Here is a 144,179-nt window from a genome sequence, read left to right as displayed (position 1 = left end):
TAGGGTCGCAAAGAGTTAGACACGACTGAGGCAACTTAGCACACACGCATGCACACATAAAGCTACAGTAATTAAAGCAATATGGTACTAACACAAAGACAGAATAGAATAGAATGCAGAACCCAAAAATAAACCCTTGTGTCTATGATCCAGTGATCTCTAACAAGGGTGCCAAGACCACTCAACAGGGAAAGAGCAGCCTCTTCAACAAATGATATTGGGAAAACTAGACATCCACATCTAAAAGGATGAAATTGGACCCTTATCTAAAACCATATACAGATGTTAACTCAAAACAGTAGAGACCTAAATATAAGACCTAAAATTATAACTCCTATAAGAAAATATAGAGGGAAAGCTTCATGGCATTGGACTTGGTAATGATTTCTTGGATATGATAATGAAAGTAAAGACAACAAAAGCAAAAACAGGCAAATGGGACTACATCAAACTTAAAAACTTTGTGCATCAAAGAACACAATTAACAGAGTCAAAAAGTAGCCTATGCAATGGAGAAAATATTTGCAAATCATATTAATATATTTAAGTGGCCTAAATCCAGAATACATAAAGAACTCCTACAACTCAACCACAAACATCAAATAACCCAGTTCAGAATGGCAATATGATTCCACTTATATGAAATATTCAAAGAAGTTAATATCTCAGGGATAAAAAGTAGAATGGTGGTTGCCTAGGGCTGAGGGAAGGGGAGAATAGGAAGTTATTTAATGGTTATAAAGTTTCAGTTTTGCAAGATGAAAAATATTCTGAAGGTGGAAGGTGGTCATGGTTATACAACAATATCAATGTACTTAATACCACTTAAGTATGCACTTTAAAATGGTTAGGAGGATAATTTTTATGCTATGTGTATTTTACCACCCTAAAAAAAATTATCAAAGGATTTAAATAGTCATTTCTCCAAAGACCAGTGACCAATAAACACATGAAAAAACTAAAAAGATGTTCACATTGTCAGGTAGCATAAACATTTTTTGTTGTTCGGTCCCTCAAGTTGTGTCCGACTCTTTGCCACCCCATGAACTGTAGCACACCAGGCTTCCCTATCCTTCACTGTCTCCCAGAGCTTGCTCAAATTCATGTCCACTGAGTCAACGATGCCATCCAACCATCTCATCCTCTGTTGTCCCTTTCTCCTCCTGCCCTCAATCTTTCTCAGCCTTAGAGTCTTTCCAATGAGTCAGCTCTTCAATCAAGTAGCCAAAGTATTGGATCTTCAGCTTCAGTATCAGTCCTTCCAGAATTTCCTTTAGGATTGACTGGTTTGATATCCTTGCTGTCCAAAGGACACTCAAGAGTCTTCTCCAGCATCACAATTTGAAAGTATCAGTCCTTTGGTGCTCAACCTTCTTTATGGTTCAAGTCTCACATCTGTACACTTTTTAGAGGACTTTTAATTAGGATCCCACTGATTTTATTGATTAATTTGAGGAAAATCAACAACTTTATGATACTGAATTATTCCATTCACAAACATGGTATATAGCTTTTTTTCCAGATCTTCTTTCACATTCCTCAATGAAGTTTTTTAGTTTTTTTCTATATAAGTTTTCTTGAACACTTATTGTTAGACTCATTCCTAGGCAATATAGAGTCACTGCTATTAATGAATGATATTTTTTTTTCTATTATAATTTCTAATTCATTATGGCTGGTACATCAGTTCAGTTCAATCACTCAGTTGTGTCCAACTCTTTGTGACCCCATGGACTGCAGCATGCCAGCCTTCCCTGTCCATTACCAACTCCCAGAGCCTGCTCAAACCCATGTCCATTGAGTCAGTGATGCCATCCAACCATCTCATCCTCCGTTGTCCTCTTCTCATCCTGGCTTCAATCTTCCCCAGCATCAGGTTCTTTTCCAATGAGTCAGTTCCTCGCATCAGCTGGCCAAAGTGTTGGAGCTTCAGTTTCAGCAACAGTCCTTCCAATGAATATTCAGGACTGATTTTCTTTAGGACTGTCTGGTTTGATCTCTTGCTGTCCAAGGGACTCTCAAGAGTCTTCACCAACACCAAAGTTCAAAAGCATCAATTTTTTGGCACTCAGCTTTCTTTAAATCCAACTCTCACATTTGAGCATGACTACTGGAAGAACCATAGCTCTGACTAGACAGACCTTTGTTGGCAAACTACTGTCTCTGCTTTTTAAAATGCTGTCTAGGTTGATCACGCTTTTCTTCCAAGGAGCAAGCATCTTTTAATTTCATGGCTGCAGTCACCATCTGCAGTGATTTTGGAGCCCAAGAAAATAAAGTCTCTCACTGATTCCACTGTTTCCCCATCTATTTGTCATGAAGTGATGGGACCAAATGTCATGAACTTAGCTTTTTGAACGTTGAGTTTTAACCCAGCTTTTTCACTCTCCTCTTTCACTTTCAAGAAGCTCTTTAGTTCCTCTTCACTTTCAAACATAAGGGTGGTGTCATCTGCATATCTGAGTTTATTGATATTTCTCCTGGCAATCTTCATTCCAGCTTGTGCTTCACCCAGCCTAGCATTTTGCATGATGTACTCTGCATATAAGTTAAATAAGCAGGGTAACAATATACAGTCTTGATGTACACCTTTCCCTATTTGGAACCAGTCTGTTGTTCCATGTCCAGTTCTGTTTCTTCTTGACCTGCATACAGATTTCTCAGGTGGCAGATAAGGTAGTCTGGTATTCCCACCTCTTGAAGAATTTTCCACAGGTTGTTGTGATCCACACAGTCAAAAGCTTTCGCGTAATCAATAAAGCAGTAGATGTTTTTCTGGAACTCTCCTGCTTTTCCAACGATCCAGTGAATGTTGGCAATTTGATCTCTGGTTCCTCTGCCTTTCTAAAACTAGCTTGAACATCTGGAAGTTCACAGTTCATGTACTGTTGAAGCCTGACTTGGAGAATTTTGAGCATTACTTTGCTAGTGTGTGAGATGAGTGCAATTGTGTGGTAGTTTGAGCATTCATTGACATTGCCTCTTTGGGATTGGAATGAAAACTGACCTTTTCCAGTCCTGTGGTCACTGCTGAGTTTTCCAAATTTGCTGGCATACTGAGTGAAGCACTTTCACAGCATCATCTTTAGATTTGAAATAGCTCAACTGGAATTCCATCACCTCCACAAGCTTTGTCCATAGTGATGCTTCCTAAAGTCGACTTGACTTCACATTCCAGCATGTCTGTCTCTAGGTGAGTAATCACACTATTGTGGTCATCTGGGTCATGAAGATCTTTTTTGTATAGTTCTTCTGTGTATTCTTGCCACCTCTTTATAATATCTTCTGCTTCTGTTCAGTTCAGTTCAGTTCAGTCACTCAGTCATGTCCTACTCTTTGCGAGCCCATGAATCGCAGCATGCCAGGCCTCCCTGTCCATCACCAACTCCCAGAGTTTACTCAAACTCATGTCCATTGAGTCGGCGATGTCATCCAGCCATCTCATCCTCTGTTGTCCCCTTCTCCTCCTGCCCCAAATTCCTCCCAGCATCAGGGTATTTTCCAATGAGTCAGTTCTTTACATCAGGTGGTCAAAGTATTGGAGTTTCAGCTTCAATATCAGTCCTTCCAATGAACACCCAGGATTGATCTCCTTCAGGATGAACTGGTTGGATCTCCTTGCAGTCCAAGGGACTCTCAAGAGTCTTCTCCAACACCACAGTTCAAAAGCACTTCTTCTGTTAGGTCCATATAATTTCTGTCCTTTATTGTGCCCATCTTTGCATGAAATGTTCCCTTGGTATCTCTAATTTTCTTGAAGAGATCTCTAATCTTTCTCATGCTATTGTTTTCCTCTATTTCTTTGCATTGATCACTGAAGAAGGCTTTCTTATGTCTCCCTGCTATTCTTTGGAACTCTGCATTCAGATGGGTATATCTTTCCTTTCCTCCTTTGCCTTTCACTTCTCTTCTCTTCTAAGCTATTTGTAAGGCCTCCTCAGACAACTATTTTGCCTTTTTGCATGTCTTTTCCTTGAGGATGGTCTTGATCACTGCCTTCTGTACAATGTCATCAACCTCCATCCATAGCTCTTCAGGCCCTCTGTCCAATTTGCCTTGATTCATGGACCTAACATTCCAGGCTCCTATGCAATACTGCTCTTTACAGCATTGGTCTTTACTTCCATCACCAGTCCCATGCACAACTGGATGCTGTTTTCACTTTGGCTCCACCTCTTCATTCTTTCTGGGGTTATTTCTCCACCCTTCTGCAGTACCATATTGGGCATCTACCAATCTGGGAAGTTCATCTGTCAGTGTCCTATCTTTTTGCCTCTTCATACTGTTCGTGGGGTTCTCAAGGCAAAAATACTGAAGTGGTTTGCCATTCCCTTCTCCAGTGGACCACATTTTGTCAGAACTCTCCACCATGACCTGTCCATCTTGGGTGGTCCTACATGGCATGGCTCGTAGTTTCATTGAGTTAGACAAAGCTGTGGTCCATGTGATCAGTTTGATTAGTTTTCTCTGATTGTGGTTCTCATTCTGTCTGCTCTCTTATGGATAAGGATAAAAGGCTTATGCAAGCTTCCTGATAGGAGAGACTGACTGGGGGAAAGTGGATCTTGTTCTGATGGGCGAGGCTATGCTCAGTAAATCTTTAATCCAATTTTCTGTTGATGGACAGGGCTGGTTCATATTGTTTTTTATGTATTTAGCTTGTTTTCTGAATAATTCACTATTAGTTCTAATAATTTGTTTCCCAGATGGAAGTTAACACCAAAGGTCTCACATGACAGCAGTCAAGGGGTCAGCAGGCTTCATTCTCATTGGGAGGCTTAACTGAAAAAGTATCTGCTTCCAACCTCACTCAAGTTCAGTTCAGTCGCTCAGTCATGTCTGATTCTTTGTGGCCCCATGGACTGCAGCATGCCAGGATTCCCTGTCCATCACCAACACCCAGAGCTTGCTCAAACTCATGCCCATCCAGTTGGTGATGCCATCCAACTGTCTCATCTTCTGTCGTCCCCTTCTCCTCCCACCTTCACTCTTTCCCAGCATCAGGGTCTTTTCCAGTGAGTCAGTTCTTCGCATCAGGTGGACAAAGTATTGGAGCTTCAGCTTCAGTCCTTCCAATGAATATTCAGGACTGATGTCCTTTAGGATTGATTGGTTTGATCTCCTTGCAGTTCAAGGGACTCTCAAGAGTCTTCTCCAACACTGTTCAAAAGCATCAATTTTTCAGCACTCAGCTGTCTTTATAGTCCAACTCTCACATCCATGCGTGACTACTGGAAAAACTATAGCTTTGACTAGTGGACCTTTGTTGGCAAAGTAATGTCTGTGCTTTTTAATATGCTGTCTAGGTTGGTCATAACTTTTCTTCCAAGGAGCAAGCCTCTTTTAATTTCATGACTGTGGTCACCATTTGCAGTGATTTGAGCCAAATAAATAAATAAATAAATGAAGTCTGTCCCTGTTTCCATTGTTTCCCCATTTATTTGCCATGAAGTGATGGGACCAGATGTTATGATCTTAGTTTTCTGAATGTTGAGTTTTAAGCCAGCTTTTTCAATCTCTTCTTTCACTTTCATCAAGAGGCTCTTTTAGTTCTCTCTTTCTGACATAAGGGTGGTGTCACTCAGGTTAGTAGAATTCATTTCCTTGTGGTTGTAGAACTGAGGGTTCAGCTTCCTGTTGACTGTCAGGTAAAAGACCCTGAACTTTGAGAGGCTGCCTGCAGTCTCTTTAGGCTGTCCACAGGATTTTTCTAACATGATCATTCACTTCATCAAGCTGGCAGTTAGAATGACTAGAAAAGATCTGCTAGTAAGACAGAGTCATATATAGTGTAATATAGTTATGAGAGTGACATCTATTCACTTTTTACCATATTCTGTTAGTTAGAAACAAATCACAGATCCCGCCTACACCCAAGGGAAGAGAATGACATGAAGGCATGAACACCAAACACCAAGAATATTATAAAAAGGACCACCTTAGACTCTCTCTACCTTAGCCTGTATCTGGTATCAAATTATTATAATATGTAAATATTTCCTATTGAGCCTAGTATTTAGGTAACATTTTGTAAATATATTAAGCGTATTTGAGCAGTATGGTAGTGAAGTTTGAAACTTTACATTCAATTACCAGATCAAGTTTATTCAAATCTTTTCTATACTTACTCACCTTTTTTGCTTGATCTATGAGTTTTTGAGAGGTTCTATAAAGGTGTTTAATTATTATTGTCAATTTACAAAGTTATCATGGTAGTCTTTTTTTTTTCTTGGTAAGTACTTTTGAGGTCATGTGGTAACATATAGTTTAGAGTAGCTGTCTCTTCAGGGTGAGATTATTCCTTTTGTCTGAACTCTCTCCCTCTGTCTTTTTTAATACTCCTAGTCCATGCATTTGCTTATGCCTGGAGTTATTACTACTACACTAGATTTTTTATTCCTTTTTGTTACAAGAAAATATGGGTATATTAATTCATTAGCAATTTTATCTCAGTTGCTTTTTTAATCAAAGATATATATATTATTCAATGAGTCAAATAGTTCCACCACACTTATTATGAAACTTTACAGTTCCTTCAATATCCCCACTATCCACATACACTATTTTATGGGTTCAAGAGGCAAACCTTTTCCATTATTTATTGTTCAGTGGCATCCTCATAATACTACTTCTTGATATTTTTTAATCATAAAAATGAAAATATTTCCCTTCACAAACAAAACCACACCCCCCCATCCCCACCAGCAGGATACACCTTACTTCCACTTCTCCTAATACAGCTAGACCCTAATATTCCTTGAATTGGTAATTAATGCCTACATTATTCTGACAATGTAAATGCTGCTTATAACTGAGATATACATTATGCTATAAGGAGCTTTCGTTATTTGGAACTGCTTTTAATTTTTCCTCTCTTTTTTCTTTTTTTTTTTAAGGAGAGTCTGTTTATAAGCACACCACTTACATACAAATGTAAGTGATTATGACAACTGTTTTTATTGCTGTACCCTCGTTGATGTCCTCATGGCCTAATATATAGCTCAACCGTAGCATTGATAATATTGTAACATTATTACATAATAAAACATGAACTCCTTGAGACATGGGCTGTGTCGTGTTCATGGAGATATGTCTCCCCTGCATCCTACTTCCCTCAACACCTAATCAACTGGCACTTATTTAATTCCATTTTTGTTGAAAAGGAGGCAAAAATTTTTGCTTTCATCAGTGGAGACAAGCGTAGGGAGAGGAGAGTTGAGGGAAACGGTTAGGAAAGAAGTAACACATGAAGTGGAGGACAGAGGAGCCTTGGGTGCTTCAGTCCATGGGGTTGCAAGAGTCAGACTCGACTCAGTGACTGAACGACAACACATGAAACTTTCTGAGAAGAGTACCCTGAATAGCTGACCTTAATCAAGAGTCATCTATGAGCTGGGCATCATTTTAGGTGAGGAGTAGATATTATATCATCCCCATGAGGTAGGTATTATTATCGCCATTTCACAGATGAGAAAAAGATGTCCAGAGTTAAATATTGTGCCCTCCATCTCATGGGGCTGAGGTTCAAATCTGATCAATGCTTGTGTTGTTAAGCCATATCACTACACTGAGGGGGTAGCAACCACCCTCAGTATCTATAGGCATGCAGATTTTTAAAAATTTGAGTGAAACAAGTCCATTTAAATGAAGAGGGAAGAGTGAGGACTGTAGCAATTTGAAACTAGAACTTCAGATTTTTTTTTTTTTCGCTGCTGCTGCTGCTAATTCTCTGCAGTCATGTCCGACTCTGTGCAACCCCATAGACAGCAGCCCACCAGGCTCCCCTGTCCCTGGGATTCTCCAGGCAACAACACTGGAGTGGGTTGCCATTTCCTTCTCCAAAGCATGAAAGTGAAAAGTGAAAGTGAAGTCGCTCAGTAGTATCTAACTCTTCGCGACCCCATGGACTGCAGCCCACCAGGCTCCTCCGTCCATGGGATTTTCCAGGCAAGAGGACTGGAGTGGGGTGCCATTGCCTTCGTTTTTTCCGTGAGAAGCTGTAATTTTGCCTCCTGAATTGCAAATGTTGGTTACTAGTTTTAATTTAAAATGTAAAGACTCGAGATAAAACATCTGTAATCAGGCTATCAGTTGGCAAATTTTAATGAACTGCCTGCCCCAAAATAAGTGTTGAGCAGCCAGAGGGCAGCAGGAGGGTGTCATGCGTCATGGAGTTTGAAATGCATAGACTGGAAGGCGAGTCTAGTGCACTCGGCAGTCTTGCAGAGTGCAGACGCAGGAAGCTGGGAGGTCCAGCTATCACGTTGCAGAGCAAAGGCCCACAGAGCCTGGAGGAGGATGAGGTAAGGCCCCACTGTTGGTGCACATTCCGTCTTCTCCAGGCATCCCTCGGGAGGGCACATTCCTCATGGTCAAGTGGCTGAGCTGTTGACTTAAAAGATTCTTAGCATATTCTGTTCAGTACCCCAGTGGGTTTTTCTTGCCTTGGACACAATATCTTAATAACTAGGCAATGCCTCAGACTGTGGGACCTCCCTAAAAGTGAATAGGAAGACTTTCATAACTCTGGGTCCCTATGCAGAATTCCTGGGGCCTGGCAAGTCCGTTTAGGTCCCGTATCTGTTGATGTCTTTTTCCCATCCCAGAGAAGAGGGCTGGTCACACCACCAAGTCACAGGCTAACTCTCCATTCTTTCTCATAAATTTTAGCTTCTGCAGAAAATTGGAAAATTGATTCTTGTTCATATAGAATCTTCAGTTTCTTTTTCAATGAAGTTTTTTTTAAGTTACTTCTGGTCACCTCTCAGAAATCTAAATAGTCAATTAAGACATCCCTCCATGAATGGAGCAGGCTCCCTGAGATTCTTTAAAGGTTTTGGATTACAACCAGAGGAGAGATGATAAGCAGTGCAAAGAGACGCTTTCCACATATACAAGTATAAGAAATAGTCAACAGATTGAGATTTGATTGTGAGTTGTGAAAAGAAAGGGTCTAGAGGTGATCAGCTACTTCTCTCATCAGGGGGCTGGTCGCAAAGCCCACCTGGACAGGCAGTTGGCATGTGTATTTCAAAACTTTCTCTCCTTTTTCTAATATCCTCTCTCCCTACCACCCCCACTCAAAAAAAGCCCAACTAAGAATCTCCACGGTAAAAGAAAAGAGAGAGGAAAAAAGCCTAGGGCAGCAAGGCTGTGGATTGGCCAAGCTAGACACAAAGCAAAGATTGAAATTGCTCCTAGAAAAGATGTTAAAAGGTCCTTTACTGTTGATTACAGTATCATTGTGCTGTGGTTGTGTTCTAAGAGTCCCCTGGGGCAACGATAACTAGATACAGTGCTTCAAGGAGCAATGCTTCTGTTGTTCTCCTACTGCACAAGTCTTCTCAGAGATGGTGCCCTGGAGCTATAACCCTCATTTCTTTGTAACATTCACAATCAACACAACAGCGCTTGCAGATAAAGACCCCAGAGATATTGTGCTACTTTCTCAATGAAAATAAGTTGAGACTATTCTAAGTTCCATTGCAGAACAGAGCACAGAACAAATACATTCTTTGATGCATTTATTCCTTCCACCATGGGCATGTAGCATACGAATAGTCCCCAACATATACATGCTCTGCTCTTCCTTTCGTTCTCCTCTCAGACCCTCTCCCATCCCGTCTTCCTGTTCCAGTGCATGCCAGACAATAACCAGGCAGTGCTCTCTCGCTCCTGTCCCTGTGCATACTACTATTCTGCTGGCTTACAGCAGCTGCAGCAGCAGTACTTTAATTTTTTTTAATTGGAGGATAAATTGATTTTCAATGTTGTGTTGGTTTCTGTCATGTATCAGCATGAATCAGTCATAGGTATAACATATATCCCCTCCCTCAGTACTCTTATTGATGCCTCTCTTCTATGGATCTCCCTACTCTCAGGTTCAACTACATTCTCTCTTTTAATCCTCACATCAATCCTGTCGTTCTTACTTTTAACCACTAGGTGGTATTTTTTGGGGGGGGCTATTTATTTTTTATCGAAATGTAGTTGACATAATATATAGGTTTCAGGTGTATAATAGTGATTCAATATTTTTTTACTCCATCAAATTCACTTTATTTTTTATATTTCTATTTTGTTTTTATTTTTATTTTATATTGGCTCAGACAGTAAAGAATCTGCCCTCAATGCAGAAGACCCAGGTTTGATCCCTGGATTGAGAAGATCCCCTGGAGAAGGGAATGACAACCCACTCTAGTATTCTTGCCTGGAGAATTCCATGGACAGAGGAGCCTGGTGAGTTGCAGTCCATGGGGTCACAAAGAGTTGGACATTACTGAGAGACTAACACACACATAGCCAATTAACAATGTTGTGATAGTTTCAGGTAGACAGTAGAGGTGCTCAGCCATATATATACACATATTCATTCTCCCTCAAACTCCTTTCCCACCCTGGCTGCCCATAACTTTGAGCAGAGTTCCCTGTGCTATGCAGGAGGTCCTTGTTGATTATCCATTTTAAATATAGCAGAGTATACATGTTGATCCCAAATTCCCTAACCATCTCATTCATCCATTCTTCCTTCCTGGCAACAAGTTCATTCTCTAAGTCTGTGGATCACCAAATGATATTTATCCTTCACTTTGTTGGTACAATTTATCAGAATGACTGATTTACAGATATTGAACCATCTTTGCATCCCTGAAATAAATCCTACTTGATAATGGTATATGATGCTTTTGATGTATTGTTGAAATCAGTTTGTTAATATTTTGTTAAGGATTTTTTTATCTATGTTCATCAGGGATGAATTTCTTTTTTTGTTTGTTTGTGGTGCCTTTGTCTGGTTTTGGTATTAGGGTCATACTGGCTTTATAGAATGAGTTTGGAAATGCTCCTTCTTCACGTCTATATGGCAAAGATTTCATCATTTTACAGATGAAAAAAATTAAGTCATAGAAGTAAAGGGAACAATTTGTCCAGAATTACAATTAGTCCAGACTGTAAATACAAGACAATTTAGATTCCAAATCATTGCTCTTTCCATCAGCTTGCACTAGATTATCCACACACTCAGCTCTTCCTTTCTTTTACATATCTCCAGCTCACTTATCAAGCATGTTCTCTTTTTTTTTCAATTCATTTTATTGAAGTATCATTGATTTACAATGCTGTGTTAATTTCTGCTGTACTACAAAGCTATTCAGTTATATATACATACATTTTTTTTCATATTCTTTTCTGCTATAGTTTGTCACAGGATATTGAATATAGTTCCTGGTGCTATACAGTAGGATCTTGTTTATCTATCTGATATATAATAGCTTGCATCAAGCATGCTGTCTTTTTAAGCCACACTTTCTATGACCCCTTTATCTTTGCTTCCTCTTGCCCATTTTCGTGTTAAAAAATCTTTTAAACGTGTTAAAAAAATTTTTCCCAACCATTTTTTTCTTGACTTGTTTGATAAGTGAAAAAATAGTAATAGGCAGGTACCTGTCAAATGAAACAAAAGTTGTGCCTTTACAGTAAAAAGTAGACATAATAACACCACTATTCAAAGATTTAGAGATATCCAAAACTCCTCCAGAATTTCTACAGGAATGTGTATCCATTTTCTCTTTCTCAAATGAAACATTTTTTTTTCCCTTAACCATCAGCAGTAAGCAGTGCTATTTTCAGTTTGATCTAGTTTTCACTCTAAAATTGGAATGTTTGGAGTTGAAGAGGCTTTTCTGGGCTGACCTAGGAACCCAAACACAAAACATGCTATGGAGAGTCAGGAAAAGGAAGCTGTGATTAAGTCAGGACAACAGCCTCCCCTCGCCCATAACCTTATTCATCAAAGGGTTGTGGCTTATTCTTTTCACAAGGGTAATTATCTAAATGTGTTTATCCTCTTATACCATTCAGTTGCCTACCTACTTGATCAATGAATGCATTATTCATATTCCTTCCCTTAGTTTCTTGCTCTTCCTCATTATTTCAGTCCCGCTGTCCCTTGTTCACACAGCAGGAAGTGGGTACATGACATTATTGGTAATTGAGAGATGAGATGAGAGCCAGGATTTTATTTGTTATATCTTTTTATACCTTTATATATTTGTTATATCTTGTTATACCATTATACCTTAGTTTAATGTCAAGAAGACATGCTTTGGTGTCCTTAGAAACTACATTTTACCCTAGATATATTTTTATAAAAGTCTCATTTATTTATAAATTCAATGTCTACCTTTTGGGCCCTTTCTGTGGTGCCCCAAATGGTACCTGCTCAAAAATAGAATCCTGACCTAGAATTAATGAAAATTGGATCTGATTTTGTTTTAAGACCATTTGTGTGACCTTGGGCAATAAAGTAATTCTGTAATCCTCCCTACAAGTAAGACACAGTTACTTTCCTCAAAGAGAACTTGGCACCATGAACTTTCATTTGTTTCAGCCTCTGCGACTTTCACTTTTCACCTTGATGAATTAGAGGAAGAAATGGCAACCCACTCCAGTGTTGTTGCCTGGAGAATCCCAGGGACAGGGGAGCCTGGTGGGCTGCCATCTATGGGGTTGCACAGAGTTGGACACGACTGCAGCGACTTAGCAGCAGCAGCAGCAGCTGCCCTCGTAGTAAAGCAGCTTATACTTTATGTGGGGAGATTAAATGCACACACAAAAAAACAGAGGACAAGTCAAAGCAAACTATAATCAAATAAATATTGTCATATATCTAAGTTCAGTTCAGTCTCTCAGTTGTGTCTGAGTCTTTGCAACCCCATGGATCGCAGCACACCAGGCCTACCAGTCCATCACCAACTCCTGGAGTTTACCCAAACTCATGTCCATTGAGTCAGTGATGCCATCCGACCATCTCATCCTCTTGTCCCCTTCTCCTCGTGCCTTCAATCTTTCTCAGCATCAGGGTCTTTTCAAATGAGTCAGTTCTTCGCATTGGGTGGCCAAAGTATTGGAGTTTCAACTTCAGCATCAGTCCTTCCAATGAACACCCAGGACTGATCTCCTTCAGGATGGACTGGTTGGATCTCCTTGCAGTCCAAGGGACTCTCAAGAGTCTTCCCCAACACCACAGTTCAAAAACATCAATTCTTTGGCACTCAGCTTTCTTTATAGTCCAAGTCTCACATCCATACCTGACTACTGGAAAAACCATAGCCTTGACTAGATGGACATTTGTTGGCAATGTAATGTCTCTGCTTTTTAATATGCTGGCTAGGTTGGTCATAACTTTCCTTCCAAAGAGTAAGCGTCTTTTAATTTCATAGCTGCAGTCACCATCTGCAGTGATTTTGGAGCCCAAAAGCATGAAGTCATCCACTGTTTCCACTCATTTCCCCATCTATTTGCCATGAAGTGATGGGACCAGATGCCATGATCTTAGTTTTCTGAACGTTGAGTTTTAAGCCAGCTTTTTCACTCTCCTCTTTCACTTTCATCAAGAGGCTCTTTAGTTCTTATCCGCTTTCTGCCATAAGGGTGGTGTCATCTGCATATCTGAGGTTATTGATATTTCTCCCAGCAATCTTGATTTCAGCGTGTGCTTCATCCAGCCCAGCATTTCTCATGTATCTAAAAATGCTATCAAAAGTCAGAAAATGGATATTTATGTAGTCAAACATTGTTGGCAATGATTTAATGGAGCAGAAGTGATTAAGATGAGTCTAAGAACGTGGATAGGTGTATTAGTCTGCTCCAGCCATCATTAACAAAGCATCATATATACTGGGTAGCTTAAACAACAGGAATTTATTTCTCACAAATCCAGAAGCTAGATCAAGATGCTGGCTGATTTAGTTCCAGATAAAGGCAAACTACCTGGCTTGTAGCTTCCTCGATGTTTGCTCACATGACCTTTGCTGGGTACTTTAGCAAGAATGGAAAGAGAGAGCAAGTTCTCTGTTTTCACTTCTTATAAGGACTAATCCAATGGGATTATGACCTTTATGAGCTTGTTTAACCTTAATCATTTCCTCAGAGGCACCTTCTCCAAATATTGTCACACTTCGTGCTAGGGCTTCAACATATGAATCTGGCAGGGGGTCACAAACATTCATTCCATAGCAGTAGGATGTGACCAAAGAATGTGGGGGAAAGTGATTTGAACCAAGGAAAACAAGGAGTTAGGGAAAGTATATATATATGTGTATATATATATGACAATTTTTAGAGTTTGATTATAGTTTGCATTGACTTGTTCTCTGTTTTTTTGGTATGTGCATTTAATCTCCCCACATAAAGTATGGCATTAATTATTTCTAAACAAATACTTATTGAGCATCTGCTCGGGACCAGGCACTGTTCCTGGCATATGGGCCACCCTCATGGAGTTATTTCCAGCAAGTGGCAACACACATAAACACAATAAGGCAATTATTTAGAAATGTTATCAGATGTGAGTACTATGAAGCCAAGAAGAAAGTTAAGCCAGAGATGGGGGTCAAGGGTAGACATGGTGAAGGGGAGAGTTGAGAAGTTGAATTAGGGTAGGCAACCTAGGCTTCGTGAAAAGAAGAACTGAGCGAAGATGAGGCTGATAGTGAAGCGCGTAAGTCGCAGGAAAGTGTTCCAGACAGAGGGAAGATAAAATGAAAGCCTAAGAAGCAGCCAATTCTTGACATTCATGAAAGAATGAAGACGCCAGTGTGGCCGGAGGGTGGTGAGTGAGGGCAGGGTGTGGGAAGGTCAGAGCGGGTCTCAGCCACTGAAAGGAATTTGCGAGCCAGTGCAGGGTTTGAACCCACAAGATCCAGATCTTTCAAGGTTCACTGTAGCTGATGCACCTAGAGTTAGGAGCTGCGAGGCCATTAATTGTTTATTGTAATAAACCAGAGTGGACATGACAGTGGTTCAGGCCAAGGTGGTAGCAAGGCCGTGGGAGCAGTGATCTGATTCTGGGCGTATGTTGACAATAGAGCCTGTGATTTTGAGTGTGATGTTTGCATTATGACACTAGATTCATCTCCCTGTAGTGAGAGCCCTTCCACCTCCCCACTCCCACCCCACTGCTGTTACTTTGCAGGTGGGAAATGCAGGCCTCAGAGAACCTCACTGAGTTATCAGAGGTCTTTGTTAAAGGATTAGGAACCAAAATTGTCTCTGTCTGCAATGTTAATACACAGTGTAAGTTCATCTTACTTTGGTTTAGTGTTCTCTATACTGTTAAATATGAAAGATCCTTGATCATTTCTTGAAGAAGTGCAGCTCAACTCTCCCTATTTCCCTTTTTTCATTTATTTTTCTCCCAAGCAGTTGCCAACATCTCACATGTACCTGTATATTTATCATCTATCTCCCACACTAGAAGATAAGCAGCAGTTTTTCTCACTTGTTCATTGCTGTATCTCTCCAGCCTAGAAAAGTGCCTGGTAGATGTAAATTGGTATTCAATGAATGTGGCTGTGCTTGACTGTGTGGAATAAGGAAGGACCCAGGGGTGGAGAAGAAAATGAAAGAAGAGAGGAGGGGAAGGAGAGGAGAGGGAGAAAGAAAAAGAAATTAAATGACAAAGCTGCTTTAGAAGCACACAATCCTCAGTGCCCTTTACTAAAAGACTCAGGAAATTCGTGTCTCAGTGGTAAAAAATTCGCCTATGAATGCAGGAGACTCATGACATGGTGTTCAATCCCTGGGTCAGGAAGATCTGCTAGAGAAAGAAACGGCAGCCCATTCCAGTTTTCTTTCCTGGGAAATCCCATGGACAAAGGCACTAGGTGGGCTACGGTTCGAGAACACGACTGAGCACACACACATGGGAAATTGAGACTCTCCAGCTTTTTAGGTCCCGCGTATCCACACACATATACACAAGCAAAATAATAGAGTTAAAATTTAAATGTAATAAAAAATAAATGAGAGAATCATTAGCTTTTAAAAACAAAATTCAGGGGCTTCCCTGGTGGTCCATTAGCTAAGACTCTGCTCTTCCAATGCAGGGGGTCCAGGTTTGATCCCTGGTCAGGGAACTAGACCCCACATGCCGCAACTAAAAATTCTTGCATACTGCAACAAAGATCGAAGATCTCACGTGCTACAACTAAGACCCAACACAACCAAATAAATAGCTTTTTTTTTTTTAAGTTAGGGTGATAAGCCTTCAAGAAAAAAAAATCTTTAAAAAAAATCAACTTCTTATATATTCATTTCCCACAAATGATATTGAGCCTGCACACATTTTCTTTACTCAAGATTTGAAAGCCTGCCAACTTCCACTGGGAAGGAGAGGAAAGCTATGGTAAGAGTAGCAAAGCTATGACATAGATTGTTTTTAATGAGTATTGAGCAAATAAGTGACAACATTCTTCCCAATAATGCTACACTTGTGGTTTATAATTCTAAAGCCCTCACAGAAGAAAATGTGCTACATGCTTATGTACAAACTGAAAAAGAGCTGAAATTTCAGGTCACAAGGTCACAACTCTGAAAGCTGGCCTTTCCAACCCACAGCGTCTAATTAATCAAAATGCAGTATGGCCAGCAGGCATGGGAGTGATTTTCTGCTACTGAATCAGCATCACTGTCTCCTGCAACTCTTCCCAGATCTGGACACGGGTTGAATTGTTTGATAACCTACTCTTGGAAACAATGAGCAAATATTTTCAATTAAACTATATTTCAGTTCACCACTTACAAATCATTTTTTTATGTATTTCACCCATTCAGTGGGCTAAGTGGGGCTCCCTTTGCAAGGGGGGAAGGCAAATTACTTAAACTCAAGCCTTTCCATGGTCCCTGTGCCCAGTTTCTTCCATTCACCACTTTAGACCCATTCATTCTCCACCCTCTTCTCCTACTTTGCCCGCTGTGCCTGAAAAGCCCTTGGCCTGCAGTGACCAAGCCCTGGGATTCTGGCTTCTCACTGGGCTCAGCCAGTGTGAACCTGGGAGGAAGGGGCAGGCAACAGAGAGTGGGCCCTTCGTCTTTATTTCTCCTGCTCCCTTCCTACCAGATCTCAGCGAATGAGCTCTGTCCCTCTAGCCAGGATACTTCCTTTCCAGTGTGTGTTAGTGTTGGTCACTCCGTAGTGTCTGATTCTGTGTGACCCCACGGATTATAGCCCACCAGACTCCTCTGTCCATGGGATTCTCCAGGCAAGAATACTACAGTGGGTTGCCATTCTCTTCTCCAGTGGATCTTTCCAACCCAGGGATAGAACCCAGGTCTCCTGCATTGCAGGCGTATTGTTTACCCTCTGAGTCATTATCTGTATTCCAGACATGGCCCCTTCCCTCCCTCCTTCTGTCCTAGAGATGGTAACATGTCAATAGTCCCAAATATCGCAGTTGTTTTCCTTGAGCTTGGCTCTCGCTTTGTAAATAGTCCTCTTATTGAACTCTCCTCAAATCACCTGATTTGAATGTGTCCTCTATTTCCTGCTAAGGGCTTCCCTGGTGGCTCAGTGGTAAAGATTCTGCCGGCAATGCCGGAGACCTGGGTTCTATCCCTGGGTCAGGAAGATCCCCTGGAGAATGGAATGGCAACCCACTCCAATATTCTTGCCTGGAGAATTCCAAGGACAGACCATGGGGTCGCAAAGACTTGGACATGACTGAGTGACTAACACTTTCACTTTTCTGTTTCCTGCTAAAAACCCAGTAATACACACACTCAATAAATAAGAGTAGGACCTGCACCCAGATCTGTTAACTCCCCAACCAGACCTCTTAACCTGGCTCCTAGTCAAGGCTATTCAGGTGATGAACCTGATTGCCCTCTTCATCTTTTAACAATACCTCATCTACAAACACAGATCCTGTTTCAGCCCTAGGGGTTGGATGCAAGATGAGGCTAGTGGAAACTCTGAAGGAACTGGTTATTCTGGAGGAACCACCATTCCCGTTCTGTTTCAGGTCAGGGGTGTAAATCAGCCCCACCTGAGATGCCCAGGAGGGAAGGATTTCAGAGCCTCGGGTGTTTGCTCTTTCACCACACCAGCCAAGCCCATAAAACTTTGCTCTTCTCGGTAAGAGGCAAAAACAAGTAAGACAATTTAATCTGCCTCTGAGCAATCAGAAAGATGTTAGGATTCTACAGTAGCAGCTGTCTTCAGCACAGTGATCTTCTGGTAAACCAGGAATGCAAGCACAGTCCTGTGCTGTGACAGAGTCAAGCTCAGCGCTGAAGGAGGCAACTGAACATGTTCATGCCTGACAGGAGTTCCATTCTCGATAAGCGTCCCTGTTGTGTCAGGTTGGACTGAGAAAGATCATTACTCCAGACACCTACGTCTTCTCAAGCATCTATTCAGATGACAGTTTAGATATACCAAGGACGGTTGACTGTGGCCTTTAATTCTGGTTAACAGGCTTGATTTTACTTGAACTGTGTAAAATCTGTTTGTCAAAACATGCTTTTCTTTTTTCCTCGTTAGACAAAGGCCCCCAGTTAAACGTGCTTGATTTAGACCACTGAAGTGTTCAATGTTTGTCACTGTGAGAAAGAGGCTACACACTTGGGTCCTTCTATTTCCTGAGATGTGCCCTTGAGCTCTCCTCACCGCCTGCAGGAATTTAAAGATAAAATTCCACATGGACATTTTCCTCTCTTCCAGGGAGTGAAAGGGAAAGCAGCTTTGGCCAGGGAGGAGCCCTATGAGGGTCAGAGTTGAGAACAACCTCAGTTCGTTACTGCTGTTGCTATAGATTTAAAATATATAGCCATGCAGGGTTTTGGCTGATTTCCCAGGGGCATATACACTCCAAATTCCTAGCTCGTCTATCAAGAGCTGTACATTGTTTAATGTTGTTTAAGACAAGCAGGGTGCTGCCAATACGTCCTTCCCTTCAGGGAGTGCTTTTCTCCTTGAATGTTTTCATCTTGGCTTGTTGGAGGCAAAGGCCTTAAGAACAAATTAAAAAAAAAAAAGAATGAATCAAGTGCTTTGCTCTGGGTGTCACCACGCCCTGACTGCTTCTCCTTATTCTATACCTCATAACATATAGAAATGAGTCTTTTTATTCATTCCTTCTCTCACTAAGCCTTTAAGGATTATATTTGTTCCAAATACTCAGCTTAGAGGACCTCGGCAATTGGGAGAGGTCAACAAGTCAACACAAGACTATAATCCAAGCTGATTATTGCTGAGAGATTTAGAACATGTTTTGGGGTTATTTTTCAACAATCTTGTCTACAACTAAATTACTAACTCATCTTTGTGATCTTGCCTTCTTATACTCTTCACAGTGTCCCCAATATAAAGATGTCTCCTTTATCTCAGTCCTCTCCAGAAAAGAGCATTATCCTCTATTCTTTCTAATGAACGGGCCTAGGAAGTCTAAGTGTATCTTACACAAAGCTGTTTGCTCTATCATAGTTCCATTAAGGGCTTCCCTGATAGCTCAACTAATAAAGAATCCGCCTGCAATTCAGGAGACCCCAGTTTAATTCCTGGGTTGGGAAGTTCCCCTGGAGAAGGGATAGGCTACCCACTCCAGTATTCTTGCCTGGAGAATCCCCAAGGACAGAGGAGTCTGGTGGACTACAGTCCATGAGGTCACAAAGAGTCAGACATGACTGAGCAACATAGCACAGCACAGTTCCATTATAGTTGCTGTTTCATAAAGATCATTGGGAGATTTTGACTCTCTTCTCCAAGGTACCATGCCATTCCAAATAATAGCTAAGAAGCACAAAGGCTTTTGTGCCATGGAATTCATTCAAGAGGAGGGGAGGACTTTTCTCTTGCAGGATTTTATGTAGAATATTGAAGAGGTTAACTTAATCACTGGCCCCTAAGCAAGGGGTTCTTTCAAAACAGGAAGGACTGTCAGCTAAATGTTCTCTTAGCTAAATCCTCTGAAAGTATAAACACAGGAATTCCACTTCCTTATCAATTCACTTATCTCCAACGCCTCTGACAGATAAAAGAGGTGATCTCACATTGTTGATTGAGATGGTTAACTCAAGCTCTCTTGCAACAAGGCTTTATTTGGAATATGTTAGAAGAAAAAGTAAAGTCAAAACAATTATGGAGAAACCACCATTGAAGCTGGCATTTCTTTATTAAACAGTTGGCTTCAAATGGGCCAGAGATTAATTGACTGGAAGTAGGAATGGCCTCATCAGCTTTCCCTCTGATGTCATAAAGCTACTGTTGCTTGCTTCTCCCTCTGTCAAACAAAGGGACTCCAAGCTCTTGGCAGGTCCACTTTCTTATTCTCACCACCAAAAGCCCTCATGCATTTAAATGTCAAGACCTCTGAAAGGGGACCTCAGCGCTGCTAAACCAGGAAGGACCAGGAAGAGGGAGAGCAAACAGATGCTTATCTGCAGGACCAGAGGAACAAATTGCTCCCTGGTCTGAACCTGAGTGTGCAGTTGAGCCAGGCACCGCGAGGACTCTGTCTGGCAGGAGGCCACAGTGCAGCCTTCTGTGGAGCCCTGCGCCCTGAAAGAGTTCATTCACTCCACATGGGTGAGCAGTTTCCTCCCAAGTGGCTACTCACCAATGGCAGACTCAATTACGGGCAAGACTGATGGGTCTGCCCGGCCTGCAGAATCTACCTTAGTTCTCTTTTGTTCTTTGAACAAAAATCTTCACACACAGGAGTTAAAACTCTGGGACAAATCTCATGTCGAATAATGGGATAATTCCTCTAAATGGAAGAAAAAGGGAAACAAAGAGGCAAACCACAAGAAAGATTGCAGAAAGTGACTCAGGAAGCACTGACTTCCACATCTCCCTCCTACACACACACACACACACACACACACACACACACACCCCAGAAGGACAGTAACTCCTAGAGCCAAGAGTTGAAGCCCCTTTCTTACCAGTGTGGGAAAAGCCATCCATTCTGCCCACGGGAATGCCCTGAGCTCTATGTTCTTTCTTTGTCTTCCTGGCAGGATTCCTGCTGCCTGGATCTGAAGCTAAGGGGGTTTTTGCTTTTGTCTGATTTTATCTAAATAACTTCTTGGTGAAGCTGTATTGGACCCTAAGCCTCCTGAATTTCACCTACTAGCTTTTTTCTTCCAGAGACGGCTAACATAATTTATGTGTCCCGATGCAAAGTGGGTTCCTTGTCCACAAAAGCAGAGAAAAAAGGTGTTTCTTCTGTGGTCTCTCTTTCATTCTGTTAAGGTGGTTTTGGTTTTTTTTTTTTTTTTTTTTTTGGCATATGCAACTCTGCAGTTTCAGGTGAATAGAGAACCGCATAGGTGTCTAGAGCCTCGTCCCACATTATGGGTTGCGTATGCTGACCCCTAAACCTCTCTCCGCCACATCCATGCGCCCACCAGAGGTAGAAGACAGAAGCAATAACTGGGCCATCTTAGAGAGTGGGAGGCCCCAAACCCATCCAACAGAGGTGGCAGGAGATAGGAGCACAAGTAAATCAAGGCTCCAAGCCCCCTGTGCAGGCTGCATGGTCCCACTGGACCTCACTTACAAAACACAAATTATAACAGAAAATTAAGAGTTTCAAGATGGCGATCACATGCAAAAAAAGGGGAACCCTCTTACACTGTTGGTGGTAATGCAACCTAGTACAGCCACTATGGAGAACAGTGTGGAGATTCCTTAAAAAACTGGAAATAGAACTGCCATATGACCCAGAAATTCCATTGCTGGGCATACACACCAAGGAAACCAGAATTGAAAGAGACACGTGTACCCCAATGTTCATTGCAGCACTATTTACAATAGCCAGGACATGGAAGCAACCTAGATGTCCATTGGTAGATGAATGGATAAGAAAGCTGTGGTACATGTACACAATGGAATATTACTCAGCCATTAAAAAGAATGCATTTGAATCAGTTCTAATGAGGTGGATGAAACTGGAGCCTATTATACAGAGAGAAGTAAGCCAGAAAGAAAAACACCAATACAGTATATTAATGCATATATGTGGAATTTAGAAAGATGGTAACAATGACCCTATATGTGAGACAGCAAAAGAGACACAGACATAAAGAACAGTCTTTTGGACTCTGTGGGAGAAGGCGAGGGTGGAATGATTTGAGAGAATAGCATTGAAACATGTATATTATCATATGTGAAATAGATCGCCAGTCTAGGTTCAATGCATGAGACAGGGTGCTCAGGGCTGGTGCACTGGGATGACCCAGAGGGATGGGATGGGGAGGCAGGTGGGAGGGGGGATCAGGATGGGGAACACATGTAAATTCATGACTGATTCATGTCAATGTATGGCAAAAACCACTACAACATTATAAAATAATTAGCCTCCAATTAAAATAAATAAATTAATTTAAATAAAATAAAATAAAACTGCCTAACCAAAACCCTTTGGGGAGCTTGAGGTTGTTTAGAGCATGAGGCACCCATCTCCTTGCTTGGCCCTGCTCCAAACTCCAACGTTTCGATTTGTTTGGCCTTATGTGCCTCAAACACACACACTTGGGCTACCATCATGACCTCATCTAATCCTAACTACGTCCCCAAAGCCTCTCCTCCTAACACCATCATTTTGTGGAGTAGAGTTTCAATATACTAAATTTTAGCAGGACAGAAACATTCCGTCTGTAGCAACTTGGAATCTAAAATAGTCAAATAGCTTCAAGGAATCTAAAATAGTCGAACTCATAGCAACAGAGAATAAAATGCAGGTTTCAAGGGTCTCAGGGGGAGGAGGAAATTGGGAGACTCTGGTCAAGGGTAAAAAATTTCAGTTATTTTATACAATTTTTGTTGTAATAAAAATTAAAGTCCAGAAAAAAAAAAACACGTGGCGACCACAGAGCAGCAAACTCCGAGCCGGAGCCCACATGTGAACGCAGGACCTTGGGTAACTGCACTAGGCATCAACTCAGGAAGCCAGCCCTGTTTCCTTCTAATATGGGAAATATAGATATGAAGCTAAAAAGTGCAAGTTTCTCTAAACATATGGATTTAGATAAACAGAGGGTACGTGCACTCATGTGTGTAGAACTGGCTCTTCCCTGTATTGTTCTCCTAAACTAGTTGCTCACATGTAGGATTACTGAGACAAAGGTAGAAACATTATTGGGGCTCTGGCTGCATACTGACAGACTACTTTGATGAAGGGTGTGATGACTTCCAGCAAATCCCGTCAAGATAGTTTGACTGTACCTTTGGCATGGGGGAAGGGGTGGGGATTACTTCACAATTTTTAAAAAACAACATTTTTTAAATTAAAGCATGCTATTTAGTGATGTCATGCAGCTGACACTATTTTAAAATGTCCCCTTTCATGTTAATCTTAACGAGCAAGGCTGCATCTAGCAGAAAAGGAAAGGAGAGAAGAAAAGAAGAGAAAAAGCAAAAAAAGAAAAGAAAAATTAAACCTCATCAGGAAAGTATCTTACCTTGAGTCATCATTGCCAAATGTTGTAGTTGGATCTATCGCTTGTTATTGTAATCAGGCAAATGCATCTGGTCTCATACATTCATTATCAGTATTCATCCTAAGTCTTGTCTCACTTGCTGCTTTTACTGTGGTTACTTTTATGTATTTTTATCCCCCCATCTTTTCACCCTCAAAAAAATTATAAGCCCCTGGATTTTCTGTAGTTCTGCATGATCCCACAATGCTTGGCACAATGACAGGTACATAGTTGTCACCAGACTTTCTGAAAGCATAAGGAAAATTCAAACAGCTTATATAAGTTGAAGTCCCCCACCCTATCCTCTCATCCTCATGTGTAGCTATTCCTAAATTTATGAGTTTTAGGTAGAATTATATCGTAGTCATGAATGAAAAGATAAAGAGACAAATTCAGAAATATATATATACACAGAAACACACAAGAGAATGACATTTTATGAAACTGAAATAATTGCAGTATTCAAAGCACACAATAGTGGCATTTTTACTGAAATTACTTCCTAATTAATATCTAAATCTAGGAAATTTAATAAGTAATGAAGAATAGCATTTAACTGACAAACTATGAATACATTAAAAGTTTATAAATACAGTATACATTTAAAAGTTATAAATATTATGTTGAAGCTAACACAAAACTAAGTTAAACATATGTATGTTAAAATATTTTAAATTGAAATGCTTTCCTTTTTCTTTTTCTTAAACCAGAGCTGAAACCAGCAATAATAAATGTAGACAACTGAATACAAGACACTATACAAATGTAGAAAAATGTTTTTAAGGAGATTCACCAAACAGTGCACTTACTACATACAAGTGTCCTGGCCAATTTGAAACTCTGAATATAAATATTGATGTAAATGCAACATAGGTAGATATAAAGATATATTATGGATAATTGAGAGGATTATCATCACTGTGTTCTCTGAAAACAAGAGGTAATGTAAAAATACTAACACAAAGTTTATTGAGCACTTTTCGTGTGAAAGATTTGCTAGATTATTTAATTCTCCCAACAATCCTAAGGAAATAGAGACTGTTATCTGCTGTTTTGCAGAGGAGGAAATTGAGACTCAAGAAAGTGAACTAAAGGACTTCCCCGAAAGTCCGTTGGTTGAGACTACCTTCCAGTGCAGCAGGCATGGGTTCAATCACTGTGGAGAGCTAATATCCCACATGCCTTGTGGCCAAAAAGCAAAAAAAAAGAAAAGCTCATAAAATAGAAGCAATATTGTAACAAAAATTCAATGCAGACTTTAAGAAAATAGTCCACATTAAAAAAGAACCAAAAACTTTGTTTTAAGTGAGCTAAGCCAGTAAGCAGTGGAACCAGAACATGAACCCAAGCAACCAAGTCTTGCTTTAGCTTCTACATTTGTCTTCCTTGCATGGATTCACTATCCTTAAATCTTGGACCTTGCCTCCAACTGCTTCTTACCTTGGAAGCTGGCTTGTGGGGCTTGCTAGACTTAGCACATTAAAAATAGAGCATATTCAGTTGAAATCGAACTTCAGATTAGCAATGAATTTTTTTTTTTATAAGTATGTTCCAATATTGTGCAGGACATACTTATAGCCAGGACATGGAAGCAACCTCGATGCCCATCAGCAGACAAATGGATAAGAAAGCTGTGGTACATATACACAATGGAATATTACTCAGCAATTAAAAAGAATACATTTGAATCAGTTCTAATGAGGTGGATGAAACTGGAGCCTATTATACAGAGTGAAGTAAACCAGAAAGAAAAACACCAATACAGGATACTAACGCATATATATAGAATTTAGAAAGATGGTAACGATTAACCATGTATGTGAGACAGCAAAAGAGACATAGATATATAGGACAGTCTTTTTGGACTCTGTGGGAGAGGGCGAGGACAGGATGATATGGGAGAATGGTATTTAAACATGTAAATTATCATATTGTGAAACAAATCGCCAGTCCAGGTTCGATGCATGATACAGAGTGCTCAGGGCTGGGGCACTGGGATGACTTAGAGGGATAGGATGAGGAGGGAGATGGGAGGGGGTTTCAGGATGGGGAACACATGTACACCCATGGCAGATTCATGTCAATGTATGGCAAAACCAATACAATATTGTAAAGTAAAAAACTAAATAAATAAAACTGGGAAAAAAAAGAAAATGATACATTGTTTATTTGAAATTCAAATGTAACATGCTGTCCTATATTTTATCCGGCAATCCTACCAGCTTGCCATCTCCCAGGACCTCTGAGTAACCATCACAGTTTCTGAAATGACAGCAATGTGGCTTTTTGAGAAAGATAGGAGAGTAATTATAGGTTAAAGTTGGCATCAGGGACAAGTACAGACCCTGTTTCCATAGACAAAATCCCCACTTAATAGCAGCCAGAATGAACATCCCTCTTAAGCGTGCAGATTGGGCCAAACAGCCTCATTGAACCCCTCCTCTCCTCGACCCTGTAAACCTTAATCAATGTTTACAGAATGAAGGCCTTCTGACTTTCAGACTTCTTACCTTGTACATAATGATAATTTTTCACTGTGTTGTTTTGAAGGTCAAGTGAGGTTATGTGTGTAAACATTTACTGTAAATGATGTTTTGAGACTCATGTTTTCGGACATATGAAAGTAAAAGTTTATGCCTTTTTTTTCCAAGAACCAATAATAAATACTGTTAATCCAAACCACTTTCATTGAACATGTAAACCAGGAAGTCTAGTATTTAAACAGATTAAGATAAAAACTAACATACTTCAAAGTGTATTTTTTAAAAAGACATTTAAATTCTGAAATCAACCATACAAATGACTTGGGATCTGCTCAAGCAGTTATGTACAAGCAAAAATAGCCCTTTTAATTCTTTATTTCCATTATAACAGTGTCAACTATTTTTAAATAACATGCTATCAAAAGCAAGTAATATTAATAAATGTCATCCTTTTGTTTCTTTTTACCTGAAGAGTTACCAAAACACAATTACATACAACAAAGATTCATTAAAGGTGCTAGCCAAGAGTAACATGGGAAGTTCAGTTCAGTTCAGTCACTCAGTGATGTCTGACTCTGCGACCCCATGGATGTAGCATGCCAGGCTTCCCTATCCATCACCAACTCCCAAAGCTTGCTCAAACTCATATCCTTCGAGTCGATAACTGGTGTCAACATGGCAAGAGGAAAAGTAAATATGTTACACATATGCAAGGTGATAATGAAACAAGGAATTTAGAGTGAATATTTTAATTTACCAACTTTTTTCAGATTTTTGCTCAAGTTCTAATTTTTTAGAAAAGTCTTAGTTTTTAAGAATGCTCCTCCATCTTATAAATGGGGATTTCAACTCTGTTCTGCCCAGAAGAAAACATTTTTATTAAAAAAAAAAAAAAAAAAACTATGAAGAAAAGTTAGTTGAACAGAAATCTCAAATATTCAAGTTGGGTTGATCAGCAGAAACAATTTGTTCCTTCAAATTCCTTTGTAGACCACCATACCTCAGTCTGACCACCGTTAGTCCACTTGAAATTTAACTCCTTGTACTAGAGACTTCTGAGTTTTTAAGGAACTCTAGGGAGTTTGAGGAGAAATGATGGAGCTGTAAGAGGAAAATGGTTGAAGCCTGTGGACCAGAATGTAGTCCTGTGGCTTCAAGAAGTACGCAACTGAGGAGATTGGGTTGTAAGGAAAAGAACAGAGACCTTGCAAGGCAGGAAAATCTAAATTCTTGCCCTACCTCCACTGCTAACTTGCTGTGTGGTGCTGGGTGTGTCACTCATTCCTTCTGAGCCTCCATTTTCGTATCTTCAAAATGGAGATGGTAACACCTCACAGGGGTGTTCTGAGGAGGAAATGAGATAAAAAACACAGTTTTTAAAGTTGACAAATGGTTGTAATAAACAGCATTCTTGCAATACTCATAAGGGAGCAGAACCTAAAGCTTAGATGCTCAGGGAAGAGGGGGTTCAGTGAAAGGAAATATCAGAAGCAGAATTCAAAACTTTCTACAGTTGAGTACATGTGGGTACAAAGAGAAGAAACTGAGAATGGAAAGGTGATAAAGAGGGCAGAAAAAGAATGATAGTTACCGAAGTTTCTGATGTTAACTGGGATGTACCTGCGTGCATGCATGCTCAGTCACTTCAGTCATGTCCAACTCTTTGTGACCCTATGGACTGTAGCCCACCAACCTCCTCTGTCCATGAGATTCTCCAGACAAGAATACTGGAGACGGTTGCCATGCCCTCCTCTGAGGGATCTTCCAGACCCAGGGATCAAACCCGAGTGTCTTTTGTCTCCTGCATTGGCAGGCAGGTTCTTTACCACTAGCGCCACCTGGGGGCCTGTTAACTAGGACATAGACCTGGATATTATTGTAAAGACTTCCAATGTCTGTGCACTCAACACTGAAGTCATCATACGTGTAGCTGGTCCCACAAGATCTCTTTACACAATTATACCCCCACTTGTGCTGTGCCTGAGAGTTGAGTGGAAACAACCCAAGATGGGAGCAATGACTCAGGAGAGAAGAAAGGTCATGGGTTTGAAGGAGAATTATATGATTGGATGTGATAGAGAAAACATTCCCTAGTGTCAACCAAACCAGATAGATGCATTCTGCCTGCATGAGTTCACATTTTGCAATGGTTCCAAATTGGAAACAGTTGGCAGACAGTCAGAGAGGAAATCAAGTCAAATCAAATCAAATCAAATTATGAGTTCAGTCTTGCTCTTCTCTCTGCTGCCCTGCAGGTAAAAATGAGGAATGAATGAGATACCAGGTACTGATGCCCCAAATTCCAGTGAATATGTTAAAGGTTGTCTGTGTGATTTCCTTGAAGTCCCCTCCCCCATTTGGCTTAGGGTGAAAGGGAGTATTCTCTGCCCCTCACCCCAGGACGGGGGTTATCCCCATCATGCGAAAATCTTCTCCAGGGATGTGCTTCTGTTAATCTTGTCAATCTCCTCATTAATTCATAGCCTTTTAAATATATATATATATATATATATATATATATATATATATATATATATATAAAACCTCTTATGTGAGCTAATAATAGCAGATTTGGATCACTCACTTTGCAAGTCCAGCAAAAACGGTCTGATAGCCTTACTTTAGAATATAGGTATTCACATCTATTGTTTCATTCTTGATTTTATGAGCCCCTAGGAAAACTGAGACATCAAGAAAATTCTCAGTTAACATCCCACTTCATTAGTATATTGATAGAAAAATCTAAAAGAATATGCACAAAACCACATATAGTGATTTTCAAGGAAGTGGAGGCAATCAAAAGAGACTTTAACTTTCTGCATGACACAGTTCTACTAAGTTCAGATTTGTAGGTGTGTGTCTTACTTTTGCAATATGAAAAAAGCCATTAATATAAATGTCCCCAGGTTCTTAGGTCAAGATATTCACAGGGAAGGTTGAATTAAATATAAAGTCCAAGGAGACGATGGACTCTGGTTTCAAGGCATGATGAAGCTCTAGATTCAAAAGATGACATCAGCTCCCTGCCCTCCCTCCCTCCAAAGTTCGGCTTTGCCTTCCTCTGAGTTGGCTTCACGCCCAGGCAGACTATCTCTGTGCGGAAACAAATGGGCCTCCCAGAAGTTTCAGGTTCAGCTGTGAGTGCCAGGAACACCGGTTTCTTGGTGCTCACCAAGTTGGGAATAGGGAGAGTCTCTCCTTCATAGAACTCATGTTCATCTTCCCCACCCCAAGGGTTCTCAGTGGTCCTGCTGGGACCTCTGGACCTATCGTTATGTCCAGGGAATAAAGCACTTTGATTACCCAGCCTGAGTGAAGTGGCTACCAAGTGATGAGATATTATAGACGTTATAGCCTTCTTAAACTCAAGAACACCAGTAACTGAGATGAAATTGAATTGACTTGTTCATCCCATAAGGTTACCACTCTTGCTGAACCAGAGATTCAAATTAGTAGTAGCCACTTTACTTATATTATTTAATTTGTCTTTAGGAGACACTTCGTTGTAGGGCAGTGATTCTCAAAGTATGGTCTCCACAATGTTAGCATCCCCTGAAAACTTGCTAGAAGTGCATGTCCTTGGGTTCCTCCCAAGACTTACTGGGCCAGCAATCTGTGTTTTAGCAAGTTCTCCAGCTGCTTCTGATGCATACCAAAGTCTGGGGACCACTGATGTAGGAGACATTACCACTAAAGAATTTATTATATGCTATCAGAGATGGGATCTTTGAGGCCCCTTATAGCTAAAATTTCTATAATGTATTCTTTGCAGTTATCAAAGGTTTGGTATTCAGAGAAGTTTAACCCAGGCATGCCTTGGATACAGTGAGATTCCGTGTCAGATGCTAGTCCTCTGACTCTAGCTAAAGCCAGAAGCAAATGGCCCACCCAGACCTTTCCCCAATGCTACTCCATCCTATGAAAAACAATGCAAGTCATGGCCAAGTCAAGGACACCATCAGAAAGCAATCAGCAAAACAGGAAGAAGAGACAAGAGCTTTAAACTTGAGGTGCTTTCATCTCCAAAACATCATGTTCCTTCTCTCTGCTTCACCAAACAGTTTCTGACGGAAGTGAAATCCTTCTCTCAGCTTCCAAGAAAGATTTATGACTGAAAAAGAACAGATTTTACCTGGCAGTGAGTGCATGTGAGGTTTGTTCTCTTTCATGGCAGGCCCAATTGCTCTTTATTTTGCAGATGCTAATATTAGACTCAGTTAATCATTGCACATTCCTTTTATTAGGTGAGGAGCTACATTCTTGAAACCACTCTCAGGAAAATAATCCTTCCTTTCCAGACCACCCTGAGTTGTAGACTTGGGGTTTCGGCAGCAGGAGCACCGCTGGGCCATGTGGCAGACGTCTGGGCAGCCCAGAGACATCTGTTCCTCAGCCTCAACCCTTTGCAAGTGGTTCGGGAACTTCCTCTTTTCTTGTTCATTTGGCCCAAGGTTGCTCCTTCTACAAACATCCAGAAGGTATTAGTACCACCAGAATATCAGACTTTATTGCCTCTTTCCCTATGGGCAAACTGGCCTGTGATGAGGGCAAGCCTGTTGGCATAGGATGTATTCAATCTACTTTATTTGAAGGCCCTAATTCAGACAAGTTACAACCATCTGACTTTTGTGCAAAAGCTAAAATAGTTTGGTTAGCTCTCAGTGAATATGTCTTGATTCTAAAAGTCATTTCTAAGTTGATTATTGGCAAATTAGAAGTCAATTTGCCCTAGAAACATTGTGGTTAGATTCTGAGCCAACCCCCAGAATGCTTCCTTAACTCATTTTGTGCCTGGAGTGTAGCAGTCCATTAAGAGCACCATGAAATCTCATCACCACATTCAGCACTGCTTTTGAAATAAAAACATGGCAAGTTCCAACTCACGACAGCAGGAAGAAGTTGCTGGGACTCTCCTGTTCCACCGTGGTAGTCTGTGGGACTCGCAGCAGTGAGGTGGGGATCCCAAAAAGCAGAAATGGGATCCCATGGGGAGACTTGGGGTGAGAGCAGCAACAGAAGCTTAGGTCTTCAGTGAACTTCGGCAACCAGCAGCAGACGTCCATTATTTCACATGACGGTCCCCATCCTTGCTGAACAAAACAGTGGAGGAAATGGGGATTCAGGAAACAGGAGAAGGGAAAGGTGGCCTCTCACAGAAGCAGTGATGCCCGCAGGGAGATCAGCCTCTGGAATGACCTCCAAAACAGGAAATACTTCGGAGTCCTGAATTAGGAAGTGGTCCATATGATGACCACAGCAGAACAAAAGAGCATGATGCTAATAAGATCCTACTTCACACACGCATACACACACACACACACACACACACACAAAAGATTTATAACTGGCAGATCAATTCAAAATATGAATGCTCCACTGCACTTGAAAATAATTCATCCCCTTAAATCTTTTAGCACCTACTTCTCTGCCCACCTCTAGTTTCCATGATCAGACCTCACCCAGTGACGATTTACTGAGTACTTGCTCTGTGCCGAGACCAACCTCACGTATCTACTATTAGTCTGCACAACTTGCAAAACATTTGCTGTGCGTCGGATATAGACTCACTTGCCTCGTTTTTTCCCGCATAACACCTTCGGGGCCTTCTCCTCTCCTTCACTCTTTCTCTTACCTCTCTAAATTCACTCCATCCGACCAGCTCTCCTAGGGAGACTTGTGGATTCTGCTCATTAAGAATCCCACTCCTGGTCATACCCCAGATGGAGAAGATCCTCTCTGCTCCCCAAACAAGGAAGCAGACCTCAGTCCCCGCTGCAGCCTGATGGTGAAGCAAGACAAACAAAGCCTGCCTCTGTTTCTGTCTGCATTCTCTTTTCTAGGCTTTAACAACACTTACTTCTTTATACTCGCTTTCGTTTCCTTCCTTTGTATCCTTTTCTTTCCCTTATCTTTTATTCTTCCTTCTTTCCTTTCGGCCTTTATCCTTGGAACCCGGGCATTCTGCTAAGCGGTGTTGGGGAGTGGGTGAAACGTTACAAGTACACACATCCAATTCACATAGAGAAGTGATGCAGAGATTAGGCTCTAAGTGATGAAGACAAGAATCCAGAATTACATTCCCAAAATAATCCTACTTGAAAGACTCCTTACAAATATTCATGGAAGTTTCCAGCCTCTTAGCGTTCATTTACATTTCATAGCTTTTACTTAATTTTCTTCAACTGTCTCTCCAAACATACTTCTTGGGTTCATAAATCATTTCCAGAGAAACTTGGATCATATCTGATATAATAGCCTATCCCTTCTCCAGGGGATCTTCCTGACCCAGGAATCAAACTGGGGTCTTCTGCATTGCAGGCAAATTCTTTACCAACTGAGCTACCAGGGAAGCCCTATTTCTAAGCAAACCTCTACTTAAAAGGTTTTCTTTGCCATTTCTCAGTCAGCAAATATCCCACCTCCTGATAAACATGATGGCCTGAATCTCCTTAAAATATTAATAGTGGTCCCTGCAACCCTGCTTGCTACTTTTAATTTCATTGCTTCTTTTATAAGCATTTATTCATTAAACTATAAACAAATCTGTTCAAATTGCATGGGGCCAAATGTGAGAGAAATGCTGTAACATGCTATATTCCCAGCCCTCTTCAACCTTGTCCTTATAAGTAAAAAAAAAAAAAAGTCTTTCATACAAAAATTTAGTTAACAGGTAAGACTTGGAGACAACATGAACCTAGAGAGTGTATTAAAAGGCAAAGACTTCACTTTGCTAACAAAGTTTCATATAGTCAAATGGTTTTTCCATTTGTCATGTATGGATGTGAGAGTTGGATCATAATGAAGGCTGAGTGCTGAAGAATTGATGCTTTCGAATTGTGGTGCTGGAGAAGACTCTGGAGAATCCCTTGGACTGCAGGACATCAAACCAGTCAATCCTTAAGGAAATAAACCTTGAATATTCATTGCTAAAAGAATGCTAAATGATGCTAAAGCTGAAGCTCCAATACTTTGGTCACCTGATGCTAAGAGCCCACTGATTGGAAAACACTCTGATGCTGAGAAAGGTTGAAGGTAAAAGAAGAGGGCAGCAGAGGATGAGATGGTTAGATAGCATCACCTACTCAATGGGCACGGACTTGAACAAACTCTAGGAGATAGTGGAAGACAGGGAAGCCTGATGTGCCAGAGTCCATGGAGTAACGAAGAGTCAGACACGATTTAGTGAGTGAACAACAACAAGGTTTAGAGGTGACTTTTTCCAGTATATGGAATTTTCATTGGGGCCAATGTAAGGTGGAATTTCAGGAAGGGAGCATCCAGGTATGTGCTGAAGCTCATGAAATATTAATATTATAACACTAAGGTAACCACTTACAGCCCTGGTCTGAGGACTCTGAGAAATCAGATTAATTGCTCACCACCACAGCTCCCTGGTGGCTAAGACGGTAAAGAGTCCGTCTGCAATTCAGGAGATCCAGGTTCAATCTCTGGGGTGGTAAGGTCTCCTGGAGAAGGGAATGGCAACCCACTCTAGTATTCTTGCCTGGAGAATTCCATGGACAGAGGAGCCTGGCAGGCTACAGTTCATGGGGTCGCAAAGAGTCGGACACAACTGAGTGAATAACCCTGCTTCCTGGAATTCCAGGGCTTTCTTTTTGTAGTTTTTATTGAAGTATAGTTGACTTACAATGTTATTAGTTTCAGGTGTACAACAGAGTGAATCAGTTGTGTGTGTGTGTGTGTGTGTGTGTGTGTGTGTATCTCCAGTCTTTCTCAGATTCTTTTCCCATATAGGTTATTACAGAATATTGAGTTGAGTGCTCTATGCCCAATATATTATAAGTAGGTCCTTATTAGCTATCTATTTTATATATGGTAAAATGTATATATTAATCCCAGTCTCCTAATTTATCACTTCCACCATGTTTCCCCTTTGGTAACTATAAATTTGATTTTGAGATCTGTTAGTCTATGTTTTATAAATAAGCTCACTTGTATCATTTTTATTAAATTCTACATATAGGTGATATCATGTGATATTTGTCTTTCTCTGTCTGACTTACTTCACTTAGAATGATAATCTCTAGGTCCACTCATGTTGCTGCAAATGACATTATTTTGTTCTTTTTTATGACTGAGTAGTATTCTATCTTGTATATGTACCACATCTTCTTTATCCATTCCTCTGTTGATAGACATTTAGGTTACTTCCTAAATGTCTTGGCTATTGTAAATACTGCTGCAATGAACATCGGGGTGCATGTGTTTTTCCGAAGTATGATTTTCTCTGGATGTGAGCCCAGGAGTGGGATTGCTAGATCATATGATAGCTCTATTTTTAGTTTTTAAAGGAACAGCCATACTGTTCTCCATAATGGTTGAACCAATTTACATTCCTACCAACAGTGTAGGGTGGTCCCTCTTCTTCCACACCCTCTCCAACATTTATTGTTTGTAGATTTTATGATGATAACCAGTCTTATCAGTGTGAGGTGTACCTCACTATAGTGTTGATTTACAGTTCTCTAATAATTAGCTAATTAATGTCTCTAATAAATGTTAAAAGTCTCTCCATGTGATTTTTAGCCATCTGTATGTCTTCTTTGGAGATATGTCTGTTTAGATCTTCTGCTCACTTTTTGATTGGGTTGTTTGTCTTTTTTATATCGAGCTGCATGAGTTCTTAGTATATTTCGGAGATTAATACCTTCTCAGTTGCTTCACTTGCAAATATTTTCTCCCATTCTGAGGTCAATACCACTGATGAATATAGATGCAAAAATTCTCAACAAAATACTAGCTAACCCAATCCAACAGTACATTAAAAAGATAATACACCATGATCAAGTAGGACTTATCCCACGAATGCAAAGATTCTTCAACATGCACAATTTGATACACCACATCAACAAATTGAAGAATAAAAACCATAAGATTATCTCAATAGGTTCAGAAAAAGCTTTTGACAAAATTCAACACCCATTTATGATAAAAACTCTCCAGAAAGTGGACATAGAAGGAACCTACCTCAACATAAGAAAGACCATGTGTGACAAACCTACAGCTAACATGCTTCTCAATAGAGAAAAGCAGAAAGCATTTCCTCTAAAATCAGAAATAAAACCAATGTGCCCACTCTCACCTCTATTATTCTATACAGTTTTGAAAGTCCTAGCCATGGAAATCAGAGAAAAAAAAGAAATAAAAGAGATCCAAGTTAGAAAAGAAGTAAAATTGTCACTGTTTGCAGATAACATGATTCTATACATAGAAAATCCTAAAGATGCTACCAGAAAACTACTAGAGCTCTTCAATGAATTTGGTAAAGTTTCAGGATACAAAATTAATACAAAAAGATCTCTTGCATATATAAACACTAACAACAAAAAAAATCAGAAAGGAAAATTGAGGAAACAATCTTATTTACCATCACAACAAAAATAATAAAATACCTAGGAATAAACCTACCTAAGGAGACAAAAGGATCTGTACTCAGAAAGCTATTAGATGCTGATGAAAGAAATCAAAGATGACACAAACAAATGGAGAGATATACCACATTCTTGGATTGCAGAATCAATATTGTCAAAATGACCATACTATTCAAAGAAATCTAGACTCAGTGCAATCCCTATCAAATTACCAATGGCATTTTTCATGGAACTAGAACAAAACAAATTGTAATTTGTATGGAAACATAAAAGACCTCTTTTACTAAGGCTTCGCTAGTGGCTCAGATGGTGAAGAATCTGCCTACGATGCAGGAGACCCGGGTTTGATCCCTAGGTTGAAAAGATTCTCCTGGAGAAAGGAATGGCAACCCACTCCAGTATTCTTGGTAGAAAATCCCATGGACAGAGGAGCCTGGCAGGCCACAGTCCATGGGGTCACAAAGAGTTGGACATGACTGAGCAACTGACACAGACATAGAAGACCTCAAATAGCCAAAGCAATCTTGAGAAAGAAAAATGGAGATGGAGGAATCAAGGGCCTGAACTTCAGGCTATACTACAAAGCTCCAGTGATCAAAACAGTATGGTATTGGCACCAAAACCAAAATATAGATCAATGGAACAGGACAGAAAGTCCAGAGATAAACCCACACACCTGTGGTCGGCTATTCTATGACAACAGAGGCGAGAGTATGCAGTGGAGAAAAGATAGTCTCTTCAACAAGTTGTGCTGGGGAAACTGGACAGCTATATTTAAAAGAATGAAATAAAAACACTCCCTAACACCATACACAAAAAATAAACTCAAAATGGGTTAAAGACCTAAATGTAAGGATGGATATTATAAAACTCTTAGAGGAAAACATAGGCAGCACACTCTCTGACATAAATCACAGCAATATCTTTTTTGACCCACCTCTTCTGTTGTTGCTGTTCAGTCACTAAATCATGTTGGACTCGTTGTGACCCCATGAACTGTAGCATGCCAGGCTTCCCTGTCCTTCACTATCTCTGGGAGTTTGCTCAAACTCATGTCCATTGAGTTGATGATACCATCCAACCTTCTCATCCTCTGCCGTCCCCTTCTCCTCTGTCTTTCGATCTTTCCCACTATCATGGTCTTTTCCAATGAGTCCACTCTTCACATCAGGTGGCCAAAGTATTGGTGTTTCAGCTTTAGCATCAGTCCTTCCAAAGGATATGAGTCACCTCCTAGAGTAATGAAAATAGAAATAAAGATAAACAAATGAGGCTTTAAACTTAAAAACTTTTGCACAGTAAAGGAAATGGTAAACAAAATAGAGTTTCACTTTTCAAATGATCAGAATATAGTTAGGATGCAGCCTGAGCCATAAAGACCACCTACAACAGGAAATTCCACCACAAGAGAGACATTCACTCCACCTTCAACCCTCCTGAAAAACACACAAAGGCACACTCCTCTTTAAGTCACCTGGGAGAACAAAGTCTCTCTTCTGGAAGTCTAGCCAAGAAAAAGAATGTTTTGTTAGCCATTACTCATTATCAATTTTGCCAAAGAATTGAAGGTGGGAGGATTGTGGTTTTTGTTTTGGGGTGAGTTTTGGTTTTTAGTAGGGGTGGGTTGTTTTGTTTGTTTGAGGGAGTTTGCATCTGGGTGGTACAGATTCTGGGCAAGTTATATCACATAAGCAACCAGTTTACAATTCTGGATTGTTTCCCTGGAGCAGAAATTCTCAAATGTGTCCTCTGAGTTTCTAGTGGGTTCTATATCACCTTATCCCTAGTAGACTTGGCATTTTCAGTCATTGTCTTAACCTGGTGAAATGGAATTTTCCATGTGTCTCTTCAGAGCTCAGAAAGCTTTTCTGGAAAAAAAAAAAAATTCTACAGCCTATTATTTTCAGGTGCATTTACCCTAAAATGTACAAATGATTTAAAACTCTTCTGTGCATGCTTCTGCTCCCATCAGCTGGTGCTGTGGACCCAAGAGATCACCTTGCCTTTGCTTTGGGGAACAGGGGAATGCTCTGTGATACTAGTAGTGGATCTCACTTTTCTTCCTCAAGATTAGTTATTCAGTGACCTTATTTGATTTAAAGAGACCCCATTGGTTTTTTGCCTTCAACAAATGGAAACGTCCAGTAGGAAATCCACATTTACTCTTGTGGATGGCAGATATGCACTACTGATTCTAATCCTCAAAGTCTCTTAGAAACACTGAGTCAAGTTTTCATCGCTTGTAATGGTCCCTGGGGAAATCTCAGGCAAAAACCATTTGCTTAGGTAGGCAGGAAACACTTGTTAGTATTTCATTTCATTTCATTTCCTGAGAGGACTTGGAAAAACTGCGAGACTTCTGCTCCTCTGATATAGGACATAGGGAAAAAAATCAAAATATTCTGCTTAGAATCCACAACAAGCCAAGATTGTCCCAATTCTAAGAAAAAGCCAAGAACTCATTCAGATGAAATCAAATTGTACATTTCTGGAGGGTAAACTTAAGACAGCATTTTTCAAACCTTTATTTTTACTGTAACCCACAGCAAAAATAGAAAATTTTTATCATTTACATTCACATATATATTTGCCTGAAATATTTTTTTTTTAAACATAGCTTACCTTTATTACATGCTATGAACTCTGATATTCATCTCTTTTATTCCACTGTATTCAATTACATTTCATTCTTTTAAAAATACTAGCTGTGACCCACAAAATTGAGTTCCCAATCCACCACTACTCACAGTGTAAAAAAAATTCTTAGGGTGGGGGATAAAGAAGTCAATCCTTATCACAAATCCTCTAAGTTCTCTCATGTCTGTTAGAGATGTTCAGAATTTCCCACTGAGGATGTCATTGCTGTTGTTTAGTCGCTAAGCTGCATTCAACTCTTAGCGATCCCATGGACTGTAGCCCGCCAGGCTTCTCTGCCCGTGAAATTCTCCAGACCAGACTACTGGAGTGGGTTGCCATTTCTTTTTCCATGGGATCTTCCTAACCCAGGGATCAAACCTGCATCTCCTGCATTGCAGGCAGTTCTTTACTACTGAGCCACCCGGGAAGCCCTTGAAGATAAAATAATCTTTCTAATTAAAATGTAAATGAACACTGTGTGGATAAGAGGTTAAATCTGGTCCATGATGTACACTTTGATGATTCTGAGTCTATTCCATTACATCACCCCACATCTATCACATCACACAGTAGAGAAAGGAGGTCAGGTCGGATAAGGGAGGAGATGGGAGTGAGGACATGAATGCTCCAAGGAGGGAGTGCTTAAAGGGCTTCTTCTGAGGAGTGTAAGGCACCTTGGTGACCCTAGATTGTTGCACTCTCCCCATATGAGGGTGGGAATGAACCGGGCTGAAGGCCTCCTCAGTATACCCGGAGTTCCTTGGCTGTCCCCCTCCTCCCCAGCATGTATCTTGGGACAGAATGGGAAGTGCAGGGGGAAGTGCAGTGGGACTTCCTCAGACTGTGGAGCAACCCAGGAGCACAAGCCATCACCGCCCTGCCCCCAGTCTCACCTCCTTCCCTTAGCTCCACTCTTTCTCCCTCTGGGACTGCTCATCCCATTCCCCTCCACGTTGTTCACCTTTTCCAATAAGAAGTTCCCAACTCTACCAGCCCTTCTCTGGGCCCCAGGAGTACTTCCTGCCAGTACCACGCCTCTGCCCTTTCAAAGCGACATGTGCATACATCCATCAGAGCACTGTGTACAAGGCAGCACTGCTGTTCAATTGGCTACCCTGGTTGTTGAGATGTGTGAGCTCCGTGAGGCTCCTATGGCCAGCTCTAGTACCCAGCCCAGTGATGACACCATCTGCTCATTCGTGTATTCTTCAATTCAGTTAACAGACATTAGTATAGCGCGAGCGCTCTAAGTAGTGCAGTGATGAGCTGCTTTGTAGAACTCATTGTCTATTTGGTAATGTTGACTATTCATGAATGAATACATATTTGCAGAGTAAATGAAGGGTTGAAAGAGTGAATAAATGAACCCACTACTTCCTCATTTTGTTATCCCACTGCTTCATCATATATCCCCATCCATCCAGGACAGCTTTAACTATGAGGAAGTCCTGATGTTGAATCAAAGCCTATTACCCTGAAGCTTCTATGTACTAGTCCACAAAGAATCGCAGTCGCTAACGACAGCAGCCATATTCCTGTGCCATCTCCTCTCCAATCTGCACATCCTCAGTGTTTTCAGGGGCTCCTTGAGGCAACCACATGAGGAATAGCATGGAATGGTTTGAGTTACTCCACCAATCTTTTCGCTTCCCTCAAAATGCCCTCTGTTTGACCTATAACCTCTTCTGAGCACAGCCCGCATAACAGAACCCCCGCCTCCAGGTACATTGAGCTCAGCACCTGAAACTCCACATCCACAGACCTAGCCTCCGGCCCCACCAGCTTCACTGAAAAAAACACGTTCTCTCTCTGACTTAACATTAACAACGTTGACCACACACTTTTGCGTGGACTATTAGGGGGCTATTTATCCAGAAACTCCCTTTAATTCTTGAAATTTGGGGATTTAAATGGCTCTTTTGAGAACTGCCCTTTTTAAATATGATTCCATTTCCATGGTTACAGGAGAGACCTTAGCAGGTTTTCTATCAGAAAGCTTCCACAGAATTTTTCTGAGCCTCTCTCAAGTTCAATGGCAAAAGGCAGAAGATTTTTAAGCATTTCAGGGCCATGACCCTGCTCAATACAAAAGGATGGTCTGTAGTGAGAGAGATGAAAACCCAAAGGAGAGCGCCACCCAAAGAGAAGCCAAGACTAGAATGTAGAGAGCCCTGGATTTCTCATGTCCCTTGCCCCATTTATTCCTGAAACCCAGCTGCCTCCCTTCCTTCAGTTTGGTTGTTCTTGGAGTCTGAGAGCCGATAAATTCCCTCTCTGCCCTTTTGCCTAATTCCAACTGGGCTTCTGTAAGTTGCAACCCAAAAATTCCTGACTAATACAACCCCTAATTTTTTCTTCCTGAGTGTTGCCGTGTAGCTCCTAAACCAAATATTCGCATCCTGTACTTACGTATTTTTGAATTCAAAGGCAGGATCTTACATTTACTGCTGTGGAACATCATCTGGTTTTATGTGATTCATAATTCTAGTGTAGCTGGTCACAAATTTGCACACACTACCTTCAGTTGTGCTAAGAAAATGCAGCTTTTGTAAATGTTTGGTAACAGAGCTAGTCACCCTTATAAGACCCTGCTGGGTAGCAAGAAAAAAAAATAAATTTTCCGGTAATGATGTCTCATTAAAAAAGATTTTTAAGCCAGAAGAAACTGACTCGGTTCTTTTGAATAAATTTTCAGTCCTTGGGGGCACTCCAGTCCCTTTTCTCCCAGATGCCCACTGGCTGAAGGAATCATGAGGCTTTATGATGATGGAAAAGCGGCCCCAAGTCCACATGGCGCTCTCTGGTTCCCACTGGTCTGTACCAAGGAGCAGCTTGTCCAGTGTCATCCCTCAGAGATCGATTGCCCCAACTGAGCCTGAAGTTTCCACACTGGCATTTCCAGCCGGATCGGTAGCCTTTTGCCCCTGGTCACAAACTTGCCATTTGATGTTGTCAAATAAAAACAATTCCAGACTTAGTAAGAGGAGACTTTATCCAAAAGGATTGTTGCAAAAGGGGGAAGGTCTATTGCAGGAGAAGGGGCTGTTGCAATAGGAGGACTTCTTGACTGTAAGTCTGCAAGCCTCTCAAGAGTTCAGCAAAAAAAAAAAAGTTCAGCAAGAATTTTTCTTTTATAGGCAGGAGTAAATAAGGCTAAAAAGAACTGGATGACAGGGTGGTGTGGGGGAATAGCCGAGCAGAGAATGTTATTATACCCTGAGGCCAGCCTATTCTCAGGAGGGGTTGTTTGCTGGCTCAGGCTTAGGGCTGGCCAACGTCCAGAGACCTGAAGGAAGGAGAGAATCCGAACTCTAACTAAAGGTTGCTTAACAAGTTATTTTGTTCCTTGATCTGTAGACACTGGCAGTTTAGCTGATCCTTTATGAGGCAAAATGAGACTGTGGAGAGTGTGTGTCTAGTCTTGTTGCATGTAAACCAGGTAGCATCAGAGTCTTTTTGGGGTCCAGTGGCTAAGACTCTGCTCCCAATTCAGGGGTCCAGGTTCAATCTCTGGATGGGGAACTAGGCCCCACATGCCACAACTAAAAAACTACAATAACAACAACAACAGTCTTTGCTAGGTCCTATGAGGGAGAGTGTTTGCAGCGATCCCTTTCCTAGAATGCAAAAAGATAGGAGATTTCTTATCCTTCACTTGTTTTTCAGGATCACAGGGCTTAGGTGAGGTCTAACATTGTCACTGTGAACTTCTGTTTTAAGCCTTCTCAGCTGCTCCATGTGCCCTCTTTGGGGCATGGGAGAATATCTGGGCTCTGAAAATGACCCGAACAGATTATAGGAGACCAGTGTGGTGTGTCTGATCCCTCGGTCAACCTCTCTGTCAGGGTTACCCCACGTTAAAAATTACAGCTGCTCAGCCCATTGCGAGGACAGTTCCAGAATTTTGCAAATTACCTCAGGCATGTTGTTGTTCAGTCACTAAGTCTCTTTGCGACCCCATGGACTGCAGCGTGCCAGGCTTCCCTGTCCTTCACCCTCTCCCAGAATTTGCTCAAACTCATGTCCATTGAGTCAGTGATGCCATCCAACCATCTCATCCTCTGTTGCCCCCTTCTCCTCCTGCCTTCAATCCTCCTTAGCATCAGGGCCTTTCCAATGAGTCAGCTGTTCACATCAGGTGACCAAAGTATTGGAGCTTCCTCTAAGGAAACTGACCGATCATCCCAAAATGACTTGATTTCCCTATACTTATCTGGATTTTTGTGCAGCCCTTGAATTTTGGGCTTTGAATACAGTCCCCAAGGCCCTCACATCTGACCTCTGTATCCTATTCTAGCTCTTTCCTCCTTCCCACAGCCCTCTGAGGTTACAAGGGATGAGCTCTCCTTCCTTTTTTAATGGAAGAGGCTTCCAAGACCTCATACCTAAGTTCCCTCTGCCCTGTTAGTTATAATAAAACTCAATGATCTGACACCAAAGCTTGAAGAGGAGCAACTGAACTCCTAGTTATATATCCAGGAGGAATTAAGCCTATATCCATGCAAAAATCTGTTCAGCAATGTTCAAGCTGCTTTATCCATAATAGCCAAAAAACAGAAACAACCCAAATGTCCATCGATTGAAGAATGGATAAGTCAAACATGGCCTGTCTTACAAAGGAGTATTGTTTGGCAATGAAAATGAATGAACTTCTGACCCATGTTACCGCATGGGTAAACCTTGACTACTATGCTAAGTGAAAGAACCCAGTAACAAAAGACCACATGTTCTATCATTTCTTTTTATGTAAGTCCAAGATAGGCAAACCTTTAGAGACAAAAGTAGGGTTGCCAGGAGCTGGGGGAGAAAGGAGGTGCTTGCAAATAGGTATAGGGTTTCTTATTGGAGTAATGAAAAAGTTCTTGGGAGCTAAAGAAGCTTAGACAATCTATTATCTCACCAAAGCCCCTTTCAAAATATTGTCAATCTGTAAACTCAAAACTTCCATTTTGGAATTTATAAATTTAGCATCACTTTTGCCCTTGCACCCCTGCTTCAAAAATTCTAATTTTCCCCAAAGCAAATGGTACCTCCAGAGAAACAGGAGGTCACACACCAAAATTATGTTAAATAATGTTAAATGTTAAAATAAATGAAAAATACTATTCCCATTATACTAGCATCAAAATAAAAATGGGCCATAATTGTGTCAGATTATTTGCTAACACTGTTGTCTCTTTCACCCATAGATTTGAAAAGCTTATCATTTGTATCTTCATGGGGTCATTTGTAAAAAGAATAAAATCATTGAATGAGATAAATGTAGTGTCTGTTTTGTGGAGACACACCACAGGAGCATGTTTGCGAGTTGACAGTGATCCACAGTGATAATATTGCTCATGTGGAATTTATTCCTATACCAGCCCAAGCAAATCATTTGGGATTGTAGTGGACAGACTGTAAAGTGAACCCCACAACGTTCCTCTTCTGGTATTCACGCCCTTGTATAATCCTCTCCCATTGAATTTGGGCACTACCTGTGAGTTGTTTCTAAGCATTAGAATATGGCAGTAGTGATGCAATGTCTCCACTTGATTGTTAAATTATATAAGACTCTAGCTTTCTAGACTTCCTCCCTTCCTGGCTTTGAAGAGATAAGAGGCCATGATAGAAACCCTGCATATCAAAGGGGTGAAGATAGACTCTAGGAGCTGAGGATAGCCTCTATGCAACAGTCAGAAGGAAGGTAGGGCCTCAGTCTCACAGTCACAAGGAAATAACTTCTACCAACAATTTGAGAGAGCTCGGAAGAGGTTATTTCTCTTGTCAGGCCTCCAGATGAGAACACAACCTGGCCAATACTTTGATTATGACAGCATGAATCCAGAGAATCCAGCTAAACCTTGATATATATTCTTGACCCATAGAAATAGTAAGATACAAATAGTATATTATATATATATATATATATTTATATATATAAATAGTGACAAGGTAAATGTACATTGTTTTAAGATACTATGATGAGATTTGTTACAGCACAGAAAGCTAACATAGGGTCATATAGTGAGGGAACCAGAGGATTCCCAGGTGGTAAAGAATTTGCCTGCTAATACAGGAGATGCAAGAGACTTGGGTTTGATCCCTGAGTTGGGAAGACCCTAGAGTAGGAAATGACAACCCACTTCAGTATTCTTGCCTAGAAAATTACATGGACAGAGAAGCCTGGCAGAAAACAGTCCATAGGGTCACAAAGAGACAAACATGACTGAGTATACAACTGACTGGCTCAATGAGTGAAGGAACAAACTATCCAGCCATGTGCCTTTATTCTGATCTCTGCTTCAAATTATATTGCCTTTTTGGTCTGGTGGCTGAATCAGAACTCAGGAGAGCTAAAATCCTATTAAGTTGTGACCAACAATTTCCTTCCTTTCCCTATGCTTCATTTTCCTCATTTGTAAAGTAAAGATATCATAATGGGTGAACTCTAAGGAATGTTTCAGCTTGTTTTTTATGTCCTATGACCCCCAAAGAAGAAGGTACCCTTGAAATGTATTTGAACTGAAGTGAAGCAGAAAAGAATTAAGTTTGGGAATAATGGAACAGAAATGAGAAAATATTGAAGACTAAAAGAAAATTTAGCTCAGAATAGAAAGTTTAAAAGCCCATATATGGATGGCTCCATAGAAATCAATGAAATGCCCCAGACCAATTGCAGACATGATGCTGGCACATGCAGCCAAGTGGGCAATGGGATTAATACTTCCCATCTTGTTTCTATGAACCTCATTCCAAAGACATCTATTATTTGGAAGTTTTGTTGTTGTTATTGTTTTAATCTAGATCAAATCTTTTCCAGTGAAAGAAAAAGGAACTTACCTTTAGTCCAACTCTGAGAAACTTGGCGTGAAAATCCTCTTCATGTTCTCCGCTTCTAATAACAGGCATCACTCAATTATTAGACCACTGTCATGACTTCTGGTTAGTCGGAAGAGCAGAGCCAATGTTCCTAGAAGTAAACCAGAGCAACAGGCTCATGTGAAGTAGTTTTGTGGGTCTCCATTTTCTAATGCTACATAAAGAAAGGCTTTGAATAGTGCTGGATTCTGGGAAGAACCATGGCGAGTATTTTCTAAGATTTCAAAGTCAATGGGGGATAAAATTGAGAACATAAATTCTAAAACAATCATAAGCTGAATGTTGGAAAAAGAGAAGCAAGTGTTCTTTTCAGTGTGAAAGAAAAAAAACAAACAAAAAAAGCCCTGCTCATTAGGGCCTTAGAATGAATCTACTCTTACAAGTCTAATCCATGAATAAACTAAGAAATAGAACTTTGCTGAAAAATTCCTCATGGATTTACAAGTTGCTATAAGTCCCCAAGGAGTGGGGTTTGAGCTATAAAGTTGCCTGAGGTACACAAGTCTGTACAGTGTAGTAAGAATTTGGAAACTGACATTTGTCCACAACAAAGACACTACTGATACCGAAAACCAGACCTATCTGGCTTTCTGTCCCCTGTGTTAAATAGTACTTAGTGTGGGTTTAAGAGTAACTTAATGGTTGCTGGCTTAAGAAAGAGGAAATTTTGAGGGGCTGTTGGATTTGTCAAAGCAGAAGAGCCAATCTAGATTTCTTAAAAACCCAGGACTTTAAATCACTTAGTTTAATTTTTATCTTAAATTTATCATGTAATTGGACTAGTGATTTTCAAAATTATTATCTATTAACATATAGGTAAAACCAGAAAACAAATGTACATATACTTTTATTCCTCTTATCAAATGAAGTAATACTACTAAAGAGCCCAGCAATAGAAGGCATCAATAAATATAAGTTTCCAACAAAGACCCACTGTATAGCACAGGAAACTATATTCAATATCTTATAATAACCTGTAATAGTAAAGAATCTTAAAAATTATATATATATATATGTACATATGTATCTGAAGCACTTAGCTGTATATCTGAAACTAACACAATATTATAAATTAACTATAATTTAATTTTTAAGTTAAATTTCTTAATTTAAAAATAAATGTACATGTGATAAAAATAAATGAAAATAAATTAAAAAATAAAAATAAATAATAAATGTACATGTGATCTTCCATTCTGCACTTTATTCAAATGTCCCATAATAATGGATCAATTCTTTGCCAACTCTTAGATTTTATAATGAATTTAGCTGAATGTTAAATGTGCTGTTTTGGATGGACATCAGTTAAAAACACAGTCACAAAACAAGACTATGGTAAGACAAAGCTGAGAATGTTGACTCAGATTGCATATTATATCAGTCTCTGATGCTCCAGCCATTTGTGAAGCCCACTTTGGTCAAATGCAACATCCATTTCTTCCTCATTTGAGAAAGGATCTAATTTGTAAGAACTAAAAGAGATAGGAAAATGAGAAATTTGTGGGGTATAAGATTGCCATGGTCAAAGTAAAGATTATTTTATCTCTTGTATATCTTGATAATTAGACAGAATCAAAAATCAGGAAGCCAATAATTTGTAGTGATCTTACCACCTTAAACAGACAGCTAGCTGCATTCTTATCTGAGGGAAGACTTCAGGGAAATGTTTCATGACCCTAAGATCTCTTCAGGATGGGCTTTTCCTTTCATGAATCTTTGCGTTTATTTAGACTTTCTAGTTCATGTTCAAGAATTCAATTTTTTAAATGTTAGCAGTTTCACCCAGTGTATTAAATTATGTGCCAAATACATATTTGCCAAAAAATGTATTGGTGTACAACTGCATTCAAAATGTCTTGCTGATTAGGGACAGTGGTTTGGGGAGATAGATAAGGAAATAAATAAGACATAATTATTGGCCTGTAAGAATACCTGGTCCTACTTGGAGAAATGAGACAGAGTCATATACAACCACAATACAAGGTAAGGTATGCTGTAAGAGGAGGACAGATAATATTAAGTGTGAGTTTGAAGACAGAAGGATTACTGGAGATTGGCAGGAGTCAAAAAAATATTCAACAGTATTTTTCATTGATTTCACAATATGGAGAAATCAAGATTTATCTTAGAATCAAGGATCTCAGAAATAAGAAAATTCTGAGAAATCATCAAGCAATCCTCTACCCTGTGGGTTCTTAAGTAGAAACCTATGAACTGACTTTAGGGTATTTAGACCCTCTACATTGCCTCTCATTCTCTGTCTCCTCTGAAGACTCATCCTTTTCTATCCTGTCCTTAAATATTGAAGTTCCTCAAATATCCATCTCAGCCCCTTTCATCCATACCCAAGATTTCAATAGCTATAAATATCAATGATTCTTAAATTTATCTCTCTAATCAAAATCTCATCTCTAAGTTCCATATATTTCACTGCCTACTAGACATTTCCAGCAGGAAAATGCAGCATTTTCAAGCTGTAACTCATAATCTCTCCACCCACCCCCCCGCAGTGGTAAAGAATCCGCCTGCAATTCAGGAGACACAGGAGACAAGGGTTGGGAAAATCCCCTGGAGAAGGCCATGGCAACACACTCCAGCATTCTTGCCTGGAGAATCCCATGGACAGAGGAGCCTGGCAGGCTATAGTCCATAGGATCACAAACAGTAGAACATGACTGAAGCAACTTAGCACACATTCTTTCTTTTTTTTTTTTTTCCATTTATTTTTATTAGTTGGAGGCTAATTACTTTACATCATTACAGTAGTTTTTGTCATACATTGAAATGAATTAGCCATGTATTTACATGTATTCCCCACCCCGGTCCCCCCTCCCAACACATTCTTTCTTAAACCCCTACAACCCTGTCTCCACACACTGAAATTAGATTATCTCTTTTCAGCTCATGGCTGACCCTGTCACACTTTCCCTGAAATCCCTTAATAGCTTCCCATTGTTCATTCATTAAACACCAAACCCTATACAAGGCTTCATGATTTGAGATGCCTTGGGCTGCAAATAACAAAGACCACCCACTCAACTAGCTTAAATAATAATAACATTACCTAACAAGAAGAAGTCCTTATAATGGTGGCCCCAGATGGATCATCAGCTTCTTCAAGGACCCAATTTTCTTCCATCTTTCCTTTCTGCCATTGAATTTTTTTTAAGATATCTGATTTATGTTCACCCTTGTTTTAGTCATGAAGGAAAAATTTTCTTCTCATATCAGTCCCTCATTGAATTGTTATTTAAAGTGTCTTCATTTTATCCTTTAATTAACAGTGAGGGCATTTTTGAAAGGCATTTTCAAGTGCGAATAAGTAGGGTCCATGGGATACATTGCTTCCCAAGGTGTATGTTTTTGAGAACTACCACCCTGGTCACATAACCAAAAAGTGTCATGGTCCCAGATTAACTTATCTATAAAGTCCCAGCTACCAATGAGTTTCAAAGTCAGAAGCATTCAGTTGTACTTGACTGAAATGCTTAATAGTGTTGGGTCAAGCATAGGTGGGCACTCTGTGTTTCCTTCAGGCTATCTCCCAATAAGATAAAATATTCATTGATTGTAAGTCATAAATTCTCCCCTTGCCATGTGTTCTGTTGTGTTGAATAGGTACAGAGCAGTAACTAAAGAGATAATAAGGAAATGAAAGGGGAATGTAAAAGGTATAATTTCTCATTTCAGAGCCATGCTTTGGGGAGTCACACCAGGCAGAAAACATCATGAGATGCCCTCCTTGGAAACGGCATGATGCTGACAGGAGCCAGCTTGCCAAGCTAAATCACCAGGTTCTAATCCAATATCAACTGCAAATGAAATTTGATGAACAGAAAGTCTTTTGCAGTAAAAATGCTATGTTGCTTGTAGTCATTACTTAAAAGTAGCCAAGGCAACCTTTCTGACCTCCAAAAAGAAGCCAACAATCCCAGACTGAGGAGAGAGACCAAGAACGAAAATCAGAAGGTAATGGACTCCTATAGTTCTAGTCTAGTCCAAGCATAAAAAAGACATGGCACAAGAAAAGCAGAAGCCAATACGAAAAGTTCTCTCCATCATTAGGAAAACACACAGAAGGCTTGTAAGGAGAGCTCTATAAAACTTATGTAATGAACTCAGGTGGAGTTTGGTGGTGAACATTAATTGAGTGATAATTTTGGATGGAAAGCAAACATGAACTTTCTAGATGTTTTCACTCTTGATCAGAAAACTCTTAATTTGTAACAACTTCTTTGAATTTTGAAGATTATTTGAATCCCCATCACCACTGAAAACTGAACAACTAGAGGTTGACTGATGGGATACTTTCAAAACATCCATAATTCCAGGAACTTTATGAAGAAATATAAGAAAGACTTTGCTACCTCACACCCCTTTAGGATAGCTACTGTCAAAAAAAAAAAAGAAAATAACAAGTGTTGGCAAGGATGTGGAGACTTTGGAACCCTTGTGCCCTATTGGTGGGAATAGGCAGCTGCTATGGAAAATAGTACAGAGCTTCCCCAAAAAATTAAAAATAGAACTACCATGTGACCCAGCAATCCCACTTCTATGTATGTATCCAAAAGAATTGAAAGCGTGATCTCAAAGAGATATTTGCATGCACATTTATATCAGCAATATTAGCAATAGCCAACCCAGATGTTCATTGACAGATGAAAGTAAAAACAAACTGTGATGTATTCCCACAGTGGAATATTATTCAACCTTAAAGAAAAAATCTGACACATATTAAAACATGGATGAACCTTGAGGACATTATGCTAAGTGAATTAGCCAGTCCCAAAAAGGTAAAAATACTGTATGATTCCACTTACATGAGGCATCTAGTAGTCAAATTCATAGAAATAGAAAGAAGAATGGTGGTTACAAGGGCCTATGGGGAGGTGGACAAGGGGAGTTTTTGTTTAATGGGTATAGAATTAAAACAAAAAATATTTTTATCTGGAAAGATAAAAAATGTTCTGGAGATCTATTTCACAACAATGTGAACATTTTTAACACTGCTGAACTGTATTCTTAAAGTGGCTTAGATGGTAAGTTTTATGTGGTGTGTTTTTTACCACCACCACAACAAAAAGACATTGCCATTCCCTTCATTGACAATTAACTTCAGGAGAGATTGGATGAGAGATTTCCTCACAGGTAAGAGGAAGATGGAAGGGGGAAAAGAATATGGAGAATTTTAAGGGCCCTAGACTTGTCCTTCCCAGTAACTTGGGTACTATTGAGGCTGCAGAGAATGAATGAAGAGAGAGCACAAACAGTAACCTTGGATATAAAAGGGATTGAAAAGGCTTATGCAAGACCTCCTATCTGCTAACTTCAGGCCTCCTCAATTCTGAACCTCTTGGTAGATCTGCATCTTTTGATGCCACAGACCCACTCCCTCCATCCTCCTTAGAATTCGTACTACCTGAACTGTCAAAACAGAGTCTTCATTTGCTGTGTCTCTGTCTGTGCTGGGGAGAAGACTCAGAGAAAGTGCTGCATCCTGGGAGCTAGAACATGGGCGTGGGTTGGGACTCAGGGGAGCACTCTAAGGGTGGAATAGCATGGTTCTTTAGCTTGGAGCAAGGTGATGGTTCAAAACATTGAGACACAGGATAACCAAAAAATGAAAAGAAGGCCAGCCAATGGGTCAGAGTCTAAGAAACAGGGACCAGTAGTCTGGTCCATAGGCATGAATAGGAGCCTTCCTTCCTCAGGTGGAAAGTGTGACCAATAGATGTAGTCTAGGCAACAGACACAGAAGCCCTGCACAAAATGCAACTGATGCCTCTGTCAGAAAGCTCCTCTCAGTAGTAATACAGACCACCCATTACAGAAATTTACCTCACCTCGAAGACCTTGATTGGGACTTCATGGCGTCTGACACTTTCTACTAAAGGTAAGAAAGCACATCCATTGTTGATCTCTTTCGGTTCCCTTCACATCAGATTTCAAAGGCTTCACCTCTACAGAAGATAGGTAGTACAGAAGATAGGATTACCTGGAGACTTCCCATGCAGGACAGTTAGAAATGCTGGATAATGCTAACAAACATTCTTTTAAATGCATACCTGAGCTCACCAAAAAAAATCAGTGAAGACCTCCAGGGACTCAATATGTTTAAGGAATGGAATGAACACTGGAACAGTAGAAGCATGAACCCTGGTACAAAAAGGGTAGGGATTTGCCAGTTTACAGAAACCAGGACTTGGGTTTTAGCCATACAGGAACAGAGAATGAAAGTTTCTGAGAAAACATGCCATGACTTGGTGCCTCTCTGGTGACAGTGGGTGACTTGTAGCCTTCTGGTCAGAACCAGTGCCCAGATCTTTCTTCCCATTGACTAGTCTTGAGGAAGGACATGGTGAACCTTCTTTGGTGGGTCTTCTGGGTATGTTGATCTTTATCAGAAGGCAGAGGGCATTGAAGCTACTTCAGTACAACTTTAAAAACCCTACAGGCCCTCAGAGTCCTCTAGCTCTGGGCTTTAGTCTCTGAGGAGCCATTAGCTCCTTATCGTCTCACCCAGGTTCACAAAGTTGATGGTTACATCTTTCACTCCTCCTGCCTGCCCCACTACCAGGCTCCTAGCGTCTGGAATCTATAGCCTAGAGGGTCCTGAGCCCAGGGCCTACTCTGCCTTAAAATGAATAGTCAAGACTAGAATGTTCTTTCTGAAAATTACACAATTATTCCTTTTAGAAGGAGGGAGTCTGTCTGTTTTTAAAGCCAAATGTGCTGTGTTTCCTTTAAAAAGTCTCCATAGTGACAATTTTGGTCATGGCCCCCTCAAGTCTGGATCTGGGAGAAAAAATGGAGGCCTCAGGACATGGCACCAAACTGTCAGGTCAGGAAACCAGTAAGGCACCTTGGAAGGAAAAAAAGGGACACACAGTTACAGTAAAAACAGAGCTCCTTATCGGTGATGTTCGTTCTCCTCAAACAAGGAATTCCGTGTTTCCCTGAGAAGGTAAACATGAGGTTATTAGCCCTGAGATGACTCACTGAAATGCACCCAGAGTAGCTGTATGTTCACTGGGAGACCCCCGTTGGCAGTGCAGGCTGTAAATTATGGTCATTCCTAAGAGGTAACAAGAGAGGTTCTGTCAGCTGTGCGATTACTTTGTTTTGGCAGGACACTTTGGAGTCAAGAAAACATTGGCTGGAGTTCAAGGCCAAGATTTTGGATCAGCTGCCACCATAATTTTTCAGAAATGTGATGACTGTTCCTCAAGAAATAGTTTCCTAAGTAGGCTGCAGGAATGTCTCCTGTACATGTTCAAATGGGATTTAAAGAATGAAGCCCTTGGGGACCGACCAGTTGAAGCGAGTTACCATGGGCTTCTCAAGCAAAGGGTGAGGAGCCGAGATCACATCGGGGATCTCCTCCCCAAGTGGAGTGAAAGAATTAGCGATTTTCATTGAGGTGAGCCATGCTGGACGCTCTATCTTCTACTTGATATGTCAAAACAGCCAAGGTTACTCAGTCTACCAAGGTTACTCAGCTAGACTTCTCTTTGAGTTCTGTGTTATACTAGCAGCGTAAGCTTCCAACACTTCCCCGTATCCTGGTTGTATGTGATAACAGTAAAGAGGAGAATCATGAATATCTAAATGGCCGCATGCCTGCAGAAGGTACTGGATTGCACTCACTCTTTCATGCCTATTCACAGTCCTTCATTTGTGCAGCAGAAACCATCACTCATACTTGAAACTTCAGGGGATCATTGCAATCTGAATACCCAAATGTGAGTCCATGGCTTGGCTTGGTGCGAAGAACATTCCCTGCTCTTTTTTATTTAACATAACATTGCATTATATGAACACCCTATTAACACTGTACATTGAGCTCATCAACAGGAACATTTACAATGTACCTGAGTTCCTAAGATAGAAAAGGAGGTCAAATTTGGATGGTTGGAGGTTGGGTATGAAACTGAGAGTCAAAAACTGAGTCAGAAATACCATTATGGAAGCATAGATGTGATGCCCGTGGAGGACTAAGCATTCGTGAGGGAACAGAGAGGAAAATGTCAGTCCTCTGAGGCAGTAGCTGGGCCATGTAGATAATAACCTGGAAATTGACTTATTATAAGTTATTATATTCATTTTATTGACTTTATGAGAGTATATTAAAAACACTGTTTGCTCTCTAAGAGATTGAAAAAAGATGGTAGCCAGTCTCAGAGTTTATGTCATTCACACAAATGGTTTCCAAGATGGAGGCTGATGCTGGGTTTCTCATTCTATTTAGGAAACTGTATCCATTACTCTGGGCTTCTCCAGTGGCTCAGCAGTAAAGAATCCACCTGCAATGCATGAGCCACAGGAGACATGGGTTCAATCCCTAGATCAGGAAGATCCCCTGGAGGAGGACATGGCAACCCACTCCAGTATTCTTGCCTGGAAAATCCCATGTACAGAAGAGCCTGGTGGGCTACAGTCCATGGGGTTGCAAAGAGTTGGACACCACTGGAGTGACTTAGCTTGCATGGACGCATTCATTACTCTGTGGAAGCCCTGAAAAATTTCTTTGCTCTACTATGAGTGTTCTTAGATAGCTTCTACACCATGAAAATGAAAGATGCTTACTTCTTGGAAGGAAAGTTATGACCAACCTAGACAGCATATTAAAAAGCAGACATTACTTTGCCAACAAATGCCCGTCTAGTCAAGGCTATGGTTTTTCCAGTCATCATGTATGGATGTGAGTGTTGGACTATAAAGAAAGCTGAGTGCAGAAGAATTGGTGCTTTTGAACTGTGGTGTTGGAGAAGACTCTTGAGAGTCCCTTGGACTGCAAGTAGATTCTACCAGTCCATCCTAAAGGAGATCAGTCTTGGGTGTTCACTGGAAGGTCTGATGTTGAAGCTGAAACTCCAATACTTTGGCCACCTGATGCAAAGAGCTGACTCATTGGAAAAGACTCTGAACTGGGAAAGATTGAGGGCAGGAGGACAAGGGGATGACAGAGGATGAGACGGTTGGATGGCATCACCGACTCAATGGACACGGGTTTGGGTGGACTCCGGGAGTTGGTGATGGACAGGGAGGCCTGGCGTGCTGCGGTTCATGGGGTCGCAAAGAGTTGGACATGACTGAGCAACTGAACTGAACTGAACACTATATAATATCAGTACTGAAAATGTCACAAGAGATAGTGATGTGCAAATGGTATGGACTGCTTCTTTGAAAGGCCTGCTTTATTTCAATTGTTTTGGATTAAATTTTTATTTTCTATATTTTTTATCATGTTCCCAACTTTACCACATGTGCTATGTGATGTGTGGGAGTGGGGGTACATTTAAAGAAGTGGGAAGAGGGTCTAAAAAGTTCAACAGCAACGTTTCCAATTATCAAATTCCCACTAAGTCTTACCCTTTTGTGTCATTCTCCCCATTGTTGCTGTTGTTGTTGTTCAGGCACTGGGATGTATGACTCTGCAACCCCACAAACTGTAGCCCACTAGGCTCCTCTGTGCATGGGATTTCCCAGCAAGAATATGGGAGTGGGTTGCCATTTCCTACTCCAGGGGATTTTTCCAACCCAGGATTAGAATCTGCGTCTCCTGCATTGCCAGGCAGATTCTTCACCACTGAGCCACCAGGGAAGCCCAACATGTTAAGTAGAAGGCTTACATGATCAAATTTATGTTTTCAAAAGATTACTGTGACAGCAGGAGAAAGAGTTGGAGGGGATCCAAGAAAGAGTCGTTGTGGATGCCAGAAGTCCAGAAAGTAAGCTGTTGCCTTAATAGGTGAGAAATGATGGCAACCACTCCGGCCACCAACGATAACTAATGACTTAAGTTGGTGTTAGTGCAGACACAGAAGTGACCATTTCAATAGATACTTCAAAGACAAAATGAAGATTTGGTGACTGACTGAATTGGTGGAGTACTGGGGAGATGAAAAAGAGAGGTTTTTTGGGTTTTTTTTTTTTTTTGGTAAAAGAGTGGAATTAAGGGCACTAATCCCGTCATAGGGGCTGTACCCTCACCTCTCATTTAATGCTGATTCCCTCTCAAAAATCCCATCTCTTTTGTCATTCAGTCATTAAGTCCTGTCTGACTCTCCTACTCTTTGCAACCCCATGGACTGCAGCTCACCAGGCTCCTCTGTCCTCCACTATCTCCCAGAGTTTGCTCAAACTCATGTTCATTGGGTCCATGATACCATCCAGCCATCTCATCCTCTGTCACCCACATCTTCTCCTGCCCTCAATCTTTCCCAGCATCAGGTTCTTTTCCAATTATTCAGCTCTTTGCATCAGGTTGCCAAAGTATTGGACTTCAGCTTCAGCAACAATCCTCCAATTTGCAATGCATACACAACCTCACCAAAATACTGAGGGACAACTGGGAATCTTAGCTGAGATCACAAAAACATATTCATATTTTACGGATTTCCATTAAAAGAATCAAAATCTTTGATCTCCCAGCAGACCCTTCAGGGCAGAACTCTCACCAGGGCTGTTATTAAGCTGGAAAATTCATCTTAACATTCAAGGTTCTTTTTAGGGCATGGGGTATCTTTCATCTGCTAGTGTAAAAAGTACAATAGACTTTTGAAGCTCTGGTTTCTAGACCTGAGTTTACTGTTTAGTTACTTTAGAAGCAGCTTCTATAGTAAGACAGATCGCTACTGATCAGCTTATCATAATAACAACAGTCAGGATAGTGACAATCATGCAACAATATGTCAACTCCACTCCACTTACTGTATCCTTCCAAACCATCATATTGAAACCTCTAAGCCTTTTTAAACTTAGCTGCTCTAAGTTCAGCATTGGAGACTGGTTTGGAGAAACAGCTATGAAACCTTTGAAGAAAAGAGCTTCAGTCTGAGAGGTTTGTTCTGCCAACAGTTTTGGTTTGAAGATAACTTGTTAATCCCAACTAGTCAGAATGTGAGGGATCACTCAAAGGAAGGCAAAGATGAACTATCAGAAACCTGTGGTGGGACACAGGTTTTGTTTGGCCCTTAAAAGAATCTGCCAGTGAGGATTTACCCAACGGATATCTTCAGGCTCCTGGGATGCACAAGGGAGATGAGGGGAGGCTGGCCCAGAAGACAAGATTTAGTCTCACACTGTGTGTGTGTATTTGTGTGTGTGCGTGCGTGCACACGTGCGCGCACTTAGTCACTCAGTCCTGTCTGACCTTTGTGACCCTATGGACTGTAGCCCACCAAGCCCCTCTGTCCATGGAATTCTCCAGGCAAGAATACTGGAGTGGGTTGCCATTCCCTTCTCCAGGGGATCTTCCTGACCCAGGGATCAAACATGAGTCTCTTGTATTGCAGGCAGATTCTTCACCATCTGAGCCACCAGGAAAGGTCCGTGCCAAAAGACCCCATGGTCTCAGTTTATGGCCAGGCTTGACCCCAGGAACCCAAGAACTTGAGATGTTAAGGCTGCCTCATAAAGATAGTAGCAGTTTTGATTTATTGAGCTTCTGGTCATATCAAGTGCCACGTGAACCCGATGAAGTGGTTATTATTCTACTTATTGTACAAAAGAGGAAACTGAGGTTTGGGAAGGCCTCACAGCTAGTGAGGTTTGCCGGGCCCCACAGTTAGTAACAGAAAAGCAGGAATTTAAGCTCTAGAGTCCTCCTTGTGGGAGACCATTTAAGAATATCCCAGTTTTTAAAAATTTCATAAAGCAGAAACATTATGTATTAAATATTAACATTGCAAAACTACACGGAATCTTTTGGGGGTAATAATTCCCCTGGGGCAGGAGATCTTTTATTTCAGAGTCACCTAGTACTTGACAAAGATAGTAAAGGAAGAGAAACAAATCCAAGAATTCTTTGAAGACCAGCAACTTGGAAGTTATGATGCTGAAAAGATAAGGTGGCAGTAGAAGGGAAGCTCCATGCGGTTGCCCGATTAACTGTACAAGAGGAGTTTGCAAGCCCCAAGAAAACTGGATGTAAGAAAACCAAGAGTGCAGGGATCCAGCAAACTGGAGAGCGTTTCTCCCATCTCAAAACACTCAAATTTCTTTTTTTTTTCCCCCTGTCTAAACATTGACTGGCCTAACACAACACATCTGCAGACCACCCATTCATAACCCCTGAGACAATAAATGTCACAGAATAGGATGGAGCTCAGCCTAGCGAGGGTGGATGAGGGAGCTTACTGAGGACCTGGGATGTAACCTGTAGGTGAAGGATGCATCGACCCAGTTAGAAAGCAAAGCATTCTCCAGGTGGGAGGAACAGTGGGAATAAAACATTGTTGGCAGGAAAGCGCAAGGAATGTTAAGTAGATGACAAGTAAATCAATTTGAGCAAGTCAATTTCAGCACCATTTGACTGAACAAGAGGTAGTGAATAATAAGGCAGTAGAGAGAGACTGAAGGGGAAGGGCTGGGCCACCAGGCACAGAATATGCAATCAACCTCTGAGGATGGGAGTTATTACAGGTTATCAAAGAGGACAGGAGTGTTACCACAGCAGTATTTTAGGGAGACTGACAGGGCAATGGTGAGAAAAATGAGTTAAAAGGGGAGAGCTTAGAAATCAGAAGAGTTAGGAGGCTTCTCCCTGTTCATGTGGGGTGAGGTTATAAAGGCCTTGCTTCATGGCAGTAGAAAACAGAGAAGAAGAGATAGGGAATTTGACTGAACATGGAAGGTAATGAAGAGGGCATGAGGTCTACTGATGGAGACTTATTGTGATCACCAGCCACAAGATTCAGCAGGCTGGCATGGTCCTTGATAGGGTCATCAGTCTGCCTTCAAAGCCCAGCCCTGCTGTGTAGTAGCTAGGAGACCTTCGGCAAGTTACTTAGCCTCTCTGTGCCTCAGTTTACCCATCTCTAAAATAACAAGGGGACTTCTCTGGTGGCTCAGACAGTAAAGAATCTGCTTGCAATGCAGGAGACCCAGGTTCAATCTCTGGGTCAGAAAGATCCGCTGGAGAAGGGAATGACTACCCACTCCAATATTCTTGCCTGGAGAATCTCATGGACAGAGGGAATTGGCAGGCTACAGTCCATAGTGTTGCAAAGAAGGACACGACTGAGCAACTCACACACACGCGCGCGCGCGCACACACACACACACACACACACACACACACACACAAGTGAGGGGAATGACCACAGTCTCGCTTCGTGGGGGTGACATATGGATAACCACATCTGGTGAAATAAATGACCCCAGTTCAGGTGCTTGGTGCAGGCTTGGCTTGTAGGGTGCTCTCCATAAACAGCCACTGGAATTGGATGGGGACGGGCACGCATTCTTGCACATGCTTCATTTTCTTTCTGAATAAAAATGCCAAGAATCACTATCAAGGTTACACAACTAAGACACCAGGTGGCAAGTTCTATTTAGATAGTCTCTGGCTGGATTTTTGTCTGAAAGCATCAAATACCTTTGACAGCACTGAAGCTGGCCCCCCCAGGGGAGTATAGCTCTCACACACAGCTGTGCTTCTCAAGCTTTTAATGGAGCCTATCCACCCCTCCTCCACCCCACCCCTGCCAGAGGGTGCCCTGCCCTGGCTCCTGAGAGGAGGGATGTGGAGGAGGTGACGGAGCCTGGAATGCAGCCTCCCAGACCGGCCTGGCTGACTCCCCGCATTTGGCAGCCTTTGGGGAGACCGCCCTGGCTTCATCTGGTTTCTGGGGCCCTGGGCCTGGGGGGAGAAGCCCCACAGGCAGCAGGAATTCTGGGGCTTTGATGAGGTCACTTTCCACCAGCCTTCACGACGCCTGGTCTCCCTTTGGCTAACTGAAGTGGTAGTGGAATAAGAACCCCCTTTGGTCTACACTGGCAAATCCCCCATCCACTGACACACTTATGAGGTGCCGCTGTTGCGTTTGGGACAAGACCCCAGCCTTTGCAGGGAGACCAGGGCAGAGGGCAGCCCCTGGTGGGAAAGACGTCCTGCCGGACACGAGGGTCCTTTTTCTTGGCGGGATGGGAGGCGGGGACTGCTCTGACTGACCCAGAAGCTAGTGTCATGGCCCAGGGGGCTGAGTCCAGGGAGGGGTCCTCAGGGCCCTCTCGGGGGGCGGGGGGGCAGGAAGCAGGACATGTGTGGCATCAACCTCAGAAGCCACATGTCCAACTGTCCACATGTCCAATTGGTCCAACTGAGGAGAACCCAGACTTGAATGTGACTGCTCCTGCCCTGTGAGAGCTTTGCAGGCCATGAGGCTGTAACTGTCCCTCTAGGCCTTGTCTGGACCCTTTGTCAGGGGGACAGTGTACAGAAAAGGGACTTCTTTCTCTTCACAATCTCTTATTTCATCCTCTAAGAGGGCAGGACTAGATATCATCAAGCCAAATTGTCTGGAAAAGCCTCAAAAATGGCCAGCTGAGTGTTTTGCCTTCTTATCCAAAGAAGCGGGAGAGTGCGGTGATCGTTCTGTTGACAGCTTCACCACATGCTTAGGTTTGAAGTCCTCACAGCAGCCCAGTGAGCTCAGAACCATTGTTACGCAGGTGACATGGCCACAAGGGTCAGAACCCGGATATAAACCCCAGGAATCCGGCTCCATGTGTCCTCATCTATGAAGTGCAAATGACATGGCTTCAGGAGCTTTAACGGTCAGGGGCCCATAAAGCCTCCAAAAGGAATTGTTTTTCTTGGTTCTCGTTTGATGATGAGATGGTTTATTAAGCTGCTATTCTTTTAGAGATGCACAGCCATTGGTACCTCTCCCAATAGCAGCTGCTATTTAAATCAACCTCAGAAGCCCAAGATTTAGGGTTAAGATGAAGCCCTAAATCAATGGTATGCAGAACTCCCAAGGCTTCTTCCAGAGACATACACCCCGCCAATAGCCACAGTCATGAGGCATCTTTGGCCTATTGTGGGATGTTGGGTGTTCATGAAGAAATTCAAAATGATCAGGATGAGAATGGAAAGATTCAGGAAAGCCATGGTCTCCAAAGTGATGTAGGAAAGTAGTGGAAATACACTGTGTTATGGACTGAATGTGCGTGTCCTCTTCAAAATTCATATGTTGAAGTCCCAACCCCCAGTATGACTACATTTGGAGATGGAGCCTCCAAAGGAGTAATTAACATTAAATGAGGTCATAAAGATGGGGCCCCATCATAGGAATAGTGTCCTCATGGGGAGAAACACCAAAGAGCCTCCCTCTTTCCCATTCTCTTTTTCCCTCCCTCCCTTTCTCTGTTTCTCTACACATGCATGTGCGTGCACACGCACACACACATACACACACAAAAGAGGCCATGTGAGGACACAAGAAGAAGGAAGCTATCTATAAACCAGGAGGAAAGCCCTTACCAGGAACCAAACCTGCCAGAACTATGAGAAATACATTTCTGTCGTGTAAGCCCCATGTCACAGTATTTTGTTGCAGCAGCCTGAATGGACTGAGACAACCTATGTTTCTTGGAGGTTTCCTGGCCTCACCCTTCATTCCTGCAATGCCCACCCATATCCTGGCTTCCCATTCCCATGCCCCCACCTGCTGCAGAATCTGCTCAAACTCTGGTACCCAGTGTGAGTGACATTGATGGCATTGCCAGGGGACCTCACTGGCAGTGGCGGCAGCAGCAGAAGCAGGACCTGGGGCACATTGATCCAGCCCTAGAATGACTATGTATTTCTCAGGCTTAACATAAATCATGACTAACCTCCCAGGAGTGAAGCAACTTTTTACAAACCAGAGGTGCCTGCAGATGCTTGAGGCTGTTGACTTGTTCAGTACACTAGAGCCTGAGAAGCACTTTAGAGTGACAGAACTGACCTTGGACCCTGTCAAAGTGGGCAAGGGACATAATAATGAGTCAATGGGGCCAACACATAGCTATGCAGTGTTCTCAAGCTACAGAGACTTCAAATATCATTCGCAAAGATTTCTTCTCTTACCTGACAATTCAGTGTTTACTCCTCATTTCAATATTACATTCTCTTCTTATTTCTGCAAATTTCCCTTTTCTGGGAAGAAATTCTTGAGTTTTTTCATGGGTATCCCTCAGAGAGCCCAATTCATCACATCTGCTGAATATTCTTCTACTTAAACTGTGGCTTCACTGGTGAATCAGACAGTAAACAATCCACGTGCAATGCAGGGGACCAGGGTTCGATCCCTGGGTTGGGAAGACACCCTGGAGGAGGGCATGGCAACTCACTCCAGTATTCTTGCCTGGAGAATCCCATGGACAGAGAAATCTGGCAGGTTACAGTCCACAGGGTCACAGAGAGTCGGACATGACTGAACGACTAACACTTCCACTTTCTCTAAACTGGTCCTAGGAGAACAGAAAGTCCTCAGAGAATATGAATATTTGCAGCATATGTTGGTTGAATTATAAACAGGAAAAAGTTTCAGTGGGATGTATTTTTTAATGAGAACACATTGTTATCCTGTGAGCATGTGGCATTCTTGCTTAACAGAAACACTTACAAGAACACATACACATTTATATCCAAACACCAAATGAAGATATCGTCAATGACCAATTTGCACCAGAAAGAAAATATATTATACAAAACAGGGGTTCTATCCACAGTCATTAATTTTCATTTTCTACACAAAACAACAATAAATTAAATCACATTATATGCAGATAGTTCTACTTACATTAGAATAATAAACTGTATGTAGCTGTCAACTTTTTACTTTCATTTTTCTACCAGACTCATGGTAAGTGTATAATGTTTGGTAGTCCAATATGTAAATTACTGATGAATAATATGGCCCAGAAGACAAGGGCTGCAGAAGTAACTGCCCACAATGTCTGTTCTGTGTCCTCTTGGATGCAATTTTTCACCATGCACAGGGAACAGTGCTCAGATTCCCAGGATTCAGCAGAAAGATCTGCAAACTCACAGCATCTCCAGGGCAGTAAGGGTACCTCATTGCTATCTTGTAAGACACACCACACTACACAATTTAAGATCTTGACAATGAATAATAAATAGGACATCCTGTCTCAAAATCCAAATGTGCCTGTTTCTCAACCTTCTCTGTCCTGGTATTATGTGCTATAACAGCTTTGTTCTCCCAGCAAATAAAAAACACTCCGGTAGCCTATGTTGTGACTTACGCTGGTGAATGGGCCCTTTATTCCTTGCACATAGAAATTTAGGTCTTTAAACATGTGACTCAAAGCAATGCAGCACTTTTTGCTAACTCTTAATTCTGCTTGTTCAAATATGTCCCCTGGGAATCACCGCCTAGTACATCAAAGAGCTATTATAACATATGGATTTTTACTTCTGAGCCTTGGCTCCCATTGAAACCCTTTTACTGTGTTTGAAGTAGCTTAAAATATGAACATTAACAGCATCAGCTGGTTTAAAATTTCTTTGCCTTTGGTATGAATGAACATTAGTGGTTAATGAGAAATCTGAACAAACTCCAATCCGGCACCTCTTGAAAGTCATTTTAATCCTAGAGTCTAGCTATGGGGGCACGCCTGCAAGAGACATTTGTACGAGCTCCACGCTGAAAACTGAATCCAGTTTTGTTGGAGTTATGCACATCAGAGGCTTGTACTACCCCAGGAGCACATGGCCAAGTTACGTAAGGGTTCTGATTAAAAGTCAGCCACATTCTTATAGCCAGCACATACATGTCTTCGTTCTGCCTTTTGAGGAAGTATGGAGGTCCTACTCACAGGCTGCTACCTGCATGGCATGAAGCTGCTGCATCTTTGGAGCCATGATGGACAGTGGATGGGGGAGGGGAGAGGGGCGGTAAATATGGGGGCAGCTGGCAACACTTCCCTCTTCCATTTCTTTTGGAAGAGCTTGATCCTGACTCTTCTCATGGGAGAGGAGCTGAATTATAGGTGGTTCTAAAGGTGGATCAATAGATGATTTTGAATTATAGGTAGTTCTAAAGATGCACTGAAAAAGAAACAGGTTCCTCTGAAGAGCACCATCTTACTCTGTTTTCACACTGCTCCCAAAACATATTCCATATTATTAGTTTCCTGTTTTTTCACTAAGGAGGGAATTCAGCCTACCCTCAGCTTTCTCATGAAGCACTGAACCACAGGGCATAACTAAACAAAACCCATGAAAGGGACTTGATTTTATTTGGTGTTTGGTTTTATGACTGCATCCACTCAGGATCTGAATGCTTTGTGTCCCAAAAAGTATAGGTATGTATTCCTTTCATTTACAGGCACTCCCCGAATACCAGTGGCATAATATTCTATTTGGTTTCCCAAAGAGACTTTCACAAAAAGACACTTCATGCTCACTCACAAGAAGGTGGTAAGGCCACTGGACCTACTCTGAATTCCTGTCTCTGTTTAAGGTCTATACAATGGCCTTAATTCCATGGTCAAGGACAAATATCACATTCCCAAAATCAGCAGCAACCAAAGGGAAGTGGTCAGTTATGGGCGCAAAAGGCACAGGAGCTTTGAATTAGTGAGTGATCCCAGGATCCTGTGAGCAGGGAGACGTGACTAACATTCCAAGTCTTTGAATTTAAGGAAGAGGAGAAAAGAAGGCATCAACTTTCCATGTTTCTCCCCTCCCTGGAGTCAAGAACCATTTTAAAGCCTGCAAAACTATGTCTGTGGTTCAGGAAAGGACAAGCTGATGGTTCTTCTGAGAAATGAGTGTTTACACGGATTTCCTCGGGGAACCTGTGGGGGCAGATACATACTCTATACAGGAAGTTCTTCCTGGATAGAAGTGATCATTTAGAGGAAGCTTTTATTTCTGAGTCCAGCAAAGAAAAAATTCTAAAATGATGATGATGACCATAAAAACCTAGACTTATTTCCAATACCACAAGTCAATACACTAAAAGTATATACTCATTTTCACCTGTATCTATGTCAACTTATGTTAGACCAGATGAGAAAATACTGATAAAGTATCCCCTTTTGGAATCTGAACACCCTGGATTTCAGGATAATAATTTATAAAATGATTCAACAACTAAAGTCTTGTTTATCTTACTATATGATATGTGGCTACTGGCAAAGTATGAATGACTAGTTGTCAAAGATGTTAGCAGTTAGAAAATTAAATCCTGAGTTATAAATCTCCAGAAGTCTTAAACCAGGGTAAAGTTGAGCAAACACCTACACCTTTAGCAAAGGTTTTCCAACTTTTCAAAACTTAATAGGGTTTTATAACTTATATGACAATTTCATGGAAGAAAGGATAGACGACAGATGTGTAAATAAGCAATCAACCTCAAGAACTGTAGAATTGCTTTAAGATTGGAAGAGAATGGCATCCACATATCATAAATCTTATGATTGGCTCTACCATTTTTAAAAGACTAAATTATCCTTTAAAACTTTTAAGATTTTATGTGGGAATCATAATATTAAGTTTACTACTATTCTTCTACCTGAAAGAGAAATAAAAGATATCTGCTTTAAAAATACTAGAGTTGTTATATTCAAATATCTTTTGATATTGATCTCTAATATAATTCCACAGTAGAAGAGAACATATTCTGCATGATTTCAATATCTCTAGACCATCAAATTTTTGCACCTGGTCTCATGTCCCTGGCTGTGTTCCAATGTCTCCTAGTATAGAGTCTATGGGAACTTGAATAGAATTTGCATCCTACTGTTGTGTGAAAATTGTATAAATCCTAATTATGTAGAATTGGTTCATAGTGCTTTTCAGGTCTACTATATCCGCCTACTTCTCTGTATATTCATTCTATTAATTTTTGAGAATTTTATATTGAAACTCCAACTAAAAATCTTAATTTATCTACTTAAAAAATAATTGTAATATATAGTGGAACTACATGTAACTTTGTTCTGTATTTTCCAAGTCACCTATAAATGTGTTATCATGCTTTCATAATTTAAAAAATAAAAAAATATTAAGAGTTAATCACCCTCTATAAAAATTCTAGAAAGGTTACAAATGTTTCCACCCAAAGACTGCAACCAGGTAGAGCATTTTTTTTCCCTGTAATTAGTACATAGGCTCAAATTTAAATGTTTTTTTACAAACACAAGATAATGGAAAATGAGTACTTCTAAAATATATGGAAAATACCACTGAAAAATAAAAATAGAGAGAAATAAACTCAATTCACAAAAATAAGACAAATGCAACCCTTCCATTCTGTTCCCATGCTGAGCAGTCCTGAGATGTTACACACTTTGCTTTCCTGGATTTCACTTCCCAAGCTCTCTTCCTATGTTAGAATTTCTGGAGCTGGCCTCTCTTGCCTTCTTTTTCCCTCCTGTTTTGATCTCAGCACTTTTTCCACTGCACTCAGCATGGAGAGCTACAACATAGCTCTTTCAGTTGATCAGAGTTCATCCTTTTATCATGTTCTCCAGCTGCATGAATTCCATTTTTAAACAATATAGGGGAAATGTGCCTTACACGGAAATAATCCATTCACTGTGACTAGCTGAAATAGAAGAGACGGACGCCCCCAGGGAAGCAAGCTCAGGCCAACTTCCAGGACACGCAGTTCTCACATGCCCCACCTCCACCTCCATTACCAAAGTAAACCACAACTTCCATCACTACCTAGCAATGGCTCCAATTTCTATATCCCCTTATTTTCTTAAACTGTCCTATTTTCCTCCTGTTAGATGGTAACATTAAGATAATCTTTAACACTATTTTCCAGATGCTCAAAACATTATTGAGGAAAGACCTTCATGACATCATTATAAGATAGTACACTGATCTGGCAACTTCCCATTCTTCCCTCACTGTCTGTTTTCTCCACAAATTATACATAAAAGTGGCAACCTAAGCTTAAACCTATACACAGAGTACTACGTGCAAAGTTGAGATTTGGTAAGTACTTATTCAACCTTGCCCAATTCCTGATATCCATACCCAACCCCTGTTACACAAGTTATTAGTGGATGACTGCAAAGTTCTGTGGAGTTTACTAAAAGGGAACATAGTCGCTTTTAACCAAAATCATAATTGTCAATTTTGGTAAAATGTCATTAATTAAATTATCATTTCTACGTTTACTGCCAAGTTCTAACTCTCTATAAAGTTCTTCTTGAGAAAAAAAAGGCTGCCTCCCTTTATAAAATCTGATTTAATTCTAATAAATTTCATCCTTGATCCTGATACTCGTCATTTGGCCAGAACTGGAAGGAGACTATCCCTAAAATAGCTTGCATTTAAAACAAGTAAATTGATGTTTTCCTGTAGAGTCTACAATCTGAATACATTTCTAGATCTCTGTAGTTAAAGCAGCAATTCATATTGGGCTATGGCCACAGGGAAGAGGGAAACAAGGAGAAAAAAAGAGAGGCATCTTTCATCATTATTGGTTTGCTATACACATTACCCATGTTTTTAAAATATAAGTGAAATTTAATCTTCAAAATGAAAAAATAGACACATTTTCTAATAGCAAAATATAAGATTAAAATACTTGAAAAATAAAATGTTAGTGTGAAATAGGGCTTTTTTCTATTTTAAAAAAATGAAATATTTTAGATTTGCTTTTTCTGCATAAATCCTCTTATTTCATTCATAGTTACAACTTTTCAGAGTAGCTGTTACAAGACACTGAAAGAGGTGGGGGAAATTATTTTTCAAGATAAAGTCAGGACCTGAATGCATACATCAGATAGAGCAGTCCTTGACCTCCGATCCCTCCACTAGCCCTAGAGAGAGGAATGATGCATTTCCAACCTTGAGGTTTTTCGTGACATTTTCTTCTTCTTGGGGTTAAATTCTTTTCAATAATATCCTACTTGTAAAAATGATTTTATTCTAGCTATAAAACATCTCACTTAAGTAAAACACATTTTATAACCTTGTGTAAAATGCCCCCAAACGCCATCAAGATATGGAGACCTCAGACTTTCAGAACATAAATCTAATCATATGCCCTTGAAACAGTATCAACATTTAGCAGTGATGCTATATTCTTGTATTTGTTTGTCATGAGATGAGAGGCCAGCAGGCATATGGTGATTAATAATAGTTCCTGAGCTTCTAAAGAAATTTTATAACAAAATGACTAACTGCTTAAAAGAATGAGTTTTTCAAGAGCGCCCCTTCTGTTCCATTGATGTCTTTCATCCCATCTATCTCCTTAAAGAATCTCAAGCCAAAAGAACAGGCTTCCTTTTAAGCCACCGAAAAGTGGGATCTGATGGAATCTTCCCGTAACTCCCGATGTTTTCCAACGTTGCTTTCTTCTTGCTGGTTTCGCCTCTCAATGGTTATTCTGTATTTCTTCCTGGGTAGAGGGAAAGTGAATGTAGTAATAAAACCTCACTTGGCTACAAAATACTATGGTTTCTCTTACAAAGAATGCCCTCAAGGGACATCTGGGTTTGGGTTGATAAATGAGAAGTGACAGAATATGAAGCCCTGGTCAGAGATTAAAGTGGGATGCCCCAAGGCGTACTGCCCTTATTCAAGGAGGAAAATTGGCCTGCTTCCCCAATACCACAGAACAAGCCTTTCCGTTCTTCCCTGGGTGCCTTGTGGGTTAAGTCCTGTCTGTTCTGCCACATTACTCCCCCCAGCTCCCAGGATATGCCCTAGATAAAGATCAGATGAAGTATACAGGAATGCAATTGTTCCTACAAAGAGTCATACATACCCAGAGTTACACTGCCATGCATAAATGAAAAAATCATGGTCCAGTGACTTAATAAGCCGCAAACTTGACCCCCAAAGATTACAAAGGAATGGACAGCCCTCAAGAGGTGAAACTATCAGTATCTTGAACACACATAAATATTACAAGTGTATAAGACTGAGGGCTTAACCACAGTGGTCACGAAGCATATGGGCTCTCAAAGACTGAGCACAGACCTCCTGAGAGTGCAGACTGCTCAGAGTCACTTCCCTCTCTCCAAAAGGTGAACTCACCACCTATTTCTGAATTGGAGGAAGCCTGAGACTGGGGAAGTTGATTTCCCCTTTGTCCAGATTCTGTCTCCACTTATGCATGTGGTGGGTGGGAGGAATTCAGGTCAGAATATCTGTGAGCAAAAGACTGCAATAGCTCTGTGGCCCACAGTGGGATATAGTAGAAACCCTGCCCCACTGCCTGGTATGCTAACCCCCTGACCACCAAACCAAAGTCACACCAATGGAAAGTTTAGCTCTTTTTACTCCCTTGCTTTTTGGGTAAGAGCAAGACATGGACAAGTCACAAGGAGGATCGTGCAAAGGCAAATGACAAAGGCAATTAAGGAGAGTAAATTTTAAAACTTTATAAAGCAGTCCTAACCTGAAGAAGTAGAAGGCCATTAGCAAACCAGCTCCTAGTAAGGCCCCCACAACGATTCCTGTCACTGCTGATTCTTCTAGGCCACCTGCTTGAAAAAGAAACATAGATAATCTGAGTTCATTTTGAAAAATAGCTAGAAATGCCTCACTCTGACTTTTCATTTGTTGAAAATTTTCATTCATTAGAAGATATTTCATGGTTTACCACTTGAAGCAAATTTTCCAATTTTCCTTTTTTTTTAAGAAATTTTTTCTAGGCAATCCTGTTCATTGTTGCGGTGGTGGTGGTGGTCATGGTCGTGGTGGTGGTGGTGGTCATGGTGGTGGCAGTGGTGGTAGTTGTGGTCATGGTGGTGGTGGTCATGGTCGTGGTGGTGGTGGTGGTCATGGTGGTGGCAGTGGTGGTAGTTGTGGTCATGGTGGTGGTGGTCATGGTCATGGTGTTGGTGGTGGTCATGGTGGTGGCAGTGGTGGTAGTTGTGGTCATGGTGGTGGTGGTTGTGGTCATGGTGTTGGTGGTGGTCATGGTGGTGGCAGTGGTGGTAGTTGGGGTCATGGTGGTGGTGGTCGTGGTGGTGGTGGTGGTGGCAGTGGTGGTCATGGTGGTGGTGGTCATGGTGTGGTGGTGGCGGTGGTGACAGTGATGGCGTGGTGGTGGTGGTCATGGTCATGGTAGCAATGGTGGTCACGTGGTGGTGGTCGTGGTCATGGTGTTGGTGGTGGTGGTAGTGATGGCGGTGGAGATGGTGGTGATGGCAGTGGTCGTGGTGGTGGTGATGGTGGTGATTTTGCATGGGTTTCTTTTTTTACCAAGTGCAAAACTTAAAAGCACTTAAGAAAATACTAGATGAACAAATTGTTACAAAAACAGTGAGCACAACGGGAACAAAGCAGGTTCAAGAAGAATTTGAGGACAACTGGAAACTGAAGTTTTCAGATCTATGCAGATACTTTTGAGTTTCCAGCCAGAGAGGACAACCACCTGGACCATGGGACTGAGCCGGCTCTTCTCATTTTCACAGATGAATGGTGACACTTTCAAGTGCTGGGAGATTTGGTGAAAAATCTATTGGGTTAATGTTCTGTTTTTAGATGTTCTCTCACTAAAACCAGAGTTTCATGTCAAAATGTCTTATATAGCTTTGTGAAAATGTAACAATTTGAAACAATCAAGTTCTGTAGTGTCCCAGATATTACATAAAAATGATAAATAGCTAGCTTGTGTAGAAGGAGTTTAGGACACAGTCTTTAACACATTCTTGTATTTAATCCTCAAAGCATTCCTGAGAGTTGGGTACATTTCTTTCATTTTACTTATGAGAAAACTGAGGTTTAAAGAAATGAAGAAATGATCCTGAGGTCACAGTAAGTGAACACGATGGGATTTCAAATCCAGGCCCAATAACTCCAGAGACTGTGTTCTTAATATATTTATGCCTTTCCACTTATTGCATATACACAGATACAACGCAGTTTGAAGACTGTTTCCAAAACATAAGGAGCACACATGAGTGAATGAGTGAGTGCGTGAGTGAGTGAGAATGAGTGAGTGACTGCATGAGTGAGTGAAAGTCGCTCAGTCATGTCCAACTCTGTAGTCTGCCAGACTCCTCTGTCCATGGGGGTTCAACAGGCAAGAATACTGGAGTGGGTTACCAAGCCCTCCTCGAGGGGAACTTCCCGACCCAGGGATCAAACCCAGGTCTCCCTCATCACAGGCAGATTGTTTACTGTCCGAACCACCAGATATTAAAGTGAACCACTTCCTTGCAAGGTCGATACTCACTTAATTCTCTCCCCCACTTTGATTATGAAAGGGTCTTTCTAGAGCAATGATTTCCAACCACATTCCTGTTTGTAAGCTTCTTATAAGAACCTCCACTTGCCTCTACATTTATGACAAAGGCTGCTCATAAATAACATATTTTACACTTACTTGCTAATTTGTAAATTTTTAGGTGTCTAGGGAACATTATTTGGTTCTGGGTGGGTAAGAGAATAAATACAAACTTTGAAACAATAGATGAATAGTGAGTGACATTTAGTATTTGATATTTTAATTTTCCCTAAAAGTTTAAAACCTCAAATACCAAGAGATTATAGTAGGAGATGTAAAAATAGGAAGATGCCTTCTATCATCTTGGAAAAGGATAGAAGAGAAGAAGAACCTAGAAACCTCTGATGAAGGTGGATGCTGGTTGTGAACTATTGCCATGGGTTTTTCCACATCAGAGACAGCAATCTGCTCTTTCAGAACAGGAGCTCCAGAATGACCCCTGTGTTATTACAGACACTGCAGATGAAACACAGAGCAAATTAAGTCTCTAAACTTACATGCTTTGCAAGGAGAGCTGTTCGTGTGTTCCACCATTCTGGTTTCATCTATTCTCAGTTTTAAAGGTCCCCAAGGATATTTGACATTTGGCCGCATTTCAAAACGACCTTCTTTTCCAAAGTAATCACCAATAACCTATATAAAAGAAAAAAAAATGCACAAACTGAAAGGTGAAGTTCTTTGTTTGCAAAGGAGGCCCAGAGTACGACCCCAGACCCTCCAGCCTGACTACAATGGTGTGTTTCTGAAATCTTCGTAAATCAAGGTGCCAACAGTGCTTGTAAAGTGAGCATAATTTAGGAAGCACGGGCTCCCCATGGCGGGGAAGGTGGTTATACAGAAAGCAGTAACCTCGGAAGGTATGGCTTTCCCCTTGCTCCTGGGAGAGAGTGCTGCCCCTCCCCCCTGCAGATCAGCCATCTGTCAGGCCCCAGTTTGTTCCAGGAAGAGAGAGGTCACGACCCATCTTATTCCCGGGCTAAGTAGGCCTCACACTGCTCAGTGAGCTTGACACAGAATTCAAGCATCAGAGAGCCTCTTTAGGAACCTTCCACTTCATCTTCTTCTGGTTAGAAGGCTCTTCTCCATCTTGACTTTGAGAGTTACCTTCTCCTCTCTGTTGAATACATCCTATTTGCACCCCACCTCCAAGCTGAACTCTTTTCAGTTAGTTCCTGTGACCCCTGAAAAATCAGTATTCTTTTATGGCTCAGTTCAAGGGTTACCCTCAGCTTCCGGTTTAAACAACTGTTTCATCAGCTACCGATCCCTGATCTAGCGCTACCTTCGCACCCAGGTTCACAGGATCCACTTCCCTACTGTCTCAGCGGCACCCTGCTTCTGGGGGACAGTGATACCCCCTGCCTTCTCTCTCCTGAAAGAGGCCCCACAGGCTCTCATGTTGGAATGAAAAGAATTCTAGATAATCACCAAACTCCAACAATCACTGGTATGTACTGAGCACATACCAAGTACTTTACACACATTCATGCCTGAGTCCTCACCATGACCCTCTCTATTATAGACTATTACTAGCCACCTTCTATAGGGGAGAGACTGGAATATACATGAGACTCAGACCATCGAGGGTAAAAGATCTTATAGCAAAGGTAACCAGTACAGATCCTGGTGGCCTGGCCCCTCCCACAGAGGCCAGGTCCATGTGGACAAAGAGAAGAACAGCCAAGTCCTTCATGCCAGGTCACATGAAGTATGACAGCAGTCATCAACCCTGGCTGAGAGCCATCAGAGAATTAAAGAAGGGACTGCGTCATCTGACCTCAAACACGGTGTATTCGCATCCTCTTTATCTATATATTTATCATACAAAATTTATATAATACTTCAGGTTCCATTTCATCTGGTTCTTGTGACCACATGTGAGGTCAGCAAGGGGGATATGACGATCTCCTTGTTACGGCCGAGGAAGCTGAGGCAGAGAGCTTGTACCCCAGTAAGTGTCAGAGACTCATCTCTATGTCCTTTCCTTTCTAGTGATGCTATCCTGAAACTCCATCATCCTTTGAAATACTAATGCATGATCCAGTTTGTAACCACCCCTTGCCAAAAAAAAATCTTTTTTTTTCAAATTTTAAGGGAGGAAATAAATACACAAATTCACTTTTAGTCTCTCATTCAGTGATGCTGTTCTGCATCTTAGGACTGAAGTGTGATTCTCGGCCACTTGAAAGGAAGGATGTCCCCACTTAGGATAAACAAGGAACCACTTCCTGAAGCCTTCCCTGATACCCTCAGCCAGAAGGAAGTCCCCTCACTTGGAAACTTCTGGTGTTCAGCTCATTTTTATTTGGAGGCTGCTTTGGGGGCAGCTGTTTGGACACCAGGACAAATACATTCCTTGGAATCTCAACAAGCAGAGGAGGCTGGGGTGGAGGTCCCATCTGCTTACCTCCTGGGTGCCCGCTTCTGTGTCCGTCATGGCAATCACAGAGAAATCCCCATACCGGTCTCCGTTGGCATCTATGGACACCTGCCCAGCAATACCTAGAAGATGAGATGCAAGGAGCTCCAGTTGGTTATTTAAAATACCTCTGTCCGCCAACAAAAACAAGAAAATGAATTGACAGGATTTTTTAAACAAACTCATGCCACAGGGAATCTCATCAGACTCGGAGCATTTTTGTTGGCATTTGGAAAGACATTGTAATTTCATCTGTGTCTGCATTCCTAAATTCTTAACATTTCTCCATTTAAAAATGAAAAGAAAAAGAAACAAATGACCTTTTTTGGGGAATATGTTAAAGAAAAAAAAAAAAGGCTAAGGCTAATCCTGAAAGCAATATGCTTATCCCATAGCTTTGTGTTAATTTTTTTTAGTGAAGAGGAGTTGTAGCACATTTCTAGACCTGTCATGGGTTCATGTTATCACTGGACAAACATTATAAAGGAAAAGCTGTGCCAGGGCCAGGATTCAATGAATGTGCTTCCGTGTGTGCTCCTCGAGTGCACAGGAGAGCAGAGGGCCTGCTTTACAGGTCATGGGAGCCAAGAACCAAAGAAGAGCTAGCTTATCCCACTTGCGTTCATGCATTCATTCTTTGAGGGGCTGTATCTTTGTTTTCCAGTTTAATTGAGATGTAATCGACATATCTCACTGTGTAAGTTTCAAGAGTCCAGCATAAAGATTTGACATAAATATTGTGAAATGAGTTTAGTTAACACTCATCATCTCCTATAGATACAGTAAATCACTCACTGTTTATCCAGCAATTACTAGGGGCTGAATTCAATACTGCAGCAGAGGCAAAGATGACCCGGATACAATGTCTGCTCAAGAGAAAAGCAGCCTGGACCAGGAATTTATCTTGTTGGCACGGGAATCCGACCACCTGCATCTGAATCCCAGCTTTCACATTTCCTAGCTCTGTGACCTTGGGCAAGGATTTAGACCTCTGAGCCCCAGTCTCCAGAACTGTAAAGAAAGCAGGACAGTACCTCTCTGCCAAGAGGCTGCTGAAAAGATTAAGGGAGCTAACACAGGTAAAGTACTTGTGGGTTTCAGAGAAGTCAGTTGTTTTCTTCCTTTGTTATTACTATCGCTATGCCTGGAATCTGGGAGAGGACCTAGGATGGTACCCACACCACTCAGGGGACGGGCAGGAGCATCTAGCTGGAGACTCGCAGAGGACCCAGCAGAAGAGCAGGCCTTTAGGAGACATGGTGAAGCCTCTGATTTGGACAAGCAGCCAGCAGGGTGTGGGAGTGTTCTAGGTAGAAAGGCAGCCTTGTGAGTATTTACAAAGGCACAAAAGCTGAAAGGAATCAAGGGGACAGGGAGGTTTGGGGGGAGATGGCCCATGTGGATGGAAGGGAACAGTGAGGTGTAAACCTGGAGCAGGGAGGCCAGAGCGTGGAGGGGCTGGAGTGCCACATGAAGCGTTAGGTTTGCTTGGGCTAGCGATGGTGGCTTATAGCAGCTAATCAATGAAAGCAAACATGTATATATCATTAGCTGATATTAAATATGTCTATTGTCATTTTCCTTAACTAAGTAAGAGATATATGTGTCAGCCACATCCTAAGTATTTGTTTTCTTTCATTTTAAACTGTGGCAGAGTTCAGTATAGTTCTTAATTGGGGTCTCTATTGATTTGGTTCTCACCGGAAATAAAATGAACGTCTGGGAAAAGGAGTCCCAAGGGAAAGTTCCATCCTCTAGTGTGGTTTGGAGAGAGCAAGTATTTGGGTTTGCTCTCCTCTGGGTTGTGGTTTGAAGGCCCTCTGATTTTTCCAGACTTTGGTCTACTTTGCCGGAAACAGAATGGAGCTACTATTCATCCTAATTTTTTTTTTTTTGTCTTCTTAATAGAGACTGCTTACAGAGGATACATGTATCTCAAGCTAGCTTATCCTTGACAGTCTATACAACATTTAAGTAATAAATGTCACTGAAAAATAGATACAGATGTATCTCCAAACATACTGGCTGTCCAGAACATCTGCCGTTGTGTTTGGAGGTGTTTATGATGCTGCGTTCTGCTAAGTGTTTTGCAGAGTATTTTATAAGACAAGGTGGCCCTAGTAATCCAAGACCTCATTACACTTTAAGTTATTACAGTTCTGCCAAGAAATGGGGTGTGAACCCTCAGGGTGGCCAATTAGCAAGTGAGACTTCACCTGAGACTATTATACATAAGGTGAGAGTGTCAGGCTCACAGCAGAATTTTCCTGTACATAAGTAATTAGACTTTCTACCCTCCTTTCTATTGGCCTGCAGTGGAGCTCAGGGTTTGAGCCACAGTCCTATTTACCTTGTCACCCTGACCTCTCCCACAGCGAGGAAATTCAGCTTCTTCCCAGGCCATTTATTGAAAGTCTTGAGAGTCGGTCATAAGTTTCATGGTAATAAAATCCAAATTTGTCAAATAACATCCAGAGTATTTTTCCCTTGACAACTTAGTGGTCACTTACAGCAACTATTAAAATTTTAATTGTTTTTAATTTTAGAATGGTTAGGGATTTTTTTTATAGTTCTTTGGGGGTTTACCCTCAGGTTGATCGTTGTTTAGCAAATAGAACAAGCTCCCCAAACAATTCAAGGTCAACACTTAGCTTGGCTTCAGTTATCTTTACATTGGACAGATGAGATTCTAAGTTTGGACTGAACTATACAGTTGATTATTCTGGGACTCATTTAGTATTGCCTGTGCAGACCCAGCTCTAAAATGGAAGCCTCAGATTGGCCCATGGGAAAATTTAGTCCATGACCTCTATGCAAAACTGAGTTCCAGCCATCGTGGGCACCTGCCCTTCCCTTAACAACCTCCCTTGGAAGACCAGGAGCAAATGACCACACCATGGAGAGAGGAAGAGCTAGGAACGGAATGTGGCCTACCAAAGTTGTATCCACATATGCCAGTTCTCAGGGCATGGGGCATAACTTCTGGGAAATTTGATTCTGTCCTAATATGACCCTTGACTGATCCCATCTGACTTCAGCTCCTCAGTTAAAGCTGTCAGAGGTCGAGCAAGACAACCATGAAGGGTTATTTGATTTGTTCATGTCCTACAATCTGTTCAAAGTTAAAGCGGATGCCACTCTGGGTTAGAGTAAGCTGTGGCATCTACTAAAACCAGCAAGGAGAAATGAAATCCACCAACTGTCACCACAGCTGCCATCCAGACAATTCTCACTGGAACCTGACCTCTCTATACCATCTTACCCTTTCTAATGACCAAGGACAAGGTGAGGCAGTGGGTAGAGGAGAGTCCTAAGTGAGAAAAACAGTACATGCCCCGAATCTAGTCTTGGTAAGGCAGAGAGGCACAGCCCCAGTACATTCAAGAGCTCAAACTGTTGGCATGATGCAGAGCTCAAAGGACCTTTGTCTGTCATCAGCTGATCCAACCCCTCTTGATACAGGTGACCAAGGAGAAAACCAAAGGGCTGAGGTGACAGTCAGTGGCTAGGATGCTGGTTTTCTGACCTGGTGAGTGACCTGTATGTCAGTGGTCCTCAGATGATATCCATCGGCATTGTTGTTGTTCAGTTGCTAAGTCGTGTCTGACTCTTTGTGACCCCATGAACTGCAGCACACTAGGATTCCCTGTCCTTCACTATCTTCCTGAGTTTGCTCAAACTCATGCCCATTGAGTCAGTGATGCCATCCAACCATCTCATCCTCTGTCACCCCCCTCTCGTCTTGCCATCCAATCTTTCCCAGCATCAGGATCTTTTCCAATGAGTTGGCTCCTCATATCAGGTGGCCAGAGTATTGGAGTTTCAGCATCAGTCCTTCCAATGAATATTCAGGGTTGATTTCCTTTAGGATTGACTGGTTTGATCTCCATGCTGTCCAAGGGACTCTCAAGAGTCTTCTCCAGCACCATAATTTGAAAGCATCAATTCTTCAGTGCTCAGCCTTCTTTATGGTCCAACTCTCACATCTGTACACACCCTACAGTGTATTTTCTACACGGATCCCAGAGGGCTCCCTTTTAAAGATTCAAGACAGATCATGTTTCCTTGACACCCTCTGGTGGCTTCCATCTCATTCAAGGTCCTCAATGCAGCTTCCATATCCACAAGGTCTGGGCCACTTCACACTGTCTCTGGCTCACTTCACACTGCAACTCCCATACTGCTTCAGCCACACAAGCCCACAGGCTGTTCCCAGGGCATTCACCACTGTCCCGCAGCTATACTCAGGGTCTCTGTGTTTGCTGCTGCCTCTGGACTATTCTCTCCTAAATAGCTGCATCATATATCTCAGTTCCCTGAGGTCTGTACCCAACTGCCACTTATCAGAGAGACCTTCGCTGAACTCTATTTAAATTAGTAGCCCTACTATACCCCTCCCATCACTTTCTATCCCCCTTTACCTGATTCACTTTCCAGCCCCTGAAGTGGTATATTTATTCCACAGAAGCTCAGCTGATTTCAAGGAACATCTTTAATTACTGCTGAGTTATCAGCTCCTTAACCCAGTGCCTGGCACATAGGAAGTGTTCAAGAATACCTGATGAATGAATGAATGAGTGAGTGAATATGAAATTGACGTCCCCAGGGCTCCAGCAACTGGGTGTTCTAATATTGAGTCTCATGCTCATTTTTGACTGATGTCAGGTCAGGAAGCAACAGTTAGAACTGGACATGGACCAACAGACTGGTTCCAAATAGGAAAAGGAGTACGTCAAGGCTGTATATTGTCACCCTGCTTATTTAACTTGTATGCAGAATACATCATGAGAAACGCTGGGCCGGAGGAAGCACAAGCTGGGATCAAGATTGCCGGGAGAAATATCAATGACTTCAGATATGCAGATGACACCAACCTTATGTCAGAAAGTGAAGAAGAACTGAAAGAGCCTCTTGATGAAAGTGAAAAAGGAGAGTGAAAAAGTTGGCTTAAAGCTCAACATTCAGAAAACTGAAGATCATGGCATCTGGTCCCATCACTTCATGGCAAATAGATGGGGAAACAGTGGAAACAGTGGCTGACTTTGTTTTGGGGGGCTCCCAAATCACTGCAGATGGCGATTGCAGCCATGAAATTAAAAGACACTTACTCCTCGGAAGGAAAGTTAGACCGACCTAGAGAGCACATTAAAAAGCAGAGACATCACTTTGTCAACATAGGTCCATCTAGTCATAGCTATGGTTTTTCCAGTAGTCATGTATGGATGTGAGAGTTGAACTATAAAGAAAGCTGAGCACAGAAGAATTGATGCTTTTGAACTGTGGTGTTAGAGAAGACTCTTCAGAGTCCCTTGGACTGCAAGGAGATCCAACCAGTCCATCCTAAAGGAAATCAGTCCTGGGTGTTCATTGGAAGGACTGATGTTGAAGCTGAAACTCCAATATTTTGATGACTTGATGCAAAGAGCAGACTCGTTTGAAAAGACCCTGATGTTGGGAAAGATTGAAGGCAGGAGAGAAGGGGACGACAGAGGATGAGATGGTTAGATGGCATCACCGACTCAATGGACATGAGTTTGGGTAAACTCCGGGAGTTGGTGATGGACAGGGAGGCCTGGTGTGCTGCGGTTCATGGGGTTGCAAAGAGTCAGACACGACTGAGTGACTGAACTGAACTGACATGAGAGGAAACTAGTATTTTATACACCATTAGCAGGAATATGGACTAGTAGACCTTTCTGGAATTTGTTTGGCAATATTTAACGTACTTTGCCTTTTTATACAGTTCATGGGCTTCTGACAGCAAGTATACTTTAGTGGTTTGCCATTCCCTCCTCCAGGAGAAGGGGACAACAGAGGATGAGATGGTTGGATAGCATCACCAATTCAATGGACATAAACTTGGGCAAACTCTGGGTGATGGTGAGGGACAGGGAACTCTGGCATGCTGCAGTCCATAGGGTCACAAAGAGTTGGACACAACTTAGTGACTGAACAACAACGCACTTTAAAAGGCACCAATATAATTTTGGACCCAGATAGGCCATGACTAAAAATGTTCCCTATTGGATGTACTCACAGAAATTCATCAAGATGTGTAACCTCATGATAGCATTTTGCACAATAGCAAAAACTAGATAACTGAAGTGTCCATCAATAGGAGACTGGGTAAAGAAATCCTTGTACAGCCAAAAAATGGAAAAATGTGGAACCATCATTTTAAAATGTGCTAAATTTTTGAGTGCTCATATGGAAAATTCTTTTGCTTGACATACAAGTGAAAAAGCTAAGATGAGGAATGGCATTCCTAGTATGACCCTTTTGTGTAAAGTTTTTAGATAAGATATACAAATGCATATGTGCTGGCAGAAGGCACAGAATATTTTTAGGCTGAATCATAGGAAATTTTTAATAGCCATTACATTGGGGAGTGGGGACTAGGGTGGAAAGGAAAACTTTCACTTTTCATTTTGTACATTTTTGTAGTGTTTAACTTTCCAGCCAAGAATAGTCTCATTCTTGCACAATCTTTAAATGTCAACAAAATTGCTTGAGTGAGGAGATGACATGCCATTTCTTTTGTTGTTGTTCTTATACTTCCTCTGTTCTTAAGAAAGCAACAACCAGTATTCACCATTTCGAAAATTACAAGCAGAGAGCTCAACTGGACCTGCTTATCATCTCAAACCTCCAGATGTTTTGAACAGAGGAAAGTGTATCGGGGATAATTTCTTCTAAAACTGATCACAGAACTCTTCACAAACTGATTGCTGTGAATGAGGCTTATGACAAGTTTAAAGAAGCCTAGGGGCTTCCCAGGTGACACTAGTGGTAAAGAGGTAAAGAACCCACCAATCAATGCAGGAGACACAAGAGACTGGGATTCGATCCCTGGGTCAGGAAGATCTCCTGGAGATGGGCATGGCAACCCACTTCAGTATTCTTGCCTAGAAAATCCTATGGACAGAGAAGCCGGACAGGCTACAGCCCAGGGGTTGCAAAGAGTCGGACATGACTGAAGTGACTTAACACAAAATTGTTGCCATCAGGAGACAAGGTGCTTCCTATCTCAGTGGGACTCTTTCAAAGCACTTTCATAAGCTTTATCTCATTTAATTTTCACAAGCCTGTGAAGTAGGTTGATCATGACTTATTATCCTTTTATAGCTGAGAAAACTAAGACACTGGCAAGGTCCCATAGTTGTAAGAGAGAAAAACAGAACCAGGAAAAAAGCAACTTGATCAGCAGCAGAACGCTATTACCTTGTAGACTGAATCCTCACCTTCAAATGTTCGGTTCCAAGTCTGCTGGATAATTTTCCCTCCATCCTTCTTACTATAACCAGCTCTGAGTACTTCACGTAAAGCCAGGACGTAGAGGAGGATGGCATCGTGGAATCCTTCAACAAACATGTTCACCTGGAAAGGAAAGCCCAGGTGGGTGAGCCCAGACACCACATGACTCACATTCAGGAATAATGTGAGCGAATATAAATGGTTAACAGGTTAGGCTCGAGGCCCGTGGCAATGGCAGAAGTGTGCAGAAGAACAACTAACAAAGAAAAGTCTACATTTTCCTGGCACTGGCTGATGTTATTTCCCCATTTGAGAATTTGGAGAAAAGACAAGATATTACCGACGTTAAGAAAAATGCACCTGTGGGCCAGGTTAAGTATTCCAGGTGCAATCGGCCTTTGCCCAGAGATACCTCTGCACACAGGCCCTCTACTTCCCACATCTGCTCTCTACCTGAAGCCAACTCCCCATTGAGGTTTTCACCCTCATCCACCCCTGTGCTTTCCATGGTCTGAATGTGGAGCAGAACTGAAAGGACAGTAGAGATCCATTCGTTCATATTCCAATACTACCACTTGCCTAGTTGAGGGGCACAGACGCCTAAGCGTGCAAAGAGGAGTGGGTGTGGCTATCCCCTTTCTGTCCTCTTCTATCAGCATCAGCATATCAATTTCTCACTCCAATTTGTGTTCTGAGTAGTTCCAGTGCGTCTGAGTCCTCCCTACTTCTGGCCCCTGCCAAACTCCAAGGACAAGAGCGGAAACAGGCTGTTGGTTTATCTCGGTTGAATCCTGGCTCAAGCAAGATAGCCTTTGCGCTCAGCAACGTACAACTTCATGTGAAATTGGAGAAGTCACTTAATCTTTCTGAGCCTGTTTCCTTCTATAAGCACCGTTATAGAGCAAGTTCTGATACCACATTTAAACCCATTAATGTTCAATGAAGATGAAATGAGCAAATACAATCTTGAAGGAGTTACAGTTTCTGTAGAAGAGTACCCCTAAATTCCAGCCTTCTTATTTCAGAAGACAGGGTCCAGAATGGAATTCCATGCAGCAGGGTGAATTGGGCATCCCACAGACAACCTCAGGGAGGCCCTGTGAGGGGCATTCCTGCCCCCTCCCTAGAAAAAGACCCCAGAGGAAGAGAGCCACCTGGTCCAAACACACGAACATTCACAGAAGACATAGCTCAACATCCAGTGCTCCTCAGCCTCATCCCACTCTGAAGGACTAAGTCCTATATGCATCACAGAAACAAATATTTCAGAATTGCCAAAGCTGAGTGCTGCTGCTGAGAGGCAGGCTAGAATAATGCTTAAACAGCCTGGGCTCATACCCAGCTCTGCCACTTCCTGGCTGTTTCTGCACCACTCTGGGTCTCAGTTTTCCCCATCTGGAAAATGAGGAAGATAGCCATAGCTATCTGAAGGGGTTGTTGTCATTTTAAATGAATTAGCAGATATAAAATCTGTAAACATCAGCACTCACTGTTACCTTTTGTTCTTATCATTTGGAGACAGAGAATTATAAACCTAGGGATCTTGCTAGGCTTCTAATTCCTAATAGCAATGTTCAGAAAATAAGTGATCTACTTACTGTTACAGCATATCTTACTGACCCACTTTCATGGAAACACAGCTTCCCGTTCATGCTTTCATATCCCAAACAGGGATCTTCCACGATGTCTCATCCTTAATTCCGCCCAAGTATGATGAGTGCAGCTGGTCAGTTTTACTGACCCCCTGGGAGAGGCGGAGGATGGACAAGTAGAGTTTACGGGACAGCCCTCACTTAGCCGCTACACCCAAAGATTAATCCAAGCCTTGACAGGTTGCCTGATCTCTTTAATCTTCAATTTCCTTATCAATTAAATGAGAGTTTAGTACCAACTTATCTCCTAGAGCTCTTCTGGGGATTAAATGAACAAGTGCATGTAAAATATCTACAACAGTTCTTGGGACTGTGAAAGAAAATGGTAGACACTGGCTGTATTGCTTAGCCATCAAGCTAAAGTCTCAGAGTCATTATTTTTTTTAGGCAAAGCAGAATGGTGTAGAAATAACACCTACTAGTCAAAGATAATTTTCTGCTGATTTGGCTATGCTAATTCAATTTTCCAAAGGAATGAAATTTTCACTTAGCCCATGGAGTCATTATGGCTTGAGAAAGTAAGTATGCTGATGAGTTCATGAGTGGACTTGAGCTGTATGATTTAATCCTCAAGCTACAATAAAAAATATTTTTTCAAAAGATCTTTCTTCTCTTTGACAATTACATAAAAATCACCCAGCTATAGTGAGAAGAATCATAGAATGGTGGAATATGGTGAATGTAAGGTGCTTTTTAAAAGCTCTGATCTAATCGACTCCTTACTTTGAGGACCTAAAGAGCATCACTCTCTCTCTCTCTCTCTCAACCTTCTAGCACTCTGGAAGCTTTCCCTCTGTATTCCTTGTTCTGTGAGCCTAAGACAGCCTCCACACAGACTGTAAAGTATCAGCTGCTAGACATCACCCCGTCCACTTCTCCCTCTCCTCCTTCTTCTCAAAATCCTAACCCCAGGCCACCATGCTGCCACTGGAGACCCAAAGCACTAGAATGGGAAGAACAATGATTTGACTGAAAAACGTGAACTTGGATTACTTCCGTCCTAACAGGTTTAAGGGCTTCCGTTGTGGCTCAGACAGTGAAGAATCTGCCTGCAATGTGAGAGACTCGGGCTCGATCCCTGCATTAGGAAGATCCCCTGGAGAAGGGAGCGGCAACCCACTCCAGTATTCTTGCCTGGAGAACTCCATGGACAGAGGAGCCTGGCAGGCTACAGTCCATGGGGTCACAAAGAGCCGGACACAATGAGCGACTAATACACACACACACGTGGGCACACACACACACACACACACACACACACACAGGTTTAATGGTAGAAGAGAACAGACAGGCTCTGAACACATGTCTGAAAACTCATTTTCTCTCGATTTGCAAATGAATCGCAAAACTTACCCTCTTTCCTCGCCAAGTAGTTGAGTGTCTCCCTCTCCTGCTAAAATTAGCAGAAGAGCTGCTGGCCCCCCATGAGGTTCGCTCACACCCCCACCCACTGCGGGGGAGGTTTCATCACACCTACCTCATAGGACCTCAAGCCAGAAGCAAAGCCCCAGAGACCGTCTTTTCTTAAGGAGAAACATTCTCACATCCACATGTGTTTTTTAATGGGAGGAAAGCCCGTTAGCACATTATAGCCACTGTAAATTGGAAGTGCAAATTTTTGTAAAAAGCAAGGGAGAAAAATAAATCCAAAGTTATTAAGTTGCTTTTGGAACACTTTCCACTGGACTTCCAGGCTGAAAGGCTTTAAAGAGGTTATCTGATCTGCCCCCTGCCTCTGGTCAGAACAACACCCAAACCTCAAAATCCTGACTGACAGAGCACGCTGTCATTACCAACAGAAGAAAACAGGATTCCCTCTTCTGACTGACCTGTTCTTATATTAAGCCTCATTTCTAGCCAGGGCTTCCCTGGTGGCTCAGGCAGTAAAGAATCAGCCTGCAATGCGGGAGACCCAGTTTTGATCCCTGGGTCGGGAAGATCCCCTGGAGAAGGAAACAGCTACCCACTCCAGTAGTCTTGCCTGGAGAATCCCATGGACAGAGGAGTCTAGCATGCTACAGTCCATGAGTTTGCAAAGAGCCAGACCCAACTGTGCGACTAACACACTTTCACTTTCACATTCCAGCAAGAAAGAAGCCTTCACTAAATTTATAAATGTAGGCATTCCCCTGCTGGACACCAAATGGAGTTAAGAGAACCATAGAGTCCATGATCCCTAGGAGTCTACAGTCTCCACTACGCAGCACTACCACTCCCCATGGGTACATAGATGGATTCCACACAAGGCAACTGTGAAGTTAACCCCCAAGAGGGACCAGCTCCAGGGTAAGAATGATTTTCTTTTATCATTCAAATAAGATGATCATCATTCACCATCTTTCATTCATTCTGGGGAGGTTGCCAGAACAAGAAAGCATGCTCTCCCTTCATTTCATCTCAGTTTCCTTGATTTTATCCTCTGGAGTTGGGCTATTCCATGTAAAAGAAAGCCATTTTTGCCTTTGACTTTTCTCTCTGATAGTACCTGTTAGCCATGTCTATCTGCTAATGTGGTTTCTTTTTACTTCTCCATCATGGGGAAGGCAGAATAGAAATCTAGTTCTTTTTCAAAGTGGACTCACAGGTATAGACTCACAGGTAAACTAGTGGTTACCAGTGGGGAGAAGGGAAGGAGAAGCAATATAGAGGATTAAGCAGTACAAACTATCAGATATGGAATCAGCTACAAGGATATATTGCACAACATGGGGGATATAGCCAATATTTTATAATAACTGCAAATGAACTAAAGTTTTAAAAATCATGAACCATTATATTGACACCAGTAACTCATATAACATTGTACATTAGCTATACTTCAATTTAAAAAAAAGAGGCAGAGTTCTTTTTAAACTGAGCATAAAGAGTTGCCATTTCTAACATGGCTCCTATCTATAACAGTGAGCAGAGTCTTTTCTCACTTCTTTTTGAGGAGACAAATTCATAGGTGAATTCCTCAGTGGCTGTGTTCCAAACAAGTCAGCAGAGAATGCTACATGCCTCAGCTGTTCTGTAAAGTGAGAATAAATAGCCTGGCAGTATCTGGCTCCCAGCGTTGTCTAGATATCCAAGAAAGCCTGTAAAGCTCTCAGATGGAGGCTACCGGGAGAAACCTACCAAAGCTGAGTACCTCAGGGCTTGGCTCATGGAATCCACATGAACTCAAGTATTCATCAGGTGAATCTACCTTCCTCACCACAAATCAGTGGTTCCCAGTGCAAATGAGGAAAGTGGAGGGTGCTGGGCAGCATTTTTCAAGTCTTTTGAAAAAAAGGTGACCTTTTAACCTCTCCTTCAGTCAAAGAGGCAGTCAGGGACAAAGACTTTTTTTAATACTTTTTTAAACTATTTTTTTACTGCAGGATAATTGCTTTACAATACTGTGTTGGTTTCTGCCATACATCAACATGAATCAGCCACAGGGATACCTATGTCCTGGTATTGGAGGAAATTCTTGAGAGTCCCTTGGACTGCAAGGAGATCAAACCAGTCAATCCTAAAGGAAATCAGTCCTGAATATTCATTGGAAGGACTGATGCTGAAGCTGAAACTCCAATACTTTGGCCAGCTGATGCGATGAACCAACTCATTGGAAAAGACCCTGATGCTGAGAAAGACTGAAGGCAGGAGAAGAAAGGGATGACAGAGGATGAACTGGTTGGATGGCATCACCGACTCGGATATGAGTTTAAGCAAGCTCTGGGAGTTGGTGATGGAAAGGGAAGCCTGGCATGCTGCAGTCCGTGGGTTCACAAAGAGTCGGACATGACTGAGCAACTGAACTGACCTGATACCTATGTCCCCTTCCTCTTGAATCTCCCTCTCACCTCCCACAGCATCCCACACCTCTAGGTTGTCACAGAGCCTTGGTTTGTGTTCCCTGCATCAAACAGCAAATTCCCACTGGCTAACTGTTTTACATATGGTAGTATATATGTTTCCATGCTATTCTCTCCATTCATCCCACCTTCTCTTTCCCTCCCCCCATCTCATGTCCATAAGTCTGTCCTCTATGTCTGCATCTCCATGGCTGCCCTGCAAATAGGTTCATCAGTACCATCTTTCTAGAGTCCCTATATGTGTGTTAAAATATGCTATTTGTTTTCTCTTTCTGAGTTACTTCACTCTGTATAATAGGCTCTAAGTTCATCTACCTCATTAGCACTGACTCAGATGTGTTCCTTTTTAGGGCTGAGTAATATTCCATTGTGTATATATACAACAGCTTCTGTATCCAGTCATCAGGGACAGGGACAATTTGATGGCAGGTAAATAAGAGGAGACATGGCCCAGGACCTGCTTCTCTCTATCACAGCAAGAAAAATGGCAGCTTCATCTGGAATGATGAGAAACAAGACCCTGAAGATGAACCTTGTCCTGCCCTCCTAGGCCACTGGATGAGAAGAAATCGGCCTGGGCATGCTGCATGGGGAGGTCAAAGGTTAAAAGATATTAGGCATTTGATGAACACTATGCACGTGACTTCCATACAAGAAACATATAGATACTATCTGTTTTTATGCAATTTTCCTTAAGTCATAAAATTAAAAATCTACAATATAGGGTAACAAATCAAGTGATAGCACAAATTCTTCAACATCCAAAGAGGAGTTCTCACTCTTACTGGCAGACACCCCCAACATCTGCTCTCTTCTATTGGGCCTGCCTTCATGGAATTCATACTTGGTCACTTGCTCTCTGATTTTAGCCTTGAGGAAACTGAAGCTGAAAACCTTCCTCCCTATCCTGGTGAACTCTGAAGAACACTATCCTAGTGCAAAGGGCAAATGGCCTTCTCACCGTCGGACAGCAGATTCAGGAGGGAGCCGGGGTCCAGCGCTATGCTTGGCCAAAGGACCACCACATCCCCTGGCAGACTTCTTTGGGATGGAAGTGGACCCAAAGCTGATAAATGACTGTCTCCATCTCAGGCTCAGCTCTGGCCCCTAGAGTAATGCCCAAGACTGATAAATTAATTTGGATCAGCTAGCCTAAAGTGTGGCTGCCGCCTGCAAATATAAGCAGATTTTTTTTCTCTTTCTCATCACCTAAGACAAAACAAATCATTAAACAAAAGCAGTCCTGAGGAGATCATTAAGTCTGGCTCTGACCCCTCATGCATCTTCCACACTTCTGCAACTGGCTGTCCCTCTAATGAAGAGAATAGCAGTGCAAACTGCCCGCAGGTACCACAGTGCTTGCAGATCACATCCATGCACCAACTCCAGCCAGGAGAGCCGCCTGAGAAATGAAGTGGAGAAAAACTGGACTCCTGGAACTGGAACTGGACTCCTGGGATTAGTGGGTGTGGAGCACGAGCACGAGAATGACTTTTTAAAATTCTCCCATGGCTCATGCAGGGAATTCAGTCATCTGATATGTGTGCCCTTCGAATGTGTCACACACACATGTCATATAAGGATGCTTCTCCTCACCCATCGCTCTTAAAGGCTTAGTTGAGAAATGCACATTCCTAATGATGTAATCATCCTTGGCTTTCAGGTGATCAAGTGAGCAATGTCTGTCCTTGGCCTGGATGTCCCACCCATGCCCGACCATCTGTGCCTCCAGAAAGTTTGGGGACCTGACCCCCACACACTGCTCTGGTCACTCACTGGCCCTACTTTCCAGGGATCTGAGTTCCTCGGTCAGGCACAACATCAAGGTGGGTGAACACACACACCCCACCCAAGGGGGAAGGCAGGGGCAGGAAGCAGGCATGCTGCTGGGCAGTGAGGCAGCCCCAAGACATGAAGCAAGGTGACCAGGGCAGAGGGAGACAGAGACAAGGGAACACGGGAGGACAGTGTCTGGCCTCATTGTTTCTGAAAGGCCAAAATCAGAAAGACCATGTAAATTCTAACTTATCCAACTTGATGACATCCTTGACAGTTGATCCAGAGAACTTCAGATAGCTTTCCTTGAATTTCTTGAGTCACCTGGAGATGTGATTAGAAGGAAGAGATGAGCAAAAATCCAGGCTTCATATAGACAGATTGCTCAATCTCGTCCGATTCTTTGCAGCCCCATGGACTGTAGCCTGCCAAGCTCCTCTGTCCCTGGGATTCTCCAGGAAAGAATACTGGAGTGGGTTGCCATTTCCTACTCCAGGGGATCTTCTCCACCCAGGGATCGAACCCAGATCTCTTACGTCTCCTGCATTGGCAGGCAGGTTCTTTACCACCAGCACCACCTTTTTGATTCTGTCTTATGTCTTAAAATGAAACATCTCCTTTTTATTCAAGCAATGTGTGGTGAGGACTGAGCTAAGATCCGGAAGCCCAACTTCTAGTTTAAGCAGCACTGATTTATTCACTCACTGTGAACAATCAACAGCTTGATTTTGTTCAATTCTTAATTCAGGGTCTCCAACCTGGATTCCATAGAGCAGCAGTATTCCTTAAAATGCTAACAGATGCTTCCAGAAATAGCACTATCACGGTTAAACAAGTTCACAAAACGCCAGATTGAACAAAGTCAAACAGTGCTCTTTACTTCTAAGTTATAGCTATGATATTGAACATCTCCTACATTCTAGGAGCTGAACTTGGTAGAATTTAAATTCTACTGTGTTTAGGGTCTTCCCTGATGGCTCAGAAGTGAAGGATCTGCCTTCAGTGCAGGAGACGCAAGTTTAATCCCTGGGTTGGAAAGATGCCCTGGAAGAGGAAATGGCAACCCACTCCAGTATTCTTGCCTGGAAAATCCCATGGACAAGGAGCCTGGTGGGCTACAGTCCATAGAGTCGCAAAGAGTCAGGCGTGACTGAAGCTACTGAGCATGACAACAGCACGTGTTTAGTCCTTATAAAACTTTTGTGGATGGACACTGTTATCATCCTATGATAGAGACTCTAACATCCTAAACAAAAAGAAGAGAGCTTGGTCAGTGGATGGGGTCAAAACTCCAGAAAATGTTGAATGGGCAAGTTCTTAAGTAAGGGTCCAAACCAAGTCTTGCCTAGTTGTGACATCTATCCAACTGGCACATATGTTCAGCCAGTTCATACTTGAAAACAGCTTTGTGCTCTAGTTTCTGTTTCTAACTGGCCAATCGTTGCGGAGCTTTCCAAGTTGAGTGTGTAGATCAGAAAGACCAACAAGGGTCTATAGGAGAGAAGACAAACAATGTACTTCAAGATAAGGAAGGGACAGAACCATGTCTAGAGATGGAATGAGAAGGCAGAAGATGGAAGAAGAAAAGAGGAGAAGGGACATGAGGAAACATGCTAATTGTTAAGCAAACATTTAAACCAGCAGCTCAGATCAAGTGAATCAGGATTTATGACTCAGCTAAAGTTGCTCTTGCCCAGCTGTGAATAAAAGAGCCTATTAATAAGCCTATCAGGGTATACATGTATGGGTATACACCTGAAGGAACTGGAATCAGTATCTGGAAGAGATAACTGCACTCTGTGCTCACTGCAGCATTCTTCACAATGGCCAAGATATGGAAACAGCTATGTCCATTGGCAGATGAATGATTAAAGAAAATGTGTGTGACAGAGAAAGGCAGACAGATAGATGATAGATAGAATTCAACTATTAAAAAACAAATATGGAAATCTTGCCATTTGGGACAATATGGATAAATTTGGAGAGCATTATGCAAAGTAAAATAACCATACAGAGAAAGACAGGATACTAAATGATCTCATGTGTGTGGAATCTAAAAAGGTCAAATTCACAGAAGAGAGTTAAATGATGGTTGCCAGTGACTGGCAAGTGGGAGAAATGGGGAGATGTTAGTAAAAGAGTAAAAACTTTAAGTGATAGGATGAATAAGTTCTGGAGATCTAATGTACAGCATGGTAACTATAGTTAACAATACTGTATTGTAAACATGTGATTTACTAAGAGAGTAAATCTTAAAATGTTCTCACCACCAGAGAATAAAAATCGAAAAGGTAACTACTGAATATATGAGGTGAGAGTTATATTAACTAACTTTACTGTCGTAATCACTTCACAATATGTACATAAACCAAATCCTTATGCTTGTATACCTTAAACTCATTTGTCAGTTATACCTCATTAAAGATGGGGGGAAGGACACAGGTTGCTTATGGAGGTAGAAGCTGATTGGAAAAGGACATGGGGAAATTTTGCAAATCTCCTATATCTTACTCGGAGTAGTGGTTGCATGGACATACACACGGATCAAAGGTGATCCAGTTGTACAATTAAGAGCTCTGGATTTCACTGGGTATAAATTTTATTTTAATTAAATAATAAAGAAACTAATCTTTTAGATAAATGTTAAAATGCTTAAGACAAAATGAGGATGCCTTGGATTTGCTTCACAATTACCAGGGCCTAGGGTAAGGGTGGGGAAAAGATTAGAGATGAAATTAGACTTGGCTAATTATTGAAGCTGAGTGATGAGAGCATGGAGTTTCACAATGCTGTGCTCTCCATTTTTGTATATACTGAAAGCTTCCCATAGTAAAAAGTTTTCTTTATGAATCCCCTAAATGAATATTGCAGGACAAGCCTGGAAAATTTGTCCACAGTCGCTGCTATAAGAAAATACATAATCATAAGGTCAACATTCTTGTTTTGTCCTATCCAGTTCTGTTTTCTATCACTGAACTAAAATTTTTAAGCAATAATTTTTAAAGGCATTTGTATATCTCAGATATCAGCTCTAAAGAATGGGGCCTCACACCAAAAGATCAACACGCTCTGAATCCCATTTGGGATCCATCATAATGAACTCATCTAAATCATTCTGGAACCCATGTGAAGACAGCCTTTGGAAACTAGGCAAATAATGAGTTTCATATGCTTACTAACTACCAGGAAAAATAGTCATTATCCTGTAATTATCCTGAAAGTATCCCTTCAGGTCTACAGTTTTGAGAATTCACATTTCAAGAGTCTTGAAATGCCCCACAGTCTTCACAAGTTTGGATCATGCAACATTTTGAAGAGATTGATCTTTTTCAGTCTATTTCATAAGAAAATTATTTCACCTAATTGGGCAACTAAAAGATACTCTATTTCTTTTTTAAAATATTTAGGGCTAACATATTCTGCTTCTGTGAGGAGACTCATTTCTCCTAAGAAAGCTATCAAAACTATTCAGAGTATTCTAGATGCAGATGTGTCTTGATTTGGAATCATGGATAGAATGACACTGAGCTTAATAAATATGTTGGTCACAATACAAGAGAGACTCCTGAGCACATGTCTTAGGGAGATGCATTATTTTAACCTCATAGGCATTCCCAACAGCCTAAAAGAATTACGAAATCACAAGTTTACGATTCAGAGGGAATTCAGAGCTCATATAATCCAACCAGCATATTGTGTAAATGAGAAACTGAAGGCCGTAACAGTTGCCTGATTCACTCAACGTCACACAGATAGTAAGGATACAACTGCGACTGGAACTTAAATTTCCTGACTCCAAATGATAACCTTCATCATCAGTGTTGATTTGTCTATCAAGCAAAGCACTTCCTTAAAGACCAAACCCACACCCAAGGATAGAATACCAATATGAGTTCTCTAACATGTATAAGATTTCCAAGATGTTTTATGTGTATCAGGAGAGAAAATAAAGAGAAAGAAAAAATTTGCCCCAGCAAACACATTTTTAATTAACTGTCGGGAAAACAGAATCAAAAGTAGGAGGGATGGTGATGTTGGATACCAGATTGTTAAAGCTCCAGGGTTGCTTTTAAAAAAAAAAAAAGTAAGTTGATCAAAAGGCTTAATTTGTATAAGCCCACTGCTTGTAAAGTCAATTCACCATTATATAAGAACTTGCTATATTTTTTAAGCCCTGAAGCATAGAGCTTAAAGGGGCTTCCCTGGTGGCTCAGTGGTAAAGAATCCACCTGCCAAGCAGAAGACACAGCTTCAATCCCTGGGTCAGGAAGATCCCCTGGAGAAGAAAATGGCAACCCATTCCAGTATTCTTGCCTGGGCAATTCCATGGACAGAAAAAGCTGGCAGGCTACAGTCCATGGGTTTGCAAGAGTCAGAGACAAAATAGTGACTAAGCAAAAGCAACAGAACTTAAAAGAGGAAAGATCCTAATCAGAGGCTCTGTTCTAAATGAACTAAGATGTCAAAAATCCCACATCAAATATCACTGTCATTCGATGCAAGGACCCTCCCTTACTCTGGAGCATAATGAATACATTGAGGAGGCTGGCAGTCAGCTCAAATTCTTCCTCTCCACCCACATTATTGCACTCATACCGAACCATTTCAATGTCCCTGTGCTTTATCCATTCATTCAACATTGTGGCCTCTTGGTTCTCTGACTGCCATTATTTAATGAATTTCTACTCCACTGACTTCCTCAGTGAACTTCCTTAGTTCACTCTCAGGCACATACCCTAGACCAAAGTTTCTAAGAACTGTGCATGCAGCTCACCTGCAAATCTTGTTCAAATGCAGATTCTAACTCCATAGGTCTGAGGGACAGAGCACTGGGGCTCCTTGTTTCTGCAACCTCCCAGGTGATGCTGGTGCCCTGGTATACAGACCACCCTTTGAGTAGCAAAACCCTAGATCTTATCATCACCTAGTACTGTTCCACTTTCAAAATTCTTGAAAATCTCTTTTTGACTACAATCTCTTTTTTACTCTTTTTGACTACAGTCTCCTACTTTCTTCTGCATGCAGAACAGATTCTTTGAACTCAAACTTCCATCCTGCTGGACTCCCCTTCTACACTTGGTTCAGCAGAGCTCAGATTGGAGCAATTCGGAATGAAAGGATGAGACAGGTAGACACGGTATTATTCAGGCAGAGCTGCCAATGGGCAATTGGAACTGGGTGCCTGCCACGCCGAGAGAGGCTGGAGTTGGAGATAGAAATGTAGGTGTTATCCACATCGAGATGAACATCTCACCCAGGTGAGTAGATGTGCTGCCCAGAAAGTTTTGAGAGAAAAAAAGAGCCAAGAGAAGAACCTAGGAAACATGAATATTTGTGGAGCAAGTGGAGTCATGAAAAGAGACCAGGAAGGTCTACAACATAGGCAGACCACTTAGACATGGTGTTTTGGCAGCCACGGGAGGAGTAACTTTCAAAGAAGAAAGAATTTTCCAAACACCCTCCTCGACAAAATCCCCCCCATTCAAGCCAGGTGATTTTTTTTCCAAGATGTGTCTACTGCATCCTATTTCTAAGCTGGGATTCCCTTTATTGGTCTCTCTGAGGAAGCTCTTCTGTACCACCTCCTCTTACCTATCCTTCAAGAGCCACCCAGACAAGTGCTGAACTGTCTTCACAGGACACAGTGCCTTGTCTGAAGAAAGCGCTCAGTAAGTGTGCAGTGGTGGGCATTCAATCAATAACCATCTGCAGGCTTTTAACTGTATGCCTGGTAATAAGAAACGTCAAGTGATCAAAAAAACACATGTGCATATAGATAACACATGAACTGTATGTGAAATCTGTCCTACCCAAGGAATTCTTAGACATATGGTTACCATAAACATACTGTTGAGTAGATTTCAGTCACTGTTGAGTTAAAAAGGAAAAAAATGGCCCCAAATTGAAATGACTATGATTTTTAGGGCAACAGTGGGCAAATTAGAGTGCCAATTTGATGTAGGACTATTTACTAAAAAAAAAAAAAGAAAGAAAGAAATCTCTTTAAGATCTTAAGGATAAGATGAAAACACAGCTGGTTGACTGCAGTGATTTAGTAATTATCCCACACAGAGATAAATGGGCAAAGGAAATAAATAATACAGGTCCCAAATTTATGCCAATTGTTAAATTGCTCATTATACAAACACACACAAAATCGTTTGCTCACTTCCTCCCTACCTTGGGAAGATCCCCTGGAGGAGGAAGTGGCAACCCACTCCAGCATCCTTTCCTGGAGAATCCCATGGCAGAGGAGCCTGGCAGGTATACAGTACAAGGGTTGCAAAGAGTCAGACATGACTGAGCATGCACGCAAAATCCCTACCTCTAAATTGCAGCCTGTGGGAGCAAGGTTTTTAGAACCTTATAAAATGAGGCAATTTCACTCCAGGGGGAAATCAAATGATAAAGACTAATCCAAAATAATTTCCTACAGCTTAAGTCACTTTCAAATTTCATAACCAGAATGAGGGTTGGGCCCCCAGCAATGTTATTCTAGTTCCTCTCTTTTGGCTGGACCCAAAAAGGGTGCCATTTAACACTGCTGCTGAACACTGCTTACAGGGCCATGGGGATGCTCTGCTCTCTGCAGTTGGGTCTATTTTCTTTGGACACCATCACTCAAAATGCTTAAGCTTCTAAAACCCTTTTACAATCATTTTTCACAACGTCCAAGAGCAACTCGGTGCGGTTTTCTCCATTTCACAGGTTGAAGTCTTTGGCACACAAGGTGGCATGCCCCGGGGTCATCCATTGTTTTATGCCCATCAATGAACATTTATTGAGCCACGACCTTGGACTCCTCCGCCACATCCACGAACACGGACAGCAGCATCCGTGGCCAGGCCTTACAAACAGACTCTGCCCGAGGACTTCCAGAACCTGTGGCTGCTGCCAGCATCAAACACCAGGGTCTTCTGTCAATGCAGTGGCGAGCGAAGCTGACAGGGGCCTGTTAGCCTCCCATCTTCCAAGTTGCAAGGCTGAACACATGAGATTCCTTCCTGGTTCCTGTCAAGTTATGTGAAATGCAGCGCTTTGACTGCTGCTCTATTAGTAAAACGCTAAGCTTCACGTAAAGCAGTCACCATTCAGGAAGCGCCACATTGATCCAGCCACACGGTGGCCTGACTAAAGAAATGTTTCCTGAGTAGAGCTCTCTTGTAGAAAAACTAAACCCTGACAGCTGAAAGACTCGCTCATCTCCGCCGCCGAAAAGCAAAATATCACCTTTAGATTCATTTACGTTGTCTTCCTTTTCCAGCTTCCTCTTTTAAGTGCAATATCCTGGTAATAAAGCTAATCTACCAACCCCTCAGTATCTGTGTGGAAATGAGTTCCTCACCAAGTAGAGAAAGAGGGATGCTGAGGCTCTGAGGCCCCCAGAGCACAGAGACATCAAAAGGGAAGAGAAGGGCAGAAAGCAGAAATCTGAGCTTTCTTCCTCTACAGTTTTGCCTCCGTGCTTCTTCACACTGATGTATGTTCTTTCTGGAAATTGAACTGGCAGTGTGTCTCCAGTCCATAGTTTAAGTGATTTGACTCTTCTAGAAAGAATGTGCTCCTGCTAATGTACGGCTGAAACCAATACAATATTGTAAACCAGCTATCCTTCAATTAAATATAAAGAATTTTTTAAATTAAAAAAAAGAAGAATGTGCTTCCACTTTAGAGTTTGGCCCTTCTACTCCATTCAGTGACAATTCAGAAAAAAAAAAAAAAAAACAAAGGAAAGCAGCTTGGCCTTCGTTGTGAAACATATTTCCACACAGCATTGCTGTTTTAGTTATGCATATTTGAGTATGTTGTCACCATTATTGCAAAATACCTTTCTAACTAAAATTGCATCACTGCACATAACAGTAAAAAACAAAAACAAAACGCAGTGATTGTCATTTGACAGGTCCAAATGAAGTCTACTGCATGGAAAAAACATTTCTCCTAGGTGCTGCGGAGCTTCCTTGAACATTTGCCAATTGCACCAGTTCAACAGCAACGAATAGATCCACATATGCCAATATGTGGGAATCACAAGCAGATGAATGCCTATTTACAATCAAATAAAAATGCTTTAACCAGGAGAGCCCCAACTTTTTAAAATATTCTAATTCTAATATTTTAGTATTCTAATATTCAGTAGCACAACTAAAGCTATTTAAAATTACAGAAAGACAATTTTAAAGCATTGTCTCTTTTATATCAAGGGAAAAAGTGATTTTTTTTTTAGGACATCTTTACTTAAATGTGTTTCAAAGTTGACTGATAATTTCTTTAGCTAGAAGAAAAAAGAGAATGGCTTTTAAATAAGTCATTCCTCTTGGCGTCCTTCTTCTGCCTGATTACATTTTCCTAATAAAACTAATCTTATTGATATGTTGGCATGTGAACGCATTATTTTTCTGTTGTTAAAAGTCAACTTGTGGTTTGCTCTTATTCTTTCAAATACAATTAGCAGAGCCCTCCAGTGCCTGAAAGGTTCTTTTCATTTCAACAAATTATTCTCTGGCTGACTTGAAAGGAAGGGGTGAGGGCACAGGGCGGGGTAGTGCGGGGCAGGTCCTCTATTCTGAGGCAGCTCTGGTAGACACAAAAGCGGCCTGTGCATACTCTCACCAGAAGTAGGGCAGATCCTGCTTGCCTTGGCTGCATTATTTTTTTTTTTCTTCTTCTTTCATTGGTTTTACTGAAGAGCTAACTGGAAATTTCAGTGAGAGTGTGTGTATGCATGCCAGCTAAGTCGCTTCAGTTATGTCTGATTCTGTGAGACCCTACAGACTGTAGCCCAACAGGCTCCTCTGTCCATGGGGATTCTCCAGGCAAGAATACTGGAGTGGGTTGCCTTGCCCTTCTCCAGGGGATCTTCCTGACCCAGAGATCAAACCCATGTCTCACAAGAGACACAATCTCTTGTATTGGCAGGTGGGTTCCTTACCACTAACGCCACCTGGGAAGCCCTCAGTGAGAGTATACAGTTCCAGTTAAATGATACGCAAGACGAGAGGGGCTTCCCTGGTGGCTCAGATGGTAAAGAATCTTCCTGCAATGCAGGAGACCTGGGTTCAATCCCTAGATCGGGAAGATCCCCTGGAGAAGGGAATGGCTACCTACTCCAGGGCTCTTGCCTGGAGAATTCCATGGACAGAGGAGCCTGGTGGTGGGACATGACTGAGCAACTAACACTTTCACTTTAAGAAAAGAGGAGGGGAAAGGCCTGGCCAAGATTTTACTGCTGAACTGATAACTTCTCAACTAATGTCACCTCCCACACTGCCTCTGTGCAAAACCAAGGTCAAAACACAAGCTGGATTAGACAGATTTACTGCTCGGCTTTCCTCTCATTGAAGGAAATATTCAACATCTTGGACTTTCCAAAATGCAATGCTTGGCCCATCTAAACAATGATTTATTAAACCCTATCTCTGTTCGAATACTGTGGCTAGATAAGGTGTAGACTCCAGGCCCGCATTTCGTTTCTGAGTGTCAGAGGGAGACCTGGGAGAGAAGATTGCCCAGTACACATCCTACCTCCCTAACAATACTGCTGTGCCATCGGACATGGCCGGAATATTTGTTTAATTAGTTACATTTTCAACTTTTAAATAAGGAGAAAAAACAAGCTATGGGTGGCCTGCTAACCTCAAACAAGCAAATATCCAAGGTTATAAAATCACCCCCTGCTCAGAATACCTGGTTAGAAATAAAAACAGCATTTACCAAATTCTACCCCAAGTCAAAAACAGAGGTTGCATTAAGAAGTATGAAACTGAATTTGAAAACCAGAGTACCAAGGATGCAGCATTATTTCATTAAAAAAATGGACTTTGCACTTTCTCTATAACTACGCCTTTCTTTGACAACAGCGTCAAAAAAACGTCTCTGAGATTAATTGGAAAAATACTTTTTTTAAAAAAAAGCTTCTAATCCACTCTTAAAAACTAGGCTCTAATTTTGTGTTTGCAAAACTGCACTTGGAGCTAGATCCTTGAAAATGCAAATTGGATGCAGAACACTGCAACTACTTAATTTTTGTATACAAAGATGAGTTTTGCACATACAAATGGTTTCAGGCTGTAGAATGATGACCAGTTTGGAGCTGAAGAAAAGTTGGTCATTTGTATTTTAAAGTTGGAGTAATGAAAATCTCCAAGAGACTTTTATGATGTAATGTTATAAGCAGCAGAATGCTTTATTGTAATAATTCCATACCCAGATAGTGGCAATGAAGTACAACCTCTAAATTAACACTAAAGTTAGAAAAACACTTTGTACATATAATAATAGAAACCTAGGAATGAGAAAGCACCTTGAGATGGTGGCCCCAAATCTCTGGTCTTACAACAGAGGAAGCCCCAAGAAGTGAAGAGACCCAGCCAAGGGCTTTCTCAGCCCAAGTCCAGGGTCAGCCTTCTCTCCCACAGCTCCTTTCCCAGTGGATTGCCTCTGGGTCTAAAACAATGCTGCCTGCAACACTGGAGATCAGTAGGATACTGTGCTTAGTCGTGTCTGACTCTGCGACCCCATGGACTGTAGCCTGCCAGGCTCCCTGTCCATGGGGATTCTTCCAGGCAAGAATACTGGACTAGGTTGCCACGGTCTCCTCCAGGAGATCTTCCCAACCCAGGGATCGAACCCAGGTCTCCCATATTGCGGCTGATTCTTTTCCGTCTAAGCCACCAGGTCTAAGCCCAACATACTCTGTACAGAGGACATGGTCTCTACTACCCAAGGCTGCACTGGAAGATGACTGAATCCCAAGTCGGAACCCTCTAAACAAGTCTACGTCTTCCAATATTTTCAACTTTTTTTCTGATTCTATGAAAGGTGTAAAACTGCTACCACTGCATCATTGTAAGTTGCAAATAACCCACCAGGACATAAACAAGTTATTTTATGTAAATATCCCATTTCTTAACTTTAAAAGTCAGCCAACTTAGCTTTTTAAAAATCTACTTTAAAACCTAGACTTCTACTTGTGCTGGCATCAGGATTCCTAGACAACATTCTTATCTATGTTCCTTTTTCAAATGAAACTGCCACAAGAGCTATATTAGAGGAAACAGCCCTGGACACAAAGTAAAATGAAATCTTCCTACATCAGTAGGACAAAACTGTAAAAGAACAGCCCCTTTCTTAGTGAGTATGTGGTATTGTTAATGTATGTTGCCTCTGTATAGTTGCTTTTCAAGAATCAGAGAGGTCAGGCATAACTGTGAGGGTAAGAAAGTAAGCACTGAGCTAATAAACCAGGATTAAGTAGCCATTTAAAGAGAAACTATTCTAAAGGAGCAAGGGCATTCTGGACCAAAGGAAATATACTAACTCCCTCTCTCAAACACACTCTCTCTTTTCCCCTCCCTTCTTTGCTTTGAGTATAATGAGATTATCACAACTACCACCACTCCCAAAAATAAATAGGATGGCACCACCATCTCTGCCTCCTTGCATGGTGTTGAAATTCAACAATCCAGAGAGACTTCTGGTAGTCACAACCATTTAACCATACATTCCCTACAAAATCCCCACTAAAATGATGATGACATTTTTAAGATGTAAATTTACAAGTTCAAAGAATATAGGAAGGAAACAGTGGATGAGGAGAGTTGATAAAATTTTGAAAGTTGAAAAGGGGTAAGTAACTCAACAGACCTGAGAACCCTAAATCCAAGTGTGTGGGGGAGCATGACAGGGAACTCCAACAAGAAGCAAAGAACTCCAGTCTAGAGGTTCTAGAATTGGAGACATTAGTTACCTCTGGAGGCAGGGATGCAATGGGGTGGGAAATACTGGGATTAGCTGAAAATCTATACAAAGAATACTTAAATGTCAGATCCCCCACTCCCAAATGTTGATGCAAAGAATGTCTACCAGGAGGATATAATCACAGTTGAAAATTGAGGTATAAGTGAAAAGTCCTCAGTCCTAAAGGTGAGAGTCCCCCCTTTCTAGGCTGCCAGAATGTAGGGCAGCCTTATGACTCTCAAGAAGATATTTGGAGAACAATTATTTATTGAAACTGACCAGCCTAAGAGAAACAACCTCCACATAATCATATTTGAGATGACCTTTTGAAAACGCCAACTTGACATCTTATTACCCTACATTAAAATCTACCACTAGACAAGTTCCCATGCACACAGAACTTAGATAAGGATTACCAACAGTTTAAGAAAAGCTTATAACATAGAAAGAATTCAAAATTAATATTTTAAAAAGAACTTGAAAGAAATGGGCAATGCAGGAAATAAAATAAAACTTTAAAAAAATATCAATAAATATGAAATGCCTGCAATTACAAGAAGCACCTTTGTTTTATGTGCCCTAGCTGCTGCTGCTGAGTCGCTTCAGTCGTGTCCGACTCTGTGCAGCCCCATAGACGGCAGCCCACCAGGCTCCTCTGTCCCTGGGATTCTCCAGGCAAGAACACTGGAGTGGGTTGCCAGTTCCTTCTCCAATGCCTTCCTTCTGCCCTTAGAAGAAAAAATTGTGACAGCCCACCAATTATAAAATGAATCCCAGCTTTAGATAAGTTAAAATGTGAAAGAAGTATATTCTCGAACTGACGAAAGGGTATACTCGGGGAAAAAAAGATATTGCATCCAGGAAACAAGGTCAGTGTATTGGCATTCAGAATGAAAAAGAGGTCTTGTAAATTAAAATTTTGATAGCAAAACTTAATAATTCAATAGATTGGAAGATAAATTTGTGGCCATCTCAGCAAATAAAAGAAACTGGCAGAGTTGAAAAATAAAAGAGAAAATTAGAGAACCAACTGAGGAGACCTGACATCCAACTTTAAAATTTTTCAGAAAGAGCAAACATAGTGATTAGCACAGATTTATAAAGACCCACACCAAAACTCACCATTGTGAAATTTCAGAACACCAGTGAGATCTCCAACTCATTCCCCTCCCTACATCTGTTTGCTCTGTTCTATATCAAAGAAGGGTGATTTGTCCAAGCTGCATTTCCCTGTCAGCTTATTCTTGGTTCATTTGGCCAACAAGAAGCACTGCTAGAAGAGCCAGAAAGGAGGGGAAAGCCAGGATAGCACTCCCTCTCTCTTTGCCTTCGATAGCCTCTCTGGCAGGGCTATGCTTCTTCCCTGCTTCTAGCTCTCATGAGCAGCCTTAACTCTGGGGTTCCTGGTAAAACTGTCTTTTCTCTGATCTTTCTAGCTCTAGAAGCAGTAATGGCTCTTTGCTATTGCCAATCGCTGGCTTGCCTTACTCTTCCATTTGGCATCTTAGCTTTTCTTATACTTTAAAGTTAGCTTCTCCTACAAAATTCCTTCTGTTGAAATACCTTGTGTAGACTCTGTGTTCCTGACTAGATCCTAACTGATTCAACCAATGATACAGAGAAAGTACTAAATGCTTCTAGAAGTAGATAAAAAGAAAACAGTATGAAAGAGATAAATAATCAGAATCGTAATACCAAAATCTAAAAAAAAAAAAAAAATAGAGCAATAACCCCAAAATTTTAAGAGAAAATAATCTTCAAACTACAATTTTATATCCAGATAAGTAATCAATTAAATATGACAATAAAAAATATTTTCTGATTGCATGCAAGGTGTGAAAAGTTTTTCCACTCATACTCTCTTTGTCCTTCAAAACTAAGTTGAAATTCAACAAAGAAGATGTGATATCTAAGAAAAAGAAGGATCTTGTACAGGAGAGAACTAAAGGTTGATATTAAAGACAGCAGTTACTCCAAACTAGAGCAGGAAGACAATAGGAAAAAAAAAGGAAACATCATTTTCTAAAAATTTTGACTGAAGGAATGAGAATGAAATAGTGAGAATTACATGGAAGTAAATAAAAAACCAAAAATCCAGAAAAAACAAAAAGCTACATCGGAAAGGAAATGTAATTAATCATAGAATACTACACGATTCTGTTGTAAATATACACATATTTATATACACATATGTGTATGTCATAATAAGAAAAGCTCTATTTTTTAGTCTTTCTTCAGATTTTATTCTGTGACTATACCTTTAACTAAAAATTATGCCATAAAACATTGGCAAGATGGGTAGTATTGGTAGAGGAAGAGTGTATAAAGGAGTTAAATCTTTTTCCATTTTAAGAAATTGCAAAATAATATCAAAAAATTCAATATTAAAAACATCAATATAAATAAGCTAGTTTAGAAATATAAAGGGAAACAGCAGGGACCAGTCAAAACATTAAGAATTATGGCCTCCATAATTCTTAAAAGAATGGGTGTCAGGAGTGGGGTAGAGCAGAATGGGAGACTCATGTTTATCTTAAGAGTACTATGAATTTATTTTTAATTCAGTGCGGGTCTTTTTTCATTGCACGCAATCTAGAAATCCATGTATTATTTTGATTTAAACAACTACAACATCAAGGAAAGAGGGTGAGCTTCACCCAAGGGCAGAGCCAACTGTTAAAGGGCCAGCCAGTGAATGGGTGTCAGAAGTGCCAAACACAATAGGAGAATGGGGCGAAGCCAAGAGTGGGATTTACAGGACCGAGAAGTCAGGCTGGCTGCCAGAGGGGAAAAGATGTCTCCAACACTGGCTCAGTCTAAACTGAGAAATAGTAGCTGGGACAAATTTAAGTCTACCTCTTAAAGATGTGAAAACACTGGTAGGTGTAAAGACCAGACTGACTCCCTAGTCCAGAATGAAAGTATGATTAAATGAATAGTATCTCCTTCTTCCATCTCAGGAATAAAACAAATGGTTTCAGAATAAGATTAAAAAATATTAGGGCATTTAGGTGTCTCTTCACTTTCTTCCAAGGGAGTGATTTTTCAGTGTAGCCCTGCTTACACAACACCGTAGACTATCCCATGTGAATAAACAGGGTTTGGGACACTAACATCAAATGATATGCTGAGTAACCCTAGTCTAATTCAATGATTCTTGCCTTTTTGTGAGACTGATCCCATTAAAAGTCAGATGAAGGGTGCATATTTCTTGAGAGAAATATACACATGTGCACTTACACACAAAATTTTGTACATAATTATAAAGAGTTAATGCACCCTAAGTCATCCACGTAAAGAGGTCATGAAAGTTGAATGAATTTGGAAGGAGCCTCCTATTAAAGAACTAAGTGAACCCACTCCACTGTGTTTGATTTCATTTCTCTTGAAACATGGATATTTTCACACATGTGCCACATTTGGTCTACTACAAGATAAATTGTCCAGACTTGTGTGAATGCCATCAGTGTGTTAGAGTGCTGACACTGAAATGAATGATGTTTTACGTCCGTGCTGGCACAGGAACTGCAGCCTCTGTAGGCTCCCAGAGCTCATGGATATTTATATCCTTGCTCAGGTATTTTTAGGTGATGAAGATCCCACCCAGGATGGGACCATTACATGGTCCAGGATCAAGTTCACAGCCATGCTCCCTGGGGTGCTCAATAAACAGCCTCTGATGACTTAGGACATGATGGTTTACACTTCAGAAGAAAACATGCGAAATAAGTCCCAGCAGATGGAGAGAAAACCAAGTCCTGATCAGACTTTGTCAAGTGTGTGAAAGAGTAAAGAGACACTGATATCTTAAAAGTGTGTATTTGGGCAAGCAGGGTGCAGGGAAAGGAAGGAAGCACTCCTGCCTGCGCTGCCTGCCAGGCTCACTTGTAGGGTCTGAGACACTTAATCTCTGGGTCATGGGTTTGCCCTCGTATTGGGCACAATGTTGTTAAAAAGGTCAGACTGATGTAGTGGAAAAAGAAAGTCACTGGACTGGGAGTCAGGGGACGCCACTAATCTGGGCTTGGCCACCACACAGCGCATTCTAAACCCAAATACCAGTGCTCTAGAATTGGAACCATTCGGTGGCAGAAGCCAAAGAGCTCCATTAAGACACCCCTGAGGGAGAGCCCCTGCACATGTGGGCAACCCAATAAAAACCACCAGAGAAGGCTAGGCAGACAGTTGGCGAGCACTTGTCTGAGCCAGGCTGGAAGCTCTACTGATACTACAGGGCCTCTCCCATGGGACTTCACTGCTAACTTTGGATTTCTGATGCCCCCTCAGATGGCCTTCAGAATCCCCACTATAAAAACCCATTACTAACCCCCCCAATACCATCTCCCACAACAGGAGTGGATTTGAACTCCTGGCACTATGCGTCTGCTAGGGTCTAAGCATAGGACTCTGTCACCTCCCAACAGTGCCATACTGACTACAATACAGTGGTTCCATTTGGGAAAGCCACCTCCTCCTGGGCTTCCCTGGGGGCTCAGATGGTAAAGAATCTGCCTGCAATGTGGGAGATCTGGGTTCGATCCCTGGGCTGGGAAGATCCCCTGGAGGAGGGCATGGCAATCCACTTCAGTATGCCTGGAAAATCACCATGGACAGAGGAGCCTGGCGGGCTATGGTCTACAGGGTCATGATCTATATGGTCTATAGGCTCAGCTGGACACGACGGAGCGACAAAGCGCGCGCACACACTTCACCTCCCAGGGCTTCAGTCTTCACCACTGTACAGGAAGGGGGCTGGGCCTGAAGTCTTCTGGTTCAATAATAACCTACTGGCTGCTTCCTAAGTGCCAAGCATATAGTAAGAGGGAGGCAAGAGTAAACAGCTCTCATGGAACTTCCAGTGTGGTAGAGGAAGTCAGAAGTAATTTAAAAATATCACACACAGGCGTGTGGTTACGACCAGAGAGGCAGGCTATGATGTCGAGGAGCAGAGTGCATGAGTTAGTCTGCAGCATCAGGAAAAATGTCCTGAGAAAGCGGTACTTGAGTTAACATCTGAAGGATAAGCAGGGAGCTAAAGAGGACACTATATGCAGGAACCTCAGACACATGGATTACACTGCTCTGGAATCTAAAAAGCAAAAGGAAGAGAAATAATGGCTATCATCCATTGAATATTTACTTAGTGCCAGGCATTGTATTAAATATATTTAAATATTTAAATACAATGCTGAAATTCTTTTAACCTGTCAGTTAAAAATTATTATCCCCACCTTATAGTCAGAAAACTAAGGCACAGTTTCAGAAACATGCTCAAAATAAAAACACTGAGAGGCAGATCCAAGTTTAAGAAAAGGAAACCGGCACATTTAAACACTATACTGTCTCCCAATATAATGGGCCCTATTAAAACATGATGCATCAAATAGATTAGGTTTTCACCAAATTCACTAAAGAACAAATATACTTTAAAAATACTATTGGGATTTTCCTGGCAGTCCAGGGGTTAAGAATCCACATTCCCAACGCAGAGGGCCCTGTTCAATCCCTGGTCAGAAAACTAGATCTCATTTGCCACAACTAAGAACCCACATGCCACAACTAGAGATCCCACATTCTACAACAAGGGCCCAGTGCAGCTAAAAAATGAATAAGTAAATACTATTGTATTACTCATAGGGATGGTGGAGACAATGTCCTAAGATACAAGCGCTAATAACTAGACAATTATATAGTACACATAACACCCAAAGCCCCAACAACAGCCCAACCCTGAGCAATCCTATTTTACATCATATCACACATATACCTACCCAACCACTCACCAGAGGTAAGTGAGACATAAGTGAACTTCTGACCCAGAAAGGCTAGTCTACAAGCTGCCAATGGCCTAGAAAGCTCCACCCTGACAAACGTGTATAGGTTCAACTGTGATTATATTCTCCAAGATAAGAACCAGGAAATAGAAGAGTTCAAGACTTGATGTAGAGAGACAGCAGAAATATTATTCCAGGTTGTGTGGAGATTATTAAAATTTAAAAACTCTAGTAATGAAGGAGGTCCAATGATACAAATTCCGATTATAAGATAAATCCATTCTGGAGATGTGATATACAACAAGATGACCATGGTCAACAATACTTTATTATAAATTTGAAAGTTTCTAAAAGAATAGTTTTTATATTTTCCATCACAAGAAAAAATTCTGTAACTATTCCAGGTGTTCAGTGTTAACTAAACTTACTGTGGTGATCATTTCTCAAAATACACAAATATCAAATCCTTATGTTTTCTTTAGACTTATACTGTTATATGTCAATTATATCTCAATAAAACTGGGGTTTGGGGGGAAAACCCTGGTAATGCAACTCACCACATTATAAGAGAATAAAGAAAAAATCTGATTACTTCAACAGATGTAGAAAAGGTATTTAATAAAATTTAATCACCTCAGCTTACACAGGTGATTAAATTGCACAGAACTTATACCAACACATGTGTATATACACACATAATTACAAATAAAATTGAGAAAATTTGAGTCAAATCAGTGCCTTGTTATCAGTGTCAATACCCTGGTTGTGATCATGCATGAAATTTTCCAAAATGCTACCAATTGGGAAAACTAAGCACTATATATAAGGAATATCTCTGTATTGCATCTTAAAACTGCATGTAAATTTGCTCTTATCTCAATTAAAAAGTCACTTTAAAAAAAGAGAAGGCAAGAGTTGGAGATGAAGGGAGGGAGAGAGAAGGAAAGAGAGAAAAAGAGAGAGGGGAGAAACAATCACATTAATAATAAAATTTGGTAAGTTTAAAATATATAATAATAATTTTATTTAAAAATTTTTATTTATTTTTAAAATAAAATAAAATAATTTTATTTTAAATTTATAATAATTATTTTATTTTATTGCCACTCCATCCTTCCAATATTTAAATATAGCCTTATAAAATTTTTAAAGCTTCAAATTTTTGCATTTTGAGATCACAAGCCTTCCAAAGATGCCAACTACATGCCACTATGACAACCACAATGCTAATATGCATAACATGGAGTCAGGGATATCAGTTTATAATGCCTACCATGAAAATGTGTGCCCTGTCATAGAGAACAGAGATGTGTTTGCCATGGGAGGGGTAGGGGAGTGGGACTGGGAGTTTGGGATGAGTAGATACAAACTATTATATATAGTCTGGATAAACAACAATGGCCTACTCTATAGCACAGGAAATTATAGTCAGTATCCTGTGGAATCTTAATCAAAAAGAATATGAAAATGAATGTGTGTGTATATATATATAACATATATAACAGAAGCTCTATGAACACTTAACAGAATCACTTTGCTGTACATCAGAAATTAATAATATAACATTGCAAATAGCTATACTTCAATAAAAAATAATCTGTTTCCAGGTCCTTTCCTTAATCTACATTACATGGATCTTGATGTTTTCTGTTCTATTTTTATCTCAGTTATCCTAATAAAGGGCATCATTTTGCCAAAACAGAACTCACCAACAAATAAAAATAAAAGATAAATAAAATATAATATAAAAATAAACTTCCACTCTTTCCCAAAATCACACTTGAATGGTGATATAAGCAGATATGAAATGTGTTATAGGCTCTTCATTATTTTTTTTTAACTATTTACACACTATTCTGTACTTTGCTGTTATCATTTAACATATCACGCTGGTTTTTCCACCAAGTACACAGAGATTTGTCCTTATTTTTCATAATTCCATCCTATCCCATTGCATGCATATAATTTATATAAATAGTCCCTTATTGATGGGCAATTAATTAGACTGTTTCCAGTTTTCAGCCCTAACAAATAATGCTGCAGTGAATACTTGGTACAATTATAATGCCAGTGCTTATATTTCAGCACCTGCTTTATTGTTCCAAGGGCTTTACATCGCTAAAGGATAAATCCCTAGATACAAATTTGCTAAGTATGTGCCTTTGAACTTTGAAAGATCTTGCCAAAATATTCTCCCGGGTACACTCTTCATTTTAAAGTTAAGAAGAAGGCAAGGACGCCCACTACCACTACTTATATTCAATACTGCTTTGGGATCCTAGCCAGTATCCTTGAAGGTTTTTATTCAATTAACTTTACTTCATTTTAATTCAGAATACTTATGTAATTAAGTATGCTCTTAAGCATACTTAAAGGAAGAAGAATCAGAAAGAAACAAAACTGTTAGCATTCACAGTTCGGGTGACTGCTTAGGAAATGCACAGTAAAAATTCAGAAGTAATCAAGAGAGTCCACCAAAGTTGCTGGGTTTGAGATCAATAGCCAGGACTGCAAAACTCATGACAAATGTCACGAACAGAAGTTCCAAGTAAGTAGATGAGACAACCCATTAGCACAAACAAGAGAAACAGACCCAGGAAAGAGCTGAGCCTTAGGATGAAGACCACCATGTCTTGCTAGTCTGCCAGCATCTCCTGCAGGAAATCAAGCTCTAACCTCTGACAGGCCCCATAGCTCCCTCCTTCACGGTACTCATCACAACCACCTGTCTAAACTAACCAGACAAACATCTGCAATGACACTTAAGAGAGCACAGCTAAAACACACATAGCTAGAAAGACAAAGTCACTAGGAGGAGCTCCTATTTCTACTTTACATTATCATTTTTATCTACTTAACATTATCATTTTTATCTACTTAACATTATCATTTTTATCTACTTAACATTATCATTTTTATCTACTTATAAGATCCAGGGTGGTCCAATGGTTAAGACTTAGAGCTTCCAATGCATCAGGCATAGGTTCAATCCCTGGTCAGGGAACTAAGATCCCACATGTAGCATGGTGTGGCAAAAATAAATAAACATCAATGCTAAGTATCAAAAAAATAAATAAAATCTGTTTTAATGACCCCACTATCAAAGAAAAACAGTGGTATAATCTACAACTACAAATAATCTCTAAAGCAGCAGTCTTTGATTGGAATGTATTCTGGATCTCTGTAGTAGGTACACCTTTCAGGAAGATTTTACCCAGACTACCATTAAAATAGAAACCTGGGTTCAGTCCCTGAGTTGGGAAGATCCCCTGGAGAAGGGAACAGCTACCCATTCCAGTATTCTGGCCTGGCAGAATTCCATGGACTGTATAGTCCATGGGGTTGCAAAGAGTCGGACATGACTGAGCAACTTTCACTTTCACTTCAACATTAAAATAAGATTTAATATTCTGAACATAGGATAACTAATGATCAAGAAGATATACCTGGTGGAGCACTGGAATGCCAACTTTCACCCACTGAATATCATCAATGTTGGCCAACCTACACTGAAATATTTGAACTTCAACAACTTCAAGAAGAAGACAAAATTTGTCATTAGACAAGATGACACCAGTTTTGAGTTTTTAATATGAAGCAGAAAATTAATATGAATTTAGTAAACCAAACTAACTTATAATGGCATATGTAAAAGACTTGGATGTTTTCAATATTGACACAGACCACCTCTGGCAGAACTACTAAAGGAATCATGATGCCATTTGTGTCCTTCCATATTCCTGGGGCAAAGGATTCTGATGATGACAAAACTATCATAGGTTTCTATAAAAAAAAACTTGGGCTCTATTACAGAGTGCTAAGTCGCTTCAGTCATATCTGACTCTTTGCAACCCTATGGACTATATAGCCCACCAGGCTCCTCCGTCCATGGGGATTCCCCAAGCAAGAATACTGAAGTGGGTTGCCATGACCTTTCTCCAGGAGATCTTCCCAAACCAGGGATGGAACCCAGGTCTCCCTCATTGCATGCAGATTCTTTACCATTTGAGCCGCCAGGGAAGCCTGGGAGGTGAGGTAGCTTTCCCAAATGTAACTACTGTGTTGCAGTCAGTACAACGAAGGATTTTCCCAATCCACGGATGGAACCCGGGTCTCCTGCATCTCCTGCATTGCAGGCAAATTCTTTACCCACTGAGACACCTGGGAAGCCCCTTCTCTATTACAGAAACCCTACTTCTTTCATAATTCAGACCATGATGTCCAATATGGCAGCCACTGGTCAAGTACTTTAGCTGAATTAAGATATTCTGTAAGGGTAAATGGGCTTCCCAGGTGGTGCTAGTGGTAAAGAACCTGCCTGCCAATGCACAAGATAAAGATGCGAGTTCAATCCTTGAGTTGGGAAAATCCCCTGGAAGACGGCATGGCAACCCACTCAAGCACTCCTGCCTGTAGAATCCCATGGACAGAGGAGCCTGGTGGGCTACAAACCAAAGTGTTGTAAAGAGTCAGACATGACTGAAACAACTTAGCATGCAAGGGCAAAATACATACTGGACTTTATATAAGAAAAAATATATACAATCTCAATCATAATTTACACTGATTAAATGTTGAAATATTTTTATATATATGAAATAAAATGTATTGTTAAAATTAATTTCACCTGATTTTAACTTTTTCACATGTGACTACCAAAAAATTTTTAATTACGCTTGTGGTTCACATTACATATCTAGAAGACAGTGCTGATTTAGAAAATCAAAAGATATTTTAAATGATGTGTTATATACATGTATGTATATGGCATTTAAGACATTAATATCTGTTTATAAGACCCTTTGTATGTCACTGGATAGCAAGTTCCTACAAAGACGAGTATGAGCTTATGGCAATAGTACAAAAGAGGCACCATTCATTTAGTTTCAACTTTTTGACCAGACAGTGATAAAGACTTCAGCTAGATTATCTATGATCCTCCCACCCTCATCTGAATGAGGGAGACTGAGGAATTTGCCCTGGATCACACAGTGAAAAGTCCTGCTGCTTAATCCTGAGCCTGGCCTGAGCTCTAGATTCCAGCCAGAGCTGGAAGATGCATCTTTGAAGACGCATGAGTAACAACCACACTAATGAAGTGGGATGCTCTGGAATACTCCAGTAGGAAACAGCTCGCAGCGGAAAGAGGCAACGACAGGGCCACAAGCGAGAGAAGCAGGCGGGCCACAAAGCTAAGACAGATTGCCAAAAGAAGGAGCCTTCTAAAACCCAAAATACCTCCCTCCACCAAGCTTTGGAAAAGTTAGGCATGCCAAACTTTGGCAATCCTTCATCTGTCTTCTCTCCCAACATGCTGCTAGCAGAAGAGGTGAGGGAAGTCTTCAGACCTCTGCTTAGCATGACCACAAAGTACAGAAAGCAATTTCTCTTCCTGTAGCAGTTGGAAAAGTTTAAGTGAAGGGTGGGGTGATGGGGGCCCAATGGGGAGGAGAGGAAAGTTGGCCAGGAAAGAAAAAAAAACACACACAGAGAGCCACAGTGACATTCAGACCTGAACCTAGGAATCTTTGAATGATTCAGAACGGGATGCTTTATCACATCTGATTTAATTCAACAACTGTTTTGGGGATGCTGAAGGTCTAGGCTCCTAATCAAGCACTTACGTAATCCTCCTCACTGAGCCCTTGCTTCTCAACAGAACTTTTCACCTCCATGGAAAACTTCTCAAACTCAGGTTTCACTGTCCTCAGTAGAGTGATTGTTTGGAGGGATGAGTACGCTTGCTTAGCTTCAAAGTCGTGTTTGTCTCCTCTCTTCCACGAGCCATCTCCTATGGGAGAAGTAAAAATATTTATAATTCCAAGCCAGTCACCACAAAGGGGCCATTCTCCCTTTTCTACCGTGATGCGCTTCTATGTTTCTTTTGGTGGCTGGGGCAGGAGGTATTGTCACAGTTTTGCACTTGGGTGTAAAGTGACAATGTCAAGATCATCAAGGGGAGAAGAAGGCCCTTTGGACACATGTTCCTTTGAAATGTGAGACAGAGAGAAAAGCATTGTTAGACTCATTGCTTTATAATAACCATGTAACTGGAATTTTAGGCCCTCAAGAATTACAGCACTGCAGGAGTAAGAAGTAGGTTTATCCCTTTCCATTCACACTTATTTTTAAGGAGATCAAACCAGTCAACCCTAAGTGAATTCAGCCCTGAATATTCACTGGAAGGACTGATGCTGAAGCTGAAGCTCCAATACTTTGGCCACCTGATGTGAAGAGCCGACTCATTGGAAAAGACTCTGATGCTGGGAAAGATTGAGGGCAGAAGGAAAAGGGGATGAGAAAGGAAAAGATGGTTAGATAGCATTACGGACTCAATGGACATTCATCTGAGGAAACTCCAGGAAACAGTGAAGGACAGGGAAGCCTGGTGTGCTGTAATCCATGGGGTCACAAAGAGTTGGACACAACTTAGTGACTGAACAACAAATTCATTTATTATTTAGTACCTGCAGTCAACTGTAAACGTCAACCAAGTTGTTAACGTGCTACAATAAACCCGATGCTATGTAGATGTGGAAGGCAAGGATGGCTCCATATGAAAATGAACTTATAAAGTATTATAAAGTTGATACTAAAAGAAAAAGAGATTTGAGATTGTTGAACTATTTCTCAAATCTCTTCAGGCTGAAAAGTAGCTTAGGCGAACTTAAAAATTTATCTCTTTAATGCTGGCAATATCATAAATATTATTTATTAGACAAGTTCATCAGCATATCAGCAGTAACAAAATAAAAATTGCTAGCATTTATTGAGCATATATATATTATAGTAATAATAAAAGCCTCGCTATTGAACACTTTATATGTATAAACTCATTTAACCCTCACAAGATCTTGTGACTGTGGGTACAATTACAGTTCAGTTCAGTTGCTCAGTTGTGCCCAACTCTTTGCAACCCCATGGACTGCAGCATACCAGGCATCCCTGTCCATCACCAACTCCTGGAGCATGCTCAGACTCATGTCCATCAAGTCGGTGATGTCATCCAACCATCTCATCATCTGTCATCCCCTTCTTCTCCTGCCTTCAATCTTTCCCAGCGTCAGGGTCTTTTCCAATGAGTCAGTTCTTCACATCAAGTGGCCAAAGTGTTGGAGTTTAAGCTTTAGCATCAGTCCTTCCAATGAATATTCAGGATTGATTTCCTTTAAGACTGACTGGTTTGATTGCCTTGCAGTCCAAGGGATTCTCAAGAGTCTTCTCCAACATCACAGCTCAAAACCATCAATTCTTCAGTGCTCAACTTTCTTTATGGTCCAACCTTCACAACCATACATGACTACTGGAAAAAAACATAGCTTTGACTAAATGGACCTTTGTTGTCAAAGTAATGTCTCTGATTTTTAATAGCTGTCTAGGTTGGTCATATTAACTTCACAGATTTGGGGGTACAATTTTACAGATAATTGGGTACAATTATCTTCTCTATTTTACAGATAGGGGCTTCTCTGGTGGCTCAGACAGTAAAGAATCTGCCTGCAATGCAGGGAACCTGGGCTCAATCCTCCAAATGAAGAATCCCTGGAGGAGGGCATGGCAACCCACTCCAGCATTCTTGGAAACCAAAGCATTCAGAAACCTGCTGTTTCACGGCTCTCCCTTTCACAAAAGCAAAGGCAAATTACATGGATAAGAATCATTCCTCTTCTCTTTATCATTTCATTTTTGAGAAAAGAAGTAGTTTGCAGGACCCTAAAAGGAAATAGGAACCTCTGACTTTTGACCATAGTAACAGTAATTCTGAGAATTATCATTATGATTCTTAGAAATTTCTGCAAATACAGCAAGGAATTCAACAGGCTGGAGTCCAACATCCAAGTCATTTGTTTGCCCCCAAGCCCAAAGTCTATAGCGGCCCAGAGCCCAGCAGCGGAACAGTGAGGATGTTTCCAGAATGTGCAGCTAGGGCAAGTAGGCCTCGCTCCAGTCTTACAGAAAATGTCCGGTGAAGAGCTGGTGGCTTTGCAATTTCTATCGTAGCTTAATCCAGACAAACATGGATTAACTGAACTACACACAAGGTTCTATGATAGCTACCACAGTGGGCATCGTAAATGTTATGAATGGTCTCCACCACCTTCAAAAGAGGAATTCAGAGATGGACATGTAAAAAAACTGAAGTCACTCCAAGATAACAGCTTACTACACAGGGCAGCGAGTGGTACATGGAAACCACACAGAGCATAGAGGAAGAGGCAACCGGCTCCAACGAAGGAAGTTTCATGCCAGGAAGAGGCGTCCGCCTGGCCTGAAATGTGTGAATAGGATTTTAATAAGAGGAGAAGAGGATGGAAAGGCATGCTTGGCAGAACCTACAATGGCACAGGCAAAGATGCAAACGTGTATGACATTCAGTGGGCAGCTGGGAACCTCAGTCTGGAGCAGGAGAAAAGACAGCAACAAAGAATTTGTTTGTGGAGACCTCTCTTTAGTCATAATCCTAATAATAGCAACCATTTATTAATTGCTTACTATGTGCCAGGGAGCTGTTAGAAGATAAATAAGATAGAGCCAAGGACAGAATTCATTAAGGGCTAGATCCATTCGCAATAAGCACAAGATTAAATTTCAGGCCACCAAACAAAACTCGATGAAGTTGTCCTCCTTCTTCTGCTGGACAAAACCTCCTGAACATCGATGAGGCTACAGCTACGCCAGTGCTCAGAGAGCAAGTGAGCTATGTGTCACTGTCATTGGCCAGGCCAGGGTCAACTCTTCTGGGTGCTCAAGACACAAACAACATGGCCTTTTGTCAAGGGACCAGATTTCATTTGCTAGAAAGACCCCAACTTCTAAGAACATCCAGAAGATCTTCAGCCCATGGAAGAATCCATTTCTTCTAGTGCAATCCATGTTTATTGATTCATCTTGAATTGACTCGAGGTATGAAGAGTCAGCAGGAATGATGTTTCTTGGGCAGAGAGAGCCAGTGTTTCTCAGCTTTGGGTATGAGTCCTCTCCAAGGGCACAAGAAAGGAAATAAACCTATAAGGTGTTCTGCTGAATAATTAGAAAATACATATAGAACTGAAAATAGCAACTATCTTAGGTACTATGATAATACGGGAAAAAGCATTTTTTTATTTTGAAAAAAGTGAAATTTGGTACAATACAGCTGTCTACCACAATCTAAAAGGTAATGACTTTGAAGTTTTGTTTTCTAGAAAAAAAAGAGTGGAAACAAAAATGACTAATAAATGTAAGCCAAATTAAACAGGTACATAGTCACAAGCAAAACTGATACTATGACTTCCTGCTTTGAGCGTGTTTCTTGTTGTGTTATGCCAGTAACCTTTCCCATACGGAGCCATTGAAAGCTAGGAAAGCGGAGGTCAGCTTGGCATGATGCCTCATCAGTGGGGACAAATTTAATTCAACAGACAACTGGGTGCCTCTGGAGATTTACGAGCGGAATAGAAGAATGACATGATCAGACTCATGCCTGGGGAAATAGCAGTGGATTAGACTGGGGAGACACTGAGGGTTCAGAGCCACAGTAATCCAGGCAAGAGGTTACGAGAGGTTACATGTGAGAAGTCGCAACTCCCCCCCCGACCCTGCAAAAATAAAAAATGTAGATGGGTCTCCGGGTGGTTCAGATCACAGGCAAGTTTTCTTTTCTGTTCATGTTTTTCTGAATGTAGCAAATTTTCAGCAGCATGTGCTTTTAGAATCATTAAAAGAGGGCAAGCCCTTGAGAATGAATGCAGAGGGCTGTGCAAGAGGAATGTGAAGACTCCAAAAGAGTGAGGGAGTGAACGACACCGAGAAGGATGCGTGTCACCGGTGATGCCAGAGAGGAAAGGCCAACGGTTGTCAGAGGAAACAGCCGAGCCAGAGGGAGGGGAGCGGGCTAGTGGATGTGGAAATGATAGTGATTTCAGCTAGGGTCATGGTCAATTCAAGGTGACTGGCTTCAGAACACCCACGTGGCAGCCCCAGGCTTCGGCTGGAAAGAGTGGTCTGAAGCCAGCAAGAAGAATGAGGGCTAGAGAAAGTGCTGAAGGTCACGTCCACATGTCTTACACTCAGAACTCAAGAGAAGAGGGCGGAGAGTGAACATACACCCTTCGGGGGTGCTGTTTTAGTGGGCACAGGAGTGAGAGGAGCTAACAGAAAGCCAGAAGAATGCTGTGCCACCAAGGCTAAGAAAAACAGGGATTCCAGAAAGAAATGGACAGAAGCAACAGGGCAAGAACTAGAGCTGACCTTATATACCAGCCACAAGCCACATGTGTGACTATTTACACTTCAATTAACCAAGATGAAATAAAATTTCAGTTTCTCAGTCACACTGGCCACATTTTAAACATACCATGGTCATACATGGCCATGACTCCTTTACTGGGAGACAGAAAATAGCACACCGCCAGCATCACAGGAGGTTCCACTGGCCAGCACTGCTCTAGAGGCACGTAAGCGTGGTCTGCGGTAAGGCTGATGGCTTTGGCGGTGAGGGTGTCATTGGTGACCCAGCACTCTCAGAGGAATGGTGGATCTATTGTCTTACTCCTACAGTCATCCTGAACAAGGGATTAAGAAGAGAAGAAAGAAGGCAGCTAATGAGAGGGCAGGCAGAGAAGGTGACTCTGGTAGATTTCTCAGGAATAAAGGAAAGAGAATTTGCTTCCTTTATTTGGTTTGGTTTTAAACATTGTGGAGGTCCAAGCTTGCATTTGGGCTTCCTAAGTGGTGCTAGTGGTAAAGAATCCACCTGCCAATGCAGGAGACACGAGACACAGGTTCAATCCCTGGGTCAAGAAGATTCCCTCAAGGAGGGCATGACAACCGACTCCAGTATTCTTGCCTGGAGAAGTCTATGGACAGAGGAGCCTGGTGGGTCACAGTCCATGGGGTTGCAAATAGTCGGACATGACTGAAGCAACTTGGCACGCATGCAAGCAAGCTTGCATTTCAAGTGAGAAGGGTACAGAGTATTTGTGAAAGAGGAAATAACTTGCTCAGCACCAAGCCCTAGGCTCGGCAATCCTGCAGCGAGGGAGCTGGCTCAGGCCGGTGGTACCCACACTGGGATAACCTTGTCATCCTGTATGTAGTTCTCCATACTTACCAAAGACTCGACACATAGTAAGCCTTTGGTAAATATGGGCTGAGCGACAAGCTGAGACATCACAGACCACATTCAAGAAACGACGCCTGGAGTACAACCAGGACGGCTGCAGAACACTGTGGCTCCTGACCTCTGGCAGCCATTTAAGTGAGAGAAAAGCATCAGCCTCCTTTCCTAAGTCACTCTCTCCAAACGTTACATGCTTGCCTTGATCTGTGCTGGTCCAGTTCCTCCCATCAGTGATAACAGCACCACTTACTGAGCGAAGCCATTGTGAACGGCTTTGCCTAGAGCATTTCATTCTTTAATTCTCATTTTAAAAAAAAAAATATATATATATATATATTTCCTCTATGAGGAATATTGTAGTATGATCCCCATGTTACAGATGAGGAAACTGAGGCTCAAACATGCCTGAAGTCACTTGGTTAATACACAGGAAAGAAAGTGAAGTCGCTCAGTTGTGTCCGACTCTTTGCAACCCCATTGACAGTAGCCTGCCAGGCTCCTCTGTCCATGGGATTTTCCAGGCAAGAGTACTGGAGTGGGTTGCCATTTCCTCCTCCCAGGGATCTTCCCAACCCAGGGACCAAACCCAGGTATCGTGCACTGCGGGCAGACTCCTTACCGTCTGAGCCTCCAGGGAAGTCAGGATTCAAACACAAACCCAGGCTCCACACACCAGTGCCGTACCTGCTCCTCCTCACTTCATCGAAGTTTAGGATGTTTCAAGATTTAAAATCGCAAATGGGGGGGCTTCCCTGGTGGCTCAGTGGTAAAGAATCTGCCTGCCAATGCAGGAGACCCGGGTTGGATGCCTTGTCTGGGAAGATCCCATGTGCCACAGATCAGCCAAGCCTATGGGCCATAACCCTTGTGCCTGTGTTCTAGGGCCTGGGAACCACAACTACTGAGCCCGCCCACCCTAGAGCCTGTGCTCTGCAACAACAGACACCATGGCAACGAGAAGCCCAAGCTCTGCAGCTCGGTGCTTGCCTCTGCTTGCCACAGTTAGAGAAAAGTCCACGTGGCAATGAGACCAGCACAGCCAAAAATAAATTAATTATTTTGTAAAATAAAACTGAAAATTAAGTGGGAGAACAAAAATGCTTTTAAAAAAAAAGGAACAGAGGAAGAAAGATTAGAAAAGGAAATGTTTACACGTGGTTTAACAACTGTCACAGTTGAAAGATTCGCGGAGCCCTGTACCAAGGTCACAGATATAAAGCCTTGTGCCAAGGCCCTGTACCAAGGTCATCCCCCAAACAGACCAAGCCCCACAGGAACCGTTGCCCTGAGAACCCTGGTCAAAACCAGCCAGCTCCCTGACCCCATACTAGGTAAACCTTCCCACCCTATAGCATCCTAACCAATCACCTGATGCCACCCTTCCAACAGAAATTTTCTTTGCCTTGAGGTTATAAAAATTGGCTAACAGCCCACAAAAGGTGTCAGATTTTCCCGCTGTTCCAATAGTCAGCTCTGCATCAAGAGCCACACAAACCACAAGACTGTGTGAGAATTCTCTTTTCTCATTACTCCAAACTGACTACAACATGCATGCAGTCACGATCAGTTGCTCCATTGTGGCTGACTCTTTGCGATCCCATGGACTAGCCCACCAGCCTCCTCTGTCCATGGAATTTTCCAGGCAAGACTACTGGAGTGGGTTGCCATTTCCTATTCCAAGAGATCTTCCCGACCCAGATATTGAACCCGCATCTCTTGCATCTCCTACGTTGGCAGGTGGATTCTTTACCGCTGCGCCACCTGGGAACATATCACTTCAATAGCAAAACATAAATCCAATTCCTCCCCAGTTTCTCTGTCATCATCCTACTGTTAGTGAGTCAAGTAATTTAAGTGCATTACCAGCCCTGGGATAGTTCCCATCTTCACCTTAACTAGTGCGTTCTGAGTGCTCAGGAAGTCAGGAAAAGTGCTACAATACAACAGAGACCCAGACAGGATCACCCAAATGACTTTCCACCTGAACTTACATCCAGACAAGATAATGCCAGGAAATGGAAATGCCAACAAGTGCTATTCAAAACTCTACAGAGCAATATATATCAACTTCACTCTAGATTTTTTTTAAAAACCTATGTTTTCAGTTTTATTCTCCATCACTTGAATTCCTTATAATAAATCCAGAACTCCTGTAACAATATAATCGGGGGCAGACCTGAGAATTTTTTTGAGTGCCCACCAAGGCAATCTGATAATCAGTAAATATGGACACACTATCAATATGTTTCTCCAAAAAAAGTTCTCAAAGATTATTTAAAATAGAGCCTTTTTCTAGAAGTGGTGTAGAATTTCATGTGCAGAGGAGGATGCTGGATAACTTTTCGTGAACATATATGTTGGTGATGGTTTGGTCCCTTCAGTCGTGTCCCACTCTTTGAGACCCCACGGACTGTAGCCCACCAGCCTCCTCTGTCCATGGGATTCTCCAGGCAAGAATACTGGAGTGGGTTGCCGTTTCCTTCTCCAGGGGATCTTCCCGACCGAGGGATCAAACCTGTGTCTCCTGATTGGCAGGCAGATTATTTACCTTGTGGCACGTGGGAAATGCTGATTCCTAGGACATAAACTCTCAGAGGCCCTCTATTAGCCGCAGACTGCAGAGCCTTGGTGAGGTCACTGTGCCTTCCACAGGGTCCTGTTTGCTGCCTCTGCCCCGAGGAGGAAAGGTGCCCCAGGGACTGTGACAAACATGGACAGTTGCCTCCCTACCTCTATGCTCCCATCTCCCTTAGTAACAGATTCCTGAATTGATCTGGGGGTACCAGTGAGACCAGCTAAAAGCACACATTTCCTGCCTCCCCCTTTCAACGAGGGGTAGCAAATGATATGTAACCAAAAAATAACGAGTGGGGCTTCTGGAGAACCCTTCCAACAGAATTGAGTCAACTGAAAGGACCTCTTTTTGCCTCTCATGCTCCCCTTCTGCTTTCCCTATAAGATATAATCCCTGGAATTCTAGCCACAATCTCATCATCTTGAGGATGGATGCCATTCACTAGGACTGAGGTAGCCAAAAACCCGAAAAGGCTTAGACCCCTGATGACTTTATGGAACCATCATTCTGCCCTGGTTTGCCCACCTCTGGACTTCTTACAAGTGAGAGCATAAATCTGTACATTTATTTAAATTACTATAATTAGGAGTCTTGGTTATTTGTACACAAATATAATTCCTAATGCACCCAGGTCCTTATAAGGTACTAGACAAAAGTTGATTAATTTGGTAACAGAACAATGTATGGCCTAAATCAAACTATAAAACTACACCACAGGAAAATGTACAGATGTATTTTTTTTAATTATCATTTTTAAAGTACTATATGTAACTGTTGGTGTAAATTGAAGTTAATAGTAAATATAATTAACATTTACTAAACACTCATCATGTTCCAAGAAGTTTTCTATGCATTTCACACACACCGCATCATTTATTACTCTGCCTGATGCCATGAGATAGGCACTATTATTATCATTAGAAGAAACTAAGGCTTGAGGATAAGGGCAGGGTGATAGCAATTTGCCAAGAGCTGGTTTGTGACACAGCCTCTCAGGCACATTGACAGCTGAGCGCAAAGCCTAAGCAACCAGGCTGTAAAAGGGGAAAGAAAGGAGATATAATCAGAAACACCAAGGACAGCCTTTGAATGCTGGGGACACAGGTTCGATCCCTGTTTGGTGAACTAAAATCCCACATGCTCCAGAGCAACTAAGCCCTCGAGCCATGACTTAAGAAGCCCAAGTGCCGCAACTAGAGAGAAGCTTCCACATGCTGCAACTAGAGAAAGCCTAAGCGCTGCAACGAATCAGCGCAGCCAATTTTTTTTAACAAAAAATAACAATAATAAAGACTATTTTTTAAAAAAGAAAGAAATACCAAAGATACTTTGTAGATTGTATCAGAGCACACTGTATAACTCCATGCAGTTAAATTTTCAAGCAGAAAAACTGAACTAGTGAAAAAAATAAGCTTTAATCCCTCATGATGATATATGGCAGAAACCGACACAATATAGTAAAGCAATTATTCTCCAATTAAAAATAAATTTAAATTTTTAAAAATTTGTCCCAAAGAGAATGATATAGATGAGATGAGATTGGCCATGTATGGATAATTCTTGAAGCTAATTGATGGATTCACAGGGATTTATTGCACTACTTCTTCCACTTTTGTGTATGTTTTAAATTTTCCATATTAAAAAAGCTTTTAAAAGTTAAAAAAAGTTGTCTCAAAATCACTAACAATAAGTTATATATATATATATATATGACTTCTCATTCACCAATATTACACAATGAGAAGGACAAACACTACTTTTGTAGTATTCTGGCCAAAGATGTATAAACTCAACTTACCATGTAAAAACACCAGATAAGTTCAAATTGAGAGACATTCTACAAAATAACAGACTTATTCAAAGTGTTAGGTCATAAACAACAAAGAAAGATTGAAGAACTATCACAGATTAGAGAAGATTAAGAAGACAACTCAGTGGACCAAATAGTGGAACAGAAAAAGAACATTAGGAGGAAAAGTGGTAAATTTCAAATAAAGCCTGTAGTTTAGTTCTTAGTGTTGTACCAATGTTAGTTTTATCTTGATAAGTGCACTATGGTTATATAACTTGTTTAAACTAGAGAAATCTGAATAAACTCTCTGTGTTATGTTTGCAAGTTCTCTGTACATCTAAAATTATTTCAAAGGTTTTTTTAATTTTCCAAAAATTACCTCTAAAAAGAAGTTAGGTCCAGACACAAAGCTGAATTGTTTCCATCTTTCAAGGAATAGTTTTATGGTACACAAACTGTTCTGGAGCAGAAAAACAATGAAAAGTGTCCCAATTAATTTTATAAAGCTAATATTAACCTGATATTAAAATAGGGCTTCCTTGATAGCTCAGTTGGTAAAGAATTCACCTGCAATGCAGGAAACCTGGGTTCAATCCCTGGGTTGGGAAGATCCCCTGGATCTTCTGCCTGTATAATGCCCTATTAAAATAAGGCAATACCACCTAAGGGCAAGAAAACTGTCCAATCTCATGAGCATAGATTCAGAAATCCTAAATAAAAGACTTCCATCAGCAATACATCTAAAAAAAACCATGTAGACTATGTTTAATTTCAAGAATATTATAATAGTTCAATACTAGGAAATTTATTAAAAGTACAGGTAAGATGTATTTGATAACATTCATAACTCACTTTCAATTTTTTAAAACCACACTTAATAAACCAAGGAGTATTTTAACATCTACTTCTAACAAGATACTAAAAATTAAGTACCACCATTGTTACACAAAATTATTCTGGAGGCTATTGTCAATGGAGTAAAAAATGAAAAATAATATTCAACTATCAAAATGGACAGCTAGCTATTGCTATTATTTGAAAATGATTTTTAAAACTATTAGAACAGAAGGTTTAATATGTAAAATTCCTGTTTCTATATAACAACTACAAAATGTAATAGGAAGAGGTCATGATCATAACAATCAGAAAACATAAAATATCTAAGAATGAACTCAGCAAGAATGATGCGAAATTCAAATAAAGAAAACTGCAAAACTTTGCTATATACATAAAAATAAATTTTAATAAATAAAATTATTTAAAAGTTAGATGATGCAGAATTGACAGAGACGCGGGAAAACAGACATTCTCATATGTGGTTGCAGAAGTGTAAATTGGCAAACCTTTTAAAGGGACAAGTTGGCAGTATCCATCAAAATGTAAATACATATAACATTTGACCCAGAAATTCTGCTTCTAGAAGCTTGTCTTACAGATTGCACACACACATATATGAATGTCTGTATATGTATGGGCTTCCTTGGTAACTCAGTTGGTAAAGAATCCACGGGCAAGGCAGGAGACCCTGGTTCGATTCCTGGGTCGGGAAGATACCCACTCCGGTATCCTTGGGCTTCCTGGTGACTCAGTAAAGAATCTGCCTGCAATGCGGGAGACCTGGGTTCGATCTCTTGGTTGGGAAGACCCCCTGGAAGAGGGCATGGCAAACCACTTCAGTATCCTCGCCTGGAGAATTCCCATGGACAGAGAAGCCTGGCGAGCTACAGTCCACGGGCTTACAAAGAGCTGGACACGACTGAGCGACTAAGCACAGCACAGCACATGTGTGTGCACAAATGCATCCCACAGCAAGGCGACTCAATATAATAGCTCTCATAATAAAAATCTGGAAACAACATAAACACCAAAAACTAAAGGACTGATTAAGATGGCATATTAGCATTATAAAATGCTATGTAACTACACTATAGATAATGCAATCATTTTATTGAAAAATATTTTCAATAAATACATATTTTAATGAAATAGACAAGATGTACACCTAAATATTATCAGTGGACTTTTATCTGGATAATAGAGTGGCAGCAACTTACTTTTTTCCCTGTACTTTTCTATGTTTCTCAAAATCTCAGTATTACTCATGTATTGTAATGAGCAGGAAAAAGTAATGCAAGCTTTCTCCAGAGATGAAAGGAATTCCAGTACCTAATTTTTTGTGCACTTGCATTCTCATGCACTGTCTTCAAATTCTATGCTTATAGTAGCCAACCTGCTAAACACAGTCAATTTTTTCATTTGTCACAAGTCTCTACCACTACCTCAATGAATTCAATACTGTAATCAATAATGTAGTTACATTCTGATCTTGGGCCAAGAAGTAAAACTGCCACTCTGCTTATGTAAAGAGACGGGAAAGGACAATAATGAGAGCAAGGAGGGAAAAACTGGGTGTTTATCCTGCAAGCCGCAAGCCTTCAGTTTTATCCATTACAGGGAACAAAATTACTTTTGCTTCAACAACTTTTCTTTATCCCCATGAAAAGTGTGATTTATTACATTCATTCACAATGATCTATTGCTTAAGAAACTTGAATACAGTATTCCAAAGAATAGCAAGGAGAGATAAGAAAGCCTTCCTCAGTGATCAATGCAAAGGAATAGAGCAATATAATAGAATGGGAAAGACTAGAGATCTCTTCAAGAAAATTAGATACCAAGGGAACTTTTCATGCAAAGATGGGCACAATAAAGGACAGAAATGGTATGGGCCTAACAGAAGCAGAAGATATTAAGACGAGGCGGCAAGAATACACAGAGGAACTATATAAAAAAGATCTTCATGACCCAGATAATCATGATGGTGTGATCACTTACCTAGAGCCAGACATCCTAGAATGTGAAGTCAAGTGGGCCTTAGGAAGCATCACTACAAACAAGGCTAGTGGAGGTAATGGAATTCCAGTTGAGCTATTTCAAATCCTGGAAGATGATGCTGTGAAAATGCTGCACTCAATATGTCAGCAAATTTGGAAAACTAAGCAGTGGCCACAGGACTGGAAAAGGTCAGTTTTCATTCCAATCCCAAAGAAAGGCAATGCCAAAGAATGCTCAAACTACCACATAAGTGCATTCATCTCACAAGCTAGCAAAGTAATGCTCAAAATTCTCCAAGCCAGGCTTCAGCAATACATGAACTATGAAATTCCAGATGTTCAAGCTGGATTTAGAAAAGGCAGAGGAACCAGAGATCAAATTTTCAACATCCATTGGATCATAGGAAAAACAAAAGAGTTCCAGAAAAACATTTACCTCTGCTTTATTGACTATGCCAAAGCCTTAAACTGTGTGGATCACCATAAATTATGGAAAATTCTGAAAGAGATGGGAATACCAGACCACCTGACCTGCATCCTGAGAAATCTGTACTCAGATCAAGAAGCAACAGTTAGAACTGGACATGGAACAACAGACTGATTCCAAATTGGGAAAGGAGTACATCAAGGCTGTATATTGTCACCCTGTTTATTTAACTTACATGCAGAGTACATCATGAGAAATGCTGGGCTGGATGAAGCACAAGCTGGAATCAAGATTGCTGGGAGAAATATCAATAACCTCAGCTATGAAGATGACACCACCCTTATGGCAGAAAGTGAAAAAGAACTAAAGAGCCTCTTGATGAAAGTAAAAGAGGAGAGTGAAAAAGTTGGCTTAAAACTCAACATTCAGAAAACTATGATCATGGCATGTGGGCCCATTACTTCATGGCAAATAGATGGGGAAACAGTGACAGACTTTACTTTTTTGGGCTCCAAAATCACTGCAGATGGTGACTGCAGCCATGAAATTAAAAGATGCCTGCTCCTTGGAAGAAAAGGTATGACCAACCTAGACAGCATATTAAAAGCAGAAACATTACTTTGCCAACAAAGGTCCATCTAGTCAAAGCTATGGTTTTTCCAGTAGTCATATATGAATGTGAGAGTTGGACTATAAAGAAAGCTGAGAGATGAAGAATTGATGTTTTTGAACTGTGATGTTGGAGGAGACTCTTGAGAGTCCCTTGGACTGCAAGGAGATCAAACCAGTCCATCCTTAAGGAAATCAGTCCTGAATATTCATTGGAAGGACTGATGCCGAAGCTGAAACTCCAATACTTTGGCCACTTGATTTGAAGAACTGACTCATTTGAAAAGACCTTGATTCTAGGAAAGATTGAATGCAGGAGGAGAAAGGGACAACAGAGGATTCGAGGGATGGATAGCATCACCGACTCAATGGACACGAGTTTGAGTAAACTCCGGGAGTTGGTGATGGACAGGGAGGCCTGGTGTGCTGCAGTCCATGAGGTCACAAAGAGTCAGACACGAGTGAGCGACTGAACTGAACTGATTGCTTATGTAAGCCAGGATACCAAAGCAGGAAACTGAGGCACATGCTTTAAGGTTTAGATCCCATCTAACTATACCTCGACTGCAATAGAGGGGAAGCAGAGTTCCATGTAAATATGCCATTTGTGATATACGCACTTACAGTTCCTCTGGAACTGCCAGTGTGTGTGGAGCCTGAGAAATGCTCCATAGCCTTACACTGTTGACTTCAGAGAGAGTCCTAACCACACTTGGGAGGAAATGTTGTGTACCTGTGATCTTGATGACTTACTTAGACACCCTCCATCACAGGTACCTTGGGAACTTCTCCAGCCATTTTAAGGAATTAAATGCTTTGGATCATATCTGTTAGTGGCTCCTGAACATTTTATAAGAGAAATTTAAGAGTAATCTGGAAGGGAAACTGGCATACTGTAGTCCATGGGGCGCAAAGAGCCAGACAAGACTTAGTGAATGAACAACAATAACAATGATCTACCAGCTAAACTCCAGAAAAATAAACGACCCAATCCAAAAATGGGCCAAAGAACTAAACAGACATTTCTCCAAGGACGACATACAGATGGCAAAAAAACACATGAAAAGATGCTCAACATCACTCATTATCAGAGAAATGCAAATCAAAACCACAATGAGGTACCATTACACGCCAGTCAGGATGGCTGCTATCCAAAAGTCTACAAGCAATAAATGCTGGAGAGGGTGTGGAGAAAAGGGAACCCTCTTACACTGTTGGTGGGAATGCAAACTAGTACAGCAGCTATGGAAAACAGTGTGGAGATTTCTTAAAAAGCTGGAAATAGAACTGCCATATGACCCAGCAATCCCACTTCTGGGCATACACACCGAGGAAACCAGATCTGAAAGAGACACATGCACCCCAATGTTCATCGCAGCACTGTTTATAATAGCCAGGACATGGAAGCAACCTAGATGCCCATCAGCAGACGAATGGATGAGGAAGCTGTGGTACATACACACCATGGAATATTACTCAGCCATTAAAAAGAATTCATTTGAATCCGTTCTAATGAGATGGATGAAACTGGAGCCCATTATACAGAGCGAAGTAAGCCAGAAAGATAAAGACCATTACAGTATACTAACACATATATATGGAATTTAGAAAGATGGTAACGATAACCCTATATGCAAAACAGAAAAAGAGACTCAGATGTATAGAACAGACTTATGGACTCTGGGAGAAGGCGAGGGTGGGATGTTTCAAGAGAACAGCACTGAAACATGTATATTATCTAGGGTGAAACAGATCACCAGCCCAGGTTGGGTACATGAGACAAGTGCTCAGGCCTGGTGCACTGGGAAGACCCAGAGGGATCGGGTGGAGAGGGAGGTGGGAGCGGGGACCGGGATGGGGAATACATGTAAATCCATGGCTAATTCATTTCAATGTATGACAAAAACCACTGCAATGATGTAAAGTAATTAGCCTCCAACTAATAAAAATAAATGAAAAAAAAATTTTTTTAAATAATTTTTCTACATCATCTTACTGTTTGGATAATTTTAAAATAATTTAATATATTACGTAATTAAAAAAAACAATAACAATGATCTGGAAGGAGGAAGGATTAGGAGCAGCAACTTTCAAAATATTTTACCTCAGTTTACAGAAATGGTTATTTTATTTCTCATCTCACATTACGGTTCATTACAAATATATGTGTAACATGCATAAATATATCCACAGAAACATGCAATCACATGACTTAAAAGTTTTATGAAACCATACGTATGCTATGTGTGACACACTTTGACATGTTCTATTATGTTGATGTGTTCGTCTATTCCATGCTTCTAAAAATTCCATCCAAATCTCGATAAAAGTATTCCAACAGTCCACCATGGTAGCAACCCAAAGTTGAAAAATGCAATGGGGAGGAGTCTTCAGGGCCTGGATTTATGATCATTTAGGCCTGTGGCCTCACAAGTGGTGACATCTTTCTGCTCCGAATTCTCAGGGGAGAAAAGCTTGAGAACTTAGGAGGAGTGGGAGTATTCAGAATCACAAATTTCCAAAATCCTATCTATGGAAAGGAAATCAACCCTGAATACTCATTAGAAGGACAGATGCTGAAGCTGAAGCTCCAGTACTTTGGCCACCTGATGCAAAGAGCCAACTCATCAGAAAAGACCCTGATGCTAGGAGAGACTGAAGGCAGGAGGAGAAGGGGGCAACAGAGGATGAGATGGCTGGATGGCATCACAGACTCAATGGACATGAGTTTGAGCAAACTCCAGGAGATAGTGAAGGACAAGGAAGCCTGGCATGCTGCAGTCCACGGGGTCACAAAGAGTTGGACACAACTGAGCAACTGAACATCATCTATGGAAATCGTATCGACTGAGATAAGTTATTGGCCCTGTCTCACAACCCCTTTTTGACAGCCTAGCAGCAGGAGGGGAAACCGGAGGCAGAGTTACCGTAGAAGGAGCTGTTGAAGAGTTCAATGTTGAAGAAGGCATAGTCCCCGCTGGTCATTCCGTGCCTGTGCGCCGCCAGCATGATCCCCCGGATGGTGTCGCTGCTCGCACACATGATCACCACTGCGGGGAGGAAAAAACAGATGCGTGAAATGGCCCTGCACAGAGGACAGCATCTGACATGGACCAGGGCTCTGCTAAGGTCCTACAGAATCCTCACAAATTACTCATGAGTTACAAAGGTCAGAAGAGAAAACGTGGCAGTGGAGAAAGCTATCTGTCACCACCACAACCAAGTGATGGATGCCAACGGTAGCCACCATGTGGACAGGCTCATGAGCCCCCTGCTGTAACACATCAGGGGCCCCAAACCTCAAAAGTGGCCACCTCAATCTAATCAGAAGGAAGCAGCTGCAAGCCCAGTTTGGGGGACAGTGACCAGAACAGTGAATCTACACCCTTTAAAATGGTCACTTTCATGAAAAACAAAAATGGCCTGAGAAAACATTCTAGACCAGCAGAGACTTCGGGAAACAGAAAGCTGAATGCACTGTGTGATCCTGGATTGGATCCTGGGCCTTAAAAATAATAATAAAAGTTTTTTCTATAAATGGCATTGTTGAGACAACTGGATAAATTTGAATAAGGTCTATAAATTGGATAATAGTATTGTGTTAATGTTCTTGCTTTTCATAATTCTACTGTGGTTCTATGAGTGAATGTTCTTGCTCTTGGGAAGTACACACTTCAATTTTTAGGGGTACAAGAGCATGATGACTGTACTTATTCTCAAATAGTTCATAAAAATATAGCAATATTTGTGTGTATATATGTACATGAGTATATATTTGGAAGGGGTAGGGGAGAGAGGGGAAAGATTTGGAATGACAAAGCATAGTGGCAGAACATTTACCACTAGTGAAAATCTGGGTGAAGGCAAGACAGAGGTGCTTTATACTTTCTTACATCCTTTCCAAAAATACATTATTTCAAAATAAATCTTTTTAAAATACTTCAAGTAAATTCCCAGATTGGCCCAATAAGATAGTAAGCCATGTCAACTGCTTTTTATATCTTACTAGCATAACGCTGCTAGTGGTAAAGAACCTTCCTGCCAATGCCGGACACAAAAGAGACCAGGTGCGATCCCTGGGTCTGGAAGATCCCCTGGAGGAGGGTATGGCAATCCACTCCAATATTCTTGCCTGAGAATCCCATGGACAGAGGAGCCTGGTGGGCTACAGTTCATGGGGAGGCAAAGAGTCAGCCACAACTGAAGAAACTTGAGCACAGCATACCACAGTAAATACATTTTCCTCAGAAAACAACCTGAAGGGTTTTCATTTGGCAAATCAGAGGATGCAGCAGGTGGGACAGGCTTTCTGATGTCTCCATTACCTGAATGGAGAACACTTTTTCTAAAGCTGTCTCAACACATAGAGGAAATAGCTACCAAGATTCCAGGTCCCTTCCCACATGCTCTCGGTTCACATCCACACTGTCAGAGCCGAGAGGCTTTAAGCAGCTGCAGAATACTCTTCCCTGTCACGTAACAACTACAATGGACGAAAGGGAAGAGAGACCTGGCCTTCACCCACTTATCTGGATCACTGTCGAAGGCCCCTGACCCCCATGACTGCGCCCGCTGTGCTTTCCTGCACTCAGAGGAAAGGAGAGGCCTGGGTGCCATAACCGCATTATCACCACACACTCCAGCCCTGTGCCGTGTGCATGTTCTTTGTAAAAGCACGGGTGAGGAATGATGCAGAACAAACTTCAGGCTGTGCCAAAGCCGCCTTGGCAACCTGCGCCGAGGGCCAGGCGCTTGCTGACATTTCGTTTACTGCACAGGTTAATTCAGAGTGTTAGGTCATGACTCTGACATTTCTTACGACATAACAGCTCAGGGTACAGGCTGAAAGCTCTGCAGAGCAAGTTTTTAAAACCATACCAAACTTCTTAAGATGTCTAACTGTGGGAGTAAGTTCTGTTTGTGCCTGGAAATATAGTTATGTATCTAAAATAAATAGTCGAATTCCAAGATGCATCAGTAACGAAGTTTTTAAGAAATTTCTCATTACTCATTGTGACCTAAATATTTGTTCTGCTCCGATTCGATTCTAGTCCCTTAAATGATAAGAGTCTACACAAGTGTGCAAGCTAAGTCACTTCAATCGGGCCTGACTCTTTGTGACCCCCGTGGACTATAGCCCACCAGGCTCCTCTGTCCAGGGGATTCTCCAGGCAAGAATACTAGAGTGGGTTTCTGTGCCCTCCTCCAGCGGATATTCTTGATCCAGGGATCAAGGAATCTTGATCCAGGGATCTTGAACCCACTTTTCTTAGTCTCCTTCATTGGCATGCAGGTTCTTTACCACTAGCACCACCTGGAAAGACAAAAGGGCCAAGGTGTCCCACAAAACAGCCTGGGCTAAGGCTGGCACAAGTGGATCCCAAGAGGCTCCAGGAAGCTCTGGCTGACTGTCCAACTGCAGCCATCATCATTTTTCAATCAACTGATCATAGTCAAGAGTCTAGTTCTAAATCACTCCCCATAAAACAGAACCGGACTCTGTCAGCACATAAAGTGTAGAGTCACTGTTTGGGGAGAAGAATTCTAATAACCTAACTTAGATATTTTTAGCTAATCTGAAATGAAGATTAATTTCAATGAGGACCAAAATGGTCACAAATATGTTTGTGTCAATATAGACCTGGAGGTGCCAATTAAGGAGCCAAACTATAAGCAGCAGGATGTTAATAAGGGTGCAATAAGGATGAGGAGGGTCAGCTGGAGGGTCCAGGCATCCGAAGGCATCAGGCCTTGATAACCTGAAGCATCCATCGGAAAGCTACACCTGGCTCAGGTCCGAACAGTCTGTGTCCTCAGGCCGGAGCACATGCTTCCCCAAGCCCTAGATGGGCCGTGCCCTACACTGGCCTGTCACTTCTTTTCTATTTTTACAGCCCTGGCCCTTCTCCTTCTCTCTTTCCCCATCACCACCAAGACCAACCCCCTCCAATGGCCACATTCTTTCTTTAAATGTCAGTACCTGCTTAAACTGAGCATGAGTGACCTGGTGCAACACAAGGCCTATCCAAAAAGACTGAACTTATTTTAAATCTCAGCCATTTCATGTGGATAAATGTAGTCCAGCTCTCAAAAGGAAAACCTAACCCCCAACTTCATGGGCTAGGTATTGTTTCCCTTCCTTAAAAGAAAACCCATAGTGCACACTGTCACTCAGTTTAAACTGGAGCAAACACTTAAAAACATTGGCCGAGCAGTCAGAACACAGAGTCCTTCTAGATTTGTGGGATGCTCCCCCAATCTGTCATGGCTTTTTCATTCATGCCTAATTCAACAGCATGTATTTTTAGCCTTTATACAATCCTTTGGAAGGTTTAAAATAGTGTTCACTAAAATAGCTTTCTCTTCTTCTCATGTTTCATCAGTTTACATAATGACTAATTAAACTGCATACTTATAATAAGTACAACTGGTATAAACAGATTTGTGAGAAGTGTGCTGGCAAACCTGGGAGAAGCAAGACTAGCTACCAGCTTTCACCATCAGCCAAAAAAGTTTATAGAGAAAAGGAGAGCATCAGCTAATCCTGAAAGCTGCTTAAGTGGAGGTCAATTCAGATAATTCCTTCTGTACTTAAATAGATTTAAAATGTACATATTTAAATATATACTTAAACATATTAAATATATAAATACTAACTTGTGGGGTCAAATTGTTAAAATTTCTAAAAGAGGAAATGGTGGTGTGAGTCCCAGTTTCCGGATAGATTTTTCATCATTTTGCTCCATCTTTCCCTCCTTGCTGGAGAACTTGTGGGGTTCCACGTCACCCTCCACTCCCTGATTCCCACAATGTCTCTGTAAGTGGCATCTCCCTATAGCAACAAGTTCTTGCAATCATTTGCAAAGAGGTGGCTAGAGAAGTCAACTCCAGGAAGCATATTTGAGTAAGGGAGACACCCTTTCACCCATTTCAGCTTTCCACGTGGAGCAATCTCTAAGAGAAGGACACTCTTCATCTCCCTGTGTGCCTTCATTTACCCACCTCTTCCCACACCCAGAGGAAAAGGAGAGAACTGTCTGATGGCTGAATCCAGAAGAGAAAACTGGTCATACTGGACTCAGCCCTTTCTTCCTTCCTCTTTGAGGAGCGTCTGCTTGCAGAGAGCACACATCATGGGCAACTTTCACCCTGCAGTGAGGCCTGTCCTGGAGTGGGGTGCGCAGTACTAACTGTGATTTAGTGGATGACCCTGCTGAATTCTTGGGGGAAATAATAGCAGGCAGGCCCTTTTTGGTAACTGATCTAAATCCATGTTCTGCAATAGGTTTTTTATCAATAATAAAAATGATATTTTCATATTCTCCAACTGATGCCTGCATCCATCTTCTACTTAATTCTAAACTTATAAGGGAAAAGAGATGTTGTTCCATGGAAGCAAAGCAAGATATGCCATGTGCTGCAAATTCAAACTATGACAGGAGAAATTTAAAACTAAAACTCAACAGTATTGGGGGGTAGCCAAAGAAATAACTAAGTAAGAGGAACTTTTTTTAAATGACAGGTGGTAAATACAAGAAAAGGGATAAGAAAAACAGAGTCTTGAATCAAAAAGTCTAACATCTTTGGTTAAAAACTCTGACCAACTGCTCAGTCATTTACCCCAACCTATTCTAAAAATAAATCACTCTTGTATTGATTAAATGCTGTTATCACTATAGTTGTTATGCAGGCCAAGAATAATGACATATTAATAACCAAAAAAGATAAAACTTCAGTTCTTCATACAAAAATATTGTGTGCACAATAATTCTGGTTCTGCATCTTATGAGATGTATGACAAAGCAATGCTGACTTTTATTGCTTGAAAAAATATTTTTAAACACCCCTTTATAAAAATAAATTTATTACTGAATGTTAAATATTGAGGGCATAGTTGACTTTTTAAAAACAATGTATGCTCACATGCCTGTATTTTAGTGATATACACTGGCTACGACTTGTGAGGGAAAAAAATGTTTATTATTGACTTTGATAGTAAATCCCTAAGAAGACTAAATAATACCCCTCAGTGTTTGATTCTACAGCACACACATAGCCAAATTAAATTTTAGTCATATTATCGAGATGGTGGCATTATTAGTTTAACCCTTTGAGAGATTAAAACTTTTGTGATCTGATTTTAAAGATGAACTTCAAGTCCAAAAAAAAAAAGTGCTAAAAATTTATCTCCAAAAGAGGGAGGAAAAAGAATCCCTAGTTCTATGATGTTTAATGCAGAATTTTCAAAGACAAAAACAGTTCCATTTTACACTTGAGTTGAGCAGAAATCAGAACCACCAAACACTGGTCTGGACAGGCCTGATTCTCACCCCACCTCTGTTTCACAGAGGAGGAAACTCTGAGAAAGTCAGGAAGTGACTTGGGCATGCCCTGCAGCAGTTGAGTGCAGCTGCCAGATCCAAAGGGTCTGCTTCTCACCTCTGGGTTCTCCTCCCACGGTGTGGCCTCACTTTGTGGGAAAGGAGATTATCTCTGTAGATATGCCCTGACTGGGGATTCCCTGGCAGTTGGGTGGTAAAGAACCTGCCTGCCAAGCAGGAGACTTGGGTTCCATCTCTGGGTCCGGAAGATCCCCTGGAGAAGGCAATGTCAACCCACTCCAGTATTCTTGCCTGGAGAATCCCATGGACAGAGGAGCATGGAGGGCTGCACACAGTCCTTGGGGAAACAAAGAGTCAAACACAGCTTAACAACAGACTGTGCCTCGACTACCCCCATCATAACTGGAGTGTGATAGCAGCCCAAGCTCCCTGGCCAATGAATGCCTGCGGCAAGCTAAGAGCTCTGAAAATTCAAACCCTACTCAGTCCTTGTACTGGGCCCCTATTTAACTCATTAACCACTTATGGTGAAGTAAAGGTGATCAGTAAAAGAGACTGCCAGAGAGAGCTGTTACCAAACATCTTTCTCTCTTGAGTGTTAGGGAATTTCAGCTGAGAGAAGAGGGCTTAAGGGAAGAAATAATTTTGTTTGTTTTTTTTTAATTTCTGAACATCTGCCAAGTCACTGTCAGAAATATTTTTTAGAGTAAGAATAGTAACTTTATCACCTGCAAAACATACAGGTCAGCCAAGCAAAGTTTGACCACTAAATTCAAACTTGGAAGAAAAAAAGTAAAGAGACTTGGGAACATCTGCTTTTGGGAATTGAAAAAATAATCAGCAGCAGCAGACTGTAGCCCAAGCTCTTCGAAGCCCCCCAGCCCCACCCCTCCCTACCCACTGGCTCAGCCACAACATGTGAGGCCGAAGGATCCCCGGTGGGCTCGATCTGCCCTCATCCGGGCTGACCTCCACCACGAATCCCAGGCCACGTGCGCAGGAGGTCACGGTCGGCACTAAGGCCTTCACGGCTGTGGCAGCACAAACGCGGTGGCCAACCGCGGATCTTGCCGGTAGGGGGACACACCCCCATCCCCAGTCCGAGCTGGAAAGTCTAGCTCCAGGCCCTCGAGAGCCGAGAGCTAAAGAACGCTGTTTGGGGTCTGCAGTGACCTGGGGACTGAGAACAGGAAAGAAGTAGATGTGACTTTCTCGGCCCGGCGTGGCGAATCCGCCGCCCTTGAATACAAGTGCCCTTTTTCATAATCTGCAAAGCCGGCGCCCTGCCTGCTTGGCTGGCAGGATTTCGGCGCAGACAGCCTGGAGTACGAACGCTCAAAACTTGGCCATGCCTCCCCACTGTCAACACCTCGCGCCTCTTCACTCTAAAGAGTGCGTTCACTCCCAGTGCGGGGTGGCCAAATTGGGAAGGGGGATGGTCGGAGCGCCCTCTTCCGCGGCGCCTTTACCCTCTGTCACCTGTTCCCCAGACCCCCTGCCTCCGGTTGCGCTGATCCCACGGCCAGCGCCCAGGTGACCAGCCATGCCAAGTCGTAGGCTAGCCCTGCTCCTGGCTCGGCCCCTCTCCCCTTCCGTCTCCCCGCGTGGGTAGTGGGGAGCTTTACTGGGATTGCACCACTGACAATCCAGGCGCGTGAGCGCTGAGCGGGAGCCGGCAGGATCCCGCGAGCAAGCGTTTGCACCCCAAACCTGACACTGGTAAGGAGGGAACTGCGCTATGCTGGAATCTTCGCCCGCCTTCGCACAGGTCTACTGGGCAGTAAAACGAGCCGCATTGGGGGCTTCTGCGATTCTGTATCCGTGACCACCCGCTTCTCCTCCCATCTCCTACAGCCATAGCCACTATCCTCAACCTTGAGCTTTTTGGCCAGTCTCGTGGTTATTCAAATCCCCACAGACCCACAGAGAAAACTGGAGAGGGAAAGGAGGTTCAGTGCCCGCTTCTCCACCGCGCGCGCTCTCCCAAAGCCTAGCTGCTGGCGCACTGGAGACCACGGCACTGAGCGCGCCGGAGGCAGTGGGTGTCGCCAGGGTCCAGACACTGCGAGGCATTTTTTATGGAAACCACAGAAGCCCGTTTATAAGGGGCTGCAGGGGCCATGGAAGGAATGAGAAGGGCGAAACAATGAGCCTTTAAAAGAAAGCTGAGATCTGTGGAAGGAGCAGCAAGGGAAACCCGGGGACCGGAGCTGACCGTGAGGCGGCGCGCGGGCTGTGGAACTCAGTGTACGCTTCCTCGCTAGGAGCGGGCGCACGTCGGAAAAGGACCCAGTAACAAGTTCTTTGGACCTTGTCACGCTTTGAGACCGTGGTTGGAGCCGGGTACCCGCAGTGAGCCCCTAACCATCAGCCCAGCGCCAGACACAGGAGAACGAGAAAGAAAAAACCCAAGAGGTTTGACAGCACCTGTTGGACCAGGGCACGAGCCCGAGAAGGCTGCCTGCTCACATGCCCCACCCCCATGCTCCATCACTTCCCCCAGGACCCTCTACGTACACCCCGCCATAACCATGGGTGATGGTTGAAGGTCGTCGCAGCCAGACTACGCACACTCGGGCGAGTCCCGGCGGGCGCTCCCTACTCTGATCCTCAGTGCAGCAGGGAGTAGTGGGGTCCCCAGGGGAGCAGCCAGGCATGTTAGGAGAGCCGCGGAAAGGGGCTGGGTTAGGGCCCGGGACCCGGGGCGCACTGCTGCTCACCTCGCTCACTGGCCTGGATGTGGCGCACGATGTCCTCCAGATCCAAGTCTTTGGTCTCATCGAAATTGTAGGCTGACGTGTGCAAGCCTTCCTCCTGGAAGACCTCATGGACCCCCTCGAGGGTAAAGAAGCAGTTCCGCTCCAGCTTGTCGTCGCTGTAGACCAGCACGGCGCGGCTCCACTGGTGGTGGCGGAACAGGGCGAGCATCATCTCGCCCATCTTGGCGTACGAGGGTGCCACGCGCGTAAGGTGCGAGTACTCCGTGTCCTTACGCTGGAAGCCGGCGGCCAGGGCCCCGGCAGACAGCATGGGGAGGTCCCAGTGCGACGCTAGCCGGGCCACCGGCGCCGCCGCGTACTCGCACACCGGCCCCAGGATGAGATCCGGCTTGGCTCCCCGCGCCGCCGCCACGCGGTCCACCAGGCTGAAGAGCGCGCGGTTGCCGCAGTCCGAGTCTTCGTAGGCCACCTGGAAGCGAGTGCCGGCTGGCAGGAGCCGCCGCCCGGTCGCATTGCCCTCCACGCTGCGCAGCGCGTACTCGATGGCCGGTCGCACCCGAGCCAGGGAGAACAGGTAAGAGTCGTCCTGGGGCAACAACACCAGAACCTCGATCTTCTGCGGCGGCAGCGCCTCTCTCTCTCGGCGCCCACCGCCCGGGCCCGCGCCCCCGCCGCCGCCGCCACCAGTGCAGTCGGCCAGTAACGCCCAGCCGAGCAGGACGCACGCGGAGAAAGTGAGGACCAGTAGGGACGGCATCGCGCCGCAGGAAAGCGCCTGCCCTCGCTGCGGACTCGCCCTCTGCCCCCCACCCACCCTACCTCTTTCCTCCCCACTCCTCTCCGAGGTCCCTGCGCCCCCTTGGGCGCTCTAAGAAAAAAATAAAAGAATACCCCCTTCACTAACTAGCCAAAAAAGAGAGAGGAAGAGTCCTCCTTTGCAATGCCACTCGTTTAAAAAAAAAAAAAGAAAGAAGACAGAAAAAGAAAAAGTTCACCGGGTGTAAACCTGTACTCCTATATTTATATATATACTTTTTATAAATACATAGATTAGCCCTCCCTTGATATATACTATTTTGCTTAGAGGTGGCTTCTTATATGGGCGTTGCTAAGGTTGCTTTGGAAAGCGCATTTGTAAAAGAAGAAAAAGTTAGACTTGTCCAAGTGCTTGTAATTGACGGTGCATCTCCCTCGCGTTTGATCTCATTGATTCGCGCCGGTTCCCGGATCCATAACCCGCGTTTAAATAGCGTGGCAGCGGCGGAGCGTGTTACCACACAAGGCGCGCAGAGGCCGGGCTGGTATTTCCAGAGGGTGGGGAGGGTGGGGGTGGGGAGCGGTGGGGGCTGGGCTAGGGGAGTCTCTTATTAACATTCTTACATCAGGGCTCCTCCTCCCCGCACCCCTACTCTTCCCACCCCTCCCCTGTCCCTGACTCCCACTCCTCGCCAGCCCCTCTGCCTTTTCCTTAAATCCGCAATCGCTCGCTTCTACAGCCGCGGAAGCCCCCACCGAGCTACACCGCCACCGGGGTCCCCGCCTCTCTCTGGCCGGGCACGCGGCAGCTCTGTCTCCAGCTCCGGGCTTTAAAAATGGAAATGTGTTTTAAAGTAAAGAAACGCGCGCAGACACACTCACACGCGCGCGCGCGCGCCTTGCAAAAAAAAAAAAAAACGGGATTAAGGGAAAGGGATGGCCCCAGAAATTGGTGGTTTGGTTGAAAAACAAACAAACAAACACCCTGGCTCCCGTTTGCTCTCACCTCTCTCTCACTTCAGCCACAATCTCTCCACACGCGCCAACTTGGGACGGGCTCTCGACCTTCGTGGTCCCCTGGCGCAAGGTCAGGAAACAGGGACCAAGGTCCCAGGGCAGATGGCTGGGTCGAGGGCCTGGAACGCCCAGCTGCCCGGGCGTCCTCGCCCCGCTTCTTCCCCTGCTCCCCACCCCCGGCGGCCACCTCCCCGCGAGCTGCGCGCTTTCGCGCAGGAGTCGCCGTGCCGCGCGGGATCCAGTGTCCCAGCGCACCCACATCTCCCGCGGCGCGCGGCGAGCAGAAAAGCGAAACTTGTTGCTTCCAAAGGGAAAAACAATTCTTCTGAAGGTAGCAGAACGCTTGAAAAACATCTCCAAGGCGTCCTCTGAGCTTTATGTGCTAAGCCAGGTAACTAAATAAAGAGACCTTCTCCCTAAAGCTTCACCCCTGAGGATCCCCCGGGTGCAGGCGCGTCATCAGCCGCCATCCGTGCGCTCGGAAATCCCACCGCTTCTCCCCGGTGCCCTGGATCCTGCAATGCGGAGGAAGACCTGCGGCCAAGACTCAGTCGCTTGTCACTTGTCACAGGCAGGCACAGCAGCGGGGGAGGCGAGGATGGACACGGTCGTGGAGAAGTTGGTGGCCGGAGGAGCCTCGCCAGGGTCCGCCGAGCTGCGGGGCAGGTTCGAAGGGAACTTGACCCTTCGATCGTGGTAACACGCCGAGGTCATTTGCAGTATGAACGTGCTATATTGGACTGGTGAATTCTGATATTTAAATCCCACGAATTAAAATAAATTGGAAAATGTTTTCAAAGGTCTTTCATTTGACTGGGCGTCCGTGTCCACAAATTCGTATTCGTCTTAGACCAACGCCCTCTTTCGGCAGAAACTTGTAGCCGACTTGTATCCCCGATGCCATCATTCCGAGTTCGCTTTTTTGTTTCTTGTTTGTTTGGTTTTTTGCTTTGTTGAACTCCAAGGCCTCAAAGAGCAGTCGCTCTCATTTATGCGGATGAAAAAGGCAAATCGGGGCTTCCGGAGATGTTACAACTTCAAGCATCAGCGCTCATCAGCCTTACCAGCACCCTCCTTATCGCTCTTTCTGGCACCATAAGTATAATGATGAGTAAAGTTTCACCCTCCAGGGCTTTTAGATTTCACGTTATGCACTGCGATCCCTGAATCTTCAAGTAGGATCTTCTAACTCCTGCGAAAACTTTCATTTATTTTATTAGAGCTGCTAGCCAGTAGCAAACGAGGCATCCGTATACAATTTAATTCCACAAAAAAACGTAGTCTTCACACACTGGAAATTAAGATTTAAAGCTTCACAGTGATTAAAAAAAAAAAATCCCCCCTGAACTCCTAGGAAAGAGAGAGAGAAGGAAGAAGGAAAGGAGGGAAGGAAGGGAGAGAGGGGGAGAGAGAGAGGCTAAATCCCGAATTCCGAGGGTCTTAATGGATTTCGAAACTGGTTGCCAGGAGACGTGAAGGAACCAGGGTTTGCCATTACTGCTCGCCCTGCTCTGTGTCTGGGGAACTCTGGCCAATGGCGACTTGATGCTGCGCATGGTGTAGCGTAGCTTAGTCGGAAAGGCTGGGGTGACCCGGGGCGAGAACGCCTCTCCCCTTGCAGGCGCTGCCCATTCGCGCCAAGGGTCACGGGCAGGGCAGTGCCTTTACCGTGGAGTGAGTATCGCAGCCTCTGAGTGGCCTTTGGATCAGAGCTCTCAGCTTCCAGTCTGTCATTCAAGAGCCCTGACAAACTCAGCCCTGTAAGGGAAGAGTCCCCAAACTAGGCAGCTGAACCAGAGAATCCGGTGCTCAAAACACCCCTTACATTTTTCCATTGAGCAGAAATTAGGATGTATTTATTGAGGTACAATTGGCATATGACATTATACTAACCTGAGGGATATAACGCAATGATTTGATACTTATATATACTATGAAATCATCTCCACAACTCTACTTGACACCGTCACCATATAGAGTTAGAAAACAAAAATTTTTGTGTGATGAGAACTTTAATATCTGCTCTTCACAACTTTCAAGTATGCCATATAGCGTTACTAGCTATAGTCACTATGCTGTACATCACCATGACTTAATCATTTTATAGAAATTAGGATTTTTTTTAAGTTTTTCAAATGAAAATAGGCACAAGATTATAGGAAGAACTGCCAAGTAATATAAGTATATGGACTTAACATTACCAGTTTATTATCTTTCCATCAGACTTACCCAGGCAGCTGAGAGTGTGTGTGAGTATCATGAATATCATGGAGTTCTTCAATCTTATGGCTGGAAAAATCTTATAAGTCACCTAACCTGAGACATTTTGTTCTCTACGTGAGGAATCTAGGCCAAAGAATATAAATGCCATACTTATATACCTCTTCACCCCCTGGAAGATACTTTTTAATGGCACTGAATTAGAAATAAATATTTATTACACCATGTAAAAAAGGGTTGGGAACAAAGTTAAATGCCATTTAAGAGTAATATGTTTTATATCAAAAATTTATTTTATATGTTGCTGTTTTGAAAACTTGCAGCATAGTAAGAAAGATACTAATAGATTGTAGTCTAATTTTTGCAGCATCATGATCATAAAGATGAATCAAACCATGTAGGTAGGAAAAAAAAAAAGTAGGAGTAACTCATGCCTTGGACTCAATTTTTAAACATTATTCTCTTCAATTCTGTAAAACACTGAAATGGGAGGCAGGAGGTGGAGGGAGAAGCACTTTTTTTAATAATTCAAAAGATTACTAACCTTTTCACTGAATGCATTCTTTCTGACTACAATTCCGAATGAAAACAAAAGAAAGTTACAGGGAATTGCTGTGAAATAAAATTAGCCAAATGAAAAGCAATGTTAACCCTAAATGTGATATTATAGAAACTAATACACTTTTAATAAGATTTAGATCTCTTTTCATCAATATCTATAAATCATATTTTTTAACTTTATTACTAAAATCAAGTGGCAAGTTTTCTATGAAGTATTCAGCTGTTTTCCATCTGTGAAATGAAATTTTGTCTCTATGGCATTACTCTGCCAACAGGGAAAACAACATCCTATAGGGAACGTCAACCAGCCATTGTTTGAAATATACATGCCATCAGAACGAAGTTTTCTCCACCCGTTGTTACAGTCTGTACCATCTCCCTCAGAAGCCAGGCTGTAGTTTCTAAAGTGACTTTCAAAATGACTCTCCTCTCCCTTGTTAAGCCAGCCCTGAAGTCTTATTGAAGAATAATGCTATGAAGCCTGTAGCCCACAAATAAAGTATCTTATGGGGACAGAATTGTTGAAAACACACTTCCCCCTAGAGGCAGAAAACATGAAAGAATATTGCATGTAATTCAAGAACATTTCTGTAATTCAATGAGTGCTGAGATTTTGTTTTTAACATACAACTGATTCTTTAGAGGGAGATATGGGAAGAAAATCAATAAATGGCCAAAAAAAAATTTAATTGAAAACTTGCCTCTAGGTTTTAGCTTTCCTTAGCAGAGACTTTGTTAATTGATCTCTTCCCTTCTTTTATACAAATCTACAGTTTTTTCCCAGCACTATAATAATAGCAATTACATATATTTATTTAAATTTAAACTTATGATTTAATTTCATCAGAAAATGCAGTTAAATGTGGTCTCGAAGGACCCTTTTGAAAATGCAGCTCCAGTAGATTTAGCTCCTTATGGTCAGATTTGTTTCTGTATTACAATGTATTTGTAACTGTCCTCCTCAGTTTCCATTAACTGCAATCTCTCTTCATTTCTTTGGAGATGTTCCAAGATAGAATGATATTAGAAACACTTCTGAAAAATGTAGAACTCATCTGTGATTTAGTCTGAGTTTTTGGCATGAGGTTTTCTGAGATTGGCAAGCTACATCAAGAATTCTCACCGTTGATTTATAGACCAGTTATTTAATATAAATCATGAGATTCACAAAGATAAGTGTATATGCCTCAACTTCACCCATGCCAATTCTGACTCCATTTAATTGGTTTACATAGTCGTACATGGCATTATGTCAAAAAGGACTTAAGAAGGCATGTAAAAATATAAAATGGAACTTTAGAGAATTTTCCTCAGGGCAAAGTGCACAGCATTGCATCCTACTCTCCTACTCTTTTTTCTTAAGGTTTTACTGACTATTCCAAGCTTCAGCAACAATCACTTCTCCCATCTGAGTTCCCACAGCATCCTTTGGGGTCGTGATCACATGCGATTTTATTTCCAGAAATTTTATTTCCATTTACAAGGAGCCAGTCTGGGTGGGAATCTAGTTCTCAGGGTGATAATCCTGTGGGAATAAAATGCATTTAGAAGCCTCACAATGTGTCCCAAGGTTATCTCCTCACCTATCTGCCCTTTAGTTTCCCCTTTCCCTCAGTTTTCCCCTTCTAAAATGGAGATAATAATCTTGTCCTGGTGTTGCAGAAAAGTCAGGAAAAAAAATATGTACAGTGCTTTGTATAAGTAGGAAATTAATAAATGTCAGCTGTTATTACATTGCCTTCAATGCCTGGGTGAAGAGCACTATACCAAGTAAGTGTTTGAACGATGATCCATAAATTCATCATGGAATGAATGAATGAATGAATTCAAAACCCAAAACCAAGATGGCTTATGCCTACCTTGTTTGGAATTATTTATTGCCTGATCACAACAGACTTTACTTAATAAGGCTTTGTAATAGTGGCTTCTTTGGAGGAACTCTTTTGGCAAATCACCTTGATGTTAGGTTTCCCTGGTGGCTCAAATGGTAAAGAATCTGCCTGCAATGCAGGAGACTCAGGTTCAATTCCTAGATGGGGAAGATCCCTTGGAGAAGGGAGTGGCCACCCACTCCAGTATTCTTTCCTGGAGAATTCCATGGACAGAGGAGCCTGGTAGGCTACAGTCCACGGGGTTGCAAAGAGTCAGATATGACTGAATGACTAACACTTGATGTTGGCCCTAGATTCCCAAACTCAGATATTTCCTGGTAAGCTTGAGATGGGAGTTTGTTCAGTGTTCTGTCCTCTACATAGTAGGGCAAAGAGAACAAGAGCTCGTATTTGCTACCCTACGGCTGCCCTTCACACCTTTTTTTTAATAGAACATTATTTATTTACTGTTGTTTAGTTGCTAAATTATTTATTTTTGGCTGCACTGGATCTTTTTCTATTTTTTAACTGAAGGTAAATTGCCTTACAATGCTGTGTTGTTTCTGCCATACAACAACATGAATCAGCCATAATTGTCTATTATTATATATAATTATGTTCCCTCCCTCTTGAGCCTGCCTCCCCTTCCCCTACCCTACTCCTCTTGGTCATCACAGAGTGTCAGGCTGGGGTCCCACGCTATACAGCAACTTCCCACCAGCTATCTATTTTACACATGATAGTGTCTGCTGGTCAATGCTACTTTCTCCAGGAAACGCTCCTACACTGTTGGTGGGAGTGTAAACTGATACAGCCATCATGTAGAACACTATGGTGATTCCTTAAAAACTAGGAATTAATCTACAATATTACCCAGCAATCCCACTACTGGCATATACCCTGAGAAAAACGTAATTGAAAAAGGCATATGTACCCCAATATTCAAAGCAGCACTATTTATAATAGCCAGGACATGGAAGCAACCTAGATGTCCATTGACAGATGAATGGATAAAGAAGATGTGGTACGTATACACAATGGAATATTGCCTCCGTGCATGCAAGCTTAATCATTCAGTCATAAGCTTAGTCATTCAGTCATGTCTGACTCTTTGCGACCCCGTGGATTGTAGCCCACCAGGTTCCTCTGTCTCAAATGGTAAAGAATTTGCCTGCAATGCAGGAGACCATCTGCAATGCAGGAGACTCAGGTTCAATCCCTGGGTTGGGAAGATCCCCTGGAGAAGAGAGCAGCCACCCACTCCAGTATTCTGGCCTGCAGAATTCCATGGACCGTATAATCCATGGGGTCGGACACGACTGAGTGACTTTCAGTGTTTCAAGGATGGTGGTGTTCTATAGGTTAAACCTATTGCATCAGACATTCACTTGTTTTTGTTCAAAGATATGATCTGACCCAAGTTATATTTAAATCTGTGTGGTAGTCAATCGTTACAATAGTCAAATGTGCAATGTTTAAGAGAAACATTATCAGGACAAAAACAGATCAAATTTCACCTTGTGGACATCTTATTACATTTTGTGAAAATCAAAAAATGGTATAAAAAAATTTTCCTGTTATTATTATGTCATGATATTGAACAGTTTATACTCCAAATTAATCAGCACTAATCCACTAGAATGTAAACTCCATGAGAGCCGGGATTATTTTTTTCCTTAATCCTCCATGACGAAGTAGGCACTTGAAATTTCACTTCACCAGTAATAAGCCCAAAGAATGCAAGTTTCCTATAAAACAGAATTTAGACGAGAAATAATAAAGCAGTGAAAGGAAAAATGTAATTCAGAGAAATTAGCTCATATTTATATATTCATAGATATAACTTCTAAAATAATTTTTAAACATTCAGATATCATCATGTTGTACTTATGATTATGCAAGCAATATAAGAAGCCAAAGATCCTAAATACTAACTTCAAGAGATCGTCATACATTGATATACCAGCACCTCATCACTCATACCTGATTTTTATTTCCTTGCTAAGAGAAAAATGCAGTATCCTAAAAAAATTGTAAAAATCATTATATTATCTTTTATAATGACATGAACAGTAATTAAAGATGACTAGGAAAATTTGTGTTACCATCATGTGCAATGTTGTGAGATATAGTTTTTTGTTTCTTTCCAGCAAGTACATTCCATGAGGTATTAAATCTTGGATAGCTGATGCATGAGACTAAAATAGAATAGTATGCCATGAGGAAAACATCAGGAAAATTCTTGACATTTGCCCTCTCGTATTTTTGGTGATCAGGTTGTGACATCAGATTTCGCCCTGACATTAGTGGAGAAAACTGTTTAATCAAGCTAACATTGTTACTTCAATTTTTGGTAACTCCTCTAACATTAAATGCTCTTCTTTTCTCTTCATCCTTCCTACAAAAATATTCCCTTTTCAGTCTTTTTGTTCTTTTTCCCTTTACTAACTGCCTGGGGAAAATAGTAAGAGTTATTTTAATTTGAACCCTGTTGCTTTTGGAAGTCTGGAGGTAGAATATGGAAATGACTCTCCTCTTGGGTAATCTCTCATATTTGAGTGTTTATAAATGTACAAATTGTCTCAAATTGCAAATCACTCATGTTCTACTGAATCACCTTGGGGTTTTTGTTTAACTTCATGTACACATTTTTAAATTAACCATATCCTCCATTCTTGGCACATTCATGATCAATCTGCAAGGTTCTAGTCTTACTTAAGTTCTCCCTTCATTTCTCCCTTCACATGCCATATATGCCATAGATATAAGTCTGTATTCTTGAAAAAGAGTGTTTCTTGTGCGTGCATGCATTATTCCAGTACAGAAGTTGTATTATGCGATTTCTTATGTTCACAGAGAGTATCAAGGATAGATCTTAACAAAACTATTAGAAGAAAATTCTACATCATTACCTTTGTTTTACTTAATTTTTAGACCTGGCCATCTCTTTTTTCTAACTTTAGTATGGAATAATAGTCAAATATAATCATAAATATTTAAAATGTACAATGTGATGACGTGATATAATGTTGTTTTTATCAGGGAAGTAAGCATTGGGTACTCCCAGCCTGCCATGTTGCTGGCCTACCTCAGGTTGTTTCTAAAGGGAGGGCATAGACTGAGGCCCTCAGCTTTTTAAAACTTGGTTTTACTACTTTTGAATACTGAAGAGTGTTCTACCATGTTTTACTTGTTCATTCTCCTAGATTTTTTAAAATTAATTTTCACTGGAGTAGAGTTGACTTACAATGTTGTGGTAGTT

At 41.7% G+C, this 144,179-nt stretch overlaps 1 protein-coding gene and 2 long non-coding RNA genes across 4 annotated transcripts; 1 reads left to right on the top strand and 2 right to left on the bottom strand.

Moving 5' to 3' along the window:
• Window positions 1-25,411: 25,411 nt before the first annotated feature.
• On the bottom strand, window positions 25,412-31,758 carry LOC139038179 (uncharacterized). The gene is made up of 4 exons (XR_011491104.1): window positions 31,378-31,758; window positions 30,630-30,835; window positions 26,985-27,089; window positions 25,412-26,409 (listed from the first exon to the last, which is right to left on the bottom strand). It is a non-coding gene; the product is annotated as an uncharacterized lncRNA (long non-coding RNA).
• Window positions 31,759-66,304: 34,546 nt separating this feature from the next.
• Window positions 66,305-135,261, bottom strand: NPR3 (natriuretic peptide receptor 3). Of its 2 annotated transcripts, none has more exons than XM_020907649.2 (8): window positions 134,493-135,261; window positions 126,358-126,480; window positions 109,717-109,883; window positions 79,300-79,435; window positions 72,047-72,141; window positions 70,137-70,272; window positions 67,804-67,891; window positions 66,305-66,798 (listed from the first exon to the last, which is right to left on the bottom strand). In XM_020907649.2, the coding sequence occupies exons 1-8, from the start codon at window positions 135,247-135,249 to the stop codon at window positions 66,687-66,689; spliced, it is 1,614 nt and encodes a 537-aa protein (XP_020763308.1). In that variant the 5' UTR covers window positions 135,250-135,261; the 3' UTR covers window positions 66,305-66,686. The 2 variants fall into 2 exon arrangements, with proteins under 2 accessions (XP_020763308.1, XP_020763382.1); XM_020907723.2 differs by having other exon boundaries at window positions 67,804-67,888.
• A 596-nt stretch (window positions 135,262-135,857) lies between these two features.
• On the top strand, window positions 135,858-137,058 carry LOC139038241 (uncharacterized). The gene is made up of 2 exons (XR_011491182.1): window positions 135,858-136,656; window positions 136,837-137,058. It is a non-coding gene; the product is annotated as an uncharacterized lncRNA (long non-coding RNA).
• The last annotated feature ends 7,121 nt before the right edge of the window (window positions 137,059-144,179 follow it).

This window comes from Odocoileus virginianus, chromosome 14 (assembly GCF_023699985.2).
Source record: "Odocoileus virginianus isolate 20LAN1187 ecotype Illinois chromosome 14, Ovbor_1.2, whole genome shotgun sequence".
Taxonomy (NCBI): Eukaryota; Metazoa; Chordata; class Mammalia; order Artiodactyla; family Cervidae; genus Odocoileus; species Odocoileus virginianus.
This window is presented reverse-complemented; position numbering and strand designations above follow the sequence as displayed.

What these genes read in the sequence shown, in the direction of transcription:
- NPR3 (XM_020907649.2), bottom strand. Translation starts at nt 135,249, where the DNA reads ATGCCGTCCCTACTGGTCCTCACTTTCTCCGCGTGCGTCCTGCTCGGC. An exon ending in CATCCAGGCCAGTGAGCGAG is followed by an intron (nt 126,481 to 134,492) that starts GTGAGCAGCAGT and finishes TCCTCCCCGCAG; the next exon opens with TGGTGATCATGTGTGCGAGC. An exon ending in CAGAAGCGGGCACCCAGGAG is followed by an intron (nt 70,273 to 72,046) that starts GTAAGCAGATGG and finishes TCTTTTATATAG; the next exon opens with GTTATTGGTGATTACTTTGG.